The 112,181-nt window shown below is 64.8% G+C and overlaps 6 protein-coding genes across 7 annotated transcripts; 4 read left to right on the top strand and 2 right to left on the bottom strand.

The window, feature by feature from the left end:
- Positions 1 to 2,800: 2,800 nt before the first annotated feature.
- On the top strand, positions 2,801 to 10,545 carry CNN2 (calponin 2). 2 transcript variants are annotated; one of them, XM_047100856.1, is made up of 7 exons: positions 2,801 to 2,908; positions 7,042 to 7,163; positions 7,619 to 7,685; positions 7,790 to 7,927; positions 8,607 to 8,723; positions 8,878 to 9,024; positions 9,538 to 10,545. In XM_047100856.1, the coding sequence occupies exons 1-7, from the start codon at positions 2,846 to 2,848 to the stop codon at positions 9,805 to 9,807; spliced, it is 924 nt and encodes a 307-aa protein (XP_046956812.1). In that variant the 5' UTR covers positions 2,801 to 2,845; the 3' UTR covers positions 9,808 to 10,545. The 2 variants fall into 2 exon arrangements, with proteins under 2 accessions (XP_046956812.1, XP_046956813.1); XM_047100857.1 differs by lacking the exon at positions 2,801 to 2,908 and adding an exon at positions 3,873 to 4,644.
- Positions 10,546 to 12,677: 2,132 nt separating this feature from the next.
- On the top strand, positions 12,678 to 27,615 carry ABCA7 (ATP binding cassette subfamily A member 7). Its single transcript, XM_053722211.1, is given in 52 exon segments — positions 12,678 to 12,743; positions 12,832 to 12,874; positions 12,877 to 12,924; positions 13,111 to 13,152; positions 13,155 to 13,239; positions 13,241 to 13,265; positions 14,004 to 14,083; positions 14,249 to 14,367; positions 14,370 to 14,459; positions 14,535 to 14,627; positions 14,630 to 14,655; positions 14,934 to 15,050; positions 15,355 to 15,472; positions 15,475 to 15,571; positions 15,845 to 15,903; positions 15,906 to 15,975; positions 16,303 to 16,343; positions 16,346 to 16,521; positions 16,620 to 16,749; positions 16,752 to 16,829; positions 16,902 to 17,114; positions 17,408 to 17,518; positions 17,770 to 17,941; positions 18,238 to 18,369; positions 18,472 to 18,495; positions 18,497 to 18,603; positions 18,834 to 19,028; positions 19,357 to 19,460; positions 19,548 to 19,633; positions 19,755 to 19,915; positions 19,993 to 20,147; positions 20,370 to 20,615; positions 20,617 to 20,811; positions 20,813 to 20,880; positions 20,988 to 21,136; positions 21,387 to 21,399; positions 21,457 to 21,548; positions 21,551 to 21,621; positions 21,839 to 21,987; positions 22,754 to 22,946; positions 22,948 to 23,044; positions 23,398 to 23,499; positions 23,502 to 23,520; positions 23,595 to 23,656; positions 23,659 to 23,954; positions 24,590 to 24,753; positions 24,993 to 25,105; positions 25,479 to 25,672; positions 25,984 to 26,071; positions 26,414 to 26,464; positions 26,467 to 26,517; positions 26,520 to 27,615. Coding segments are annotated over 52 exon segments (5,631 nt in total). The 3' UTR covers positions 26,675 to 27,615.
- A 745-nt stretch (positions 27,616 to 28,360) lies between these two features.
- Positions 28,361 to 40,379, top strand: ARHGAP45 (Rho GTPase activating protein 45). Its single transcript, XM_047100860.1, is given in 26 exon segments — positions 28,361 to 28,565; positions 29,474 to 29,801; positions 32,331 to 32,474; positions 32,696 to 32,733; positions 32,735 to 32,781; positions 32,875 to 32,947; positions 33,050 to 33,113; positions 33,203 to 33,340; positions 33,418 to 33,482; positions 33,641 to 33,751; positions 33,831 to 33,911; positions 35,832 to 36,014; positions 36,197 to 36,334; positions 36,419 to 36,609; positions 36,708 to 36,832; positions 36,907 to 36,990; positions 37,118 to 37,204; positions 37,306 to 37,478; positions 37,807 to 37,995; positions 38,097 to 38,234; positions 38,332 to 38,558; positions 38,644 to 38,725; positions 38,727 to 38,837; positions 39,518 to 39,626; positions 39,967 to 40,103; positions 40,105 to 40,379. Coding segments are annotated over 26 exon segments (3,339 nt in total). The 5' UTR covers positions 28,361 to 28,475; the 3' UTR covers positions 40,291 to 40,379.
- A 4,442-nt stretch (positions 40,380 to 44,821) lies between these two features.
- On the bottom strand, positions 44,822 to 50,273 carry POLR2E (RNA polymerase II, I and III subunit E). The gene is made up of 8 exons (XM_047100858.1): positions 50,165 to 50,273; positions 48,969 to 49,143; positions 47,066 to 47,181; positions 46,427 to 46,507; positions 45,806 to 45,864; positions 45,633 to 45,711; positions 45,404 to 45,484; positions 44,822 to 45,178 (listed from the first exon to the last, which is right to left on the bottom strand). Exons 1-7 carry the CDS (start codon positions 50,219 to 50,221, stop codon positions 45,419 to 45,421), a joined length of 633 nt encoding a protein of 210 aa, XP_046956814.1. The 5' UTR covers positions 50,222 to 50,273; the 3' UTR covers positions 44,822 to 45,178; positions 45,404 to 45,418.
- A 5,278-nt stretch (positions 50,274 to 55,551) lies between these two features.
- On the top strand, positions 55,552 to 57,839 carry GPX4 (glutathione peroxidase 4). Its single transcript, XM_047100859.1, has 7 exons — positions 55,552 to 55,654; positions 56,520 to 56,614; positions 56,699 to 56,843; positions 57,006 to 57,157; positions 57,256 to 57,280; positions 57,461 to 57,520; positions 57,598 to 57,839. Exons 1-7 carry the CDS (start codon positions 55,571 to 55,573, stop codon positions 57,628 to 57,630), a joined length of 594 nt encoding a protein of 197 aa, XP_046956815.1. The 5' UTR covers positions 55,552 to 55,570; the 3' UTR covers positions 57,631 to 57,839.
- A 2,194-nt stretch (positions 57,840 to 60,033) lies between these two features.
- On the bottom strand, positions 60,034 to 108,413 carry SBNO2 (strawberry notch homolog 2). Its single transcript, XM_047100764.1, has 34 exons — positions 108,307 to 108,413; positions 95,432 to 95,623; positions 90,883 to 90,956; positions 90,170 to 90,281; positions 76,287 to 76,448; positions 75,781 to 76,060; positions 75,311 to 75,514; positions 73,925 to 74,310; positions 73,574 to 73,670; positions 73,124 to 73,278; positions 72,910 to 73,043; positions 72,740 to 72,830; positions 72,517 to 72,660; positions 70,105 to 70,222; positions 69,777 to 69,882; positions 69,218 to 69,371; positions 68,201 to 68,377; positions 67,604 to 67,701; positions 66,865 to 66,947; positions 65,591 to 65,782; positions 65,174 to 65,343; positions 64,480 to 64,611; positions 63,867 to 64,002; positions 63,673 to 63,785; positions 63,496 to 63,567; positions 63,307 to 63,415; positions 63,021 to 63,095; positions 62,748 to 62,891; positions 61,786 to 61,880; positions 61,610 to 61,702; positions 61,324 to 61,455; positions 61,017 to 61,093; positions 60,598 to 60,788; positions 60,034 to 60,519 (listed from the first exon to the last, which is right to left on the bottom strand). The coding sequence occupies exons 2-34, from the start codon at positions 95,549 to 95,551 to the stop codon at positions 60,053 to 60,055; spliced, it is 4,893 nt and encodes a 1,630-aa protein (XP_046956720.1). The 5' UTR covers positions 95,552 to 95,623; positions 108,307 to 108,413; the 3' UTR covers positions 60,034 to 60,052.
- Positions 108,414 to 112,181: the final 3,768 nt, after the last annotated feature.

The following is a 112,181-nucleotide window of genomic DNA, read 5'->3' as shown; positions in this document are numbered from 1 at the left end:
AAACATCGTTATCTCAAGGGCCAGACCAAAAAAATAAATACATAAATCTGGGATCTGGGTTTGGCCCCCCGGGTCCAGAACAGCGCTGGCCGATAGAAATTTATAAGACCAACAGGACCCATGGTTTTAAATTCGAAGCCACATTAAAAGGACTAAAAGAGAACAGTGTTAGTAATACGTTTCACATAACTCGTTATCTTGAAAATATTACCATTTCAACATGCAACGTATGTGAAAAATTCCCGAGGTGTTAATTTACACCCTTTTCCAAATCCGGGCTGGGCTTCCCATGCCCAGCACGCCTCACTTCCCACGCTGACATAGCGTGGAAACACTCACGCGTAGCTGGGGTGTGCAAAACTTACACCTAACAGCAAAGCGCGTATGTTCCCGGGTTGTTTCAAATCTCCTCAGATGTTTTCCCCAAATGGAATTTACTTCTAAGTCAGGGTGAATTAAAATCTAGCACGAAGCCTCTGCTCCCTGGCGGCCGGGGGATGGGGGGCCCTGCCTCGAGCGCTCACTCGCCCCGAGAACTTGCCCGAGCCGGCACGGCGTGGACGCGGGGCTGCACACACAGGCAAGCGTCCGGTCCATCTTGTCCGTCTCAGAGCCTCCCAGGGCAGGGTGGGGTCCCCAGAGTCACTGGAGGCTCCTGGACAAGCACCGGGGGGCTGGGCACGTTGCTGGCAGCCGCTGACCACCGCAGGCCGGGGCAGGGGCCCAGGGGAGCGGCTTGAGCCGCCTTCCCGCCGCCAGCCGCACAGGGCCCTGGGTCCCACGGATTCCCATGCCCCAGCAGGACCCGCAGGGGGGCCATCTGGCTGCCCCCCCCAGGGCCCTGCCGCCCTCAGAGCGCCCCACCTCGATACCAACAATCCACATTACTCCCACACTCAGAGCTGCACCTTCCCGTTGTTGGCTCCCCGCCATGCACTGGTCCCCCCTTTCACAGATGGGGAAGCTGAGACCCAAAAGGGAAGGGACTCACCCGAGACCACCGGCTAGGACTTGAACCCTGAAGAAAGGACCTTCAGATGGAAGGAATCGGAAGGGTTGACAGATATCCAGGAAGTGGGGGCCAGGGAGGTGTGCTCCTCGGGGAAGGGGTAGGGGTGAGTCACCTCTGAGCCCTCACAGAGCCCAACCAGCTGCTTTCCACGTGTGCCAAACTCCTACTCATGCTTTTAAACCCCGTCTCCCATGTCCCCTTTTACATGCAGCTTTCCTTGACACCTCTCGTGGTGCCTTGGCTTCCCTCCAGTTTCCTTCATCCCTCTTTCAGGCTTGTCTTTCTGTCCTGTACCTGCTCACAGGGGCAGGGGTGGGGTCTGGGCCTGCTCACAGGGGGCAGGGGTGGGGTCTGGGCCTGCCCACAGGGCCAGGGGTGGGGTCTGGGCCTGCCCACAGGGCCAGGGGTGGGGTCTGGGCCTGCCCACAGGGCCAGGGGTGGGGTCTGGGCCTGCTCACAGGGGGCAGGGGTGGGGTCTGGGCCTGCCCAAGGGGGCAGGGGTGGGGTCTGGGCCTGCTCACAGGGGGCAGGGGTGGGGTCTGGGCCTGCCCAAGGGGGCAGGGGTGGGGTCTGGGCCTGCCCAAGGGGGCAGGGGTGGGGTCTGGGCCTGCCCAAGGGGGCAGGGGTGGGGTCTGGGCCTGCCCAAGGGGGCAGGGGTGGGGTCTGGGCCTGCCCAAGGGGGCAGGGGTGGGGTCTGGGCCTGCCCACGGGGCCAGGGGTGGGGTCTGGGCCTGCCCACGGGGCCAGGGGTGGGGTCTGGGCCTGGCTCAGTCGTTCTAGGGACGGGCTGGACCAGAGCTAAGGTCTCCTGTGAGCCGGCATCTCCTAGCAAGGGACTGGCCCAGAAGCCAGGCTGGGGAGCATTTGAGGAGTGAATAGTCGGGTGAGTGGATGAATGAGGGAGAGTGAGCTGCTGAGTAAGTGAACTCATTCATTCCGTCACCTCTTTGTGAATTTATTGATCTATCGGTACAAGCGCACGCCGCCTGTCGAGAACCACGTGCGTGCCCGGCCTGGAGAACTTGGCAGCCTCAGCCGTACCCCAGGACATGTCGACCTCTCGTCTCTGTCCCACTGTCTCCCCACTCCCTGTCATCCCTCGGTGGGACATTCGAGGCCCCTTGTCATTGCTCGCCTTCCCCGGCCCATCGGGTTGATCCCCACGTGCTTTCAAGCACTGACGGTCTCTGCAGGGCTTGGCACCTTTGGTTCTGCCGGGAACACTATCCCTTTTGGGCTGGCAAACTCCTACTCATCCATCAAAGCCCCAGCTGCAGCGGCCCCTCCTTGGAGGAGCCTGCCCTAGTCCCCTTGTCCACCACCCAGCTGCGGGAGTCCCAGGACCCGGGTGGACCGGGAGGCGCCTCAGTGTGACAGAGAGGGGTCCTCGTCCGTACTCCAAGGTGCCAGAGTCCCACCCAACAGTGCCCCCCCCCCCCTTCGCGTCCTCGCGCAGAGGGGCAAACTTAGACGCAGGAAGGGTGCCGGCGCCGCCTGGGGTCTTCCAGCAGGGAGAGGGCAGGGGGGCCTCGTCTGGGCCGTCCGGAGCCCCTGCCCCTCCCCGCGTCCGCTTCCCGGCGGCTCGGACGGGACGAGGGGGCCCCTCCAGCCCCGGGGACGGGGCGCCCCGCCGGGGCGGGGGCGGGGCGGGGGTCGGGGGCGGCGAGGGGCTCAGGAAGTCGGGCCGCAGGAATCCGACGCGGCCCGGCCTTATAAGGACAAGTGCGCGGGGGCCAATCAGCGGCGGGGGCGTGGCGCCGGGCCCCGCGCGTCCCCCGCCGCCCCGCGGGCTCGTCCCGTCCCGTCCCGGCCCGGCCCGTCCCGCCGCCAGCCATGAGCTCCACGCAGTTCAACAAGGGGCCCTCGTACGGGCTCTCGGCCGAGGTCAAAAACCGGGTGAGTGAGGGCGCGCCCTCCGCGCCCGCCGGGCTCCCCAACGTGGGGCGGGCAGCGAGCGCCCAGACCCGGGAGGAGGGTGGCCCTCCGACCCCCTACCGCCCGGGGTCCCCGGGGGCACCCTCCCGAGCCCCCCTCCCGGCCCCAAGTGTGGGGGAGCCGTCTGGCATCCCCCCGCATCTAGGAGTGCTTGGGTCTAACCCCTTCCCCTAGCGCTCCCCCACCTGAACCCCTCCCTCACTCTCAGCCCCACGGCCCTTCCCGCGTTTCCAGGCCCGAGAATGCCCCGAGGGGACCCCAGCAGCCCCCTCCTCATTCCCCGGCCACACGGACTTCAGGCGGGGAAGGGGAAGGGAGCCGGGCCAGTCCGCGGTTGTTTTCCAAGGGTGTGGCCCCCCCTCAGGAATTTCCCCACCTCTAACACCTGGGGTGGGGGGGCAGGACCAAGGGGGAAGTTGGACCTGGTCGGGGGGGGGGGTGCCCCTGCTCAGCTGCTTCTTGCCGACTTCCCTTTGTCCCCATCTGGCAAAGTTAAGGTGGTGGCAAAGGCGTGTTCAGGATGCTGGGGGTCGGGTCCTGAGACCCGGGATGGGGCCTGGGGGAGACACTGTTTGGGAAAGCACTTGCTGGCTGGCTCAGAGAGCAGCAGACACTTCCCGAGGGTCACACAGCGGGGTCCAGCCTACGGAACGGAGAGCAGCGGGTGATCCCTGACCCAGGGAGATGGTCCTGGCCCGGGCCAGTCACTCTGGGCCCTTCCAGCAGGAGGGGAGCTTGTCCCTCCCACCGGGCACCTGGGAATGTGGCCCCACAGCCCGCAGCCCCCGGGAGCCTGCCTGGGCGTGTGGAAGGCATAGCCTTGCCAGCCAGGGACCGGCACCTGTCCCACTGGCAGCCCGGGGATCGCGGACAGGAGGGGGACCGCGAGGGCCTCCTGGGCTCCGAGGAGCTGGCCTCGGCCCCTCGGACAGAGGGAGGCTGAGCCTTGGGGAACTAAGGCGCAGTGAGCAGGCTAAGGCTCCCGAGCCTTCCTGAAACGCGTTCTCCACTCCAGCAATCGCTGGATGGGGTGACCGTTCACACCGCCCGTGCTGGTGCCGGTGAGTGGCCCACTCAGCCCCAAGGGAGGTTAAGAGCCGGGTCTGTGTGTGGGGCTCCCAAGAGATGTCACACGAGCTGCCCAGAACCACACACACGGCCTGCGAGCGGCAGAGTCAGGGCTGGAACCCAGACCTGCTGCACCCAGTGCCTGATGGCCACCCCCCTGCGTCTCCCGGGGCGGCAGGAAGTGGGTGAGGGCGTGGCGCCCGGCCCGTGCGCGCAGGCAGTTTCCGCAGACGGAAGGGGCAGGTCGAGACCTGCTGTGTCTGGGATGAGGTCAGAAGGCGCCCGGTGACCAGCCCTCAGCTTGCAGGTCTGGAGAATGGGCAGGGCAGTGACTAGCTTGCCAGGGTCACTGGGGCCGCACCGGAAGGGGAAACCAGCTTCCTGTGGCTTCAGGTCCACGCCGCGTCCACTTTACCGGCTACTTAAGAGGAGGTTAAGACCTCTGGACACCTCTGCCTGGCCCCCCGTGCCTCAGTTTACCCCTGGCTGGATGGCATGAAGGCAGGCTGATGTCCAGCGTCCCTCTGAGCAGTCACTCAATTTCCGGCCGGCTGGGGGGGTCTAGACCTCTGGGAACAGCTGGTCCCGATTTAGCAGGGAGGCAGCGGCTGCATTCCTGGCAGTTTGCGGTGAGGAGGAATGTGCTGAAGGCCGCTGTCCAGCGGGGGGAGGGGGGAGGCGGCGGCCGCGGGTGGGGCTGGCGGGGCGCCTCTGCCCAGGACCGCCGCCCCCAGGAGCCATCAGGGGCCAGCCCCGCAGGCACGCGCGGTGTCCGGACCAGCTGGCCTGTCTCAGGCTCAGCTTCTCCTTCTCAGGGCAGGGCCGCGGGGCTGTGGGAGCCAGGAGATGGGGGGGGGGGGGCAGGAGGATCGGGTTAGCGGGCCAGCCTCCCCGCCTTTGTCTCTGCTGTGCTCTGGTCAGCTCAGCCCTGATCCCATGTCGTGAGGTTTCTATGCAGGAACCAAGAAGTGGGGCCCAGTTCAGGAGGCCCTGACGCAGACAATTCTGCACAGCTGGGGAAACTGAGGCACAGGGTGAGAACTGTGTCCATGCTCATAAGGGAGTTGGGAGCAGAGGTGAGAGTAGAAGTGGGGTCTGCAGAGGGTGGCTCTGGGGTCCTGGTCCCCCGGTAGGGGTGGGAGGACAGGAAGGGAGAGCGTCCAGGGCAGGGATCTGTGTGGGCAAATGTGTGCCGGTATCTCAGCAGCCGCCCTGGGGCTGTCTGTGTCTGCCCACACACTGGCTTGGGTCCCCCTGACTTGCTGTGGCTTCTCTGGGCCCCAGCTATCCTGGCTTTCTTGGCCTTGGGTGCCCCGAGGGAAACATGGTGTGTGTGTGTGTGTGTGTGTGTGTGTGTGTGAGAGAGAGAGAGAGAGAGAGAGAGAGAGAGAGCGCTGGTGGGTAATGGGTGTGCGCTGATGGGAGACCGTGAACATTTTTGTCCATTTACCCAGGGTTTGTGGAGACAGCACTGAGCTGGGCAGCAGCGTTTGAGGGGTAGATCATAAGCAAGGAGGTATATCGTATAAAGGTAAAAGCTAGAAGGAAAATAAGGCAGAGTGGGGCAAAGAAGGCATGAGGAGGGCTTTCCTAGCCAGGGTACTCAGGGAAACCCTCTCCAAGGAGGTAACCTTTAAGCTGGATCGGTGACTAGATTGAAGGGAGGGACCCAGCCATGCAAACATCTGAGCCAAAAGTGACAGCTTGTGCAAGGGTCCTGAGGCAGTAAGTGGTATGGTCAGTGTAAGGAGCAGAGAAAGTTTTAGTGGTTCCTCAGTAAGTTTAACCTAGGGTTACCATGTGACCCGGCAATTTCAGTCCTAGAGACACATCCAAAAGAATCGTATGTGAATATTCATGGCAGTGTCCTTCACTGTAGTCAAAGGTGGAAGCAACCCAAATGTCCATCCATGGATGAATGGGTAAATACAACGGGTCCATCCACACACTGAAACGTTACTCAGCCGTAAACAGGAGTGAGGCGCCCACACCCACCGCCCTGCGGGCGGACCCTGAACACACGACGCTCAGGGAGGGAACCCGACACGAGAGGCCACACGGGGTGTGAGTCCGCGTGTGTGAAATGTCCAGAACAGGCTCGTCCACGGGCAGGAAGGGGCTCGTGGGGGCCAGGGGGTGGGGGGGTGACTGCTATTGGGGACAGGGTTTCTTTTGGAGACATGGAATGTTCTGGAATTAGACTATGGCGGTGGTTGTGCAATGTTGTATGTTAAAAACTACTGATGGTTTACTGTTTTTTTTCGAGAGCATGCTCACGAGCCAGGGAGAAAGAGAGACAATGTTAAGCAGGCTCCACACTCAGCGCAGAGGCTAATTCAGGGCTTGATCTCACGACCCCGGGATCATGACCTGAGCTGAAATCAAGAGTTGGATGCTCAACCGAGCCACCCAGGCGTCCCTGAGCCGTTCACTTAAACACGGTTAAGATGATAAATGTTATGTTATTGTTATCTCACCACAATTTAAAAACCGCAACAGAGGGGCGTCTGGCCGGCTCAGTCAGTAGAGCATGTGACTCTTGACCTTGGGGTCGTGAGTTCCAGCCCCACGTTGGGTGTAGAGATTACTTGCAAAAAAGGTTTTTTTTTAATAAATAAAATAGGGGCGCCTGGGTGTCTCAGTCAGGTAAGCGGCGGACTTCAGCTCAGGTTATGATCTCATGGTCTGTGGGTTCGAGCCCCGCGTTGGGCTCTGTGCTGACAGCTCGGAGCCTGGAGCTGCTTCGGATTCTGTGTGTGTGTGTGTGTGTGTGTGTGTGTGTGTGTGTGTGTCTCTCTCTCTCTCAAAAATAAGCATTAAAACAATAAATAGACAACAGACAAGAGCGGGGTTCTCCAGTGCGGGGAGAGCAGGGCGCCGCCAGGGCGTGGGGGCGGGACCGGAAGGAGCCGAGAGCAGGTGTTTGTCGCCAGAGGTGGGGGCGTGTCTGAGCCTGCGAAGGGGGAGCGGCCCCGCCCTCCCGGAGCTCCCCAGCTGACCGCACCCCGTGTCCTCTGCTCACCCAGCTCCTGTCCAAATATGATCCCCAGAAGGAGGCCGAGCTCCGTAGCTGGATCGAGGGACTCACCGGCCTCTCGATTGGGCCCGACTTCCAGAAGGGTCTCAAGGACGGCGTTGTCTTGTGCACGTGAGTGCGGTGTGGGCAGGTGCCGGTGTGCGCTTCGAGGTCACACGGTCCCAGGGCTGGCTTTCCCCGCGGCGCAGCGGGTCTCGGGTCCCACTTGTCTTTCGCCTTCTCGCGTGGCCGCTTGGGGGCGGCTCTCTGGCGGCCAACGTTCTCACCTCACACCCGCCCTCGGGTGGGAGCCTCCGCGTTCCTGGGCCCTTCCTCCCTGCGTCCTGCTCGGGTGGCTTCGGACATCCCTGGGCGTGCAGGTCCGCAGACTCGCCCCCCACGACAGTGGTTGCCACACTCGGGCCCTCTGCTCCCTTGCGGGTGAAGATTACATCGCAGGCGGGGAAACTGAGGGAGGCCTGGAGTGAGGTTGCTTGGGAAGGCAAGAGTGTGGCAAGAGTACAATTCGTTTCTCGGGTCTCTGAGGCTCCCCTGCGCTAACGGAGGGTCCTGTCCCCCCTCCCCAGACTCATGAATAAGCTTCAGCCGGGCTCTGTGCCCAAGATCAACCGCTCCATGCAGAACTGGCACCAGGTGAGGCGCCCGCGGGCGGCAGGAGGGGGCAGCTGACCCACCACGTGTGGCGGGCGGGTGGGCGGGCCGGGTGGCCTCACGCTCCTTCTCCCGCCTCCTCCCAGCTGGAAAACCTCTCGAACTTCATCAAGGCCATGGTCAGCTACGGCATGAACCCTGTGGACCTGTTCGAGGCCAACGACCTGTTCGAGAGCGGGAACATGACCCAGGTGCAGGTGTCCCTTCTGGCCCTGGCCGGGAAGGTGAGGCCCAGAGACGGCACCAGGCACCTCGGACTGCGTGCTGGACAAGGCAGGCACGGTCCACCCAGTCGTGGACTCACGGTCTCAAGGGAGGAGACGAGGAACAAATCTTTTACTTAAAAAATAAAAAACCAAGCCTTATATTTGAGAGCAGTTTTAGGTTCGCAGCAAAGTTGAGAGGAAGGTGCTGAGATTTGCCGCGTGCCTCCTGGCCCCGCGCGCACGGCTGCCCCATTGGGTGGCACTGTGTCCCTCAGGGGACATTTGTCACAATCCGTGAAGCTCCGTGGACACGCCATTGTCAGCCAGAGTTCATCCCCGAGTCACTCTGGATAGATTAGAAATACGTTACATGTTGTGGGAAACACCCTGAACACAGGAGGATCCGGCCAGTGTGTGGGGTCTAGTGACCAGGGAGGAGCGAGGGGCAGGTGTCCCTGCCCGGCGAGCTGCTGGCGGGTCGGGTAGGAGGGGTTGGCAGTGAGGATGCCCCCCGCCCCCCGAGTCCTTGTCCTGAGCTGTCAGACCGCTGGTGGCTGAGGCGCTGGGTGGCTGGTGGGTGGGGCGGGTGGGAGCCCGTCCCCGTGCCTCCCCCAGAGTTGCACAGTCTGGGCCCGGTGGTGCAAGGGTCTCTGCTGCCCCCCACCCCTTTGATGCTCCCAACACCCCTCTCCTCCAGGCCAAGACGAAGGGGCTGCAGAGCGGAGTGGACATTGGCGTCAAATACTCAGAGAAACAGGAGCGCAACTTTGATGACGCCACCATGAAGGCGGGCCAGTGCGTCATTGGGCTCCAGGTGGGCTCCCGGTGCCTCTGACCCTGGCCCGCCCCGGTGGGGTGGGGGCTTCTAATGTGACCTGGGCCCGATGAGCCCCGTGTCCCCTCAAGTTCAGGGCGGGGTCTAGAGGCCTGGCGGGGGCACCTGACCTCTCCTGCCCGCCTCCCTGCAGATGGGCACAAACAAGTGTGCCAGCCAGTCGGGCATGACAGCTTATGGGACGAGAAGGCATCTGTATGACCCGAAGAACCACATCCTGCCACCCATGGACCACTCAACCATCAGCCTCCAGATGGGCACAAACAAGTGTGCCAGCCAGGTGGGGCTCCCCGGGCCCCACCTCCCTGCGTGCTCTTATCCTTGTCCCCACGCGTGCCTGTCACTGAGAGTCCTGCTCTGGAGTTCCCTCCGACCTCTCTGCCAGCTTGCTGTGTGTCCCGGGGAAGTTACCAGCCGGCCCTGTGCCTCACCCGTCCCCCCCCCCCCCAGGATTGCCCAGGGGCTCCGTGCAACCCTGGTATCTTCGGGTCTGCCGATTCTCACTTTCCTGCCACCTGGCATGTGCCAGTACGATGGTCTTGGAAGTCTTGGGTTCTTGGGACGCCTCGGCCCTCACCTGGGGAGCTCCCTGGCCGGCAGGGAGAGCCAGGCCCATACAGTTGGCACAGAGGGCGAGAGAGGGTGTCCAGGCAGGGCTGGGGGGGACCCACGGGAGCCTGCGCTACGTTCAGACCCAGACCAGACCCAGACGGAGTTGGTGCGGGGGTCAGGGGTGGGTGTGGCCTCGTTGGCCCTCCTCCGCCGCCCTCAAGCTGTCTCTCCTCCTGTGCAGGTGGGCATGACGGCCCCCGGGACCCGGCGGCACATCTACGACACCAAGCTGGGGACCGACAAGTGTGACAACTCGTCCCTGTCCCTGCAGATGGGCTACACTCAGGGCGCCAACCAGAGCGGCCAGGTGTTCGGCCTGGGCCGGCAGATCTATGACGCCAAGTACTGCCCGCAGGGCCCCGCGGCCGATGGGGGTGCGGTGGCTGCAGGCGACGGCCCAGCCGAGGCCCCGGAATACGCCCCCTACCGCCAGGAGGAGGCGGGCCACTGAGCCGCCGGAGCGGGGCGCCTCCCCACATCACCCTGTCTGCTTCTCGCGTTTTTCTGTTTTCGTCTTGTGTTTCTGCTTGTCTGTGGGGAAGGGGCGGAGGTAGATCGGGGGGCGGGGCGTCCGCCAGAGCACCTCCCGCCAGCGAGTTTCCCAGCAGGCTTTGGGCTGGCCTGGGGGGTGGAGGTGTTGGGGGAAGAAACCTGGGCAGGGAGGGGCCCTGCCCCGTATGGTTTCCGGTCGCCTTTCCCTCTCTTCCCTTTTCTCTGCCGATCAGTTTGTGGTTTCTGTGCCCACAGAAGCTTCGGGCAGTTTTAATGAAAGAAAAATAATTTTTTTTGCAGGGGAGTGGGGGGCGGGGTTTGGAGATGGTGGAAGGGGATGCCGAGAAGGAAGCAGGTCCCCTGGGAGAGGGCAGGGCCACAGTCCCCAAGTATTTTAGGTCTTGTGAGGACCTAGCAGTCTCAGACAGTCACCCGTAGCCCACCCCCCCCCCCAGGGCCTAGCGGAGAAACTGAGGCCCAGGCAGGACAACAGAGTTCTGCCTGGTTGACACAAAGCCAGGCCCGCCCCCCACCCTTCCCCTACTTGTCCCCATTCCTCTGCCAAGTACTGCACAGGGATCCCCACCCGGAGGTCCTCCCTGGGGACTGGCCCCCATCCAGGAGCCCTGGGACCAAGAGATAATGTGAAATGTCAACTGTGGGCCAAAGGCAATAAAAACCTCTTTTTAGGAAGAAACTACTGGGAGAGTTGGGAGTCTGCGGCAACCTGGGGGTGGGGGTGTGGCGGGGGGCCCTGGGGGTGGGCACTGGACCAGCATCTAAGGAGGTCCTCAGGGCTGCGCCCAGGGCGCAGGTGAGTGTGGGTTGAAAAAGTGTTTGCGGGTCAGGACCTGCGTGGGGGAAAGAGGCGGGCCTGCCTGCTGGCCAGAAAGGTGAGCCCTGCAACCCCCTGTCCCAGCCCACAGACAGCTCCACCTGCAGCCCCCAGGGGTTGCTCAGGCTGGTCACTAGGCCCGCAGTTCTGGAAGCGGCAAACTCCTACACATCCTCAAAGCCCCAACGCCAAGCCCACCTCCCTTTTCTCAGGGATCCTCCCAGTGTATCTGCTTGCTCCCCGGTCGGGGCCTTCAGAGCTGTGGGTCCACACACGTGCTTCGTCTTCACCATGGTCTTGGGAAATCTACCCAGTCTTCTAGAAAGGGATTCGGAGGTATTCCTCAAAATGCAGTGACCGTTATGACCCAGGACTCTAATCTTGGAATGCTGGGCCCCCCCTTCCCCCTTCCACCATGGCCGGGCCCACTGTAGGGACCAAAGGAATGTTTGTGGGATTGACAAATGATGACCAATGGAACCCCCACCTTGTGGATGGACAAGTGGAGTCCCAGGGTCACGAAGCGAGTCTGGCTAGGCCGGGGTCCCCCAGAATAGAGTGGGGAGAAAGGGACCTCGTAAGACGGGGAGCTGCTGCACTGCAGGCGGGTACGCAATGTGGGGAGACAGCCCGGCCGGCCTGTCGGGGGGTCGGCCAGCGCGGGGTGAGCCGGCGCCCCAAGGTGAAGCAGCAAGAGGAGAGCGGCCCCTTTAAGAACCCCGGCCCTGCGCGGCCTCCTTCCACGGCGCGCGTGGATCGGGCGGGCCCGGCCTGTGAGTGGCAGGGGTGACAGCCAATAGTAGGGGGGCGGGGGCGGGGCCGGGCGCGGCCGCGGGCTTCCCAGGCCCTGGAGGTGAACTGCTGGGGTTTAGGGCTCGCTGCGGGAGACGCCTCTTAAAGGGGCCGCGACCCCGGGCTCCTGTCGGGCGCAGGGAAGGCGGCCAGAGATGAGGGCTGGAAAGGTGAGAGGGTCCCGGGGTGCGGATGGGTGGGAGGGAGGCAGGTTCCCTGGGAATTAGGGGGTGAGGGCGGAGTCCACACTCACCTCCCCCCCCCCTCCGCCCCCGGTGGGTGTGAGCGGCGAGGGGCGGCAGAACCGGGCACTAATTCTGCAGGGCATTGGACTCACCTGACGGGTATTTGCCGACAGACACCTGCAGCCCCTCTCCGCGTTAGAACTCCGACAAGCCCTCTGCCCCGCTGGAAAAACGGAGGCTTCCCCCACCCCAACTCCCTCCCGATGTAGAGTCCTCCAGTGGGGGGTCGGGGGTCCCGGGTCCCAGTTCCAGCCTCGACCGGGGCCTGTGGCAACGCCCTGCCCCCCGGCAGCACAATAATGAAGTAGGCCAGAGCTGGACAGTTGTAACCAAAGCGGGGATCAGGAATTGCTGGTTCCAGGAGCCGCAGCGCTGCCTCTCCGCCTTACTCTTTCTCTGCGTCTTGTGGTTCTTAACGATAAATGATACACGAGGGGTGGGTGGAGCTGGGGCCCTGCTCCCGCGGGGTGGCTCTGCCTGTCTCTGGGGGCCTGGTGTGTAAAATGTTCAGCACGGTGAACACTTTGCTGTTATCATTGGGTTAGAGCTGGGGCTGGGGGGCGGGGATCTTTCCCAGGACGCGGGATGAGGCTGGGGGCCGGGACCTGGCGGCCCCCAAAGGGGCTCAAAGTGGAGTCGTGAGGGGTCAAGCCGAGGCTCCTCCCCCTCAGGAATTAGTTGATAGCCTTTTGGACCCCAGCCCTGAAGCGAGCGACAGCCCAGGCGACCCATCAGGTGCGGGGACGGCTTCGGGCAGGGCTCCCATTGGCCCGCTCCGCCCCTCCAGGGACAGAAGGGACCCTTAAATGAGTGCCTGCTGTTCGGCTCCAAGCAGAGCTCCCAGGAACCCTGCACCATGAGCTGGAGGAACGAGGTTCAGGGAGGGCCAGGGGTTGCCCGCAGCCACGCAGTGCGTCTCAGCCGGACCCTCCGTCGTGTGCTCTGTGCATTCCCACCATGGCCTTCTGGACACAGCTAATGCTGCTGCTTTGGAAAAATGTCCTGTATCGCAGGAGACGGCCGGTGATGCCAGGACAGATGGGCCAGGGCGGGGCGGCCCCGGTGTCCCCCACGGTCCCCCGCTCCCCTGCCTCTTCTGCCCCTCTCCCAGATCCAGCTCTTGGTGGAGTTGCTGGGGCCTCTGTTTCTCTTCTTCATCTGGTGGCTGTATGCCACCCCCACCCCCGACTGGAGCAACGTGAGTGTAAGCCCCCCCTTCCCCCCCCCCCAGGGACCAGGCCCTTTGCGGGGGAGAGGGGAGGCACCGGGTCACCCTATCCACAGGGTCCCGGGAGCGTCAGAGAGCGCGAGTCTGAGTGAGCACTCTGTCCGCGAGGTGCAGACACGATGGGGGTGCAGGCAAAGCTCCCCACGCCCAACGTCCCCACAGGCCACTTCCCCAACAAGCCGCTGCCCTCGGCCGGCACCCTACCCGGCTCCAGGGTCTCATCTGCAGCATGAACGACACCTGCTTCCCGCAACCCGCGCCCGCCGAGCAGCCAGGTGTCCTCAGCAACTTCAGGGACACCCTGTGAGCGAGCGGGGGTGGGTGCGGCAGCCACAGGCACGGGGGTGTCTGCCGATGCCCACACCATCCTTGGGGGTGGGGGACGAGAGCCCACAGGATGCTGGCCAGCCTGGGAAAGCTAATGCCAGTGTTGAGGGCGGCGGGCGGGGCGGGTGAGGAGGCCAGGGCCCTCTGGCCGGCAGGGATGCTCTCTGAGCCTCCACCTGCCCGGCCGTGTCACGGGCACAGGGCGGGAGCTGTCTCGGGCCGAGCTTTGCCTAAACTCGTGCTTCTGTGTGTTCCTCTCCCGGCCCGGCCTCAGCCGAGCGACCGGCTGCGGGACCGCCTGCCCCTGACCACTGAGCTACTGGGGACACTGCTTCGAGAGATGAGATGGGGTGGGGCGAGACCAGGCGACTCTGGGATGCTGCCCTCAGGGGGGTCCTCAGCCTGACCCTCTGTCATGTGCTCTGCTCAGCTCCCACCGTGGCCTTCTGGGCTTCCCCATCCTGGCCAGGGGCCTCTGGTTCCGGCTTCCAGGCCTTTTCCTGGGCTGTCCCTGGCTCCTGGAGGGACGAGGGACGGGTGCCCAGATGGGCTGTGTCCAGCATGGTGGTGGAGTGTCCGGCCCGTGAGACCTTGCATGAGTCCACGTGCCTCTCGGAGCCTCCGTTGCCCTATTTGTAAAACGGGATCTTCGGGAGCTTGGCAAACTGCTACACCCCCGGTGAGAATGCCATCAAGGTCATTATCGCCCTTGTGGGCTTTCTCCCCAGCAATCCCTGGGGTCTGGGCTGGACCAAACCCGGGAGTCCGTGAGGAGCTTCCTGGAGGCAGCAGAGAACGTGGCCCAGGAGGTAAGCGGCCCACTCACCCTCCACCCCAGCCGGGAGGCCGAGAGGGGAAGCTGCCCGGATGGGGAGGTCCTGGGAGGGCTTGGGCAGAAGGGGCGAGGGAGAAGGTGCTCCTGGCAGGGTCCTTCCCCGGGCGAGGCTGGGTGGCATCCTTGGTGACCTCTCCCGCTCCTGGCACTGCCCGGCCTGGTGGAGCTGTGGGCGCTGCTGCGGAGACCTCAGGGGACTAGCCGGCCCCTGGAGGCCGTGTCGGAAGTCCTCTGCGGTGCCAAGGGCCCTGGCATCCCAGGGGGCCCTCCCTCGACTGGCATGAGGCCACCCACCTGAAGGAGTTGGTGGGGCAAGAGCCCGCCCCGGGCCTGCCCGACAGCAGCCTGAGTGAGCGACTGACCTCTAGTCTGGGAAGTGGGGCAGTGGGAATGGGGGCAGGGCCTCACGGTGCCCCCATCCCAGGCCCTGCCTGTGCTGAGCTGATGGGGTCGCTGGAAACCCACCCACTGTCCCTCCTGCTCTGGAGGCGCCTGAAGCTGCTAGTCCTGGGGAAAGTGGCTTCACCAGGCGGCTCACGGCCCAGGTAAGGGCAGGAGTGGTCCTGGGTCCCTCCCTTTACCCAGGGAGGCTGTGCCAGGCCAGAGGGGGGGCCCTGACCCCAGAGGCTTCCTGAGACGGGTGGTGGACTCCAGGTTTTTGAAGAAGTTAGAGTTTCCCAGATTGCGGGCAGAGGAACAGAATGCACCAGTGCTCAGAGCCACGGGCTGGAGCAAAACGGGAGAGGTGGGCAGGGGTCCTCAGAGCAGGGGAGGGTCGAGAAAGGGCTGGCCTGGCATTTATCTTGGTGCCCACCTGCCACAGGGGAACCGGACCTTCTAGAAGCTGGCTCCACTGAAGGGCCTCCAGGAGGCGTGGGGTGTGCTGGGACCCCAGCTCTTCAACTACTTGAACGACAGCACAAACGCGGCCATGTGGCAGGTTAGGCCAGGTCGGAGGACAGCAGGTTCATCCAGGGCCTCCCTGGGCACATCATCCCTGCCCAGGATGTGGGGGCGAGTGTGCAGGCGGCTTGTGGAATCCAGGGGAGCTCAGGGAGGGGGACCCAACTTGGAGCAGTGCCCCATTCCAAGGAAAGCCTGAGGAGGGCCACAGCTTGGCCCTGCAGAAATCTGACGGCCGAGCTGGGCCGCGCCCTGGGGTCCCCGAGGAAGAAGCGCCGCCTGGCCCTGAGGTTCAGGGGAGGATCCGGGCGCCCAGGACCCACACCCAGGCCCTTCCTCAGTGTGCGACCCTGGACAAGCTGGAGGCGGCACCCTCAGAGGCAGCCCTGATGGCGCGGGCCCTGGAGTTGCTCGCGGAGCACCACTTCTGGGCCGGCATCGTCTTCTGGGGCCCGAGGGACCTTCGGACCCCGCACAGCTCGCGGGCCCTGGTCACCCGCGCATCAAGATCCGCAGGGATATGGACGCCTTCGCGAGAACCAAGAAGATCAGGAACAGGTGGGGGTGGACCCGAGCGTGGTGGGCGGGGCCATCCCTGCCTAGAGCCTGGGATGGGTGGAGCCCAGGACCCCTTGCGCCAATTGGGGTCTACTGTGTGTGGGGTCTCCGTGGGGCGTGGCCCAGGGCTTCCGGGCGCGGGCAGCACCTCGCGCTCCAGGACGAGATGCAGGCGGGCACAGACGTGTGTGCTCGAGAGAGTTAAGGCGGTGATGGGCGGGGCCGTGGGACTCCCCGGCCTCTCCCCGCAGCCCACCACCGTGCCCCATGCAGGTTCTGGGACCCGGGCCCGGCTGCTGACCCCTTGACAGACCTGCGCTAGGTGTGGTGTGGCTCAGCGGCACCGAGGCCCGTGCAGGCCTCTACCCGCAGCAGACGCCCTCCCCGTGCTACGCGGATGACGCGTGAGCGCCCCCTCCCTGCGCATCCACCCCCCTTCCGCCGGCCAGATCTCGGCTCGGGCTCCGTTTGGAACATTCATGCGGTCGAGGCTGCGAGCCACTGGTTTGGAAGGACCACTCCCTGTGACCTGTAGCGGGAGGAACCGGGATCCCGGAGGGGCTGGGGTCCCCGGGGGCAGGGAGAACGCGGCCTGTGAGGACAGCTGGGATCCTTAAGGCTGGAACAGGGGTCAGGGGACATCCGGGGCCCAGCTGCGCCTTTGGATCTGCAGTGCCCGTGGGGGCTGCGCGGGGCCTCTGGCCTCCACCGCAGCCGCGCCCCTGCCTCAGGGCCCTGCGTCTACAGAGCCGGTCGCTGCCGCTTTTCCTGACGCCTGGACCCACTCCGTGGCGCCGGCGGTGAAGGCCGTGGTGCGAGGGAAGGAAAGGAGGCTGCGCCACACGATGCAGGCCCTGGGGCTCGGCAGCGCGGTGCTGTGGCTCGGCTGGTTCCTCAGCTGCCACTCGCCCTTCCTCGGCAGCACGGCGCTGCTCGTGCCGGTGCCCAAGGTGCGCACGCCTCGGCCTTCCCGGCTGCGGGGTGGCTGCGCGCGCGCGGGCCCCTGGGCAAATCCCGGAGCCTGAGGAGCCGAATCCGCCCTTCGCAGCTCGGGGACATCCTCCCCCGCGGCCACCCGGCCGTGGTCTTCTTGCTCTTGGCGGCTTTCGCCGTGGCCACCGTGGTCCAGAGCTTCCTTCTGAGCGCCCGCTTCCCCCGCGCCGACCCGGCGGCCGCGTGCGAGGCCTGGCCTACTTCGTGCTCTGTCCGCCCTACGTGCTGTGCGTGGCCTGGCGAGACCGGCTGCCTGCGGGTGGTCTCTGGCCGTGGTGAGACCCGGGGTGGCCGGGTGCGGGGGGGCCCTGCGCTGCGTTTGCTCGCTGCCGCCCCTGTCCCCACCGCAGTCTTCTGTCGCCTGTGGCCTCTGGGTTCGGCTGCGAGAGCCTGGCGCTGCCGAAGGAGCAGGGTGAAGGCGCCCAGTGGCACAGGGCGGGCACCGGGCCCGCCCCTGGCGTCTTCAGCCCGGCCCAGGTCTCTGGAATCCTGCTGCTCGACGCTGTGCTCTATGGCCTCGCCACTTGGTGCCTGGAGGCCGTCTCCCCGGGTGGGTGGGGTAGGGACACAGGGCAGGGGCGTACCTGCAGAAGGGCGGCCGGGCTGAGGGCCTTGGCGAGCCGGGGCAGGGCCGAGGGGCCGCTTGGTGCCTGGAGGCCGTCCTGGGCGGCTCTTCCTGGCATCTAGGCCCGGGGGGCTGCGTTCGAGGGACGGCCTGAGGCAGGCCGATGGGGTCCTGGCCGGGCGCTCCCACCTGGATGCCCTGATCCCGGGCGCGTGGTCAGAAGCTGGCGCACCCCAGGGTGATGAGCTCAAGGGGTAACAGAGCACCGCTCCTCCCAGGCCAGTATGGGATCCCCAAACCGTGGAACTTTCCCTTTCGGAGAAGCTGTTGGTTTGGACCTCGTTCTCCCAAGGGCTCCACCCCGCCTCCCACCCCGAAGGACCCGGAGGGTGAGGCACGAGGAGACCTGACGGCTGCTTCCCTGTCTATATGCCCCATGTCCCCCAAAGACCCAGGTTCCTACAGAGCCCGGTCCTCTGCACACCTCCACCCCCCCAGGCTCCGTGGGGCTCCCCTAACGCCCATAGGCCCCAGCCCTGATGGGTCCGTGACTCCACGGGCCAGCGTTTGCGGCCTCCCAGGTCCCGCAGAGCGCCCCCTACAAAGGGCTCCCGTGGTCGAGCCTGCCCTCCTCCCGCAGTGCCGACAGAAGAGGTCCCACCCGGCTGGATTCCGGGGGTCTCCGTACGGGGCCTGGAGAAACGCTTTCCCGGCAACCCCCAGCCAGCCCTGCGTGGGCTCAGCCTGGACTTCTGCCAGGGCCAGATCACCGCCTTGCTGGGCCACAACGGAGATGGCAAGGCCACCATGCTGTGGGCGGTTGCCACTGTCCTAATTTCCCCCCGGCCTCAGCTGGCACATCTGCTCAATGGGAGAGGTGTCCGGGGTCTCCACAGGGGAAGCCGGGACCCCCAATCCACTTGGGGTACACGGCGGATAGACAACCGTGTTCTCTGAGCCTCCGTTTTCCCCCTTTATAGAACGGGGACATAACACACCTCGAGTCTGGGCACGCAGTAGGTGCCTTTTAAGTGCTTTTGCTCCTTCTCTGGGGGTCTCCGTTTCCTCCTCTGAAGGGGCAGCTGCTCTGAGACCCCTTCACCCCCAGGTCCCTACTGTGTGGCCTCTTTCCACCCACTGGTGGCTCTGCCCGCATCCTGGGCCACGATGTCCAGTCCAGAAAGGAAGCCGTCCGGCCCCACCTGGGCGCCTGCCCGCAATACGACGTGCTGTCTGACGTGCGTCTCGGCGGGCCCGGGGGTGCAGCGTCAGGGGTGGCGGGGCTGGGTGTTCTTGGGGCTCTGCCTGCCACGGGGGCCGTTGTTCCAGCGCGTGGCTGCAGGCTGACCTTGCAGGAGCACATCTGGGCGGTCGAAGGGCCTGAGTGCAGGAGCCGTGAGCCCCGAGGAGGCCCGTCTACTGCAGGACGTGGGGCTCGTCCCCACGCGTTGTGCGCAGACCCGCCGCCTCCCTGGTGAGCCCAGCCGGGGAGGAGCATCCGGGTCGGTGGAAATGGTGCTGGGAAGGGGGTTGGGACTTTACCCCAAGGGCCGTGCGAAGCCAGAGGAGACACCAGATCCGGGAGGCCCAGGGGGGCTAGGCACGGAGATCCAGGGGGTGGGGAAAGGGGGCACGGGGAAGGGACGCAGCCCTGCCCAAGACTGAGGGGACGCTGCTGGGACCCCCGCACCTGCCTCTGCCCAGGTGGGACGCAGCAGAAGCTTTCAGTGGCCATCACCCTTGTGGGCGGCTCCCGGGTTGTCATTCTGGATGAACCCACGGCTGGTGTCGACCCTGCTTCCCGCTGCAGCATCTGGGAGCTGCTGCTCAAATGCCGAGAAGGGAGGAGTTGGGGGAGGCACGAGGTTCCCCTAGATTCCGATTCAGCGGCCAGAAAATGTTTCTGACGAAGAAGTGCTTGGAGTGGGGTTTTGAGGCATGAATAGGAGCTGGATGCCAAACAGGGCAGCGCGGCTGGCGGGCACGGGCTGGGAGAGCCTGAGGGAAGGGCCAGTGGGGGGCTTGACTCAGGGCAACAGGCTCCGTAACTCCAGCCCGGACCCGTGACCCCATGTGGACTGCGGGCCCGATCTCCGGTCACCTCTTGCCCTCAGGTGCTTAACCCTAACCTCCTCTGCCTGCAGAGACAGGCTCCCGTGGGTCACTCCAGCCCCTTCCCCGAGGACAGCCGGCTGCGTCCCCGGTTGACGCGCCCCCGTCCACCCAGGTCCCGCCCAGCTGCTGTCGCTCGTGCGGTGCCTGGTGCCCGGGGCGCGGCTGGTGAAGGAGCTGTCCTACGGGTCTCCCCCAGCAGCACACCCCGGGGAGGAGGCAGGCGCACGCAGAGGGCCCCACGGCGTCTTGGGCGCGGGCGACTCCTGTGGGGTCCCGGGCTGAGCCCCCGCTCTGTCTCCCCAGGTCTTCCCGAAGGTGGTAGAGGCTTGCGCTGCGGACGTGGACCCAGAGGACGCGCCACAGTTCCCTGTCCTTGACCCCGCGCCTCGGTTCAGAGTTAGACTTGACTTTACGGCGAGGCCCCAGCCTTGGTTGCGTCTCAAGGCGCAGCCTCGACCTCCACCCCTGATTCCCGACCCCCTCTGTCTGCGACCCAGGACCTTGACTCAGACCCTCGGCTGAACGGCAACCCTCAAACCTGAACGCACCCCTGATGGCCCCACAGATCGCCAGCCACAAGCGGCACCTGGGCGCGGGCCTCGCTCCCCCAGACGTGACCTCACGGCTCAAGGTTCTTCCGGAAGAGTCGGCCCTGGAGAACGGGGAGCTAGGTGAGCTGTCCCGCCTCGAGCCTGCGGTCCCTCCCTGTCCCCCGGAGCCTGCGCACTGACCCTCCCATCCCCCACAGCGACGGCTGCCCCGGAAACACGGGTCCCGCAGGGCTTCGGGCCAGACCCCGCGGGCCGGGGACAGGGCTGGGCGCTGACCCGCCAGCAGCTCCGGGCCCTGCTTCTCAAGCGCTTTCTGCTTGCCGGCTGCGGCCGCCGTGGCCCGTTGACGCAGGTGAGGGGGAGCGGGCGCCAGAGGAGGGCGCGCGGGCAGCCCTGGGTGCCTGTTGTCTACTCCCGTCACCCACTCAGCGGTGAACCCGAGAAGTCTCCCCCAGTCTGAGCACCTTTACTGAGAGCACCCGGGAGCCACGGATGGTTGTAGAGCAGGGGCAGGAAGGGTCCCGGGCAGCCCGGGGGGTGCGCAGGGAGGGCAGCTGCTGGGCCCGTCCTGCAGATGGTGCTGCCTGTCCTCTTTGTGGGCCCGGTGCCGGTGCTCAGTCTCCTCGCGCCTCCTGACGGGCCGGAACCTGTCCCGACTTCCTGGTCAAGACCCACCCCCGCCTGGTGCGCCAGGGGCCAGCCGCCACCTGCACGCGTTCAGTTTGCCCAGAGGAGGCGGCCGGCGCTCCGGAGGCTCTCCGTGCCCCCCGCCCCCCGCCCCTGCATCTCCCGCAGCCTGAAGACCAAGAAGTGGGTGAACGAGGTCAGGTGAGGAGGGCCGTTCCCGCGCCCCCTGCCCACCCGCTAGGAGGCTTTCCTGCCCCGCCCTCCCTGAGCCCACTGCCCAGCAGGTATGGGCGCTTCTCCCTGGGGTCCGAGACCCAGGCCTGCCCTCAGGGCAAGAGGTGAGCCACTCAGTGTGGGGGCTGCGGTGCTGCTGAACCCCCGACCCGGCGGGGCCCCCTCGACCGTGTCCTGAGCAACCCCACAGCCTGGGTTCACGGCCCGGACACCGAGGACAGCCTCGAGGTGGGCGCTCGGGTGAGGGGGCGGGCAGGTGGCGGGTGGGGCAGGTCTCACCGCGGCGCTCTGACCCCTCGGCCCCGACCCCACCCCCACCCCCACCCCCACCCCGGATCTGGTTCAACAACAAGGGCCGGCTCGCCGTGGTGGCCTTCATCGGCAGGGCCAACGACGCGCTCCTACGTGCCCACCTGCCCCCAGGCCCTGCCCGCCACGCCCACAGCATCACCACGCTCAGCCACCCCGAGGCTGCGCTGAGTCCCTATGCCCCGCCCCCCACCTCGGCCTTTCTGCGCTCTGCCACGCCCCTGCTGAGTACGCGCACAGGGGCTGCGGCTCTCTGCTCGCCAGGCCCGGACAGCGGGACGTTGTCAGGCTCCCCCGGCAGCCCACGCATCGTCACCGCGTCCGCTGGGACCCCACCGCGCGGTCTGCGCGTCTGCCCGGCCGGCAGCCCAGCCCCCACCGGCCCCACACGGCCCCGCTCGTCTCCCCGCCCGGTGACCAGCGCGTGGATCCTTGTCCCGTCGGCGTGGGCAGAGGTGTCCTCTGAGGCGCCCGTGCGCCCTTCCCCGCAGGACGGCCGCCTCGGTGGACGTACCCTTCTCCACCTGCGCAGTCTTCGCCGTGTCTTTCGTCCCAGCCAGCGTCACCCTTGTTCTCATCGAGGAGCCGGGCCTCTGCAGTTTATGGGGGGCCCGCCTCCCACTCTTCACTGGCTCAGCAACTTTCTCTGGGACGTGGTGCGGGGAGTGCTGGTGGGGGGGAGGTCCGGCCGCCTCTCACCGCTGCCCCTTTGCTGCCCCTTCCCTGCCCCTTCCCGCCAGGCGCTTGTCCGGATGGTCTGGGTGAAGTCTGGGGATCTGGGAGACTGCGCCTCTGGCCACCTGAAACGCGGGGGGTTGGGATGGGGCCCAGGGGACCTGCAAACTGATGGGCGTAACTCCGCCTCCGACGCAGTGGAACTACCTGGTGCCAGCGTAAGTGGCGGCGCTCACCTTTCTGGCTTTCCAGCAGAGGGCGTACGTGGCTCCCGCCAACCCGCCTGCCCTCCTGCTGCTGTTACTGCTCTACGGGTGAAGCCTCCGCCCCCCTCGGAGCTCGTTCTTGCCGCCCTACCCCGACACCTGATGCCATCGAGGGAGCCAGGGCTCTGTCCCAGCTCCCGAGGACAGAAGAGATCCGAGCTGGTCCCAAGTGGAATCTAATTTAAGGACAGGCTGAGGTGGCCTTAAAAGCTCATCTTGTCCTGGGGCACCTGGCTGGCTCAGGGGGTAGTGTGTGCGACTCTTGACCTTGGGGTCGTGAGTTCAAGCCCCACGTTGAGGGTAGAGATGACTTTAAAAATTTTTTTAATGTTTATTCATTTTCGAGAGAGCACAAGCAGGGGAGGAGCAGACACACACACACACACACACACACACACACACACAATCCGAAGCAGGCTCCAGGCTCCGAGCTGTCAGCACAGAGCCCGACGCGGGGCTCGAACCCATGAACTGCGAGATCGTGACCTGAGCCGAAGCCAGACGCTCAACTGACTGAGCCACCCAGGTGTCCCAAGGGTAGAGTTGACTTTAAAACAAACAAACAAAACAACTCTTTTGTCTTTTGTTTCTAATTTTTAAAAGTTTTTTTAAGAATTTTATTTTACAGCAAGAGAGTGCAAGCAGAGGGAGAGGGAGAGAATCTCAAGCAGGCTCCGCACCCAGCACGGAGCCCCATGAGACCCCGGGGTCGTGATCTGAGTCCAAAACAAGAATTAGACCCTTAACCGACTGGATACAGAGGACTCCCTCTTAGGGCTACTCAGCCTGCTGTCTGGGTGGTTACCCGGTGACCCCTGTTGCCCCCTCAGCTGGTCGATCACGCCAGTCATGTGCCCGGCACGGCCTGTGTGGTGCTCACCTGTGTCAACCTCTTCGTCGGCATCAATGGCGGCACGGCCACCTTCGTGCTCCAACACTTCTCTGGTCGGGTGGCGCTCTGCAAGTCTGGGCCTCAGCTCCGGACGCACGTCCCTCTTCCTGTCCCTGAGCAGAAGCTGCAGGAAATGAGCCGCATCCGGAAAAAGGGGCTTCCTGGTGTTCCCCCACTTCTGCCTGGGCCGGGGGCGCGTGGACATGGCGTGAGACCAGGCCGTGGCTGACGCCTTCGAGCGCTTAGGTGAGAACTTCCCTCGAGGTGTGGGGGAGTGCCAACCAAGTCGATAACGCAGGGTAGGGACAAACAGCAGCTCCCAGGAAGGGAACTAGAGGGTTAGGTGGCCCCAAGTTTGGGCCAAGTTAGAGATACGGCAAAGTAGTCGTAAAAGCTACTTACGTCCTGGGTCATATCACAAGAGGTCCTAACAAAGGAGATGGTAATACCACTGTGGCCTGTACCAGTCAGACCTCAGTTGAGTGGCCCATTCAGTTCTTGGTCTTTTCCCTTAAAAGCCCGAGGTGACCTGGGTGGGGATGGGCCCAGAAACCAAGCACCTCCCCCTGTGACCCAGTTCCTCCTTCCTGTCAACACAGGAGACGGGCAGTTCCAGTCCCCCCTGCGCTGGGAGGAGGTTGGTAAGAACCTCTTGGCCGTGGTGGTACAGGGGCCCCTCCTCCTCCTCCTCCTCATGCTCTTGGCGACCGCCTGCTGCCACGGTCAGTGGGGGCTGGGAAAGGGTGGGAGGGGCCGGGGCTGGCTCTGGGCCCACTGATCTCTCTCCCGTCCTCAGACCCCAGCTGAGGTCGCTGCCCCCCACCCCCGCCCCGGGGCAGGAGGATGAGGATGTGGCCCGTGTCGGGAGCGGGTGGCCCGAGGGGCCACCGAGTGGGACGTGCTGGTGTCGAGAGACCTGACCGAGGTGGGCGCAGTGCTGGGTTGGGGGCTCCCGCTGGCCCACCCACCCTCTCAGGGACCTGAACACCTCCCAGGCATGCCGTGGGCAGAGGGACGCCAGCTGTCGATCCCCCCTGGTGGGGTGAGAGTCCAGGGTGAAGGTCCTGAGGCAGGGGCAGTGAGGGGCTGCCCTACTGTGCGCCCACTGCCCTTTACTGAACAACTGAGCACAGGTGCCCGCGCGCTGAGCAACTACTGACTGCCAACGCTTGAGCCCCTGTTTTGGGCCAGCAAACGCTCGTTAAGCTCCTACTGGATGCTTTCGCTTACCGAGTCCTACTGTGTGTAGTAAGGTCTTGGGCCCTACGGAGTCCAAGCCGATGATTATTGAGCACCTATGGGGTGGGGTGCCCACACACGTGGCCGCAACGTTAATCGAACACCTACTACGTTTGAGAACCAGTGGTACTGCTGAGTCTGAGGTGTGTGTGTGTGTGACCCGAGTAGTGCTCACAGCCGGCATTTATTGAGCACGCGCTTTGCACCAGTTCACATCCACGCAGCTGCTTGTGCAAGCCCACGTGCTGAGTGCTACGTATCGGTCACGCGCGGGGGGCCGACGCGGCTGGAAGCCAGCGTGGAGCGTCGGTGTCGGTCGCAGTTGTTCCGCACTCGCTGGGTGTCTGTCTGTCGGGAGCCGTTCCGCTATTTACGGAGCACTTGACAGGGTACCTGCTACGCCGGAATTGTTTAAATTCATCCCGCGTGCCACCAACCGTTCCCGGCTAAGTGACAGCATTATGTTCACCTGCTCGCCCTCGGGATCTGCTCCCGGGGAGCCCCCTTGCCACGGCCGTCCTGCAGAAACTTGGAACCCCACCCCGGGATTAGGGACAGTGGGGCAGGGATCTGAGACCTTGCCGAGTGCCGTCTGCGGGGCACCCGCGGTGTTTCGGGCCCGTGGGGGTGAACGGAGCAGGGAAGACGTCCACGTTTCGCATGCTGGCGGGGGACGCGCTGCCCGGTGGTGGCGAGGCTGTGCCGGCTGGCTACAGGTGAGCGGGCTCGGGCCCCCAAGCCTGTGTGCGTCCCCACGCGGCGCTCTCCCAGGCACGACCGCCCACACCCCCGCATGTGGACCGGGCCCTGAGACGCCCCCCACCCGTCTCTTACCATGGTGCTCCAGGGTGGGTGAGCCTTGAGGCCCCTGTTTGCCCCCCCCCTCCCCCGAGTGGCCAGGGCCTAGCCAACTCCCTGAGCCCCCCGTCCCCTGTGCCCCATCCCCCATTGCCAGCATGGCCGGGAACCTTCCGCTGCGCACCGCCACAGGGGCTAATGCCTCAGTCTTCGAGCTGCTGGCCGGCCTCCAGCACCTGGAACTCTTCGCCCGAAGCTCAGGTTCCCCAGGTGACCTCCCCCTCCCTCCTTCCAGGATCACAGCCCTACCCTGGCTCCCTTGGCCCTGCCCCGAGTCAGGGTCCGCCTCTCCCCACTAGCCGCCCCCCAGCTCCTGTGCTCTGTACCTGCCCCCTTGCTACCGCACCTGACTTTCCCCGGCCATGACCCCACCGCCCCCTGAGGGCTTCCCGAACTTCTGGCCAGGTCACATCCCCCCTCTTTCACCCTGGCTCCACTCTCTTTATTTACCTTCCCCCATTTTTACCCTAGTCCCCCTCCCGTGTACTGCCCCCCCATCTGGTCCCTCCCCCTCGCTCACTGTGCCCCCCTATCTGGTCCCCCCCCCCGCCCCTCCCTCCCTCCCTCCCGCCCCGCCCCACAGACAGCGAGCTTGGGCGCGGCGCGCCTGGGGCTCCTGCAGTTTCGGACCCACCTGCGGGCACCTACAGCGGAGGCAACAAGAGGAAGCTGGCGACAGCCGTGGCGCTGGTGGGGGACCCGGCTGTGGTCTTTCTGGTGCGTGGGGGCGGGCCTGGGGGAGAGGGCTCGGGCTCGGCTGATGAGGGCATCCCCCCATGAGCCCCCCCGAGGACGAGTCCACCACGGGCACGGACCCCGCTCCCGGCGCTTTCTCTGGAGTAGCCTCCCTCCCGGCCGTGGCGCTTACCGCACACAGGTGGGTCCCCAGCGCCCGGGGCCCAGGGTCAAGGTGGGTCAGGCCCCAGCGGGAGGCCGTCAGAGCTGGAGCGGCCCCGACCTTTGGGAGGAGGGCACGCCGGGGACGGTGATGCCCGGTCCCGAGGGCCCGAGCGGGCTGGGCAGGGGGGCGCGGGCCCAGGTGGCCCCAGCCTGGCGGGAGCTGACGGCGCCGGGCCCCCGGCTGCAAGGGAGAGTGTGTGGCGCTCTGCACGCTCCCGGCCATCACGGTGACGGGCGGGTCCGCTGTCCCGGCGGCGCGCAGCCCCTCGAGAGCAGGTGAGCGGGGCCACAAGAGCGCAGACACGGCCACGCGACGCCCACCTGGCTCTCCCCTGAGCGGAGGCGAGGCTCGAGGGCTGGCGGCGGGGCCGAACGGAACCGGGACGGGTCCCGGGGCTGCCGGACGAGGGTGGGTCCGGGGAAGGGGCGGGCCCGGGAGGGAAGAGGGCGGGGCCCGGAGCGGGCGCGGCCCGAGGGGGCGGGGCTGGGGAAGGGATGGGCCCACGGGCGGGCGAGGCCCGGCAGGAGGAGGGGGGCGTCCGGAGGGGCCGGGTCTCGGGGGGCAGGGCCAGAGTGAGCTGGAGGGTGGTGTGGGCGGGCCTCGGGCGTGTCCAGCAGCCCCCCGGCCCCGCCCACCCGGGTTTGGCGCCGGCCACACGCTGACCCTGCGGGGCCCGCAGCGCGGTCCGAGTTGGCGGAGGCCTTCGAGGCGGCCGCGTTCCCGGCGGCCGCCCGCGCTTTCAGGTGCCGCCGGGAGGGCGCTGCGCCCTGGCTCGCGTCTTCGGAGAGCTGGCGTGGCGCGGGGAGGAGCGCGGCGTGCACTTCTCAGGGAGCCAGACCACGTTGGCGCGGGCGCCCGCCGCGCCTGGACGGGGCTGAGGATAAGTGGGGCTGGGGGCCGGGCCGGGGGCTGACCGCCCCTCCGGCCGCCCTCCCCCAGGTGCTCCTGTACTTCTCCAAGGACCAGGGGGAAGAGGAGGGGGACGGGTAGGAGGCGGGAGTGGGGGCAGGCCTCGTGCCACGCCCACAGCACCCCGACTCCTCACTGGGCTCCTCGAGGACCCCAGCACCTCCTGTGTGGGGTTGCTGGGAGACTCCGGCAGCCCAGTCGCAGGCTCTCAGAGGATCCATCGCCCTGGAGGAAATAGAGAACTCATGGGGTGAAACCGCGCGCGCGCGCGCGCGCGCGCGCGCGTGTGTGTGTGTGTGTGCGCGCGCGCGCGCGCACAGGCTGCAGGTCAGTCCAAACACGGCTCTCCATATGCGTCTGGACACTGGCCCCTGTTCCCCGAGTGTCCCCCACGTGTCCCCCGACACTGGTGCAATTTTGTAGGGTACATGTGAGAGTCTGGCTGTGGCCGACCGGACCCCCAGCTCTGGGGGCCTCTGGTGGACTGGGGACGGGGGGTCTCATGTGCAAGGGTGGCCTTCCATAGAGCCTGGACACTGGTCACTGGCCCCCACGTGCCCATGTGGGCCTGGCGGCTGAGGGCAGTACCTAGGAGAGCCTGGTGGGGAGGAGGAGGTCAAGGCTGGGGAATGTTCCAGAAGACTTGGAAAAGCCCATTGGGGGTGGCCCAGACCTCAGGTGTCCTGACCAGGCCAGAAGTCTGCCAGCCAGCCCTCACCCCTGAAACTAGGCCCCAGAGCAATGGGTGCTAGGATCCTCAAGGGGCTTCCCAGCTGGGTGTGTGGATGGACCCGGGCCTGGAGAGGCGGGTTTGGCACCAGAGGCTGTGGTCTTCGGGCCCTTTGCCCTGTAGACCTGCCCCTCCCACCAGAGGTCAGTGGGGTCAGTGTTGGGGAGGGAAAAGGGGTTGTTGGGGTTTGGGGATGGGGTGGGACTCCAGAAGTGAGAAGAATGGGGGAGGGGAGAAGCCTCTGACTGGTGAGGGGTCTTCAAGAGAAGAGGTGGTTGGAGGAGGGGAGCGGGGGTCTGGGGAGGGGGGAAGAAGCCAGGGGTCCCTACACGTGGCTGGTCTCGTGGCTGGGTAGCCTCAGGCTTGTTTCCAAAGACGCCTCGTCAGCGCTGCTGCTTGGCAAGTGTGATGGTCTGTGTGTGTCCCCGGACTGTGGGAATAGGGCTGGGGACGGTGGCCTGCCGTGCCCTGTGCTGCCCGGCGGCCAGAGGAGGGAGGACGGGCGGCCTGGATAGCGTGTGTCCAAGCTCAGGGTCTGAGAGGGAAGCCCTGGCTCGTCCGTTCCACGTGCGGGCTTCATGACGTCCGAGCACGTGTCCTTGTGCACGCGTGTGTGCGTACTCCTGGCCGCGCCTGGGCGTCTGCGTGTGCCCTCGCCACGCACCGGGGCATCAGTGCAGGGCGCAGGCACCCTGGCCAGCACATGCGCAGAGCTCCCGAAAGCGGAAGCTGGGGGTGGCACCCGGGACCCCACCTTCAAGCCCACTGTGAGGAGGGCCAGGCTGAGGCCAGGGAGGGTGGGGGGCAGGTCTGCGTCTCTGTCACTCACCGCCTCCGGAGGCCTTTTCCTGTCGGGGGGGGGGGGGGGGGAGGGCCCGCCAATGAGGGCTGGGCCTGTCACGTGGGCCTGACAGCTGGGGAGGGGGTGGCCGGCGGCAATGTGGCCCCGAGGCAGCCAGGAGGGAGAGCTGCAGCGTTGAGACCCCCAGCCTGCGTGACCCCGGCCCGCCTGTCTCGGGCCCCTGGGCCCAGGTCCCACCATGTTCTCCAGGAAGAAGCGGGAGCTTATGAAAACCCCTTCCATCTCCAAAAAGAACCGGGCGGGAAGCCCCAGCCCACAGCCCTTGGGGGTGAGTGAGCCTCTCTGGGGAGCGCAGAGCGGGCGGGGGCCTTGGAGTAACCCGCAGGCGGCAGGGGCCCAGGGGCGCGCGCCTTGTGCTGGGGGCCCAGCAGCTCCATGCTGGGCAGGCGGGGGACTCACGCCAGCTACAGCCCCCACCGGGCTGGACTGCATGGGCCACGCAGGAAAGGCCGGGACCCTGGCGTTCAGCTCACGGTAGGAGCGCTTTGGGGCGACCCCCACATCCCTCTGCTTGGACCAGGGCCGGCCGTGGGGCCCGGGGAGTAGGTGGGAGGGTGCCGGGTCAGGGCGGCGTTGGGCCTGGGGCTCCGCAGGGCGGTGGTCAGGGAACCTGGGGGCAGTGGTGCCGTCGGGGTTTGAGAGCCACAGCACAACCACTGGGCCCAAGGGTTAGAGGTGCAGAGCACAACACAGGACCCGTGGGGTGTAGGGCCGGGGGGCGCCTCTCTCGGGTCTGGAGAGCCACGAAGTTTGGGGATACTCTACGAGGCCTGGGCGTGTCCGTGGGGCTTGGGGGTCTACAGGAATCGACAGAGGTGTCTCCACCAGGGAGGAGGTGTGTGTGCAGCAGCCAGAGGGGGCTGCAGGGGCCGAGGACCCCCTCCCAGCCCTCCCTGCCCCACCAGGAAGTGGGGTGCCCCTCCCCCACGCCCTCGCAGGCCCCACCCCTGGCTGTGGTTTGGGCAAAGACGGTTGTTTGTGAAAGAGCTGGGGAAGAGGATGTTGGGTAACAGGTGTGGGCGGGGCAGGGCACCAAATCTCAGCCCTCTGACCTCTGGCCTCTGATCCCCGTGGGGTCAGGCCGAAGACCCTCCGGAGCCCCGCTGTACTTCTGGGGAAACTGAGGCGGTGCCCGGGCCCGAGCACCTGTGTCACCCTCCTCCCCCGCCCTCCCAGGAGCTGCCCAGGAAAGACGGGGCTGATGTGTCCCTCGGACCCAGCCTGGAGCCACCAGGCGCAGCCTCAAATGCCAAGGCCACGGGTACACTCAAGCGGCCCACCAGCCTGAGCCGCCATGCCAGCGCTGCTGGCTTCCCGCTGTCCGGATCCAGCACCTGGACGCTAGGCCGGGGCCACCGCAGCCCTCTGACCACCACCAGCCCTGCCGAGCTGCCCCCCGAGGGGCCGTGCCCCGACACCGTGGAGGACATCTCCCACCTGCTGGCCGACGTGGGCCGCTTTGCCGAAGGCTTGGAGAAGCTCAAGGAGTGCGTTCTGCATGAGGGTGAGAAGCGGCAGGGGCCCCGGCGCCTGGGTGGGGGGTCAGCGAGGCTCAGAAGGCGATGCCACCGCAGCTAGGGCTCCGAGGGGTGTGTAGGAGTCGGGTGGCCACCAGGAGAGAAAGGCACCGGGGCAGAGGGAACGTCACGTGTGCAAGCTCAGACCCAAGATGGAGGTGTGCTTAGGGGAACAGGTTTCGGGGTGTGTGAAGCGTGTGGTGAAGGACCCCAGACGCGATACTGCGGGCAATGGGGGACCACAGGAAGTGTCAGAGCCGGGGCTGGACAAGGTCGGCCCTGCAGGTTGGAACCCGCGTGGACTGGAGGTGGGCTGAGGTCTGGCCGGGGACGGATTCGGGGGGACGAGGGGGAGCCAGTGGCCTGCGGGATGGCAGTTCCGTTTTCTCCTGCGTGCGGCGCTGACGGCCCAGCTTCCTGCCGAGTTATTTTCATCCGCTTCCTGTTTGTCCCTGGCACCTCGTGCGCAGCCCGTGGCCCTGCCCGCTCCTCCCAGAAACCGCAGTGCCAGGACCGTGCCAAGTGCTCTGACCCGCTCCCCCAGGCGCCTGCTTTACAGATGAGGAGACGGAGGCCCCTCGTCGGGCCCTGACCCCCCGCTCTTCCAGCCAAGGAGGGGCGGGAGCTGGGATCCGACCTTCCCGGCAGCGGAGGCCCGGCCCCGCTGGTCGGGAGGTGGGAGCCCCCCAGGGTTATCTGGTCCAGGCGGGGGCCGGAGCTGTTTCCTGGGGAAACTCTCTAATCTCAGTTCCTGGTTCCTCTCGATCCTGATCCCTCTGCTTCCTTGGAGGCCGGGCCTGGGCGGGGCCGAGCCAGGCTGCGTCCTGAGGGAGGTTGGGCCCCGGGGCAGGGGCGCCCTTCTACCCGCTTTGGGCACCTGCGAGAGAGGATGTGGGTGGAGTCTGGGCCCTTCCCCTGCTGGGCCTCCTCCTCTGAGCTCAGGTGTCTCTTCTGTGAAATGGGGCCACGACGGGGCCTGCGGGGTAGCTGGCGGGGGTCCGATGTCCTCGGCGTATTGTGATGCTTGTGAGGACAGTAAGACCCACTCTGGGCGGAGCCCCAAGTGAGGGGACAGTGCAGGGTCCCCTGGTCCGGCTGGCAGCACGTCCGGCGCACCTGGGCTTTGCGGGGCCGGGGCAGGTGCAGGTGTGGGGAAGGACCTTCTCGGGAAGGGGTGTGCCTGTGCCCCCCGCCCCCCATGGCTGGCTTCCCTGGCTTCCTGAAGCCCCCCCCCCCAAGTCGTCTTAGGCAGCGAGCGTGTGCTTGGGCGTGAGGTGCTGGGGTCGCCCCGGAGGTGGCTTTCAGTGGGGTCCTCCGTGCCCACGAGGCTCTACCTGGTGTCTTGAACGTCGTCTGCCAGGCTCGGAGTCGGGGCGCGGGGGCCGCAGGAGGTGAGGCTGCCTCCGTGTCTCGTGTCTGCAGTCGGCCCTTCTCCTTCCACTGACTCCTGTGGTTTTAACGGTGTGTGTTTTGCACACAGTGTCGTCTGCACGCACGGTAACGAAGACTGTGGGGGAGCGCCTGGCTGGCTCCGCCCGTAGACGTGTGGCTTTTTTGTATTTTTTTTTTTTATGTTTATTTTTAAGAGACAGAGACAGAGACAGAGAGTGAGCAGGGGAGGGTTAGAGAGAGAGGGAGACACAGAATCCAGTGTAGGTTCCAGGCGGACAGAGCCTGATGTGGGGCTTGAACCCACGAACCACGAGATCACGACCTGAGCCTAAACTGGGTGCTTAACCGACTGAGCCACCCGGGTGCCCAGAGTGTGTGCCTCTTGATCTTGGGGTTGTGAGTTCAAGCTCCAGGTTGGGTACAGAGATAACTTAAAACTAAAATCTTAAAAAAACAAAACTGTTTATGGAGGGCACTGAAAGGCGCGTTCCAAAACACAGATCTGCCCTTGCCCTGCTTTGCTCTAGCACCTTCTATGGCTCCCCATTGCCCTGGAGATAAGGCCACCTGGGGTCCTCCTGTCTGGAGTTCTCATACCTGCGGAGCTAGTGAACACAGAAAAGCTCCATCATCCTTGAGAACGCCCTGCCCCTCTCTGTGCCTCAGCTTCCTCATCCACAGAACGGGGACGGTGACCGCACCTGCCTCAGGGGGTGGTTGGCAGGGGAGAGCAGATCGTGGCGGAGGCAGGGCAGGTCCAGAGCTGCACAGAAACTTGAACTTGAGCAGCCCCGTGAGCTTGTGGCAGGAAAGGGGCCTGGTGGGCTGCACGGAGGAGGGGGCACCAGGCCTGCAGCTTGAAGGACGAGCAGGAGTTTGGTCTCTTGAAGGACACGAAGAGAAAGTTCTGAGAAGGGACTGCCTGAGCCGCGGTCTGGCCTTTGTGGCCCTGGCCCGCAGCCCAGAGGGACTGTGCCTCGCCTGAGGCCCCACAGTGGGCTTTGCCCTCCCCACCTCTGCCTCAGTCTCCCCATCCTGGGACAGGAGCCCTGAGGAGGGGGCAGGCCCCTGGCTCTCCTGGGGCCAGGCGCTTCCTCCCTGCTCACACCCACCGTGCCCCACAGACCTGCTGGAGGCCCGCCGGCCCCTGGCCCACGAGTGCCTGGGGGAGGCCCTTCGTGTGATGCGACAGATCATCTCCAGGTTCCCGCTGCTCAACACCGTGGAGACGCTCACTGCCGCGGGCACCCTCATTGCCAAGATCAGAGGTCAGCCAGCTGGGGCAGGGTGGCGAGGGCTCCAGAGGCCCCGGGGAGGGCTGCCTGGGGGAGGGGGCGTTCGAAGCGGGTTGTGAAGGGCGCATGGCAGTTGGACAGGCACAGCTGCCCTCCTGCTCCCCTGGTCTGGGAGCTCCCTTCAGGTGGCCGCAGGCAGGGGTGGTCACCTCCAGAAGTGGGTCAGCCGCCTCGTCCTTGTCTCTGCCCACCAGCCTTCCATTACGAGTGCAACAATGAGTCTGACAAGCGGGGAGTTTGAGAAGGCCCTGGAGACCATCGCTGTCTCCTTCAGTAGCACGTGAGTGCCGTGGGGCTGCTGGGGCGAGGCTGGGGGGCCCGGGGCCGCGTGTGTCTCGGCACTCACCCTGCCCTGCCCTGCCCTGCCCTGCAGCGTGTCCGAGTTCCTCATGGGGGAAGTGGACAGCAGCACCCTCCTGTCGGTGCCCCCTGGGGACCCCAGCCAGGTGAGCAGGGTGGGGTGAGTCACTCCCGTGTCCTCTGGGGGCCGTCCCTCTACTGCCAGGGGGTGGAGGGGGGCGACTCACCCGCGTCCCCCGCCCACACAGACCATGGAGAGCCTGTACTCGCAGGGGAGCGAGGGCTCCACCCCCAGCACCGACGACTGTGACGGTGAGACACGACGGGCGGGCGGGCGCTGGCCCGACGGGCGGGCGGGGAGGGAGGGGGGCGTCGGGCCGGGCTAAGCGGGCGCCCCGCAGGCTGCCTGCCCCCCGAGGAGGTGGACATGTTGCTTCAGCGCTGCGAAGGCGGTGTGGATGCCGCGTTGCTGTATGCCAAGAACATGGCCAAGTACATGAAGGACCTCATCGGCTACCTGGAGAAGCGGACGATGCTGGGTAAGAGCGGCCCGGGGTGCGGGGCCGGGGAAGGCGCCGCCCCCACAGCCCCGCACTCACGCCGCCCCCGCCCGCAGAGATGGACTTCGCCAAAGGCCTGCAGAAGATCGTGCATAGCTGCAGACAGAGCGTCATGCAGGAGGTGGGGTCCCTGGGGCCTGGGTGTGCGTCTCCACGCCCCCCAGAGGGCCACAGGGAAGGGGCCCCCCCGCCTGCGCCGCGGGTGCCAGCGGCAGCTGACGGCCCGGGGAAGGGGGGCCGCCCAGGCCCTCCTCCGTGACCGCCGCCCCCACCCCGCAGCCGCACATGCCCCTGCTGTCCATCTACTCCCTGGCCCTAGAGCAGGAGCTGGAGTTCGGCCACAACATGGTGCAGGCGGTGGGCACGCTGCAGAACCAGACCTTCATCCAGGTGGGCCGGGCGGCCGGGCGGGCAGGCCGGGCGTGTGCCGGGACCCCCCTCGCTCACGGTCTGTGCCCCCCCCCCCCAGCCCCTGAGCCTGAGGCGGCTTGAGCATGAGAAGCGCAGGAAGGAGATTAAGGAGTCATGGCACCGTGCCCAGAGGAAGCTGGTAGGCCGGCGGGGACGGGGTGGTGGGAGGGGCCCGGCGCTGTGGCCTCCGGTGCCCGCAGGAGGCTGGCAGTGGCGCCCGAGGGGGGCGCGGGCCCTGCGTGGGAGAGATCCCGGGCTGCCACCCGCGGCGGTGCAGGGAGGAGTGGGGAGCCAGTGCGCCCCCCGCGCAGGCGCAGCGGGTCTGGTGCGAGCGCCAGCTTCCTTCGCGTCTCTCCCCCCCAGTTTGGTTTTAGACTTTTCCAAAGCGGGAAGCACCTGTGTGTTTCCCAGCTACGTTAACGGGGCCTTCAGTGAAAACCTCCCCCCCACCGCCTTCCAGCAAGCGCCCCTCCCCTTCCGTATGCTCGCCAGCGTGTCGGGCTGGCTCTTCTGCTCCTGGCCCTTTACACCCCATCCGTGGCCGGAGGCTTGGGCACCTCAGTCTGGGGGCGGGGGGGCGGGGGGGAGCGCATCTTCCGCTCCAGGTGCTCAGCTGTGGAGGCCACTGGACTTAGTTCACTAAATCCTACTGCCACCTTCCCGTCACCGCTGGGCTGTTGGTGTTTCAGACACCAGCGCTGTGACACCTTGCGTCCATCTCTCGGACCTGCGACCGGACATGTATCTCCGATGGGTGCCCAAAGCGGGCCGGCTGGGGGAGGGTGTGAACGTGTGAGCCTCTCCTGAGCTCCCTCTGCTTCCCTCCTCGAAACACTTGTTTCCTGCCCTTTGCTCATTTGGGGCTGGATGGTGCCTTTCTTTCTTTCTTTCTTTTTTTCTTTCTTTCTCTTTCTTTTCTTTCTTTCTTTCTTTCTTTCTTTCTTTCTTTTCTTTCCTTCCTTCCTTCTTTCCTTCCTTCCTTCCTTCTTTCCTTCCTTCTTTCCTTCCTTCCTTCCTTCCTTCTTTCCTTCCTTCCTTCTTTCCTTCCTTCCTTCTTTCCTTCCTTTCTTCCTTCTTTCTTTCTTTCTTTTCTTTTTTCTTTCTTTCTCTTTTTCTTTCTTTTCTTTCCTTCCTTCTTTCTTTCTTTCTTTCTCTTTTTCTTTCTTTCTTTTTCTTTCTTTCTCTTTCTTTCTTTCTTTCTTTTCTTTCCTTCCTTCCTTCCTTCTTTCCTTCCTTCTTTCCTTCCTTCCTTCTTTCCTTCCTTCCTTCTTTCCTTCCTTCTTTCTTTCTTTCTTTTTTTTCTTTCTTTCTTTTTTTTCTTTTCTTTCTTTCTTTTCTCTTTCTTTCTTTTCTTTCTTTCTTTCTTTCTTTGTTTCTTTCTTTCTTTCTGATTTGTCAGAGCTCTTGACGTACTAGAGATCTCAGCCCTTGCTGATGTGAGTTACGGACCCCCCCCCCCCCCCGCCCCCGGTTTATCGTCTTTGACTTTTCACTCCACCTTTGGCCTGTTTTGCCAGCCAGAAGCCTGAGCGTGTCAGCGGTGGCCTTTTCTTGTGTGGTTTCTGGGTCTGTGTCCCGTGTTCAAGGCCTTCCCACAGCGAAATGGTTTTCAGACCCTCTCCTCGTTTCCCCTGGTATTTGCACAAGCTAGTTTCTGTACGTTTAAGCCTCTGACAGCGCAGGCTGGGGCGTGGCCCCCAGAAGACTCGCCATGTTTCTGACCAACCCTCAGGGCGCCCGGCTTCCTGCCGGGGCGGCTTTACACCTCTCCTGCGTAAGAGGGGAAGTGAGAGACGGGAGGGTGGCCACCACTCTGGCGGGGGCGGGTGGAGGTCTCAGCTGCGGGGGCTGTGATGTGGGCACACCGGACGCCCGTTCCTCCCAGGGTCCGTAGGCAGGCGTCCCCTCCCGTTCTCCTGTCCACTCTTGGGTAGGGCCTCTGTCTGCCCCGCGGGGCCGTGGGCACAAGATGTGTGGGTGGCTGATGGGGGTGGTCGGGGACAGGGGCCGGGAGGCGGAGCCCGGCTCTGGACTGGCGCCCTCACCCTCCTGCCCGCAGCAAGAGGCCGAGTCCAACCTTCGCAAGGCCAAGCAGGGCTACGGGCAGCGCTGTGAGGACCACAGCAAGGCCCGCTTCCTGGCGGCCAAGGCCGAGGAGGAGCAGGCAGGCACGGGGCCCGGGGCCGCGGCGTCCAAGACCCTGGACAAGCGGAGGCGTCTGGAGGAGGAGGCCAAGAACAAGGTGAGCGCAGACAAGGAGGGGGCCCTGGCGGCAGAACCCCGCGGCGCCGGCCCAGGCTGCGTGTCCCGTGGGAACGCGTCCCAGCCCGTTCTGCCGCCTCGGTTCCTGCGGCCGGCCTGGCGACATCCCGGGGGCCGAGGCCGGGCTGAGGCATCTCTGGGCACCCCTCTGCCCCCGTGCAGGCGGAGGAGGCCATGGCCACTTACCGCACGTGTGTGGCCGATGCCAAGACGCAGAAGCAGGAGCTGGAGGACGCCAAGGTGACGGTGCTGCGGCAGATCCAGGAGGTCATTCGGCAGAGCGACCAGACCATCAAGTCGGTGCGGCCCCGCGCTCTGGCCACGGGGGGCAGGGGGTCCGGGGCCCGGTCGGTGCGGCTTACCCGCCCGTCCGCCCGCCCGCAGGCCACCATCTCCTACTACCAGATGATGCACATGCAGACGGCCCCGCTGCCCGTGCACTTCCAGATGCTGTGCGAGAGCAGCAAGCTGTACGACCCCGGCCAGCAGTACGCCTCCCACGTGTGCCAGCTGCAGCGGGGCGATGAGCCGGACGTGCGCTACGACTTCGAGCCCTACGTCTCCACCAACACCTGGTACGGCCAGCGGCACGGGCCCCGCGGGGGCCGGGCTTCCCGCCTGCAGTGCCTCCGTGACCCCCGTCCTGTCCCCTCCCCCTGGCTCGGTCCACCAGGTCTCCGGTCATGCGCACCCGGAAGGGTAGCCTCAACGTCAGCGACGCCGTGGGGACAGAGGCCGCTGGCGGTCCCGAGGAGGAAAGCGGGCCCACCGAGGGGGCGCTGGCCAAGGACCGCAGGGGTGAGCGCCTGGCGCAGTGCGGGGTGGGCGTGGCTTCCCCGCGGGGCCCCCACTGGAGACGCCTCCTTCTGCAGGTGGGCGTGGCCACCAGGTGCACAAGTCGTGGCCCAGCAGCGCCGCGGACTCCGACGGCAGCCTGGACCCCGGCCCTGGCTCAGGTGAGGAGGCCCCCGCCTGCCGGGCGTCTGGGGCGGCCGGGGGGGTGACGGGACGCCGTGGCGGCCGTGAGCCCTCTGGGGAGGGTCCCTCGTGGCTCGGGGTGCCCGACGCCGGTCTCCCGTGCAGGGGACTTCAAGAAGCTGCAGCGCATGTCATCCGGCGAGGAGATGGCGGACCAGGACGGCAGCGCAGAGTCATCAGCCTTCGACCAGGGTGAGGGGCCCCCGGGCCCGGTGTCGGGGGAGGCCGGTGGGCCCGGTGTTGGCCTGCGGCCGCGAGGCTCACTGCTCGCCCCGCCCCGCCCCGCCCCGCAGCCGACCTCAACGGCATGGCCCCCGAGCTGCCGGTGGCCGTGCCCAGCGGGCCCTTCCGCCACGTGGGGCTGTCCAAGGCGGCGCGAACGCACCGGCTGCGGAAGCTGCGCACGCCAGCCAAGTGCAGGGAGTGCAACAGCTACGTCTACTTCCAGGGCGCCGAGTGCGAGGAGGTGGGTCGAGCTCGGGGGGACGGCTGGGGCTACGTGCTTGGTGGGGGTGGGGGGGGGTCCGCTCAGCCGGGAGCAGAGGGGAGCATCTGGAGACCGGAGGGCCCCGGGGGAGCGCCCAAGGCCCGGAGGCAGGACCGCCGGGCTGTCGGCAGGAAAAGCGAGGCGTCTGGAAGGAAGGAGCTGGGGTGGCAGGCAGCCGCCTAGGCAGGCGTGTCCCCCAGCCGAGGAGAGGAGTGAGCCGGGAGCGGTGGCGCTTCTGGAGACGCCGCGAGGGAGTGAGGGTCAGGAGGGCGCTGGGAGGGCGTCGCTGACGCGCCGCCCGCCGCAGTGCTGCCTGGCCTGTCACAAGAAGTGCCTGGAGACGCTGGCCATCCAGTGCGGCCACAAGAAGCTCCAAGGCCGCCTGCAGCTCTTCGGCCAGGACTTTGGCCAGGCGGCCCGTGGCACGCCCGATGGCGTGCCCTTCATCGTCAAGAAGTGCATCTGTGAGATCGAGCGGCGGGCGCTGCACACCAAGGTGACCGGCCCCGGGGGCAGCAGCGGGGGGTTTGTCCCGGGGGGGGGGGGTGGGTGGGCGGCGCGGGCGGGCGGGGGCCGTGCTGACCGCGGCCCCCACAGGGCATCTACCGTGTCAACGGGGTGAAAACGCGCGTGGAGAAGCTGTGCCAGGACTTCGAGAACGGCAAGGAGCTGGTGGAACTGTCCCAGGCCTCGCCCCACGACGTCAGCAACGTCCTCAAACTCTACCTGCGCCAGGTGGGGCCGAGTGCCCGCCGAGCCGGGACCGGGGGTGGGCGGGGGGGAGTACTGCCAGGCTGGGGGCCTCTGACCCCGTCCGACCCGTCACCCACAGCTGCCCGAACCGCTCATCTCCTTCCGCCTCTACCACGAGCTCGTGGGGCTGGCCAAGGACAGTCTGAAGGCGGAGGCCGAGGCCAAGGCGGCGTCACGGGGCCGGCCCGACGCCGCCGAGAGCGAGGCTGCAGCCGTGGCCATGGCGGGCCGGCTGCGGGAGCGCCTGCAGGGCCTGCCGCCCGAGAACAGGGCCACACTGCGGTACCTGCTGCGACACCTGCGCAGGTGAGGTCCGGCCCGGCAGGGGTCCGGGTTGTGGGGGGCCTGGGGGAGCCATTCACACCTGCTCCCGTGCCCGCGTGGCCCCCAGGATCGTGGAGGTGGAGCAGGACAACAAGATGACCCCGGGGAACCTGGGCATCGTGTTTGGACCCACGCTGCTGCGGCCAAGGGCCCACCGAGGCCACCGTGTCCCTGTCCTCCCTGGTGGACTACCCCCACCAGGCCCGCATCGTGGAGACCCTCATCGCCCACTACGACCTGGTCTTCGAGGAGGAGCCCGAGGTGCCTGGGGGCCGGGGGAGGGTGTTGGCGGACTGCAGGGCTGCCCGCTCTGAGCAGGGGGTCGGGCCGGAGACAGAATGACTGACGCGCTTGCTTTGGGCCGGGTGGTCAGAAGTGGCCTCGGAGGCATCTTTTAAGCAAAGAACTGATGGAGGAAGGGCTCGACCCTTGAGGGAGAGCCACTGTTGGTGCAAAGGCCCTGTGGCCGTGCCCCCGCCTCCGGAGCCCACCTCGGACCTCGCGTTCGGCCCGGGCCCCGTGGGTCTCCCGTCTCCGTGCCGCCCACAGCACGTCCTCACGCTCGCGTGCTGCCCAGCTGGGTCCAAACTGCCAGCTCACCTGGCTGCTGGGTTTTAATCTCGTGCCACCGTTCTCCTGTCTGCCAGCCCCGTCTGCTCTGTTCTCGAGCCTCGTGCTCCTGTGCTCCCGTCCCCGTGGAAGGCCCTCTTCCAGGGGGTGTGTGTTCGGGGCGGCAGGGCACACTGGCGTCCACACGGGACCTCGGCATTGCCGGCCGCGGCCTTCTGCCCCACGTGGGCAAGTCACAGCTGCTTAGCGACACCGGGCACAGTGGCATCAGGCCATCCGCGTGCCGGGCGTTTAGTTAACCAGACGGAGAACAGAGCCTGGGAGGGGGCCAGAATCCCGGACCCCGGCTGACCACATTCTGCCGCCCACAGGACGACGCGGATGACCGGCGGGCTGAGGATGGGGTGCAGGCGCCGTGCCCGGAGGCGGGTGCAGGGGCTGCCCTCCCGCTGCGGGAGGAGGCTGCAGACGGGGGTCCAGGTGAGCGGGGCAGCCTGGGTGCCCGCTGGCAGACCGTGCGGTGTTAGGGGGCCACGTCAGGGGCTTTGGAGGCCACACGCCCCATGGGCAGGGACATCGCCTATATCAACTGTTGATTTGTTGCCAATACCAGCAAAGAGACGCCTTTTTGCGGTATTCTGTAGACACCGACGTGGGTGCCCTGGGCCTTGAGCCCGCACCTCGGCCTGCGGGTGGGTGCTCCCAGGGCGGGGAGCGGGCCGGGCGAGAGGACGGCAGGTCAGGCGGTGGACCCCAGGTCCCTCCTGGTCACGGCGCAACTGGCCTCTCTGCCCCCACCCCACCTTCCTTGGCTTCGCAGAATCCCAAGTGGCCTCCAACGACTCCGACTCCGAGGGGGAGGAGGCCTCGGAGTTGCCGTCCCCGGCGGGCAGGGGCGCGTACCGCCTCAGCTTCCTGGAGAAGCAGGGCAGCGAGGCCAGCGTGGAGGAGGCCCAGGGGCAGCGGCAGCGGCAGCGAGGAGCAGCTGGGGGCCGGGGCCGGAGAGGGCCTGGCAGAGCAGCTTTCCGAGTTCAACACCAATCAGTGCAACAATGTGGCCGAGGTCGGACTGCCCGTCACGTGGCTCCACGGTGGGCAGATCGCAGCGGGCACCGGCCACGAGAGGCAGCCCGAGTTTGTGTAGCTGGGGCGCGGGGCACGCCGTGTGTTCCCGGCTCCCATCCCTGTGGGTGTCCAGTCACCGGGAGGCCACGGGAGGCCTCTTCCTTCAAGCCCATACCGGTGAGGGCATTGCCGGCTGCCTCTTCCGGAAGCTTCCGGGGCACTGGGTGAGGCCGAAGCCCGCTCCGCCTGCCTGTGTGCCCCGGCGACCCGACCCAGCCTCGCTGGGAGATCCCGCTGTCCAGTCGTCTGGGGACTGACTGTGTGCTCAGAGAAGCCTCGGACGTCCCTGCCGCGTGGCCCTGCCCCCGGGGCCAGCTGCCCTGTGGGCCTACAAGCTCTGCCTTGACCTCTCACCGCTGGGCCACCACCGAAGGCCACTCTGAAAGCCAGACGGCAGCGGCCAGTGGCAGCACCACGCCCTTGCTTTCCTGGAAAACCGAGTCGGGACGCTTGGGGTTTAGGCGCGTGGTGAGCTCCATCATCTTGGTCACGATGTACGTCTTTCACATGCACATTTACTCTGCTTAAAATAAAGTTTAAAATCCGAGCCTATCTTCTCTGGTGGTGGCAGGCTGGGGGTAGGGACACAGAGGACACCGAAGTTCCACTGTAGCTGTGTGAGCTCCAGTGGCCTTTGAGACCAGCTGTGCAGACACAACCTCAAACAACCACTTCGTAGAAACTTCTAGCCCAGCACCGTTCGGTAGAACCTTCCAGATGAAAGAAATGCTGTCCGTTCACCGTCCAGTGTGGCAGCCACCAGCCCTGGAAACGGGGCCAGTGTGCCTGAGGAACAGGTTTAAATTCTGTGGCCACCTTCGGAGACGGCACTGTGAACCCTCAGCCTGGAGCAGAAGAGGACCCCTGCCCCCAATTCCTGTTACTGACCCCCCCACCCAGCTCAGAGACCACGCCCCGAGCTGGGTTTATGCCGGAGGGCCGAGGACGGTTGGGCACTGGGAAGATCCAACTCTTCATATGCAGCGGAAAAGCAGACGGAATTCGCGCCCATCAAGACACACAAGTGGCAGGAGGGGCCTTCCCCTCCTGACACAGAGCAGCCCCCCGGAACCTGCCGCGCACCCCAGGCTTAGAAAGCAGCAGCGGTGCCGGTCAGAATGCTCTGCAACAGCTCGCCTGGCCCTCCCCGGCAGCAGCTAAGAAAGATCTGGAAAAGGAGATCACCGAGCCGGCAAACAGCCCAACGCGGAACCGCACGCAGCCAAACCCCGTCACGCGCCGCCCATGTCCCCGCAGAGCCGAGTAAGCACCCAGGGGCCGTCTGGCCCGGGGCCGAGAATACCTATGGTCTGGCTCTTCACGGAAAAGAGCACGCCCCCCCCGATATATGCTTTAAGAGGCTCAGAAGAGGGGCGCCCGGCTGGCTCAGTTGGTTAAGCGTCTGACTCTTGATTTCGGCTCAGGTCACGATCTCAGTTTGTGAGACTGAGCCCTGCGTTGGGCTCTGTGCTGACAGTGTGGAGCCTGCTTGGGATTCTGTCCCTCTCTCTCTCTCTCTCTCTCTCTCTGCCCCTTCCCTGCCGGCTCTCTCAAAATAAACTTTAGACTCTTGATTTCTGCTCAGGTCATGATCTCCTGGTTCATGGGATCGAGCACCACGTCAGGCTCTACGCTGACAGGGTCTGCTTGGGATGCTCTCTCCCCCTCTCTGCCCCTCCCAGCTCGTGGGCTCTCTCCAAAATAAGTAAATTAAAAAAAAAAAAAATTAAAAAGCTCAGATAAGGCCATTTAACTGTATTCCGCGTTCAGCCAGACGGCAGCTTTCCACTTACGGGCATTATTCAAACAGCAAGGGTCATGGAAAGCCTCCCCCTGAAGTCTGGCCAGGCCTGTAAACGAAGGCCTCTGAATGCTGTCCATGAGGTGCCTGGTAATTTACCGGTTTGGGGCCAGCTTCAGGCCAGGCTTGACCCAGCTCACAGCATGTCACAGGGGCCTGGGGCCATGTGAACGCTGGGGCCCCCCTCCTCAATCCACCCGTATCCAAGGAGGGGGCACCTCTTCCATGAGGCCTGAGGCAGGTGTCTGAGCAACAGCCCAACCTGAACCGATCTTAGGGAGGTTATACTCAATGGCACAGGCAGGATCTGGTCCCCAAAAGGGATGAATTCTCAAAGGAAGGCCAGGTGCCGCTGGAAGGAGGGCATGGAGGTTGAGGCAACAAAAAACCCCCTGCACCAGAATGACAGGAACGTCCATGGCCTCTACGCCCGAAACTCTGCCGACTTCGAATGGAGCTTCAAAGTTGTTCAAAGTCCTTCGTGTGCAGATGGGCCAGAGGTTTGCACCCGGCTTCAGAGACCAAGCAAACTCAACCAAAAGCAAAAGGATTTTTTACACATTCGTTTTAAGTTCATTTACTTTGAGAAAGCGCGGCATGAGCAGGGGAGGGGCAAACAGAGAGAAACAATCCCACAGTGCAGAGCCCGATTCTCCCGGGACCGTGAGACTGTGACCTGAGCCGAAATCAAGAGTCGGACACTTAACCAACGGAGCCCCCAGGCACCCCTGTTCCCGTACGAAGTCCACATTCAAGAACAGCCAAGAGTCACGTTAATTTCAGGTGCACAACCAGTGACACCCTGTCAGCTACACCTCAGTAACTAGCTATGCTCCCCCCCAAAACAAAACACACAAACTAAGTATCGATAAACCGAAACAAAGCACAAAACCCCACTGTGGGGGGAAGGACACAATAACCAAGTCGTTTTTTGTTTTTTTTCACTGTGGTTAAAATGTACGGAATACGTACCACATCTAAGTGCACAGCTCACGGGCGGCAAGCGCACTCACGCGGTCATGCAGCCGCCCCCTCCATCGGTCTCTAGAACTTTCCATCTCCCGAAACTGAGACTCTGTCCCCACGAAGCACTGCCTCCCCGCCCCCCACCACACCCCCCACTCCCACCATCTACTGTCTCTGTGGACGGGACCCCCCCGTGAGTGGAGTCACATGGGACGTGACCTTCTGCGTCTGGCTTCCTTTGGCAAACAACGTACGGACGTTCGGAGGCACAGGGGAGACGTGTACCACTGTTAGACAGGCTACAAAGCTGTCACTTGGAAAACCAGGCTTGATCCACAGACAAGAGGAGCTTGACACAGACCCATGTCCACCTGGGAATCCAGAGGAGCGTGGCGATTCGGGCAGTAACGACCCGCTAGGCATTCACGGTGTCAAGAGCACCATCCGTCCCAGGGAGAAAAGATACATCCCCAAGTCATACCAAGCCCAGGAGCAAATCCCAGAAGTCAAGGCCACGTGTAAACACACCAACGTTAGGAACAGACGTTTGCAAAAACAAAAAACGGGAAAAGCTCTCGCAAACTGCGTAACTGACCAGGGACTTGTGCGTGTTAGGCGTACATAACACACCTGCACACGGGAGCCAACAGCGCCTGCAGCCTGGTCGGACAGACAGACAGCCAGCCAGCCCGATCCTGCCACGGACGAAGGATCTGAACAGACCTCCCTCCAAAGATGACGCCGAAGTGCCAGTAAGCACACAAACGCTCCTCAGCGTGGCCAGGCGTCAGGGAAAAGCAGGCCGGGCGACGGCGAGGACGCAGCCCGCCCCGCCAGGAGAGCCGCAGAGGGCAGGGGTGTGCGGACGAGACGTGGGGCGGCTGCGGTGCTGACCGCCGGGCGGTTCCTCCAACGGGCAACCAGCCTCCAGGCGACCCGGCAGTTCTACTCCCAGATACACGCCCGAGAAAAACGAAAACACACGTCCACGCGAAACTCGGGGCGAATGCCCACAACAACGTTAATCGTAACTGCCAAAACGTGGAAGAACTCGCTGTCCAGTGGCGGGCAAATGGGTACACACATGTCCACGGCACACGCGCACATCCCTCGACCGTGAGAAGGAGCGAGGCGCCCACCCCTGCCACCCCGCGGACGGACCCCGAACGCACGACGCTCAGGGAGGGAACCAGACACGAGAGGCCACGCGAGGTGTGAGTCCACATGCGTGAAACGTCCAGAACGGGCTCATCCACGGACGGGAAGGGGGCTCGTGGGGGGCCGGGGTGGTGGTGGGGAGGAATGAGTGGTGATGGGGACGGGGTTTCCTCTGGGGTGACAAGTTCTAACACTGACAACACTAAGAGCCACTGAACGGTGCGCTGCGAATGGGCGACTTGTGTGGCACATAAGTTATACCCCGAAAAAGCAGTTATTAAAACAGAAAGAAAAGCAAACCTGGGGAAGACTTCCTGAAATCAGACGGTAACGGGAGGACCCTGGGTGATCTCACTGCAAACTTCTGCGCGAGAAAAGCAGCAGGAAATCAAGTCGAAGCAACACGGCAGCACTGCCTGCCTCGCGCACGTGGACAGGGCCCGATGCCCGCTGTCCACCCCCCCTGCAGGCTCGGTACAGGGACGAGACAGGACGGCCACCCTCCGGGGCAGCAGGCGCCACAGAACAAGGGGGCGGAGTCCCCCCGGCGGGGCCTAGGGCCTACAGCCTCGAGCAAGGCCACTCGTCGAAAACGGTCGTTCTGACTTCCAGACAGGCCGCTTTATTTACTCCAATACTTTTAATTCTTAAAAACACCCGGCAGCAAGCAGCAACTCGCTCTCTGCCGCCACGGGCGCGGCTCACAGATGTCCTCTGGGCCACCCTATAGGACACGGCGACAGCAAGGCGCTGGGGGCCAGAGACTTGGACCCAGGACTGCAGTTTGTCACCGGGCGCCGGAGGGCCTCCCTGCGCCGTCCCGTTCGCTCCGGAGGCGCCCTCACGCAGGGTCCAGGTGAGGCCACACACAGACCTTCAGCCCAGGGGTGTGGAGAAGCAGCAGTGAGGAGGTTCCTGGGGTGACTGTTCCCACAGGGCGGGCCGGCTGCCGCCCTCAGCCTGGGTGAGGGACTCCGGGCCGCTGGACGAGAGGAAGGACGAAGGCGTGTTAGTCGGTCCTGCGAGCCTGAGCCAGCTGCCTCCAAGCCCGGCGACAAGTGGACGACACACGAAGGACCGCGGGCAGCGGGGAGAAGGGGCTCTCCGGCCACAACCCGGTGGGCGGGAACGGTGCGCTCCCTCCCGGGCCGGAGACGGACAGGCCCTCCCGCTCAGCCCCCCCCCCCCCCCAGAGGCGCCATCTCACCTGCGAGCAGGGCGGCTACTGCACCAGCCGGTAGGTGATGTACCTGCCCGCGGTCTCGCTGGGCCGTATGATCTTCACCACCTGCGCAGGTGCCAAAGCAGAACAGGGGCTGGGGCCTCCCCACAGGCTGAAGTCACAGCCCACCCCGGATCTGGGGTGGGGGGGGGCGGGACTCCTCACCTGCCCTTGGGGGAGCCCCAGGTCGGGGGGGGGGGGGGCGAGTCCTCACCTGCCCTCGCTTTATCCCAAAGTAGCGGGCCACCGGGTCTCCGGCCTGGATTCTGGGCAGCTGGTTCTCTCGGAGTTTACTGAGCAGCTCAGTCAGGGAAAAAGCCAGGCTCAGCTGAGGGGGGTGGGAGTGAGTGGGGTGCGGGGGCCCAGGGGAGGGGGCCGAAAGGATACTACCGGGCCAGGAGCTCGGTCACCTCCTCCTTGGTCATGACGACGTGCTCCGGGACCAGCTGCCAAGAGGAGGAGCTGAGGACAGGCCCCGCTGAGCCCCCACACAGAGAAGGGGTGCGGGGCGGGCCCTGGCCAGCTGCCTTGCCGCGCCACGTTAACCAGAGGGGCCGGGGTTTGCAGATGTCCTGGCGCAGCCCCATCCTGCTCCCGCCTCCACATGTGGACGGGGGTCCCCGGACTGCGCCTCCTGCAGACCAGCCCTGGGGTCCCGCCCCCCCCCCCCGGGGCTTCCTGACTGTGCAGGCCAAGCAGGCCTGGGGATCTGCATTCCTGGTTGAGTTCCCAGGTGATGTTGCCGCGGCCCGTCCGGGACCACACTCAGGGACCCCTGCCCTACCTCCATCACCAGACCCGGCTCTCCCCAAAGCGGGAGCATATCCAGCCCCGGGGACGCGTCCCCACTGTCTTCCTACTCTCAGGCAAACGCCCACGTCTCTGCCATCCCCCAGCGGGTGAGGGACTGTGGGGCCCGGCACTGCCTTCCCAGCCTCCCTTCATCCCTCGCTAGCCCCCGCCGGGGAGCAGGGCCCATTCCCCAAAGCCCCCACCTGAGGCCCCTACCTCGTGCTCTGTGATGTTGATGAGCAGCTCCTGTTGCAAAAACTGCTCCAGGACGTACTTGGGGGCCATGTCAACCAGCGACTGGAAGAGAGACCGCCCTCAGGCACAGCCAAGAGCCAGGACCACCCCACCGTTCGCTCCCTGGAGGCTGGCGGGGGGCGGGAAGCCAGAGAGGGTTTGCTTTCACACCCCAATAAACCGCCAAGCGCTGCAATTCAGCAAAACCCACCACCAGGCAGCCGGGCTCCTCCACGGGGAGAGCCCGCCCACCCAACAGGGGCCTCGGCCTGGTGTCACGGTGACAACCAGGTGATGCTCGCGTGTTTCCATCTGACAAAACGCTCCCGGGGCTCGTCCTCGAGCCGACGGGGCTGGGAGTGCCCTGCAGCCCCCAAGCACAGGACGAGAGTGCTTACTGGTCCTCCGTCCCGTCCCGTCCCAGACGGGGCGCCGACCGCCCCGCCACTCTGGCCCTGCCCCTCAGCGAGGGACAACCGCTCCTCCTCAGATCCCAGTCCCCGGGGGTCCCCTCGGGATGGGCGAAGGGCCCCGTGAGGAGCTGTGGCAGGAAGGAAGCGAGGTGCTCAGGGCCAAAGGAGAGGCAGCGGGGCTCAGCCCCTGGGCGGGGCCCCCACCCACCTGCTTGGCGGAGGGGGTCATGCCCTGCTGCACCACGATGAGGGCGCGGGTGATGTTCTCTTCCTGCATCCGCTGGCAGTACACCTTGATGGTCTTGATGCCGACCTTAGGCTCCTCTGCGGACAGAACGCACGGCGGTCTGCACTGCCGGGGCCCCTCTCGCCGTCCGGGGCCCCTCTCGCCGTGCGGGCCCGGCTCCCTCGCCCTCTCGGGCACCCGGGTGCTAGCTCTGCTTTGCCGAGGGGTCCCTGTGCCACTCCGGAACGGCCCCTTCTCTCTGAGGCCTCAGCTTCCCCACACGCACGACAGGAACCTGGCTGCCGGCTCCCAGAGCAGGGGGCTGGCCGCCTCCACGTCACCTGGGGAGCTGAAAGGGGCCTGGCACCCCGGACTTACTGGACCCCTTCCTGGAAGTAGGATCTGGGACTCATGTGGTCCGGGGCCTCAGTGGTTCCAGGGTTTGGGAACGCCCACATCAAGCGCTTCGTCTGGTCTACGGGAGCCCGACGTCCCACCACGGAGACTACCTCCCGTCCCTGCACTGCCGGTGGGGTGCCGGGTCACCACGGCGCACAGGCCCAGAGCCCGGCACTATGGGACCTCTGGACTCCGGGAGCCCAGCAGACGGGCAGCCCCTGGTGCCAGGACCCTGCCCACTGCTCCATCATGGCACCCTCCTGAGACCCTCGCTCCACTGACGGGCAGTATCATGGGCTGTGCCCCCCCCACCGAGCCCTTACGTTAGAGTCCCAACCCCCAATACCTCGAACGTGACTGCACTTGGAAACAATGCTAAATTTACGCGAGGTCATTGGGGCAGACCCCAATCCAACCAACTGCTGTCCTTCTAGGACACGAAGACAGAGACGCAAAGAGCAAGCGGCCGTGTGAGGACACAGGGAGAAGGCGGCCACCCACACGCCAGGAGACACCTCACAGACCACCAGCCCTGCTGATACCTGGCGTCAGACTTCGTGCCTCCGGCGCTGGGAGTGGAGCGGTCACGGACGCTCAAGCCGCCAGGTCGGGGGTGCTGTGTGGACTAACACGGCAGGAACCCCAGTTCTGAGCTACGGCCCACGGGAGAACACGGACGCCCCCACTCTCAGGAGGCTGAGACAGCGCCACAGGGACGCAGGCGGTTAAGCACCAATGCCTCCAATAACCACGCCTCACACACGGGGACGCTTCCTGTCAAAGCACCAGCTGGGTCCATTCTGTAAACGTGTGCCACCCCCCTTGATTCCAGGCAGTGGGCTGGGCCCCCAAGTGCTCACCCCACAACACGGCCTCCCGACCCTTATGGGCCTTAGAGTCGGGCTGCCTCAGTGGAGGAGGTGCTAAGACAGAGGGACACAGGGGGCCCGGAACACCCCTTGCTGGGCTCTTCGCTCGACCTGAAAGAGGTGGCACCCGAGCTCGGTGAGGGGCATGGACGGGGCCCGGGACGGGGCCAGAACCCTGCAGCAGCACAGGAAGGGGCTGCAGGGAACGGGAGGCTTGGAGACTGGAGGCTGGGCTGATGGGTGGGGGCCAGAGAGGACCCAGGTGAGTCTCGGGTCATGAGGGGTCTGGGGGCCCCCCTGGGAGGCCTGTGACGATCCTGGTGGAGAACACAGCCGAGGAAGAAAAACTGGGGAAGGGGATCGAGGAGAAGGAAGCTGGGAAAAGTGCTCAGAGAAGTCAGAGATCAATGTCGTCGACTGCAGTGAAGGGGGGGGGGCGGGCGGAGGGGGGTGTGTGTGCTCTCTTTCCAGGCTGGGAAGAATAAAAAGGGTCAGTGTAGACACTGGTCACACAGCATGCAGCTGCTACCATGGGACCCCCGAGCAGGCCCTCGGATGGCTCTACTAGGACCGTGACCCCCAGGACACACACAGCCCAGGACCAGCGCGGCCCTCACCTGGAAAGAAGACGAACATCTGGTCAGTGGGGTCGTCGTTGTGGGCCACCAGCACCGTGAGGTCTGTGCGCCGTGGCCGCCCTTCACTCGGCTTGTCCCCAAACTGGGCCTTGAACTCTTCCAGTGTCTGGTCCAGCTCATCCTGGGTCACCAGGTAGCCACGGTCATGGCAGAGCTGCAGAGAGAGAGAGCTAGCCCAGTGACCTCAGGGCAGAGAGAGCTGGCGGGAAGAGCTCGGGCCAGATGAGGCCGCTGCAGAGAAGGACACGGGGTTTGGGGGCCTGATGCGACACGTGTGTGTAGGCGTCAGACGGAAATGGGCAGGTGGGGACACAGGCCAGGGCACACCCCAAGAGAGCCCCTGCGCTGCTCCAGACAACCAGCTGCCACCCACGCAACTGTCACCTTATCCTGAGCCTCGGGGACAGGCGGTGACCGGGAAGCGCTGGCGCAGAGCTACGGCCCTGGGGTCTGGGTGGGAGGGGCACTGCTGGGCTGGCCAGGGCTCCTCCAGTGGGTGAAGAGGATCCAGACGGAGAGAGGGAAGGTCAGAGATGCTACCCAGCCCTGCGCCCACCCCTTTTCTCCATGAGACCCCTGGCCTGATTGTCCCTCCACAGCCTGCAGGGCCCCCAGCGCCGCCCCTGGGCACGGCTGCTCTGGTCCCTGCCATAGAGCAGCTTTGCGAAGCGGTAAGAAGAGGCCGAATGCGGCCGCCTGGGCTTAGTTCCGGCGGGATTTCTCCCAGGCCTGGGATCGCACGGGTCCCCTCCCACCGGGCGGCTAAACCGCACGCCTTGCAGTGAACGCTCAGCCAGACTGTCGCTGTTAGTTGTCCCGAACAACGCGAGGAGCTCAAAGGTGGCGGCCGAGGCCGTGAAGTAGCCGCCGAACAGAAACATCAGTCAGACGCCCTCACTGACCAGCAGGGCTCCCCCCAAGCCCCGATTCTGGGATTCTGTCAGGCACCCGGGCAAGAGCCCAAGCCTTCCAGGAACAGGCCCAAATGGGAGAACAGGGGTCCGCCGTCTCTCTCCAGCTCGGGGGAGACCCCCTCCTCCCCGCCCCGGGACCGCCGGACTCCCGGCTCGGCCACAGGCCGTCGGCCCCTCCGTCCTCCACGCGCCCCGGCCCCGCTGCGCGCCGCAGGGACCTCGTCCTGGTCCGACCTCGCCGCGTTAGCCGAGCAGGCTCACCTGCATGATGGTCTTGCGGATCTTCCACAGCCGGTACGTCTCCTCCTCGTCGTCCATGGCCGCCGCCGCTCCGCGTCAACGCGCCCCAGCCCGGCAGAACCCTCGCCGACTGCGCCTGCGCCGAGCCATTGTCAAGCCCCCAGTCCGTCCCGTGGAGGGCTGTCGACAGCGAACGCCTGAATCCAGACACCTTCGGGAGCGGCAGCGCCAAGGGCAGCCCGGGCCTTCAGAGAGCGGCGGTTGGCTGCGCGAGAGGCGTGCGAACGGGACCGCCCACTCTCGCCTCGGCAGTTCTCGCGTGGCCTTGGCCGCAGGGCCTCTCGGGAGTTGTGGTTTCCGCTCAACGCGGGTCTCTGTGAGTTGGATTTAGAATCGTGTGGGAGGCGGAGGCGAGCTACGGGAGGGGAAACTGAGGCCGGACGGAGGCAGCGGTCTCCTCGCTTCCCAGAGAGGGCCGGGCAACTTTGTAGGCCCTTTGCAAATATGCATCCAGGTGCTGCGGGCCGCGTCCAACTTAATGCCCATGAGCCTTGGTGTTCCCTTCTGTGCAATGGAAATAAAGTGTCCCCGTTTTAGAGGGTTAGGTGAGAGTCTAAAGGGACGGCTGTGCTTGGGAGGAGCCTGGCATAGTTCCTGGGCTCATGAGGTGCTCCCACCTGTGTCTCCCCGCAACCCCCACTGCGCATCCACCCCTGCCCCCAGCTCAGCGCTCGCCCCATTGGAGGCCCATCAGGAGCTTCTCATTGAGCCATACGTTCACAGAGACAGACATTCCAGGGAGACACAGGACAGAAACGGTGAGCACAACAGACGATAATGTTACAAGGTGACAATGCTATGGAAGAAAAGGTAGACCACGCTAAGCAACGTGGGAGACTTTCAGTTTCAAACGGGGAGGAGGTCAGGGAAGGCAAGGAGCGAGAGAGACTCTGGCAAAAGCCCAAAGAGAAGGAGGAAGCTGTGGGAATGTCTATAGAAAGGTCTATCAAAAGGTACAGTGTGTGCAAAGGCCCTGAGGCTGCACTTTGCCTGGTGAGTTGGCAGCAAGGAGGCCTGTGGGGGGAGGGGAGGACAGAAGGTTGAAGAGTGCAGTGAGGCAAACCCTGGGAGGCCTTGTTGCTTGGGTTGAAAGGCTTGGGTTAACTTTGTCAGTCACTCTCAGTGTTTGAGCAGGGAGACCAAGGAGGGGTGGAGAGGATGACCTGGGCAGAGCAGTGGGCAGAGTCCTGGTATTCTGAAGGTGGAGCCCACAGATTTGCAGATGGACGGGACACGGAGAAGAGAGAGACAGAGAGGGAAGAGGGAGAACAGAGCAGCCCTGACTGGGGCCAACAGGCCAGGGAGAGACAGGTGTGGGTGACAGATTAGAAAGGGGCTCTGGAGGGGCGCCTGGGTGGCCCAGTCGGTTGAGCGTGTGACTTCAGCTCAGGTCATGATCTTGCGGTTTGTGGGTTCGGGCCCCGTATCGGGCTCGGAGCCCGGAACCTGCTTCAGATTCTGTGTCTCCCTCTCTCTCTGCCCCTCCCCTGTTCATGCTCTGTCTCTCTGTCTCCCAAAAATAAATTTAAAAATTTAAAAATTAAAAAAAAAGAAAGAAAGGGGCTCTGGGGGCACCTGGCTGGCTCAGTTGGTAGAGGAGAAGTTCGAGCTCCACATTGGGCATAGAGATTACTTAAAAAATAAGAATAAAGAAAAAAGAAAGAAAAGAAAGAAGAAATGATCTCCTTGCGGCCCAAGGAGAGAGATCAAGGAGACCTTGGGATATGAGTGGAATCCAGGGCAAAGTCCAAGGTTGGGAGGCGGGGGTGGGGGGGGGCGGTGCAGCAGACTTGTGGGAGTCAATGGAGATCGGAGGCTGGGCGCGGTCACCAAACAGATCCGAGACCAGGACTGGAGCCTTGCCAAGATGTGGAGGCCGAGGAGAGGAAGAAGCAGCAGAAGGGCACAGAGCGGGACACAGACCCTGAAGCAGGGGCCTGGCCTCCAGTCCTGGCTGTGTGAACCGAGGCACATCCCTTAACAATTTTGTACCTAAATGCCTCCCTTCCCCCTGCCTCGTAGAACAGGGACAAAAACAGCACCCACTTCTCAGGGCGCTTGATTAATGATGGCAGTGCCTGGCACCAGCAGTGTTACGTGAATGCTCCTTAGTAGAATAAAGGGCGGTAGGAGGTTGCCAGGTGCCCTGGAACCAGGTGAAGAAAGCGTCTGGAGGAGGAGGAGGGAGAGAGCAACCATCAAAGCCACGAAACAGCAGTCTGAGTCTGAGCAGATGCGAAGGTTGGACGGGAGCTTGGTGACCCCAAGGAGGGCAGATGAGGAGGGGGCCTGGCCAGGGTGGGATGGATGAGAGGAAAGGAGTTGGAGATGTGGACGTGAATGCCAAGGGGAGGGGGGCCAAAGTGGAGGGAGAGGGAGCTAGGAGCGGTTTTAAGATGGGAGAAATGGCATCTGTCTAGGTTGCTGGCGTGAAGGCAGATCTGGCAAGGGGAGAAGGCGGGACTGTTGGAACCTGGGGGCGGGGGGAGGCCGGCCCCAAGGAGAGGTGGCCCGGATAGTACCCCAAGAGGGCCCAGGCATGGGTGGCAGGTGAATACAGTAGTGAGTGTGTAGATGTTAGGTAGTCTTGCTGTTCCACAGGGCACAGAAGAGACAGGAGGAAGGGCTCACGGGGCCAGGGGGGCCTCAGGACCCCAGAGAGGCTGCCGAGGCCTGAGCATCATTCTGATGATTCCGAGTCCAGTGACTGTGCCCTCAGCGCCAGGACACAGAGACACAGAGTGGCAAGCTGCTCCTTTGCACCTCTCGCCATGCTGTGTCACGTGGCCGAGGCTGAGTCCAGAACTCTGGCCGCCATCCACACGCTCCTGGGTGGGGATATAAAATGGAGTGGATGGAAAACAGTCCGGCAGCTGCTCACAAGGTTAAACGAGACTTACCATCTGACCCGGCAATTCAGCTCCTAGGTGCATACCAAGGAGAAATGAAAGTGTACGAAAAGACTGAGGGGGACAAAACAGAAGAGACTCATAAATATGGGGAACAGAGGCTTGCTGGAGGGGCTGTGGGAGGGGGGGATGGGCCAAATGGGAAAGGGGCATTAAGGAATCTACTCCTGGAAATCATTGTTGCGCTATATGCTAACTAATTTGGATGTAAATTAAAGAAAAAAAATTTTTTTAATTTAAAAAATGAAAATGTATGCCCATACAAACACTTGTACAGCATTACAAAGGCAAAAGTTCAAAACAACCAAATTCCATCAATATACGAACAGGTAAACACTGTGTCCACCACGCATGGGAACATTACTTGGCCACGAGCAGAGCAGGAGCGAGGCGCCCACACCCGCCGCCCTGCGGACGGACCCCGAACACAACGGCGCTCAGGGAGGGAACCCAACACCAGATGCCACACGGGGTGTGAGTCCACGTGTGTGAAATTTCCAGAACAGGCTCTTCCACGGACAGGAAGGGGCTCGTGGGGGCCGGGGGCTGGGGGAGGGGACAGGGAGTGACTGATGATGGGGACTGGGTTTCCTTTGGGGTGATGGGATGTTCTGGAACTACCTAGCGGAGATGGCTGTACGTTTTAAATATCTTAAAAAAGTGTGCACTTCAAAAGGGCTAAAATAGTGGATTTTATGTTATGTGAATTTTATCTCAATTAGAAAAACTTTCCGCTTTGAAAAGGCCTCTCGCCAGTGGCCAGCTGAGCCCCCTCACTGGGGACACACAGGAACTGAGGCCACCACAGGGAAGCCTTCCTGGAGCCTTGAGACTTTCCCAAGACTCCACGGCCCCCTCTGTGAGACGGAGTGTCTCTGGCAGAAGCCGTGAAGCCCGGACGCCCCACCGGCAGCTCCGGCTGGCCTCCACGTGGGTGGTTGTCTCCGCCTCTGGCCACCTCAGGACATGGGTGCTGCCAGCTCGCTCCACCTCTCTCCTCCTGCGGGGTGGGCACAAGGGCGTTGCCCCGAGCTGTTTTTCTGGCCCATCCTGCAATAACCAACAGCCTCGGGGGCCATCGTTATGACGAAGTTATAGGCCACAACTGCGGCAAAAGTGAAAACAGCAGTCTTCCCCCAGGGCCAGACAGGGTCCTTCCCCAATGTGGCCGTGACACCCCGCGGTTCCAGGGAGGAAGCAATATGGGCGGCGCGCGGGGGGTGGGGAGTGGGGGGGTGGGGGGGTGCTCCTTCTTGAGAAGTGAGGCTGCCCAGGTGGGACTATGGGGGCTCTCTTCCAGGAGGTGACTCAGACAAGTGGGCCTCTGGTAGCCGCACTGGAGGGAGGAGGCCACGTGAAGGCCATTGTGCAAGACAGGGCCTGGCCGTTGGAATGGGCTTCCTCATTTCATTGCACTTCTACCTCTAAGCGTGGCGCAAGGCCAAGGGCCCCAGCTCTGCCCTTTGGCAAGCCTGGGTGGGAGGGGGGTCTCATTGGCGCCCCCCAAGTGAACCAAGCCGAGAGTCCTACCCTCCCCCCCCCCCCCCCGTCTCTGCAGCAATGTTCACGGGTTCACGGGAGGATCCGAGAAGGGGATAAGAAGTGCGCTGTAGCACAAGCTGAAAACACCCACTCGTCCACAGGTCAAAGTCCAGGCAGGGTTGGGAGTGGGGGCGGCCGGGCCGCTGAGGAATTCCTTGGCTCAATTCCCAAGAGCGGGCGGTTCCGTCTTCTGGACCGACTCGGCCAAATGCCCGAGCACGCCTGCACTGTGTGCAGACTACTCCCCCGGCGTGTGCCGCCGCTGCCCCGCACACACCTGCGCGTCCTCGCGGCCACAGGGGCCCGCTAACCGTCGCCTGGTTAGTGGCCCCGGGCTCACGCGCTGCTTGTAACGGCGGGCGCTCGCCGCTGGGTGGTCCCCGGCCTTCTCTGGGCCCACGGGCGGGGCGCCCCCGCAGCGACACCGCAGTCTCCAGTGAGCGGGAGTCTGACCCCGACTGACTTTATTTACTTTTAAAAGAAAACCTCCAGTGTTCAAAGAGCTGGGCGATATTTCTGGGAGTTTGAGCCCCCCACCACGTGTTTCCAGTACTATCTCAAGTGGTCAGGCATCCCGCGGTGCCGAGGTCAACCAGCCGGATAACCGTCCTAAACTCGCCAACGCGCCGCGCCGCGCCGCCTGCGCGGACCTCGCAGCCCTCCCCGCCGGCGAGCATGCGCACTCGCGCAGAGCCGCGGAGCCGCAGCCCAGCCCGGCCCGGCCCCGACCCCGCCCGCCCCTCACCCCGGCCTCCCATTGGCTGGTGTCACCACGCGTCCGCCCCCCCTGCGCGTACAACCAATGAGGGCTCTGTTGGGCGTGGCCTAGGGCGGGGAGGCCAGGCCCGCCGGCGCGCGTCCATTGGTTGGCTCGGCGAGGGGAGGAGTCGCTGCCTCCGGCGCCCCCGCCGCCGCGATGAACCTCAGCCGCCTGTGCCGCCTGCTGAAGCCGGCGCTGCTGTGCGGAGCCCTGGCCGCACCCGGCCTGGCCGGCACCATGGTGAGCTGGGTACCGGAGGCGGGCCGACGGGCCGTTGGGCAGGCGCGCGGGGCCGCGGAGAACTCGGGTGGGGGGCGTTCGGAAGCAGGCCTGGGCAGGAGGGACCCCCGATGGGCGCCTCCGGGTTGCGTCGAGGGGGCTGGGGGGGCTTGGGCACCCTCGGCCTCTGGCGGCCCCGGCCGGGGCCCGGCGAACGGGAGGCGCCCGGTGGGCTGGAAACCCCGGGTCACGCGCCGCGGGGCGTCACCGCCCCTCCCCCGCCCCGTGCTCCCCTGGGCCCCGCGCGGTGGCGTCACAGACGGGCGGCCGGGCGCCCTGGCTACCGGCCCTTTGTCCCCCCGGCGCGGCCCTGGGGCACAGGCGCGGCCGGAAACGGTCCGGCATGGGCCGCACAGCCGCCGGCTCCCCGGGTCGCCGCGGGCAGCGGCGCCGGTTGCCGGGCAGGCGGCGGCGCCGAGTCCCCCCGCGGCGGAAGGCTGGGGCTTGCGGGCGCAAGAGGGCGCGCCCCCGACGGAAGGAGCCGCGTCTAGAGAGAGCGGGGCAGGCGGCGCTCGCGACCTGTGATAGCGGCTGTAGCGCCGATTCCCGGGATCCGGTGCGCGCGGGGCCCCCACACCCGCCGCTGGAGCCACCTGGCGGGGTCCCAAACCCTCTTTGGGTCTCAGTGTCCTCTGTCAAATGCGCCCTGCCGCGCAAGCGGCGGGCGCCTTCGAGGAGGAGGAGTCCTCAGTTTTTCCTTGTCTCGGGGACATGGTTTTCTTGGCGCGGATCCGCCTGGGAGTCCTTCCTCTGGGGACCCCGAGCTGGGCGATGGGCCAGGTGGCAGCGAGGTCCACAGGCCCCTCATGGTGCCCTTGCCTTACAGTGTGCCTCCCGGGACGACTGGCGCTGTGCTCAGTCCATGCACGAGTTCTCAGCCAAGGACATCGATGGACACATGGTTAACCTGGACAAGTACCGGTGGGTACATACCTGCCTGGTGGGAGAGGCAGGGGAAAAGGTCGATGGCCCTGACCTGGCCTGACTGCACCATCTCTCCTCCAGGGGCTTCGTGTGCATAGTCACCAACGTGGCCTCGCAATGAGGCAAAACGGAGGTAAACTATACTCAGCTTGTCGACCTGCACGCCAGATACGCTGAGTGTGGTTTACGGATCCTGGCCTTCCCTTGCAACCAGTTCGGGAGGCAGGTACGTACTTGGCCAGCTGTGTCCCTAGGTGTCCCTGTGTCGGGATGGTCGAGACTAGGGTGGGCAGGTGTGGGGAGAAGATCTGGGTCGGGCCTGTGGCAGCGGGGACCAGGGAGAGTCCAGGCTTGTCCTCACTCACCCCAATGCCCCTGCTTGCCCCAGGAACCAGGGAGTAACGCGGAGATCAAGGAGTTCGCTGCTGGCTATAATGTCAAGTTCGATATGTTCAGCAAGATCTGTGTGAACGGGGATGATGCCCACCCGCTGTGGAAGTGGATGAAAGTCCAGCCCAAGGGGAGGGGCATCTTGGGAAAGTGAGTGCAGGGCAAAGGAGGGGGCAGGGTGGTCCGCAGGGACCCCGGGGGGTCCGCAATCGCCACAGATTTCTCATGATCTCACATTTGTCTTCTAGTGCCATCAAATGGAACTTCACCAAGGTAAGAAGGGGGAAGGGGGGACAGGCTAGGACCGTGTCCAGGGCCAGCTCCTGCCCCTGGGTCCGTTTATTCAGCCACAGCTCAGTGCCCTGCCCAAAGGGACTCCAGCCCCGGCCCCAGGGGCCGCATTTCCCCCCCAGAGCTGCGGGGTCCCTGTTTTGACACGGCCCCTTCCTGCAGTTCCTCATTGACAAGAATGGCTGCGTGGTGAAGCGGTACGGTCCCATGGAAGAGCCCCTGGTAGGTTCCTCTGCAGGGGCCCGCTGGGGGGTGGGGGCCAAGGAAGAGGCCAGCGCTGACCCCCTTTCCCCCCACAGGTGATCGAGAAGGACTTGCCCTGCTACCTCTAGCTCCACAAGGATGCGCCGCCCCTGCCCCTCGGAGCCTTCTACCCGGCACCCATGACGGTCTGCCTGAAAACCAGCCTGCTGGTGGGGCAGACCCGAGAACCCGGCGTGCACCCTCTGCCGGAGGAAGGTTCCTCGGCCCGGCTCGTGGCTCGGCGCCCCCTCCCCCTCCCACCCCTGGTTATCTTGTGGGAATAAACGTACAAATTGGCCTGCTGCAAGTTCCTGCCTCCCTGGGGTGGGTTTGGGGGGTAGGCGGGGAAGCCTTTTGCCCTGGGGGCCTTCTGGTTCAGGGGCAGGAGGGTGGTGTTGGCTCCCCAGGCTCTTGTGAGTTCAGGAGTTCTCTGGCTTCCTAGGGCTGCGGCTGCGCCCGCTAATCTCAGCAGCCCCGCCTGCTGGGCAAGGCTGATCCTGTGGGAGGCGCTAGGAATTACCGGCTGCGACTCATCCAGGGTATTAGCCCGCTGCTCAGGGCCTGCCTGTGGCCGGTCTTCCCCAGTGCCTAGATGGGAGGCCAAGGGGGCTGGGGCCCTGTGGCTCTGCCCACGGGAGGGACTAGGCACGTGGGGTGGGCTGAGCATCAGGCCAAGCTGGTCTGGGCACAGAGCCGTGCCAGGCAGGGCCTATGCACTACACAGGCCTCACTGTTGGACACTGAGCCAGGGCATCCGGGCCTGCCCACGGGGCCTCATCTGGTGCAGCCGGGGGCGTTATCTACAGTCCCCCGCCCCAGGAAGGGGTGGGAATAGCCTGAGGCCATCAGTCCTGCAGGCCAAGGCTCATCCACGGTCTGGGGGGCCTGGGAGGCATGGTCACAGCTTCCTGCCTGTAGCTGCCTGGGGCCATCCTGGCAAGGGCGTAGAGGACGGCATGGCTGGAGAGCAGTTGGGTCTGTCCTGTCCCTCCTCCCCCCCCCCCCCAGCCCCCACCAATTTCCAGTGAAGGTCAGCAGCAGAGAGATGGGGCTGGAGGGCTGCGGTAGCCAGGCTGAGAACCCCAGCCACCCTAGAGCTGCTTCCCCTGGGTCTCCCGGCTCCTCACCTGTCCACGTCCTGGCTGGTGGGAGACCCTTCTGACCTGAGGACCAGACCCGGGTGTGCTTCCGTGGCTTCCGGGAAGGGCCTGGCGTGCGTTCCTGCCTTCCCCAGGGCCCAGCTCTTGGCCCTCCTGTCCTGGGCTACCCCACCCACCTGAACCAACACCGTGAGGGAGCCTTGGGAATAAACCAGAGCAGGGGCCGCAGCTGTGCACACCAGAGACTAGGGGAACTGCTCTGGAGAGCACCACCACCCTGAGTGTCCCGGGGTGTCGGGGGGGGGGGTTGGGTCTCCCCGGCAGGCAGGAGGCAACCAGTGACTGGCCCAAGACACAGCAGGGCTGGCACGGGTTGGGCCAAGGCAGCTGGCCCGCCACGCTGGTGCCAGGAAGACACTGTAGACAACGGCCCCTTGTAGCGTGGGTCTGTCTCCTCAGCCTGGCCCTAGACTTCTACCCTGGCCTCGGCCTCCCGCGGGTCTGGGAGAGGAGTGGGCTGGTCTCACCCGCCTGGCTCCCTCCACAGGCAACGGCCCCCTCGACCTCCTCTGAGTGGGGCCGCCGTGGGCATCCGCTAAACGTTCCTGGAGGGGACACACCGTGCCTTCCTCTCCCCACAGTCTCTGCGGCTGGAGAAGGAGACAATCTGGCAGGTAGTGAAAAGGCACATATATTTAAAAAAAGATCTCTTTACATATGTACACCTGCATTAATTATAAATACACATAGAAACCAGGGACCCACCCACACCGCCAGCTCCACGGCAGGTTCTGGGGCCTGGGAGAGAGGGCGGGGCAATAATTTAGGGAGCAGAGAGAGTGGGGAAGAATTGCATATATTAATGGGGGTGGGGTCTGTCCCATGGAGTCCCCCAGAGAAGGCAGGGCCCTGAGCACCTGGGGTTTCCTGAGTTTCCAGCTCTTGGGGCCACCCAGTTTTGTGGATTTCAGGGGTTTCTGGTCAGACCAGGCCCTGAGGGTGGGTGGGGTGAGGTGGGATGGGGAGCTCCTGCCTAGGCCTGGAGGGCAGGAGAGGGCAGAGGCACGGGCAGGGTGTGCCCCTCACCCCCGGGGCCCTGCCCAAGCCTGGACCCCGCGACATCCTGAGTGGGACCTGCGCTGCCTGGGAGGGCCCCGAAGGGCGGGCAGCATCTTGAGGGGTCTGCCCGGTAGGGAAGGCACTACAGTGGAGGCCTCCGGAAGCTGGGGGCGGGGGGGGGGGGGGGGGCGCGGCAGCCCCTCCCCAGAAGTCAGCAGGGGGGCCCTGGGCCCCGGCTCACCACCCGCCCGCCACCCAGGCCGGCAGGAGAGAAGTTCGAGTCCACGGAGACGTGCGTATTGCAGATAAGTAAGTTTCCCCTCGGACGCCGGCTGTGGGCCGCTTGCCGGGCCTACGAGCTGGGAAAGGGGGGCCCGAACTGGATGACGCTCTGCCGCTCGGGCCCCCCGCTCCCCGCGGGCGCTCCGGCCGCCCCGGCGCCAGGCCCGGCGTTGAAGGAGCGCAGCATGTCCTCCAGCACCTCCTTGAAGTTGATGTCACGGCGCTGGTGTGCCAAGGCCGCGGCGGCGGCGTCGGCTGCGGAGTCCGGGGCGCCCAGGGGCAGGCCGCCGGGGGCCGGCACGGGGTCGGGGGGCGGGAAGGCAAAGGGCGGGGGCTGCGGGAAGGCCTGGGCCGGCGGGCTGTAGGTGAGGTCCAGGACCTCGCCGGGGCCGCAAGGCAGCTCGAGTGGGCGCAGGGCGGGCGGCGGCGGTGGCGCGGGGAGGCCCCGGCCCCGCGCGTGCTTGCGCTTGACGTCGTCGTCCATGAGCTGTAGCTCCTGCAGCACGCGGCGCACGCAGCCCTCGGGGATCTTGATGCCTGGGGGCCGGGGCGGGTCAGGGCCTCTGAAGCGGTGCCTGCTCCCGCCCGGCCCCTCTGGCGTGCCCACCTGCTCACCGACTTGCTTCTTCTGGTCCTTGGTCTTGAGGCGCACGATCTGCAGGTAGCTGCTGCTGGTGACGTCGGCCATGACGGCGGCGATGCGGCCCCACACGCGCAGCAGGGCCCCGCACAGCATGTAGTGGTGCCGCAGCCGCAGGCCCTGCACGCAGTCCTTGCCCTCCTGCACCAGCCGGCAGTGCCGGTTCCTGCGCCGGGGCGGGGGAGGGGAGGCTCGGATCCCACGGGCCCCACGCACCGTCCTGCTCGCCGCCTCCGAGCTCCCTGAACGCCCCGGACGCCCAACGCGGCCCCCCCACCCCCTTTGGCCTGTGCCATTTGTAGGGACCCTCCTCGTACACGTGCTTTGCAGAGAGGCCAGGGCCAGGCCGTGCAAAGCTGTCGCGCCCCCGTCCCAGTCCGACCCCGGCCCTCACCATGCGGTGTGGCTGCAGTGCGTCAGCGAGAAGGCGTAGCTGTTCTCCCAGTGCTCCCTGGCCTCCTCCGCTGTCACCTGGGGACACACGGCCGCGTGAGCCACCCGCATGGGCTGACCATCCACGATTCCCAGCGCACGAGCGGGAAGCTAAGGTCCACGGTGCCCCAGGCCTGCTCCTCCTGCACCGGCAGCCGGGTGAGCTGGGCACAGAGGGCTGGCCTGGGGACCTGCGGAAAGGGGAGCACGTGCGCCAGGGGGCACAGGCACCCCCCCCCCCCCGCCCCGGCCCGTCAGCCGGCACCTACCCAGTGGAACTTCCGGCACAGGCTGTCGAAGGTCTCCAGCTGGCTCTGCCGGCCCACGTTAGGCTTGTACACCGTGAAGTGCTTGCCGCGGTTCTGCTCCGCCAGGAGGCAGCTGGGCTTGTTGTCCCGGACCTGGGCAGGGGTGCGCGGGAGGTGGGGAGGTGGGGGCGATGCTGCCTGCCCCTCCCCGCCCCTCCCCTCCCCCTCCCCGCCCCTCCCCTCCCCCTCCCCCATCGGCTGGGGTCCCGCCCCTGGGGACATGTCGGGGGCCCCCCGAGCCACCCACCTTGTAGGAGAGGTAGAAGCCGTCGTGGGGGCCCGTCAGCTCCAGGGACTTGGCGTAAGCCTCGTCCCATTTCAGGCCGCGGTCCACGCTGATCTGCAAGAGCATGCGGGCTCAGAGCGGGGTGAGGGGTGCTGGGACCGGGCCTGCACGTGCTGGGCAGCTTAGCGCCCACTCACCTTATAGAAGACCACCTGCCCATCCTGTGGGTGCCCAGGGGCAAGGAACACCTGCTGGCTCTCCTCATAGATCTCATCGACGCCTGGGGCCAGGTCTGCAGAGAGGACGAGCAGGGGTGAGACCCTCCCATCTGGGGGCCGCGAGGCTCCCGGGCTCTGGGCTTTCGGGAGCCGTCCGTCCCAAGTTCTCGGGGACACCCCAGAGACGCCCACTAGGGAGTGCAGTGGATGCTCCCCCGGCAGAGACGGCCCGGATGGCAAGCGGCCCCTCCCGTGGTGGCCTGGGGTCCAAGCCGCCTCCCCAGCCCCCACTGGACACTCACACTGGATGTGACTACAGACAACGTGCCCCTCAGGGCCCCAGCTCTGCAAGGCTCTTGTGAGGATGGTTACATAGGAGTCAGCAAACTATACCTGCCGCCGATTTTATAAATAAAAAGTTTTATTGGCACGTAGCTGTGACCACTCAGTTTCCCGTGGTCTGTGCTTTCACTACCACGGCCAAGTTGTACGCTCGGGCAGAGACTGGTCCTCGAAGCTGGAAATACAGACTCTGGTCTCTCTCAGGAGGGCTTGTGACCCCCCCCCCCGGCCCCTGCTGTGGGGTATCAGCCGTCAGGTTCCTTTGGTATGAGGAGAGCAAACGTGCCAGGCTCACCACCAGCACGGGGAGCATGTGGATACACCCCTCAGGCCTAAATAAAACCTTCTGGTCCTCAGGGAACGGCACTAGGCTGCAGCAGCCCCCCTCCCCGAGACGGAGTCTTCTTGGTGCCCCAAGTCCTGCCCCTCCAGGGCCCTCCCAGTTGCTCACCGGGGTGGGGATCATCACCCCAGCATGGCCACAGTCCCTCCATTAGGAGGCTGGAGCAGGGACAGGGGTAACACCGTCAGGGCCATTTCGGGCTCTGGAGACCCCCACCCCCCACAGGCCCCCGCCCCGGGGAGGCCACAGCCCTCACCCAGGATGCCCATGTCGTATTTGCCCTCCTTCTTGTCCACATCGATGAGGTGGTCGAAGGTGTCGGAGAAATACTGGAACAGCGCGTTCTGCTTGTGCACCTCTAGCCCCAGGATGCGGTTCAGGAACTTGGTGATGGAACAGTCTGGGGGGGGCAGGGGGGAGCTCAGGGCGTCGGGAGCCCCAGCAGGGCCCCGGGAGCTTTGCCTGGGAGGTGTGGGGGCCTTCCCATGGATTTGGGGGGGCGGGGGGGGGCTCTGCGTGGAGGACTCACCCTTCTCCACATCCAGACAGCCAGACCGGGACTCACGCCCACCAATGCCAACCGACAGCAGGCCCTGCTTCATATCTGCAGAAGGGGGGGCCTCGAATGTCTTCTGCCCCGTGCCAGCCCTCCAGCCAGCCCGGGGTGCCCACCCTGCCACCAGTGCCCCCTCGGTAAGCTTGTGCAGAAGTGGGGGTCTTTGGACACAAATCCAGTCTGCCAATCCCAGTGCTCCAGACTGCTCCGGGTCAAGCTGGCCCCACACCGCAGAGACCTTCACTCATTCCCGGCTCACCCCGGAAAAAGGCGGCATCTCCTCCGGGGTAGCCCTGGGGCAGCGGCACCTTGTTCTCAGTCTGGCTCAAGATGGTGGTGAGGACACAGCTGAGGGCCCGGGCGCCGTACTGAGTGCAGAGAGGAGGGGCGTTAGGGGACCCTGGGCGTGGACACATCCCCTCCTGCCCCCCTCCCCCTCCCCAGGTACCTTGTTCTCAAAGTTGTACTTGCTCAGGTCACGGGACTCAGTGGCGCGGCGGTCCCCATGGGTCAGAGCCCCCTGCCCCGGATGGGGAAGGCCGTCAGGAGCTGTCCCGCTCCTCCCGGCGCCGCCCCGCGCCCCCCCCCCCCCCCGCCCCGGGGGAGCCCGCCCAGCCCCGCTCACCAGGCTCTCCAGCCGCTTGGCGACGATGGAGGCGAACCTTCGCTCCCCGGCCAGCGCGGAGATGAGGAAGACGTACTCGGGGGCAGAGACCTGGTTGGACCTGTGGGTCCGGCCTGAAGGCGGAGGAGGGCTCTCAGGGACCGCGGGAGGGGGACGGGACGGCCGGGGGCGGGGCTGCCCGGGGTGGGACTCACCGAACTGCTGGATGGCCCGGTCCGCGCTCCAGGGCAGCTCCAGTGTCATGTGCACCCGGCGTCGCTGGTTCTGGACGCGGCGGTCCGCTTGGAGGGAGATGCCAGAGCTGGAGGCCTCGGAGATGATGGCCACAAGCTGGGGGACACGGACGGGACAGTCGGAACCCTGCCTGCTCCTCTGTGCCTCGCGCGCCTCACGTGGGTCACTGGGACTCGTTTAAGGGGAGTACGGGAGGAGTAGGTGTGTGGCCGTGGGGGAGCCCACGTGGGCTCAGAACGGACCGTGGGCCACCCCTGGCCTGCCCTGGGTGGAGAGGAGCAGCCCACACTGAGTTCCAGCGGAGGGCCTCACAGCGGCCCCGGGGCAGTGACAGCAGCGTGACAGTGACCGGAGGCTGGGACGGCCAGGGAGGCCTGTGGGCGCCCCGCTCAGGCACTCGTGCACGCACACGCCCAGCGGGGGCCGCGATGGGCTGTGGTCCTGGGGCCAGCCCCTCAGGAACTCTGCACCTCCCTGGTCACGCGGGGTCCCCACCCGCTCCCCCGACACGGGGGGCACCTGTTGACACAGCCCATCCCCTGCGCCCCCCGGGCCCCGGCCTCATGCCCCCACCTTCTCCCCACTCATGAAGCGCTCCTTCTCCCTGAGGTTCACGTGGTCGATGGAGAGGCCTTGCTCTGCCCGAGACTCAAAGGCCACTGTCCCGTCGGGCCTGGACACCACACGGCCCTTCCTGCCAGTCATCTGGGGTGGGGGAGGGGGGAACAGCAGTCAGCCGGTGAGGCCGTCAGGGACTGGCCCCCGCATGCCTGTTTCCCTGGCCCCTTGCCTGGGTGCCCGGAGCTCCTGAGTGTGTGTGTGCTAGGGACACTGTGGACCCTGGGCTGGGACAGCCTTGGTGCCAGGCCCGGGCCGCCCAGGGGCAGACAGCAGGATTTTCACTCCGTCCCACGTCTTCTATTATAAACCTGCTCCCTGGGGCAAAACCAGAGCCTGGGCTCTCACCACAGGGACATCCCAAGAAAGGGGACAGTTTGCAAGTGGGGAGCATAGGGAGGAGACACAGGGGGACAGGCCTGGGGACTAAGAGCACACGGGGGTGTGTGGGGAAGGTGGGTGCCAGGCCGGGCTGGGGAGCAGGGGGCAGGGCGACAGCGGCTGTAGGAGGGGAGTCCACCACCAGCCGGCCCGGCCTCCTGGGCTGCACACTGGATGCTGGACCTGGGGTCTTCCCAGCTCCAACCCCACATCACGGTGCTGTGCGGGGTCTCTGGGGTGGCCACGAGGGGGCCCCGTGGAAGCTCACCTCAGCCACGTGCTCGGGGCCCCCAAGCTGGTCGATGAGCTCGTCCAGAGTGTTGACGGGCAGCTCCCGGCCCAGCGCCCGCACCTTGGCCAGGAGGTCCTGCCTTAGCCGCTCCACACGCTCCAGGACACCGGGGCCGTGTGGGTCTCGCTGCAGGGGGCACAGGGGCCCTGCAGGGCCAGAGGTCAGGGGGTACCAGCCAGCCCACCTGCCCACAGCCCCACTGGAAGCAGTGAAGGGGTCCCTGAGGAGTGGGGCACAGTCGCGTGCACGGGGGTGTAGGGGTCTGGAATGTTCTCTCACCCCAGGCTGCTGGCGTGAACCCCCTCTGCCTCAGGCCAGGCGCGTGGCCCTGATGGCTCTCTGAGCCCGACTCCCCTGTCTGTGAGGTGGCAAATGCTGGGCTGCGGGCCTCACCGCGGTCATCGGCCGGCAGCCCGATGGCGTCCAGAATGACTACGTCGTCATCCAGCACGGACTCAGGGGAGGAGTGGAAGTCACTGTCCAGGCCGGCATCTGACTCGGTGCTGCTGTCGTCACTGATCCGGATCACGCCTGCCACCTCGCACACCAGCCTGGGCGCCTTGGCCCCACGGCCCCGTGGCCGCCCTGCACAGGAGGAACCAGGCTCATGGAGGCCCGGCCCGCTCCTCCCTCCTGAGGGGCCCAGCTCACGGCGACGCCTCAGGAGGGGAAGGGGGCAGTCCAGGGCCACACCCACGTGCCGCGACCCGAGTGGCCTGAGCCTCTTGCTCCGTCCGGCTTTGGGCTGCTCTCCCGGGTCCTGCCGTCAGCCGGGACGTGGTGCAAAGCAGTTTTAACGTCCCTGTCTGACTTCCTGACGCTTCAGTTTACTCTTGGCTGGTGCCTGGGGAGGCCAGGTGCCTGACCTCTCACGGCAACCCTGGTTGCCTGGTTGGGTCGGCCAAAGGACGTACCCAGGTCCTGAGGGGACGGTGGTCTAGGCACCTTATGTACACTGCCGTAGTCGGGGATGCCCCGCGTCCGGCTGTGTGACCTCAGCTGGCTTGCCTGGCCTCTCTGAGCCTCGCTTCCCACAGTGAGCTGATGCCCAGCCTCTGCTGGAAAGCAGCCCATGCAGGCACCGCCGGGAGGGTGACCTCCCTCCTGGGATGCGCTTCCTGAGCCCCATTGTGGCCCACGAGCTAGCGCGGTGGGGGCGCCGGGCTGGTTTCCACCTAGGGAGCGCGAGGCCGAGAACCAGAATCTTAAGCTCCCCCATCCGAGGGCGACGCTGGGGGCCACAGGTGGCTGCTGCCCGAGGACGAGCTAGCCGCGCCGTCCCGCGGAAGCGGGGTTTGGTCTTTGGCCAACTGGGAGGCTGAGGAGAGGCCCTGCTGGGGTCTGCGTCTCCCGTGCAGCGAGTGCACCCTGGAGGCTGCCACCCACGGGGTTCCTCTTGGGAAGCTGTGCCGAGTGCCTCTGCACCTGCTGCCCCCTGGACATGTGGGTGGCGGTGGGGGGGGGGGGCGCCCAAGTTGGGCCTGCTCAGAGACAGAACCCTCCTGGCTCTGCAGCAAGCAGCAGAGGGGTCGATGCTCAGACAGGGGACAGTGGGGCAGAGGAATGAGCGAGTGAGCACGGGAGGGAGACCAGGGAGGATTTCAAGCCAGGCTGTGCATGGGAGATGGGAGAGAGATCAGAGGCTGGGGGGTGTGGGGGGAGCTTACGTTTTCTCTTACTGCCGACTCCTCTCTCTCGCTTTCTTTTGGTTGAAGGAAAGTGCTTCTGAATTAGTGACAAAAAGACACCCCTAAAATCAAGAAGCAAAATTATTCCCAGTACAAGAGAAATCGCACCTGGAGTAGCTCTGGGGAGGGTGCCTGGGGTTTGGAGAAGGCAGGCAGGGGCGGGGAGGGAGGGTGTGAGGACTGGGGGGGGGTGGGGGCAGGGAGGGAGGGTGTGGAGACTGCAGGGGTGCAGGGTGAGGGTAGGCCCAGGGCCACAGTTTCACTGTGAGGGCCTGGGCGTGGGGTGGGGCCCTGAGTGGGGCTCCCTCCTCCAGCCATCAAGGGCTCTGTGCGCAGACTAACCACCTCTGAGGGGCCCTGGGCCCAGGAGGCTTTCCAGCCCTGGGAAGAGAGGCCTGCAGCCCAAAGGCTAGTTCCTAAAAGCTGCGCTGTCCTTGAAACAGTGCTGCAGCCATGTGGCGGATGGGCACCTGGAAGCCTTGTTCCGAAATCCCAGGTCCCTTTGCTGGCACCCTCTGAGCCTTGGGGTCACCCGTGGCTCATCGTCCCGGCCTGTCGTCTCTGAGGGCTGGGGCAGTGTCTGAGCAGATGCACACCTGGGTTCTCACGGCTGGGGTCACAGGGCACTGGCTGCCACGTAGGGAGAACGGAGGGTGGGGGCGCAAGGGGCGGGGGGAGACCGTCCCCGCCCACCCTGGGGGCTTCGAGCATCACTCACTCAGCGGCGGAGACAAAGCAATCGAGCTGCCCGTCCTTCTGGTCCAGCACCTCCCGGGTCCGAGCCTCACCCGTGGACTGCAGCCCGATGACCACACACTTGGGGAGTGGGGGGAGGTCGGGGGTGAGCTGGGCTCTGAGACTCCCACTGGCCAGCCCAGGAGCGTGGCCCTAGAGGGGCCCACAGGGAAGCCCCTGCTCGTCAGAAACCAAGTTGGCCTCAGTTTCTTTCTCTTTCCGCCCCTGGTGTCCTGCTGGCTGCCAGGCCCCCAACACACCTGAGTCTACCCTGCGACTCCACACAGCCTCAGCCCTCCTGGACCCTCCCACTACCCTCTGCCCTGGCTCCTGCCAGCCCTGCCTGGACGTGGAAAACCGGGGGCCCGGCCATGCCTGTCACCTGCTTCAGGGGGGCTGGGTCAGGCAGGACTGGAACCTTCCAGGCCACGCTCTGTCCTCACAGACTCGGCCCAGCCACACAAGAGTGCAGGGCTCCTGGTGTAACCGCAAAGCCCTAAGCCCTGCCCGGCTCTCGAGGCGACCAGGGAAGAGCGCCTCGCCGGCCCCGCCGACCTGGGCGCTGTGCCTGCCGGCTCACCTTGTCCCGGGCCAGCTCCTCCCGGGCCAGCTCCACCAGCCGGTGCACTTTGGCGGCCACACAGAGATACTTGAAGAAGCGCTGGTGGGCCGACCAGAACTGGCCCCACAGGGACTTGCGGGACTCCAGGCCAATCCAGTCGGCGGCCTGCTGGAACACGCCCAGGGCCTCGGCCCACTGCAAGGACACGCCCAGCTCAGCTCGCTGCGGCCCGGCCGCTCCCCGCCACCCGGCTCCCATCCCGGCTGGGATTCATCGCGGGGGGCGAGGGGGTGGTAAGCAGAGCAACACAGAGGTGCTGCTGGTACCAAACAGTAAGAAATGTCAGAAAACCAAAATGTGCGGTTCTGGCGAGGCCACGGTGAGGACGGCAGACTCCGCGCGGGAGGCGAGGAGACGCTGCTCCTGCTAAGGGGTGGGGACACCTGCAGTGACCGCCTTCTGCCAGCAGCCACTTGGCTCTTGACACTTCAGACCGGGGCGTCTCACCCAGGACCGTGCCTGGCGACAACTGTGGCCGTCACGACTGGGGACCCCATCGAGTGGGTGGGGCCGGGGATGCTGCCCCCCCTCCCCCAGTGCCCGGGACGCCCCAGAGAGAACGACCCCCACCCCCACCCCGTGTCAGCAGTGCTGGCGGATGGGGCAGACGGCCCAAACTAGGTTTGAACTGTAGTTCAAATCATCAACACCGTCAGGGCTGACGCCCAGGGCTTGTCCCGTGTGGGCGAGATGGGACCGTGAGAACAGAGGAGCCCGTCCACGACACAGGAATGCCAACGAAGATGGGGCCACGCCACAGGCACGGAAACGTGGACGCCGACAGCGGCCGTGAGCTCCGGGAACAACGAGGCCCCGTCATTACGGTCACAGGAGAACTGGCGGCAGGAGTGAGTCTCGACGGGCCAACTCCCCGTGGCACCCGCGAGGACAGATGCTGAAGGGACGGGAGCATAATTCCCAAGGGACACGCACACTCGTGTCCGTGTGGTCACAGAGCCCGGCCACCCTGCTTACCAGCAGGGCCGCGCGGTTGTAGACGCGCTCGAAGGCTGGGGCCAGCGGGATCTCCTCGATGCGGAAGGTGACGCCGGAGAAGCTGAGCTGGCGTGCGATGTACATGCCGCTGACTTTCATGTCCATGGCCACGATCTCCATGGCGCCCACGCCCCTGCGGACAAGGACAGGGCCACCTGACCACACGCTGGGTCCCACGGAACAAGAGTGACTCGGGGAGGGGCTGATACCGGGAGCTGAGCCCTGGAGGGTGAGGAAGGGCCAAGCACACAGAGAGCGGAGGAGGCAGCACACGCAAAGGCCCTGTGCTCCCATCTGCCTGGGCCCGAGAGGCGTGGGGGGCGATGCAAGAGAAGCAGGAGTGAGGGGGGCTCCTTCTCCTGGAGTGATGATGGGCGGCAGGAGGCAGAAGAGTGAGCTTTGGGTCCCTCTGGTGGCTGGACGAGCACAGGCCAGGGTGCAGAGCAGACACACCTGACACTGGGCCCTGGGGCGTGAGAAGCAGCGCCCTCTGTGGGTCCCTCGCCAGCCCCAGTCTCGGGCAGGGAAGGGCACCCACCTCTTCTCGATGGCATGCAGAAACTCCTCGAAGGTTCGGAAGGGCGTGCCGTCCCCCCAGATGCCCAGGCGGCTCATGTAGATCATGTTCCGGGGCTCAGAGGCACCTGGGTTGGGGGAGCCGGCAAGGTCAGGGGCCTCGAACACCCGGGAATGACTCGAATGGAGGCCCAGGAACGGGGGCCGGGAGGCTCACGGCCAGGGGTGCCGAGCGGGCGGAGGCAGATGGCAGAGGGAGCCCCGAACGGGTCTGGCATCTGCCTGGGGAGAGAAGCCCTGCCTCTGGACCAGCTGCTCCCGAGGCCCCCCGGGGCGCCCCCCCCCCCCACCTGTGGCGCTGGCGTAGACCACCCTGGCCAGGGGCAGCTTGTTCTGCAGATCCAGGACAGCCTTGCCCATCTTCGTGGAGCTGGCATTCTTGGCTTTGTGACACTCGTCAAACACGATCTGGCGCGGGCAGGGGTCAAGGACTGTTCTGGGAGACAGACAGCCCCGGGGACCCTGGCCGGATGCCCCAGGCCACCCCGTTCTGAAGGGGAGCTCGGCAAGGTGCCTGGGGGGTATGCAGCCTCGGGGCGGGAGCCTGGGACTGTCACCGCCAGGGCAGTGGGAAACAGCCTCAGGGCCCCCTCTGGACTGCTGAGGACGCGTGCCGGGTAGACGGTGCAGAGTCACACACAGACACTCGTGCCAAGGAGCACGGCGAAACGGGGTCTCTGAGGAAGGGGGCTGGGCTGGGAGCAGGCAGGCATCCCAGCTGTGAGGGGCCCCTGGGGGGGGTGGGGTCTCTGCGTAACTTCTCACAGATCCTGGAGACGCTCGACGAGGCAGAGCACCGGGGAAGGTCTTTGTATTTTAAGAGGGAAGGAACCAGTTACAGGCGAGGACGCGCGCCACCGAGGTGCTCTAAACACAAGACACGCTTCTCCTCACACACGCGCGCGGGCACGCACACGCCTCACGTGAAGCCCGCTTTACGCGGCTCTGCGGGAGCGACACTGGGAAACAGGAGCGTGGAGGTGAGCGCACAGCCTCCAGGTGGGCCGGCCGTCATTTGCCCCAGGCTGTGTGGGGCCTTCGCCCCAGGCTCTGCGAGCTGTCGCGCGGCAAGCACAGCGCCCTCCGGCGCCGGTTCGGCACAAGAGACTTGCTCCATAGGACAGCTGGCATCTGACGGCGGTAAACCCGGGAGCTCGCCCATATAAGCGGGAAGGACACACGGGGCCGGTGTCCCTCTTCCTATCTGTGACCGGGACCAGGAGAGAGGAGGACTTTTGGAGAGTGCCAGGCGGCCCTGGGGCCGGTCACCCCACTTCTGGGAACGGGCCCAAGGAAAGTGAGAAGGGGTGATGGGGCACCCTGGCCGGGCCCAGTCACTCAGGGTTGTTTATGACCCAGAGAGAGAGGCCGGAAGCCGCCTCCAGGCCCCGGAGACGGGGCGGCACAGTACGTGATGTGCAGACATACCCAGGCTCAGGCAGGGAGGACGGGGACAGCCCTGGGGACAGTGCACAGGAAGATGAGCGCCCTTCGGTGGGGGCCAGGCCGGGCCCCCGAGCACCGTGAGGAGTGCCGAGCCCGCTGTGCGCACCACGGGGCAGACTCCCTGGCGGGGGAGGGGGTGGGGTGGGCTCAGGGGACCCTCCACAGGCGCCAGTGCAGAAATCCAGGAAAAACCGTGGCCCCCGCCCGGCACCTCACCAGGGGAGACAGGGGCGTGTGCTGGCGCCTGACGTGTGTGATTCAACGGCTCACACACGACCCACAACAGACTGTCCTGCTCTTGTCTGTACGGGTCCCCCCGTCGCTTTTCTGTAGTTTGGGAGAAGCACAAAACCAAGCTTTCTAAATTCCAAGGGAGAAGAGAAAGGTAGAAACTCCTCCAATCCGTGAAGTTCCTGCCACAGTCGGGAAGGATCTGGAGCCAATACTGGTACGGATACCCCTCAACTGACCAACCGGTCAGCAGAGCTCCTTGACCCCAGCAGCCTGGCTTTTGGCCCAGCTGTCCTCCAGCTGGCCCAGCCTGGCCTGCCCACCTGCATGGAGCCCACAACCGACTGGGAGGGAGAGGGTGAGGAAGAGGAGGAGGGGAGAGGGGGGAGAGAGAGGAAGAGGGGGGAGAGAGAAGAGAAGAGGAGGAGGGAGGAGGGGGGAGGAGGAGGAGGCAGGAAGAGAAGGGGGAGGCAGAGGAAGAAGGAGGGGGAGGCCGAAGATGAAGGAAAAAGAGGGAGGAGAGGAAGAGAAGGGGGAAGGCAAAGGAGGAAAGAGGAGGGGAAGGGTGAAGAGGAGGGGTGGAGGGAGGAGAGGGAGGAGGGGAAGAGGAGGAGGGAGGAGGAGGGGGAGGATCTAGAGGAGGGAGGAGGAGGAGGGGAGGGAGGGGAGGGAGAGGAGGAGGGGGGCAGAGGAAGGAAGCGCCCTCTGCCCCATTCCTTGGCCACAGGCACCTTCCCGCCCTGGGGCCCCTCGGCGCCCCCGCGCCTGTGGTCGCGGTCCAGCTCGCCGGAGGAGCCGGGACGCCGCCGAGCCAGACCGCAAGGGGACAAGGGCGGGCACTGAGGGCGAGCGTCCTGCCGGGAATGCCTTCCAGCGGGTGGCTGGCGTGCTGGCATCCGGGACGGGAGGAGGGGAGGGAGGTCCCCGTACTGCGCAGCCCCGCCCCCGCCCCGCCCCCGCCCCGCCCCCGCCCCGCCCCGCCCCGCCCCGCCCCGCCCCGCCCCGCCCCCTCTGGTTCAGGATACGACCCCGTCGAAGGCCTCCCCGCACCACTCCAAGATCTGGCGGATGCGCGTGCGGTGCTGCCCGCCGGCCTGGCTCTCCCCGATCAGGGCGGAGTAGGTGGCAAAGAGGACGCCCTCTGAGGTAGTGTTGTCGCCGTACTTGATCTGGGGGAGAGAGGCGGGCGTGGGGGTGCGGCCGGGCTCACTCCGGGACCCCGCCCGAGGAGGGGGCCACCCCACCCACCTTGCTCAGCGCGTGCACCGCGATGCCGGGGGCGTCGATGTCCCGAAGGTCGCGCTCCGCGTCATACTTGAGATCGTTGGAGACGCTGAACCTAGGGGTGAGGGCCGGTGGGTGCCATGGCGCCCCCTCCCCTCCCTGCCCACGTGCGCGGGGCTGGACGGCACACTCACCACAGTGACTTCTTCCGGCCCCGCAGGAAATTCTCCAGGATGATGCCAGCCACCGTGCGCCCCTTGCCGACGCCCGCACCGTCGCCAATGAGGAAGCCGGCCCGCTGCCCGCTGGGGAGCAGGACCTCGTGTTGCTGCGGGCCAAGGGATGGCGGTCAGGGCCCGGCAGGAGGCCCCCACGCGGGACGTGGGCCGGGTGGGAGCCCGAGGTTACCTGGCAGGCGTAGGTGATGGCCTCCAGCTGCAGGGCAGACAGGGCCCCGCTGTCCGAGGCGGGCAGGGCAAGGGTGTAGGTGATGTCTGGCGGTGGGACACTGGACAGCGTGCTAGTCTCCACCACGCGGTCAGGGTGCTGCTTCCCGATCTTGGCTGCGGAGGCAGGGCCGGGGGCAAGTCAGGAGTGTGGCCAGGGACAGGTCAGGGGCGTGGTCGGAGTCTCAGGGTTGGCTGCGGGGCGGGGGGGGGGGGGGACACCTATCCGTGCTTCACACAAAGGGGTGCGGGACAGATCCGCACAATCCTACGCGGGGAGGAAGTGGGCTTTTCATGGTACGCTCCGTGCTGTCTCAGGCGCTGTGCCGAGCAGGGATTACAGAAGTGGCCCCAAGGCCAGCCCACGGCCACCCCCCACCCCTGCTGGGGTTTCGCAGGGCAGGGCACTCACATTTGGAGGGCACGTAGTCGGCGTAGGTCTCTGCGTGGCCCAGCTCGTCCCCCTCCTCCTCCTCTGCCTCCTCCTCCTCCTCAGGCTGACTTTGAGACTGAAGGTCGGTGCGGGAGCTGTGGTCAGGGCTGGATGGCCCTGTCCTGCCCAGCACGGCCGGCCTTCCCCCAAGGGGCAGCCAGGCCAGTGAACAAGAGGGGTGGGGAGTGGCCCACCCGCCCCCAGTGTGCTGCCTCCCAAGGGCCCATTTCCCCATCTGTAAAACGGGCAGGTCTCGCTCCCAAAAGGCTGCCTCTGAGCGTTCTAGTCCCTACAAGAGGGGGGCAGGGCTGGGGAGAAGGCCTGGCTCACCTGGTAGCTGACGAGGAGCGGGGTGCTGGAGAGAGAGGACACGGGGTCCTCGACGCCCGTCCACGGCCCGCGGGGCAGGAGCAGCTGGAGGGGACAGTGGACATGAGCCTGCAGACAAGACGTGGGGGGGGGGAAGCGCCTCCCCGAGCCCCCTGACCCGGTCTCCGGCGGGGGGGGGGGGGGGCACCACGTGGTCTTCCTGCCCCCTCCCTGCTGCCCGCCAGCTGGTTCGTTTGAGCAACAGGCTAGAATTCCCATCACACAGATAAACAGAGCAAGGACACGTCCCACGTCCCCAACCGCAGTCACACCCGGCAGAGACTGAGCACCTGAGTCTGGTCCAAGGGAACCAAGAACCTGACAGGCAAAGCTGTGCCTGGGCGGGGGGGTCCATCAGCCATGGGGGCATGAAGCCCACCTGGGATTAGGACTCATGTGGTGTCCGGGGAGCCTGGGTGGCTCAGTCGGTTGAGCAGCCGACTCTCGATCTCGGCTCAGGTCGCGGTCGCACTTCACGAGTGCCAGCGCCGCGTCAGGACCTGGCTGAGGGCTCAGAGTCTGCTTGGGAGTCTCTCCCCTCCTCTCTGCCCCTGCCCCAACCCCACTCGCGCTCTCTTCCTCTCGGAAATAAATAAACTTAAAAAAAAAAAAAAAAAAAGAATTGAGCCCACAGATTCAGAGCAAATTCAGCTCTGGGCAGATCCAGCCCACAAATTCAGAGCCCACAGATGGGCCAGGACGGGAGACCCAAATGCTCTGGGGCCATGTCGCACCTGGCCCGTGACCTGCCCACCCTCAGGGAGTGGTTACGCCCATGTCTGAACAGTCACAGAGAGCCGGGGTGGGGTGACTTCTCGGCCCCCAGGACACACAGTGAGGACACCGCACGGTCCAGACCAGGGTCTATGCAATTCCAAAACATGCTTACCGTTGAAATAAAAACATGACAATCACGTGGCCACCCTAAGGACAGGTGAGGAGCAGGATGGAACTGAAGAAATCCCTTCCAGACCCCGTCTCCCCTGGGACTCCCACCACCCCAAGGCCAGTGACTGTGAGTGCCAGGTGCCCATTCCTGAGCACACGCGGAGCTCGGGTGTCCTTTGAGGTCTCCGGGATGGCACGGGCCCCCAAGGCATTTGGTCCCACGACACCCCACCTGATTTTTACAACCCCCCACTGTTTTCAAAGAAGAAAATGTAACGAGAGCAAGATGCCAGCAGGCCAGGAGCCTTTCCTCGACCCCCAGTCCCCTTCTTCCCAACGAACAAAAACAAACAGCCTGGCCCGGGTTCCTGGAAGGCTGAGTCAGGCCGGCGGGCTGGCAAACAGCGGGGTGTGGGTGCCGGCGCGCCCTGCCGTCCGCTCCAAGCCACCGTGCCTCACGTTCTCCACCGGGAGCAGTGGGCCGCTCGGAGGGCCTTCGGCCCGGACGCAGGAGGGGGCCGGGGTCGCCACCATGGCTGTCAAGGGCAGGGACCGCGCCAGGCTGCCTCGGGCACTTCCCGTCCCTCTGCTGGCCCCATGCCGGGCCCCAGACTTCCCAGGCCCGGCTCTTCTGCGTCTGGGCCGTGGACGCTGCCTGAGGAACTGCAAAGTGGCCGGGCGGGCATCGTGTTCAGTACTGTGCACCACCTGGCAGGGCTCCCCGGGCTCCACCCGGCTGGCTCTGGGTGGAAGGGGCTGCTCCCCCTCGGACACGCGTGGCCCCCATCCGTGTTTCCGATGCCGCCCGTCAGCCTTGAATGAGGGTTCTGGCCCCCGAAAGCTAGAGGCTTCTCTCCCAGCAGACAACCGTAAGAGGCCTGGACGGGCGAGGGCTCCCCAAGCCCGGCATCAGCCCCGGTCTTCCTCACCGATGTGCCTGGTGCCCCGGTCCTGGGAACGAGCCGGAGTCTGGGCCTGGCGCACGCGGAGACCCTGCTCACCTCTGGCGACTCCTGCCCGGCCTCGTCTTCCCCGCCCCCGCCCGTGTCCCGAGGAAGCAGCTTCACAGACGCCAACCCAGCGCTCTACCCCCTGCAGAAGGCTGGCCGGGGGCACCCCCTCCGGTGCCTCCAGCCACTGCCAAGGTCCTGGGCGCGGAAGCGCCAGGGTGAGAAGCAGCAGTGTTGGAAGCCGCTTGCTGCTCACCTCCTGGGGACGGTCCCCAGCAGGGCAGAGTGTGGGCGCCGAGCCGGGGGGGGCAGCGAGGTTGGTGCCTGACCGCCACAGGACCTTTCACAGAAGGTCCCGCCCCGGTCCGTGCGTTTCCCGGGCTGTGCGGGAAACACGAGGACGCCTGACCTGCGAGCTCACTGCCGTCTGTGAACAACCCGGCCCCGCCCCCGGCCCGTGGACGGGGCCCTCAGAGGGCGCTGACCTTGTCCTGGGCGGAGGGGCCAGTGCTCACATCCCAGATGGTGGGCACCTGGCTGAGGCTGTCAGCCGGCAGGAAGTCAGGCGTGTCCGCGATGTCTGAGAGGGAGTCCACGGACGAGGAGAAGATGGAGGCGTTGGAGAGGTCGTCGAGGTACGTGGAGTCCTGTGGGACGGGCAGGATGAGAAGCGGCCGGGCTGGCGGCAGCCACACAGTGGACACGCCTGCTGCCAGCAGGAGCCAGGCGCCCTCCCCCGCCGCCCCGCGGACGGACCCCGAACACACGACGCTCAGGGAGGAAACCGGACACGAGAGACCACGCGGGGTGTGAGTCCGCGTCTGGGAAACGCCCAGAACAGACTCATCCACGGACGGGAAGGGGGCTCATGGGGACGGGGGAGGGGCTGAAGGGGTGGAGGCGACGGCTGATGGGGACCGGGTTGCGTTTGGGGAGACGGAACGTTCTGGAATTAGGTGACACTGGGCACATGTGACACCAGCGCACGGATGTCAGAACACAGAGAGCCCCACGCCTTCCAGGAGGTGGCGTGCTGTACACGGTACACACAATTCAGAAACCTAAATTTAAAGAAAATCGGACGCAGTGCGGGGTGTTCCCACGTCACCCTCCCTCCCACCCCTGGTCCACAGGCACTGAGAACCTGTGTGTACCCGGTTTGCACCGGATACCAAGGACACTCGGAGACCAGCCCCCAAGGGCTCCTGGGCCAGCCTGGAGTGAGCCCCCCAGCCGGAGACCCCCATAGCGCCCTGCTGGGTTCTGGTGTTCATACCACTAGCCACCAGGAGGGGGCAGTAGGTGTCCAGTTTTGCACAGGGGGACGCTGGGTGCCTGAAGCTGGGGAGGGGCAGGCCTCCTTCCCCATCCCTGAGGCCCTGCAGGCCCGGGTCAGGGGGTGGGGGCACAGCCCTCAGCCGACTCCTCATGGGGAGGGAGTCCCACAGCCCCGCCCAGACGAGGCCCTTCCAGCCGGACCTCCACAACAGAGGACCAGATCACGCTGACATCTCAGGTCAGTCAGTGGGGGCATTTTGTGAGCAGGGCAGAGGCCAGTGGGGTTGGATGAGGCCGCATGTAGGAGCAACGGAGTCCCCAGGCCCTGTGCACCGTCTACGTGTCTTGGGCTGTCGGGGCCACTGGAAGGCCAGGGCCAGCCGGGTGGGATGCCAGTGCACAGGCACGGGGGGGACGGCGAGGCGGACAGGCAGGGCTGGCCAGCGGGCGTCTTGGGCTCTGGGGATGAAGGGGACGTGTGGGCCTGGAGCCCGCCTGTATGCAGCTGGCTCGGCCTCCAAGACCACAGTTGAACTGGCTTCTGGGGGTGGAGGTGGCATCCTTGCAGCCCCCAGGTCCCTGAGAACAGGCCCCTGGTCTCGGCTGGTGCTCCTGCCCCACTCCATCTGGGAGGGCTGTTTCTGGAGCTCCCCTCCCATTGATCTGTGTTGGCGTCAGATCCCCATTCCTGGGTGGGGGGGTGTCTCTAAGTGATAACGCCCAGCTCGCTCCGATGCCAGAGCACACACAGCCCCAGGACTGTGCAGGCTCCGGCCCGTTGTGCCCTCGGGAGGGGGTGGGCACGGAGGGGGTCAGGCCCCCCCCGAGGGAGACTAAATGCAGGAGACTCTCTACCAGACGGGGCTGGTCCCGGAGCCAGGCTGGGACTCAGGACCTGTGCTGCAAAGAAAACCCGTGCCCACGTCAGCTGGTGTGCCTTGACTGGATGCCACCCCGAGGCGCCCTGGTGGCAGATAGCATATGGGAAGCCAGAGGGACTGCCACTCGCTCCCGCCCCTCAGCGGCACCGAGCCCAGACCCGTGGGAGGCGGACCCCGTAGGACCTGCCAGCCTGGGCGAGTCCCGGCGAGGAGGCAGACAGCGGCTGGCAAGACCAGCTCAGGCAGGTGGTGGCCCAGGGAAGGTCTGCAAAAGTCCGCAGCGCTGGGCTGCAAAAGTGCGCAGAAGCAGGGAACACCATGCTCACAGTGGGAAAAGGCACACCCGACGCTTGGGACGCCCATCACCCTCACGTGAGAGCCCAGTAGCTCACCAGGCCACAGCAGCCATCTGTGGGTTGGGGGAGGGCTCAGGTGGCAGCGTGGGGTCTGGCCTGGCTGACCATGAGGACTGCTCTCTGCCCACCAGGACCTCCTATGGACTCTGCCCATCCCGGGGCAGCTGGGGTCAGAGGTGACCGAGCCCGAGTCTGGCAGATAACGCCAGGAGAGGCTGGGCCACAGAAGCTGGCCGCCCGCTCCCTATGAAACAGCATGGAGCACGGACCCCTGCAGGCTGCCTGGGGTGGGGGCTGGGTAGGGGTGGGGGTTGCTGTGTGTCCTGGCTAAAATCTCTCTGGGACCGCATCTGAGGGTGGCCTTCCCAGAGGGCGCCAACCAAGCCTGGTCAGAGTGACAACAGCCCCTGAGCCCATGAAGCTGGCAGCCCCAAGGGGCCCTGAGGGGTGGCCCTGCTTCCTAAAGGGAAAACGGTCACCAGCAGTAGGATGGGCAGGTGGGGAGGAGCCCCGATGAGGTGGGTGCTCAGGGGGACCATAGCCCTGCATGGGCCGCACACGGCGACCCCTGCCCACAAGGACCGTGTGGAGCCCGACCGGCACACCCGGCCGGAGACCAAGGTCAACGTCAGCGGTGAGGAACCTCGTGGGCAGCGGGGGCCCCAGGTGTGACGGCCTGAGCCAGACACTTCGCTCAGAGCCATCGTGGGACGAACCCGGGGGGGGGGGAGGGGAGGGGACATCCTGCAGGAAGCCTGTCCAGTCCTCCTGCTGACCGCCTGCCCGGGGCATCCACCGGAGAAGAGGTGGAGAAAGCGTCTCAGCCCAGCGGGGGCTAAGGAGAGTGAGAACCCGATTTACACGGTGTCCCGACGGGGTCGTGGGACAGAACGAGGACACGGGAGGCCGAGGGATCTTTGGTCGATAATAATGTATGGGCGCCTGCCTGTCCCACCGACAGACGCATCGTGCTGAGGTGCGGTGTGAACAGGGGCCGGGGCGTGGGAACCGCGCTACCTTCAGTGACTGCGCGTCACGCTGCTCCAAGACAAAAGGTATTTAACGAGCGGGGATGGGGGCGCCTGGGTGGCTCAGTCAACTGAGCCAGCGACTCCTGATTTTGGCTCAGGTTGTGATCCCAGGATCCCCACAGAGCGAGTGAGTGAGCCCACCGTTGGGCTTAGAGCTGGGCGTGGAGACTGCTCCCCAACTCCCTCTCCCTCTGCCCCCTCTCCCCTGCTCATCCTCACTCACCCTCTCTTAAAAAACAAAAACAAAAACAAAAACAAAAACCGGTGGGGATGCTGCCCTCGGCAGCCCTCACCTTGATTCTTGGGCCAAAGGGAGGCTGGGCCTCAAAGCGGGTCACCAAGAGTCCCTCCCAGCTCCACTCCCTATAAGGAGTTGGCGGCAGGATGGGGCAGGAGCTGACCCCACCCAGGGGCGGCTCACCCAGCAGCCCCCCTGTCGGGACCTGAGGCCCAGCAGCCACCAAGCAGACCTCCAAGACAAGCCAAATCCAAACGAACCCTCTGTGGGCGCCCCGCAAAGCGCCTGCCCCTCAGACCCCAGGCTCCCACCTGGCCCCATCCGCTGTTTCAGTGGGGCGGGAGCAACCTGGTCACCCTGACGGTTTTGGGGGTCACCTGCTGTGGTTACTGTCTCGCAGCATTTGGGGGTTCCCCGCACCAGGCGAAGACCTGGCGGGACCCGGGGGAGCTGCCAAATAGTGGCCCCGCTCTGGCCACAGACCGGCGGGTGGGGACAGGATGGCCCCCACCCCAGACCTGCTCTGGGCCTTCCCTGGGGCGAGGGGGGGTTGCTGCACACACTCAGACCCCAGGAATGCCCTGCAGAGACAGGCTCTGTCACGCGGGCCCCGGGGAGGGGCTGGACCCCTTCCCGGAGCCCTGGGGGGGCCGGAGGAGGGCCGGAGGGCCGGGGCGCTCCTACCTGGCCAATCGGAGCCCGAGCGGAGGCACTCCGCCAGCTCTGTCCCGGGGCACCCCAGACGCTGTCAAGGTCGGGCGCTGAGCCCTGGGGGGCGGCCGGGCGCAGCCCGGAAGGTGCCGGCCGCGCACCTGCGCGCCCCAGGCCCCGCGGCCCCGCTCCGAGGACGCGGGCGGCCGCCTTCCCCGCCCGGAGCCCCGCGGGCGGCGCGGAGGGTTACCTTGTTGAGAGCCGCGAGGTGCAGCCAGAGCCGCAGCTGGGACATGGCGCGGCCGCGGCGGGTCCCGGGAAGGCGGCGGGCGGCTCCCTCCGGACCGCGGCCGCCCGGCCGCTCTCAGCCCGGCTGCATTTGCATGTTGGTTTAGTCACCGCCAGCGCCGACTTCCCCTAAGGCGGCTGACTTTCAGGAAATGATGGCCGCCTGGGAAGTCAGGGTGATTACTGGCAGAGCGAGAATTCCTGTACTGGGCGGAATCTAGCCACAGACCTCTCGGCGGGGCCGGGCCCCCGCCCGCCGGCTCGCACCCTGCCGCCCCGGCGCCCCCCACCGCCCACCCCGCCGGGGGGGGGGCCGGCCCACCTCGGTTTCCCCAGACTGCAGGGTGGCCGGTCCGGCGCCCTAAGGCCCGGCCGGTGCCTTCATGCCCCCTCCGGGCAGCTCCCGGGCTTGGACAGGGGCCTTCGCCAGCTGCCCCCCAAGCACCCGGCGGCCGTCTCCACCGCCTCCCTGGGCTCACACCCCCCAGCCCCGGGCCTTCGCTCACGCTACCGCCTCACCTGGAGTGTGTGCGTCCCCCTCGGGAACCCGGCCCCCACTGTGCTCCTTCTCCTGGAACTTTGCCAAGGGGTATGGCTGCCCCTGACACCCCCATTCTTTCCTCTCCGGGCCTGCGCCTGCACCCCTCGGCCCCGCACAGAGGGTGGGACACGGGCAGGGCTTGCAGGCAGGGGGTGTGAGACCTCTGGCATACCCTGTGGGGTCAGGTGTCCTCTTCCCCGGGGAAACAACTGTTGCTTTTAGAAAACCTACTTTGGGGGCGCCTGGGTGGCTCAGTCGGTTGAGCCTCCGACTTCGGCTCAGGTCATGATCTCACGGTTCGTGGGTTCGAGCCCCGCGTCCGGCTCTGTGCTGACAGCTCGGGGACTGGAGCCTGCTTCGGGTTCTGTGTCTCCCCTTCTCTCTGCCCCTCCCCCACTGGGGTGTGCATGCGTGTGTGTGTGTGTGTGTGTGTGTGTGTGCGCGCGCGCACGCGCTCTCTCGCTCTCAAACATAAATAAGCTTAAAAATTTTTTTAAAAGAAAAGAAAACCCACCTGGTAGGGTGTTTGTGCCACGTAGCCGTCACTTGGCTGAGAGGAGCAAGCTGGTGAGGCGAGCCTCGCAGCATAGGCTGGGGGGCATGGACACACGAGGGGCTCTCGCTGGGGAGAGACCCCGGGCCGCGGGCCTGGTCAGGGACAATGAGGGACCGCGGGGCCCAATGCTGCAGACGCAACAAGGCCACCGTGGCTGCCCCTGTCCTGCCCGCACCTCACGGCCGGCAGACGCCCGAACCCCAGCAACGGGAGGGGAGGGCCGGGCCTGGCTGGGGCCACCGCGTGTGCAGGGGAAGCGCAAACGGCGACCAGCCGGCAGAGAGACACTCGACACCGTCAGGCAACGAGCAAACGCAAACCAAAACCCGTGAGACACCACCTCCCGGCCGGCCGCCGGGATCGCGACACTCAGCCGACTACGGCTAAGCGTCAGCGGAAGCGGAGGAACCAGAACCCCCGGCTGGCGGTGGGGACGAGAAGCGGGACGGTCTCTCTGGAAGACAGGCCCGCGGTCAGTTCCTCATCAGGTCAACCCCAGGGTCACCACACGACCCCGCGACCCCACTGCCGGGTCCACACCCGAGAGACACGAACACTCACGTCCACGCAACCCCCACCCGCACGCCCACACATGACCGCGTCCCCCGCGCACGCGCACAGATGACCGGGTCCACCGCGCACGCCCCTCGGCCGCCAGCAGGGGCGAGGCACCCCCCCCCCCCCCCCCGTGGACGGACCCTGAACACGCGACGCTCAGGGAGCCAACCAGACACGAGAGGCCCCGCGGGGTGTGAGTCTGAGTGCGTGAAACGTCCAGGACGGGCTCATCCACGATGGGAAGAGGGCTCATGGGGGCCGGGGATGGGGAGGTGATGGCTGATGGGGACAGGGTTGCTTTTAGATGAGGAATGTTCTGGAATTAGAGGTGGTGGTTGCACAATTCTGTGAACTTACTTAAAAGAGTGGCTTTTACTATTTTTTTATAACAGTTTTTATTCTTTTTTTTTTTTTTTTAAGTAGGCTCTACACCCAGTATGGGGCTTGAACTCACCACACTGAGATCAAGAGTCATGCACTCTACCAGTGGAGCCAGCCAGGCACCCCAAAAGCATGGATTTTAAGGCATATGAATTCTCAGTTTTATTTTCGTTTATTGATTTTTTAAAGTTCGTTTGTTTATTTATTTAGAGAGACACAGAGACAGTGTGAGCAGGGGAGGGAATCCCAAGCAGGCTCCCATGTCAGCACAGAGCCTGATGCTGGGCTTCAGCTGACAAACCATGAGATCACGACCTGAGCCGAAACCAAGAGTTGCATGCTTAACCAACTGAGCCACCCAGGCGCCCCGACTCAGTTTTAAATGTGTATTTTTGAGAGACACACATGGGGCAGAGAAGGGGACAGAAGATCCCAAGCAGGCTCCGTGCTGACAGCCCAACGCGGGGCTCGAACCTACAAACCGTGAGATCGTGACCTGAGCCGAAGTCGGACCCTCAACCGACTGAGCCCCCCAGGCGCCCCAGTTCTGACTCCGTTTAAAAATAATCACTGGGAACTGAAATAAAAGATGAACGCAGTGCCTGGGCCAGGCTCTCATTATTACATTTAGCATAAAGTCCATCAAATTTCCAGCACAGTTACTGACCTTTGAGTATCTGTCCCCCAAATCTCGGCACCAGACTGATGGGCAAGGGTGGCCCTGAGGAGACAGGGAAACCGGGTGGGGGTTCCCACATCAAAAAGTCAGCACCCTCAGGGCTGTCCTGTGCCCCCCCCCTGCCCCCGGTGGCCGCAGGCTGTGTGGGTCTGCTACGAGTCTGGACAGGGGTGGAGGGGCCGAGTGGGGGTCTTGGCAGAGGCCCCGGCACCAGTGTGAGTGGGGTCGTGACCAGGGACGTGACTGGTTCTGTCCCCGTCTGGCTGCGTCTGGGCCGCAGTGCTGTCTGGTGGGACCCTCTCTCTGGCCCCAGACTGACCCTCTGCCCTGTGGCCAGGCCACATACAGAGGGGCGGGCGAGGCCCAGCTGCCCCGGTATTCCCAAGACCCTCCCGGTCTGTTTTGGGCTCTCCCCTCCCCACTAGGCCCCCACAGCAAGCCTGTGCCCAGGTGGCCTGTGTGTCCTGACTTACGGCAGAGGGTGTGGTGGGCATTGCAGGCTCCCCTCAGGCACACTGCATTGCTGGAATGTTCCTGTTGAGGGGTGAATTGTGTCCCCCCCAATGACATGTCCAAGTCTTGACCCCCTAGTGCCTGTGAAGGGGACCTTATTTGGGTATAGAATCTTTGCAAATACAATCAGTTAAGATAAGGTCGTACAGGAGTCAGGTGGGCCCAACCCAGTGACTGGAGTCCTTGTAGGAGGGAAATCCGGACACAGGTGCGTGGGGAGGCAACCATAGGCCACGGGGGCAGGTGCCGCTGCAGGTGGCACAGGCCAAGGGACATCTGGAGCCCCCAGGACCCTCCCTCTGATCTAGGACTTGTGGCCCCAGAACTGGCGCCAGGTCTCCCTGCTTGCGGCGCTCTCTGGGGTCCGCCCCAGCTCCCACGGCCCCCTAAGACACTGCTGCCCTAGCCCACTGTCATGGGGACAGCAGCCTCAGCCAGAAAACTGACCCTGACCACCCTGTTGCCATCAGGAGAGGCTGGAGCTCTGCTCCCTGTGGCCAGACCCTGACCAAGGGCTTTTCTGCAGGCCTCACAGCCCCTCCCTCCCGTCCTCGTCCCTGTCCCCGGGTCCCGGTGTCCCAGTTTCTGTGCAGAGACCCTCTGGAGACACCTGTGCTCCCTGTCGCCACCTGTCTGCGGCCCTTAGTACAGACCACAGAGCGGGGCTTCCTTGGCCATGGCCCTCGGCTGGACCGCGGAGCTGGGGGCGGGGGTAGGGGTGGGGGTGGGTTCTCGGCCGCGGCTCAGTGTGAACCAACGGGCTTCCTTTGAGAGGAAACCTCCCGCTCGCTCGGTTTGCCGATGCCAGTAACTCCTGGGAGCCTGCTGGCGGGGCGTGCCGGGCCTCTGATCCCTGCTGAAATCCATTTGCCGCCCGCCCCTCACTGGAGAGCTGCTGAGGGTTCGCAAAGCGCTTTTCTGAGCCGTGACCTCATCCTGGCTTCCCAGAAGCCCCAGGCCGGCAGACGGCAAGTGTCCTCACTGAGTGGACGCGGGACCCACCCGAGACGCCTGGACTCTCAGTGTGCACGCCCGCTCCAATGACAGAGTGAGGGGGGCTCAGTGTGTAAAGAAGTGCCCTCCCCCAGAGTCCAGCTGAGACGTTAGGGGTCCAGGTGACCTTGGGAGGAGGGGTCGGGGCAGCCCCCACTCCCAGGGAACGCATCTGCGGGGGGGGGGGCGGGGGGGAAGCAGTGAGGATGAGCACTGGGGGTGTAGCAGGGAGGGTCGGGTGGTCACGCCCACAACCAGGACCCCAGATACCAGGGTGGGGAGAACGCGGGGGAGGGCTTGAGGGGCGGGGCAGCGAGGGCTGCAGGCAGGAGGCCTTGGGAGGGCCGCGCTGCGACGTTGAGTCCTTCACCCGCCGCCACGACTTCAACATTTCCCCAAGTACCTCCCCCCAATCAGATTCAGGTCCACAAAGAAGCCGGTTCCCGATGTTCACAGCAGCACAATTCACAGTCACCCGAATCCACGCTGTGGGAACAACCCAGATGCCCAACGAGGGATACACGGACACACACAACACATCCACCACGGACGCGCACGTCCGCCGAGGACCGTGTCCACCGCACACGCGCACGTCCCTCGGCCGCCGCCTCGGGGACGGACCCTGAACACGCGACGCTCAGGGAGGGAACCCGACTCGAGAGGCCACACGGGGTGTGAGTCCGCGTGTGTGAAACGTCCAGAACAGACTCATCCACTGCCGGGAAGGGGGTTCCTTTTGGGGTGATGGAACATTCTGGAATTACATGGAGGTGGTAGTTGCATAACCCGGTGAATTTGCTAAGTCGGTGAATTGTGTGATATGCAAATCATATCTCACCTAAATGTAAAGAACGAATGAAAAGCCACGCACTCACACCCAACACACAGTGCTCCCGGGCGGTGGGAGACCCCACGTGGGGCCCCTCGACTATCCAGGTCGCTAACAGACGTGGGAGCCTCAGTGGCTCCGTGCCACGCACAGTGAGAAGGGGCCCTTCCCTGGGGAAGCAGGTGGCATGAAGGCTGAGGCAGGGACTTCAGGGAGTGAGCCTGGGCCATTCCTAGTGTCTACAAGGGAGGACACAGAGGGACAGATGCTCCGACAGCCAACACAGAAGCAGCGGCTAGCACCTGACCGTAGCCCGTGTTGTCACCAACATGACTGAGTGAGGGAAGGCACAGCTCTCCCTACGGAAGACCTCCGGCTGATCGACAGGGCGGAGCAAGGACAGAAACGTCTGCCAGCCAGACCCCGTGGCGGCGGTCACTGCAGGCAACGTCTACCGGTGCCTGGGGAAATCCACCCCCCTCCCCACCACAAGGGACCAGGGTCCCTGATGCACCCTCGCAGGGGGAGAGGGGAAAATGGCAGCGACCTGACAGTGGATGGGGGACAGGGAGGCGCGGGGCGGTCCCCAACCGGGGCTGGAGGGCAGGACCGTCAGCGGTAAGGCACACCAACGCCAGCAGGCTTGGAAGTGACGCCCCAGGAGGACGCAGCGCCCCGTCTGCGGGACTCCTGTCAACAACACAGAACCCCTCCTTAGCGTGAGGGCCCCAGGCCAGCCCAGGCAGGGGCCCTCGGCGGCGACCGACCAGCTCTCTACAGAGGCCTCGGGGCCCCGGCCCCGGCCCTCTGGTCAGTCACTGGTGCTGTGCGGGGGCTACTCTCTGCGCCGTGATAATGGACCGTGGTTCCAGAAGACAACAACGTGCCAGGACACTGGGCAAACGAGTGACAGTTTTCGAGAAGAGTTGGTACTGTTTTTGCAACCTCCCTATAACCTAAAGTGCTTTGAAAGTCATCTTGTCACGAAAACCTTAACGAACAAACAGAAAAAGAGAGTATCAGACCTTGAATTTATAGATAACCCCTGGGTGCATGGGCCTTCCGACTGGAACCTGGGCCCCTGGGCTCTGGGCCTCTGCAGGGGGCTCGTGGTTTGAACGCCAGGCCCACCCCGCGCAGGGCAGAGCCACCTCAGAGTGGGGGTTAGCCTTGACCTCCTGCATTCCTGACAGCAGGGTCCCACAGGATGTGGGCCCCACCTGGGTGTCTGTAAAACAGGAACCCTGGCATGCCTGATGGACTCAGCCAGTAGAGCATGCAACTCTTGATCTTGGGGTCACGAGTTCAAGCCCCATTTCAGACCCACAGTTTACTTAAAAATAAAATTAAAATTAACAACAACAACAAAAATAAAACAAGGACCCCACATCAAGGCGTGACCAACCTGCCACCAAGGGTCCTGGGTCTGGGTCGGCTCATGTACAGAACCAGGGGAGGTTCCTGGTTCCTGGTACAGAACCCGGTACCCCTAACGTCCAATGATTCAGCCGTAGTCACAACAGGAGGAACAAAGACCCTCAGACAGCAAAGCTGGAGCCAAGACCAACCACGGGACTGGGAACCGACGCCACAAGCAGTCCCCGGGGAGATGGGCGCGGGATGCCGACCCCAAGGAACTGCTCGGTGCCCCAGAAGGACATTGGGAGAGAAGCTTTCTCTCTGCAGGCAACAAGAGTCACACAGCTCCTCTCCTTTCTCTTTTTGCTTTGGCTGCTAGGAAACTCAGAGCTCAGGTTTAGTTAGGAGGAGGTACGTTAAGGCCTGCAGGCCTACGTCCACTCCTTGCCCCAGCCCAGCTCTGGCTTTTCTATTCCAATTTCTTCTGACTTCTACAACGGGGAGTGGGGGGACATTTCGAGAGCGTGCCAGGGGCCACGTGAGGGCTTCACATGGTCCATCAGATTCCTCTTGCCACTGTAATGAACTACCACAAACCTCACGGCTTAAAATAGCACACGCTTATTACCTTATGGTTCTGGAAATCAGAAGTCCAAAATGGAGAGCTATGTTCCTCCCCGGGGCCCCAGGGACAGCCCTCTCCCCCCCTTTTCTGGCTTCCAGAGGGGGCGCATCCTGGGCCCACAGCCCCTCCTCATCCTCGCGGCCAGCAGCGCGGGGTCTGCCTGTCTCTCTGCCTCTGATCCTCTGCCTCCCTCTCGAGAGGGCCTTGTGAGGCCGCCGGGCCCCCCGGAGCACCCAGGACTACCCCCGCCTCGGGGGCCTTGACGAGGTCTCCTCTGCTGCGTGAGGGGACAGGTCCCCGGTCCCACGATCAGGACGGGGACGTCTTTGAGGCTGTCCCTTTGCCTGTCACCATGGTGATGTTATTTGGTCAGTTAGGAACAGAGGGTGTCTACGGTGGGTCCACAGGCTGAGGCACAGCTGTGAAGGGCCTCGAATGCCAAGCTCGGTCTGGCCCCCTTCCTGTCCTCGCCCCCAGGCCCAGGGGTCACGAGGGAGGTGATGGAGACCCACAGGGCCTCAAGACCCTTCACCGCATCTGAACTTTGGTCTCACATCTGTCAATCCCACACTTGGCACGGGGTGAGATTTTGTTTGAAGAAGCGGCTTTAGAAAAAGACCCGGGTTCAAGGTGCCCCCGGCAGGGTAGGCTCCCGCCACGTTCAGCGGATGCTCAGTAAGTATCCGCGGGATGGGTACAGCTGAGCCCCCCTGCACGTGATGAGAAACGGGCGCGGTGGCCCCGAGGGGGTCTTGGTGGAAGAAAGCGTGTCTGCCCCGGGCAGAGCCAGGAGCAGCTGTGCAGGCTGAGGGCATGAGACACAGTCGGGGGAGTGGGGCCGGGGGGCCGGGGGCGGCTACTGGGGCGGGGCCTGCGTGCACCCGAGCCTCAGCTTCCCCGTCTGTGCGGCAGGTGACGCCCCAGCGTGGGCGTCAGCATCACGGGACGCCACGTCTGGATGTGGAGCTGTGTCGGGGACACGTGCGGAGGAACTTCATCGGGGCTCATTGCCAGGCAGGGCCGCCAGCCCCGAGGCACGGCAGGCCAGAGAGGGTCTCGGGCCGCGGACGGACCAGCTGCGTCCCGGGCTGGGCGACGGCGGCCGCCAAACAGAGGGGCCGGGGCATCCCTTGCGGGACGGGGCCCCGTCCACAGGGCCCTCCCATCCCCCTCCCACTGACTCCTCACCCTGGGAGGTCTGGGGGCCAGACGAGGCCGGCGTGCGCCCCCAAGGGCCAGGGGGGCCCCTGTGCTCCCATCTCCTCCAGGCCTGGCCAGGTCGTTTCCTGGGCGGCCACAAAGCGTCCCAGATGGAGAGGGAGGACTTATAAACAACACACCGGTGTGCCCCGATGGCCCCGCGGGGGAGACACCCCAGGTCAAGGGGTCACGGGCCGCGATCCCCGGGAGGCTCCAGGGGAGGCCCCTCCTGCCTCGCCCAGCTCCTGGCATCCCTGCTCGTGGCCGCGTGGCTCACTCTGCCTCGGGGTCACGTGCTTCCTCTGTGTCTGTGTCTCTCCTCCTTTAGGGTTAGGGCCATCGTGATCGGGGATCACCTCATCTCCATCTTCAGCGGAATGACACCCACAAAGACCCTGTTTCCAAAAACGGTCTCGTTCCGAGGCTCTGGGTGGACCCGGATTTGGGGGACACCGGTCCAGGCTCCAGATCCCTGCCCGGCCAGGCCGCGTGGACAACGGCCAGCCTCCTGAACTGCGCTTGTCTGGCTCTTGGGGGTTTGAGCTGACAGGTCCGAGCCACAGCCTCCCAGACGGCCACCCCCACAGGCCCCCACTTCACAGGGAAAACAGGCTCCGGGCAGCTGAGCCTCTGGGGCCCTCCAGGCTGGCCGGTTCCCAAACTGCGTGCCGCAGCGAAACCACTGGGGCCAGGGATTCCAAACTTCCCAGGGAGACCACGCTGCCCGGCTGCTGCCAGCCCCAGCTTCCGATCGCACCGGGCTCCTTCCCACGAATCCCCTTGCGGCGCCCGGTGTCCGGGCCGCCACGAGAAGTCGCGTGCCATTAGAGACGCCTGCCGGGGAGGGTCCCCCCGGTTCTCCAAAAAAAGAGATCACACGTATCTCTTCCTTCGGTTTGGGCGGGTGACGCTCTCCAAATAGCTGCCGTTTGGGGACATAAATGCCAACAACGGGGTTTGTGCCGGACGGAACGTCGTTCTGGCCGGGGGCGCGGGGAACACGGCGGACCCTTGCCGAGACGCCAAGTGAGGCACCCAGACGGAGCAGGCGCGGGGGCCTCTGCCCGGGAGAGGAAGGCGCTAAGGTCTGGGAAAAGCGCATCACGTGCTCCACGGTACCGCCCCACAACCCACGGCGGGGGCGTGAGCAGCACGTGGACAGGCGTGGCCCCTAGCCCAGCTCTCTCGCTGCCCGGAAGCCGCCCGGACAGGCCCACGCGGGCGTGGCTGTGAGTCGCGAGCCCTCGGGCCAGGCCTGCAGTAGAGGGGAGCACTGGCTGTTCCCAAGTACCAGCCGTGGCTCCGTGTGGCCCTGAGCCCAGCCCAGGGCCCGGCCGAGGCCACCAGTGCGTGGCACGGGCCTCCGGGAGCACGTGGGGATCGAAGGGTGACTCTGGCTCCAGGTCCCTACCTGAGGAAAGTCGCCTGTCTTTGGCAGGAAGCTGGGGGTGGCGGCGGAAGGTCCGCAGCTGGTGTCCGCGCAGGGCTGGCTGACGATGAAGGAGGTGGAGTTCATGAACTGGCTGCAGGCAGACAGGGAAGGTCAGCCCCCAGGAGCCTGAGGCCGGGCTCTGGCATCCGAGACACTCAGCTCAGAGCAGAGGCCCCCGTGCCCCCGTCCCGGAGCACAGTGCCCGGAGAGACCTCAAGCCTCTGGCTCCGTGCTCTGGGTCCTTCCCACAGGCCATTCCTTGGCCTGGTTGTGGGCCGGCTCCCCCGGCAAACTCCTACTGACTCTTCAAAACCCAGGTCGCCATTGCCCTCTGCAGGCAAGTGCCCTCCCCGCTCCTTTGCCCCCAAAGTTCTCCCCCGCTGCCCAGGGCCACCCCCTGCCCAGAGGGTACCCACAGAGCCCTCCCAGGACTCTTCCTCCCTACCACCTTTGCCCTTTTGCCCGGCGGGCTCTTTCTAAGACAAGTCACGGCCGGTCAGTCTCGGCTGCCTCCGTGTGGCCAGGGCGCAGCCCACGGCCCCCTCAGCAGGACACTGAAGCCCCTCACGTGCCACGAGCTCTAGTTTTGTTTAACCAGCGGCTGCAGAGTCACGCAAGGCCTCGAGGGCACTGTGGCCACCCAGCGGGACGTGGCGGGGCTTGCTCGGACCCTGGAGGCCAGAGGAACTTACTGGCTTTCGCTGGAGAAGGCTGGGTACGGCGTGGGCGAGAAGGAGCTCCACCACGGGTAGTGCAGCATGGTGTTCTGGAACAGACCAACGAGCGTCAGGAGGGGCTGCCCTGTGGAAGGGGCGGGGGGCTCCTCAGTGAGGAGGGGGTGAGGACTCTGCGACCCCGTCCAGGTAGAAACGTCACCCTGTGGCGTCCCACCTGGGTCACCTAGGAGTCACTTAACCACCTAACAGCTCGGGGCCTCAGTTTGCCCATCTGCATGGGAGAGCCCACCGAGCGGAACTCGTCCACACCCGTGAAGGGCTCGGGCCCGGGCCTGGTGTGCCGCTGCTGTAGGCCCCTCTGTGGGCAGGGCGGGGTGGGTAGGTGTGACCCACCTCCGGACTGGAGTGCCTCCAGAACCCCTGAAGGGGCCTGGGCAGCCCAGGGACTCCGCATGGAGGCCCCCCCGTTCTAGAAAGCGCAGGGTGGGACTGGGTGAGAAGCAAGGCCGCATGAGCTCCCCCCTCCAATGCAGCCCCGAGGGAGGCACCCGTGTGGCAAAGAGGACCTCGTTAGAGGGGCTCCCACCAGCGCCGAGGACCGGTCCCCGCCCCAGCCCCCTCCCGGGAGGGGGGAGAAGGGACAAGAGCCTGGCCTTCCGAGAACTCCCTCTGGCCAAGGGTGTTCCTGGAAACCCCCAAGCCTGTCTGGCCCAAGAGCGCAGCACAGGTAGGGGTCCTGGGGAGCCTGCTTTGAGAAACACTGATGGGAGGCTGGAAGAATGAGCCTGAGGTCAGCGAGGACTTGAGGGGCCCTGCACTGGGCTCTGACCGGACCGACTCAGGGTGGAGGGCTGTGGACACTCACGCCGCCCCCCGCCTTCCGTACGAAAGAAGTGGCTCGTCCCACCTTGACACACAGTCTGCCGAGCAGGGGTCCCTCCCCTAACCCACAATGTGGCCCACGTGGGACCATGTCGGGGAGGTCCCCGACCAGCGGTGGGGAGAGGCCTGCTGGCGGCCGTCACTGTCCCCTACTTGTCCTGGCCGGCTCTGCCAGACGGCATGTCCCGAGACGGAAGCGCAGCGGCCTTCCCGCTGGTCCACGCGGGTCCCGCTCCTCAGCGGGGCCGCCGGGAACCGATCCCCCAGCCACCGCTTCCTCCCGCTCACGGGACCCGTGAACGACAGCTGGCCCGGAACCGGCCCAGATGGCTGGGAGACCAGGCGCCCTTCTATGTATGGCGCCTGTGTCTGGGAGGGAAGAGCCGGCCTGACTTCCCATCACTGCGCGTTTCCCCCCAACACCCCACCCCTGCAGGGCGGTCGGTGTCCACACGTCCAGCCGCAGAGAGCCAGAACTTAGGAAGGAGAGGCGCACGCTCCGCGAAGGGGCTGTGCCTCCTCTGGCATCTGCCCGGGCTGTAAGGTAAGAGCAGCTCCAGCACGAAGGCTGGAGCAATCATGGAGGAATCGCCGTGGAAGCCTCCGGAAGGCTCCCCCTCCGGGGCACTCCCGGAACGCTTCCACAGCAGAGACCACACTCAGCCGCTTCAATGAACTGGCATAAGCCGTCCCAGGCGCACACGTGGCCCCGTGGGCACGCAGCAGGCAGGGCTGGCCTCAAGGCTTCAGGGGGCTCCCGGCGGTGGAGGGCCTTCATTTACTCAACCTTCGCCGCCGCACCCAGAACCCCAGGTCTTCTAGGACCTTGGGGCTTCAGCCAGGAAGCCGGAGGGTGGGAGGTCACTCCTCCCCCAGCCCAGGGGCACCACACAGCTGCCAATCAGAGCCCACCTCGGTCTTTCCCACTTGAGGCCAGAAGGGTGGCCACACCTTTAGAGGGCAGGCCCCTGGGTCATGATTGGTCCAGAGAGGAGCCCCTGAACCCAGCCAGCCAATCAGAGATTTCCTTGGGATTTTCCACTTAAGGCCAGAGGTACGTCTTTGCCTTTAGAGGGCAGGCCCCTGGGTCATGATCGGTCCAGAGACGGATGCCTGACCCCTACCAGCCCATTCGAGCCTGCCTGGGGATTTCAGGTGGAGACAGAGAGGCTGGCCTCTCCTGGGGAGAGGCAGGCCCTGGGACATTAATCCAAGGCTGCCCAGGCCGCCTGTAGCTGATGTAAGAAGAGAACACTTTCACTAGGGCAGCAGATAAAACAAGGCTGCCACATAAGATACGGGGTGTCCAGTGAAATTGGCATTTCTGATAAACGACAAACAATTTTTAGTGTAAATGTTGCATAGAACACACACACTGAAATGTCATTTGCGTTTATGTGAAACTTACGTTTCATTAAAGGTCTGTAGTTTCAGTTGCTAAATCTGGCCACCTCAATGACACTAGCAGTCCTGGGGTAGGTCCCCTTCTCCTGACGGTGGCTCAGCCCAGCCAGGACAGATGAAGGGGAGTGGCACAAAGTATCCTGACCACACCGACCACATACACGCTCAGCGTCAGCGGGAGCTGCACCCAGAGTGGCCCGGGTAGGGGACAGCCCTCACAGCTGGTAGCCCACCAGGGACAGGCTCAGTGTGCAGCCTGGGGAGGAGTGGCCCAGCCTCCGAAAGAGCCCGAGTCGGGCTCGGAGAGGCACATCCCTTGCAATGGGTCCCCACGGCAGCCCAGGCGTGCCCCCTCCTCCCCGTCAGCATACGGGCCACCATTGAGAGGGTGTGGCCCCAGCCCAGAATCTGTGACCCTACCCAGTGCTCCTTCCGACCCAGGAATCGATTCAGAAGGACACCCTCCTGCCCAATCCATGGGGATGGGGTGGGGGGGGGGGCACACAGTGCTATTTATAGCAGCAGAAAACTGGAATCACCCCAAAGGCCCAACAATAGGGAAATCATTAAGCAAGTTACGGGATGCCGACAAGAAGGAATCCTGCAGCGCTGTTAAGAATGACAAACGCACACTCTGAGACTACAAAGTGGCGGGACATAGAGCCCACACACTGACTGCCAGGGGCCAGATGGCACGTGGGGAACAGGAAGGCATCGCCATGACGACGCGGGCAGAAGTTCAGAGGGGAGCAGGGGGACACAGAGGGTCAGGGGACATGTGGACACAGCTCCAACGGGAAACGGAGAGAGAGGAGGCACACGGTGACGTCTGGGACCCTGGCCAGAGGCGCTGGACGTCGGCCGAGGCCTGGAAGTGTTACCTTCGGGGGTAACTCATTTCTGCCTTCCCCAGACTGATGGCTCACCTACACAACTTCTGTCCCGCGCCTCTTACGTGAGGGTACCACGTGGGCACATCTGGACGGAGACTGAATTCTGCTTTCCCAGGTTCCTCCTGATGGTTCTGGGCATCGGGCCCTGAGCTAGCCTGACCCCAGCGGCCCACTTCCCGGCTCCTCTCAAACCCAGGCTCGATCCTTACTCTCTCTTGCCACCTGGCTCTCCTCCCGGCCCCAAACCAGCAGGACCGAGGGACAGGCGGCAGCTGACACTTTCCTGAAGGAGGGACCCTGTGGCAGCCCCAGCCACGTGCACCCCTTGCCACTGTGTCCCGACACCCTTCTCCCTCCCTTCCCGGCAGCTCAAGTCTCTCTACTCAGGAACACCGTTTGCTTTTCTACAGGAGAAAGAACCCTGGTTTCGCCCCAGAAACCGGGAGCGGGGGGGCTCCAGGCCTGACTTGGTGCACAATTCTGAACCGTTCTCTCCACGGGGCCCTTTGTAGCTGCTGGAACCTGTGGTGCTTTTACCTGAGATACTTCACTAGCTGTCAGGACCTAGGAGCAACTGAGATGCCCTCCAGCAGGTAAACCGGTCCATAAACACGCAGTGGCCCGGCCCAGACGAGGGAGTATTACTCGGCACTAAAAACGGGCCATCGAGCCGCACAGAGACACGGAGGAGCCTCAGACGCACAGCACTGGGTGACAGAAGCCAGGCTGAGGAGGCGACACACGGGGTGGTTCCAAGTCCAGGATGTTCTGGACAAGGCAGGACCACGGAGGCACGGCCGGGGTGGGGGAGGGTGAATGGGGGGAGCACAGGAATTTCGGGGCCGTGGGTCTACTCCGGACGACACCGTGGTGGTGGGCAGGTGTCTGTGACATTTGTCCGGACCCACGGGGTGTGCCGCACCAGGAGTGACCTCGTGTCTGCTGTGGACCATGGTTCGTCACGTTCGGTGCTGGCTCATCCGTTGTGATAACTCAGCAGGGTCACTAATGAAAAACGTTATCGATGGGGAAAGTGGGAGAGGTGGAAACTTTCTGTCCAATTTTTCTATAAACCCTAAACTGCTTAAGACACAAAGTCTGTTAAATTGAAAATAGGAAACCTTGGTAAAAAAGTCCACGTCACAGAGGCCCCAGCCCCTGTCCTGCAGGGAAGGCGGCGGCAGCCCAGGCCTGAGCGTCTCCCTGAGGGCCCGTCACGGCCTTGGCGAACAGACCTGACGGCAGGCGGGCACCCCGAGGCGTCCCCCTGCCGGGCCGGGGACTGGGACGACTGCTCGAGGCCCTGGAAAGGGAAGCTGCGGCCGCACCCGCCCTCGAGGGCAGCGTCCCCCCCCTGAGGCCGACCGCGGATGGCGGGGGCTCACCTGGACGCCGGACCCGCACAGCGGGGTCTGCAGCGGCGGCGGGCTGTACAGGATGCCGCCCGCCGGCGGGGGTTCGTGCTGAGGAAACTCGCCGTCCATGGCGGGCCCCACTGCCAGCATCGGGCGGCTCCACGACCCAGGCCGCCGAGGCGTCTATCTGGGCTTCTTGCTCCTGGGTGGCGGCATCATGACCTGGGGGGAGAGACAGACGGCACATCCCGAGGTCAACCTCTGAGGAGGAGTCCCTGCGAGGCTGGCGCCGAGGGGGTGGGGTCAGCACAGCAGGCCCCTGATACGGGAGGGTGTGAGCCGAGGCTCCCCCAATGTCGCAGCGGTGACAGGCGCCCCTCTGGGTTCCTGGACTCTTCCCGGGGACTGCGCTGGCGCAGGGAGGGGGCCCGGACCCCAGCTCAGCCTGAGCGTGCTAGCGTGCTCGAGCAACCCCTCGGCTGCCGGGACAGGAGCGCACGCGGCCCCCGTGCTCCAAGCGCACCAGGGGACCCTAGCTGCCGCCTGGCAGCCCCTCCTGGGGACGCTGCGCCTGGACCTCCGACCGCAGGTCCCACCCAGGCATCAAGCGCCACCAAGTGGGGCTCCTGGCCACAGGGGGGGGGCCTGAGACAGAAAGAAGACCAGCCCCAGGGACAGATCTCCAGGACGGTGGCAGCCCTTCCAGTGAGGCTGGGCCACCCGACCGCTTTCCCTCCCTGCCCATCACGCGACCGGCTCGGGCCCTGGGGGGATGCTCCGGCCATCTGGGCCCCACGGCCAGTCGCGGAGGCTCAGCAGATCCCGCGGGCCTGGCTCTGTGACCTGGCACGTCTGAGGCTGTGAGGCAAAGTCCAACTCAGCAAGCACCTCCAGGCTGGGGGCCAGTCCTGTCCCCCTGCATCCAGAGCAGGTTTGCAGAAGGGGCTCTGGGGGAGTCAGGGCCAAGCTGAGCCAGGAAGTGGTCAGGACACACGGCATCCCCGCTGAGAATGTTCCTGTTCTCGAATGCAGGCAGACCCAGCCGGGAACACGGCTGCCACAGAAGTCGACAACAGACACACAGGATTTCCCACACGACTTCCATCTGCCCCGTGGACTGTGGCCTAGGCTCCCCGGCCCACCCCCCACCCCCCCCCCGCACCTCTGCTCCTGGCTGAGCCCGGACCCTAGGCCGGCCCCTGTGCTCCTCAGTCAGGCAGTGGCTGAGGACATTCATCACCGAGGGGGGCAGGAAGGGGAGGCAGCTGCCACTCCCGGCCAAGCCCTGGATGAAGAAATCCTCGGGACTTCCAGTAATCACTGTCCGCACACGGGCAGCTTATGCAATCCCTCAGGGGGTGGGGAGGGGTTGCCTTCACCCCAAGCTCCTGGCCAGAGAAGGGGCCCGCGGGGCCAAGCTCCAGCCGGCTCCAAGCCTTGGTGCTGCCCTGCTCGCCTCCACTGCTCTGGGCGAGCCACGGGCTCACACCTGCCGGGAAGACAGCACTTCCCCCTGCCTCGGTGGCCCTGGCCTGCTCCGGCCTGTGCCCTCCAGGCTCCTGGCTGGGGACCTGGTGGGACACAGACCTGGAAGCCGGGAGCGTGAAGTCCTGAGGTCTCGCTCCACAAACACACAGCTACTCGGTGATTTGGGGTCTCAGCCCTTCCTTTTAAAGATTTCGGGCTCAGGCAGAGGTGGTCAAACCCAGCTCAGCCTTCTGACAACTGGATTATTATTTGACAACTCAGGGACACCTCAGCTCCTCTGAGCCCCGGTTTTGCTCAACAGGAGAACTGAGTTGTTTGGAGGTACATGGGCAAGGCTGGTCAGGCACTCAGCAGAGCCCAAGGCCCCAGCAATCCAGTGACCAGTTAGGTGACCACTGGTTTCACTGAGGCCCCAGGAAATCTCCTGGATTTGGGAGATACGCCTCGAGGGGGCTCTGCCCCCAGCACCTGGGACAGAAGGCAGGCAGGAATGACCTTAATTCAACAGAGGAAACATATAGCTGACCACAGGCATTGGCCAGCATCCCCTCAGCCCTGGGGTTCGACCGCCCGCCCCTTCTCTGCAGCAGGTGCTTGAGATGTGTCCCCCACCCGAGGCCATCTGTTAAGCCCTGTCCATACCCCACGTGTCCCGGAGTGAAGCTGAACCCCTCCCACAAACAGGTGCTTCCAGGCTCTGCAGCCACTGAGCCCTGGGCTGCCCCTTTAGAAAAGCACCAGCCAGAGGCCACAGGCCAAGGAGCACGGTGGTGCTGTGGGCAGCTTCCCAGGAACCCGAGAAGAAACGAAAATACTTATCCACATAAAACCTATACACACACGTTCACAGCAGCGTGAGTCACGACGGTGTGAGGATGGCAGAACCCAATGTCCGTAAACCGGTGAGTGGATAAACACAAGGTGCCCACCGCGCACGCGCACGCCCCTCAGGTGCATCTACCGCGCACGCGCACATCACTCAGCCCCGAGCAGGAGCGAGGCGCCCACCCCCGCCGCCCCGCGAACGGACCCTGAACGCATGACGCTCAGGGAGGAAACCCGACACCAGACGCCACACGGGGTGAGTCCACGTGTAGGAAACGTCCAGAACAGGCCCATCCACGGACAGGAGCGGGGCTCGTGGCGCCGGGGGAGGAGTGGGGGTGATGGCTGGGGGCGGGGTTCTGGAATTAGGTGACGGGGATGTTCGTACCTTGTATAGTGGAAAACACTGAATCGTACGCGTTGAAAGACCCAGTTTTACACTACGAATTTCACACTGTGCCCACCACCACCCCGTGCCCCCAGAGGCCACCCTACAGTGCCCCCTTCCTCCAAACCCCCCGGGGGTGACAGTGTTACCTGTCACCGCTGCCGCACCTCCACAGCCTCAGGCTTCCTGTTCCCCCATCCCCCCAAAGCCCTGGGGCAGCCCCCAAACAGCCCTCCTTCTGTTCCCTCAGACTCCAGCTGTCCTGACCCCCCGATTTCTGGCCTCTGCTGACCTCCCCTACCTCCTGCCCTTTGAACCCTGCCCTAGGCCCCGGACCCCAGAGCACTAACGCGCTGCATGCCTGGGACTTTCCAGCTGCCCCAGGACCAGCCCCGTGGGTACCAGGTGGGGTCTTGGGGCACGAGGGGAGGTAACAAAGGCTGGCCCGCTGGGTCAGAGCTCAGCACCCATGTGGTGGGCCCGGCGTGTATTTTTAGAACATCCCGTGACAGGTGAAGCGTGGGTGCTCACAGAGGCCTACGCTTCACAATCGTGGTTTGTGTTCAGACAATTTCCTTTTGAGATCAGGTTTTCGAATGAGTCATAGTGAAAGAAAAAGATCAAGGAATCAGTGGCCCAGACAGGACAACGGGGCAGCGCAGCATGGAGGGAGGCCAAGGCCTGGAAGAGCCCGTCTTTCTCATACGCCCCGGCCGGCAGGCACCTGCGGGCACCCAGCCTCTCCGCCAACCCCCTCAGCCCTGTGGGCCTGCCCCCCAGACGCTGTGAACAGGCTGTCCCGACCCTGATGGCTGCCCAGACTGTCTGCCCGCTCCCACCTGTTATCTTGTCTGGACCCCGCCAGGCCAGGACGATGTCGTCCCCCGCCCTGGGAACTGTGTCTCTGGGCAGCAGGGACCAGCTGGCCTCCCACAGGGCACAAGATGGTGGCCTCTCTGGCCGTCCTTCCACCTGGCTCTGAGTGAAGATCAGGGATACCAGCAGGGGTCAGGTGGGGGAGGTAGGGTGGGGGGACGGGGGCCCAACAGAGGCTGGCCAGGGCTCTGTGAGGCTCGGCTCTCAGGGCAGAGGCCCTGGTAAAATCCAGAGGCCTGATGAGACCCCAACTTGGCCAACCAGGACTGTCTGGGGAGGGTCTGCCTGTGGATTCCACACCGAGCGACGGCTGGGGAGCCGCGGGTCAGAGCCGGCCTGGGGCTGTCCCAGTGGGGGTGCCCAGGAAGGGACACGGGCAGGGGCATCCAGAGAACTCCTCTGCTCCCAGACAGAGGGGCCCAGCCAAGATGGGCCGTGCAGGTGTCAGCAGGAGGCAGGCAGCCGGGCAGGGTTCCACGTGGAGGGGAGACCCCACGGCCTGTGCTGGGGGCCCCAGTCCAGAGCAGAGATCCTACCTGGGCTCCAGGCATAGCTCAGCTCTCCCAGGCCCTCCGAGGGAGCGCACCCCCCAGATAGTGGCCTTCATGGGTGCGCTGGGCCCAAGGACGAAAAGGAAGGGGAGGGAGGGGCTGGGGTCCCCAGGGAAGACGTTGTGGGGGCTCCTGCCTCCCTCATCTGCTGAGGCCAGAGTGGCAGGCAAACAGCAAAGGGGGCGGGGGCCGGACAGGGTGCCAGCAATGGGGCAGGAGAGGTGCGGGCCACGGCCATTCCCTAAATTCACATCCACTGGGAACCTGTGAACGGGGCCTCGCCTGGAAATAGGGTTTTAGTTGATGCAATCAGCAAAGATGGGGCCATACTGGGGTAGAGTGGGCCCTGCTGCAAAGACTGGTACCTTATAAGAGGGAGATTCAAACACAGACACAGAGGAGATGGCCATGTGACCTTGGGTCATAGCCCAGGCCCTGCCACACCTTGACCTCAGACCTCTGGGCTCCAGGACTGGAAGAGAATAAAGCTCCGTGGTTTAAGCGGCCCACTGTGTGGTCAGTTGGTAAGGCCACCCCAGGACACTCCGACCGGAGGGGAAAGCAAACCCCAGCTGGAGCCACCCCAACCCTCAGTCCGAGTCCTGTGACCCCGGGAGCACTGCCGACCAGGAGCTCTGGGAGAGGCTGGCGGCAAGCACGTGACCTCGGATTTCTAGAGTTCCCAGGAGGCATCCGGAACGCAACAGCCCTGAGATGCCGAAGACAGGGCAGGAGCCCCGGCGCCCGGTGCCCAGGTCAGGCAGGGCAGGAAGGGGGAGCCCCTGCATCTGAGACAAGGACAAGGTGGGCTGGCCCAGAATCCCCATTTGAGAGCACAGCTGTCCAGGGGTTCAATTTCCAGTTCTGTTCTCAACGGGCCCCCAGAGGCCCACCCAGACCCCATTCCCCAGAGGCCACGTCTCAACTGACGGGGCTCCCGCGAATCTCCGGTCCTGCCGTCCTGCGGGGACGTGAGGCCCAGCGCCCCTGCACACCTTCGCCTGGGGGGCCGAGCTCTGGCTAGCACGGGCGGTGGCCACACCGGGCTGGATGGGGAGCCCGGACGCCCCGGCCCTGGCCTGCGTGGTCAGCATGCGGCTCGGTGCAAGGCCGGGAAGTGGACAGCAAGTGCGGGTGGCTCCGGCAGGAGGGACACCACAGGCCCGTGACCCCAACCTGACGCCCAGGAGTGACAGCAGCACGCAGGGCCCCGCTCGCCACCTGGGGTGGGCCAGGCGGGGGCGTCTCGGCGGAGCACTCGGCATGTGTCAGTGTTCTCTCGCTCGCCCGGGCAAGGGCCAGCCAGGAGGGCCAGAAACTGCATCCGGGGAAGCGGGACCAACCCCAGATGGACGGGACGATACCCTGTGAGGCACAGAGAGCCTGGAGCTGAGCTCTGGGGGAGCCTCGGGGTTGCCTGCGGCTCTCCGTCCGCCTCTCCGGGCAGCACCTCTGCCGGCCGTGTGCCCACGGACCCCAGCCCGTGGGTCCAGGGTAGCCTGGCCAAGTCAGCAGCAGCGCCTGTGACGGCCCACGAAGGTCAGGGTGGAAGGACAGCCCCGCGGCGGGGCGGGCGCTTTATAAAGCAGCCTGTGACAGACGCCGGGTTGATGGCAGCCCCGGGGAGGCCAGGGAGGGTGCTCTGCCAGCCCCGCAGGCACAGCTTTGGGGGCACACAGCCCTGCGCAACCCATCCAAGGGCCCAGAGGGGAATGGGGACCGGAACAGGGAGCCTCCTCGGTCATGGCTGAGGACGCTGGAGTCTGGGTCTCGGGAGGGGCCCCCTGAGCCCGAGGGGGCTCACTTCCGGGTGTGGTCCAATGGTTTCCCACGGTGCTGCACCGACCCACCTGCCCACGGGCGGGGACCGCTGTTGCGCCGGCCAGCCCGCTCCCACCACTGGAGCACCGCTCCCAGCCCGCCGCTTAAGGGTGGTAGGCCTTCAAACCTCTGTCCCCAACACCAACACCTCCTACAGGCGCTGAGCACCCCCCACGTGGCTTCTTCTGGGAAGTGCCTCTTCAGGTCTGCGCTTGCTCGCGGTTTTTGAGAGGCATCGCGCACACTGAGCTTGTGGTCTCCTCTGACACCCACGTCTTCTTCCCGCGAGCAGGTTTTAAGGGCCAAAGCCCACCGGCCCGACGTCCCGGTCCCTTGACAGCGACGTGCCCCGCGCGGTCTGTCCGTGCGGAGGGTGGTCTGCCTGTCCCGGTGCTTGCTGTCACCCCTGCTAGTGTCGGGCTTGCTTCAGGCCAGCTGGCATGCCAGGTGTCTCCTGAGCCCCCAGGGGACCCTGAGCAGGACAGGGCTACCGCTGCCCACGCGGGGTCACGCCGGTCCCAGGTGTGCGGCCTGACCCGTCCACACCCTCCTCAGGCTCCCGCGGGCCAGCCTGGTGCAAGACCATCGCCAGGGACCTTCACCCAAACCCAAAGAGCAAATGGTGTCCCGCGAGAGGGGGAGGACTCCTCCGGCGGTGGCGCCACGCGGTCTCACACGCCCCGTCCCGAGCCAACGCCGGCACCGGGCCGTGCCCGCCTCTGGGAAGACGGCAGAGGCCCCCACATCGCAGCAGCAGGAACCCCAAGCTCTGGGCGTCACAAGGCCCGGGCTTCGTGCTGGGTCCCTCTTGCGGGCAGACGCAGCGTCCACAGGACACGGGCCCGCGTCCCTGTCGCCGGCAGCAGCACACGGAAGCCTCCCTCAAGTTCGAGCCTCTCACTCGAGCCTCCAGTGAGGTTTTCTGCCTTTTTTGGGGGGGAGGGGCAGAGACAGAGGGAAAGAGAGAATCCCAAGAAGGCTCCACCGTCAGCACAGAGCCCAACACAAGGCTCAAACCCACGAACCGTGAGATCGTGGCCTGAGCCGAAGCCGAGAGTCGGGTGCTTAACCGAGTGAGCCAGCCAGGCGCCCCTAAAGGTGCTCTGCTTTTGAGGACCTCGGGAGAATGCTGGGTCCCTGGGGAATCCAGGGTCACCCCCACCTCAGGGGCCTCGAGGGACCTGGTCTCTGGGACCATTTCTGAGCCAACCACACAAGTCGAGTAGAGCATAGCTCATAACGGACCAGCGGGCAGCCAGGCTGGCCCAGTGTCCCCCATAATAACAGTTTGTGGAGAACAGAAGCCCCCCGCAACCCCTTCTCGGGGAAGCCTCCCGGAGTCCTCAGAGGAGCCGGGTGGGGGGCGGGGGGCGGCTGGGACAACACAGCCTACACTATGCAGGAATGTGGCCCGGGCTTCCAGATGGACTGGTTCTTTGAGAGACGCGGCAGACCTAGATTTGGGGGTGGCAGCCCCTGATTTCTCAAAGTTGGCAATCCAGCCTTCATGTCACACCCTCCTTATGTGGGGTGACTTCCTGCAGGTTCCCACAGTGCTGGGGGTGGGACCACCCAGTCCCCCTGTGACAATGCAGAACCCCTCTGCAAGGCTGTCCCTGACGGTCCCCAACACGGACCCGGGGGCTCATTCGCCCCTGTCCCTGACGGTCCCCAAGACGGACCCGGGGGCTCATTCGCCCCTGTCCCTGACGGTCCCCAAGACGGACCCGGGGGCTCATTCGCCCCTGTCCCTGACGGTCCCCAAGACGGACCCGGGGGCTCATTCGCCCCTGTCCCTGACGGTCCCCAAGATGGACCCGGGGGCTCATTCACTCTGAGCCCCGCCCTCAGGTGGCAGAGCACCTACAGGGCCAGGCAGCTCACACATGCCTGAACGATGCCAGGAGAGGCTCCGATGCCTTGGGCCACAAGTGCCAAGCTCGGAACCACCCTGGGACTAGGCGGGGGCGTGGGGGGGGGTGGCTACACCCCCACCTCACAGCTTTCAGGGCAAGTGGCCGAGGAGGACCTTCCAGAAACGCTGCTGAGCTCTGGCCCCGTGCAGACCATGCGCGAACCCAGACACAGATTCGGATGCCCACGGCACCCCAGCGGGAGGCAAGGGTTTGAGCAGGTCAACGGGTCCACCTTCCCACGTCCACACCTGCCGCTCACACGTGCAGCTGTCGGGGCGGGCGGGGGGGGGGCAGCCTTTCCTGAACGTACCTTACGTACCATACCTTACAACGTGCAGAGGAAGACGCCACTCTGAGGGCAGGGATTTCTGCCCCACCTGGTGAGTCAGTGCCATAAAGGTTTACTGCTCTCTGCAGACCCGCTCCCTTCCTCCTGCCATCCCCATATCCCGTGTCAGTGGCCTCTGACCCTCTGGGTTGTGACCGCAAGGAAATGCAGGTGACCTGCCTCCAGAGTGCGGCACAGGTCGCTTTTGGAATGCAGCAGGCCTTGGAACAGAGGAGACAGAGGCCAGTCCCAATGGGGAGTCTGGGTGTCCGCTCTCAGTGCCACCAGACCTGGTGACTCCCTTGCCATGGGGCTCTAGGGACAGGAGTCCCAGGGAAGGGCCAGCAGGTACCCGGTTCCACAGGGGCACCTGAGACGCACACAGACCACGAGCCCCCAGGGTCAGACTAAAGCCCAAATCTGCCATCACACAGCAGGGGCCAAACTCCTTCCCCCTCTCCCCCCCCCCCCACAGGTGCTTTGTGGGCCTCCCTGGGCCATGTCCCCGCCCACCATGCTGAGGACCACACAGCTGGAGGGCACCCCCTGCAGATGGCCCAGGAGGAGTTAGAGCCCACAGATGACTTTAGATGGGACCAACTCCCTGGGGTCACTACGCTCCCCACTGTCACCTGGCCTCCCGGCAGGGAGGTCCCCGGGCAATCAGGGCCGTCGAAGGACAGCCAGGGCAGCGCAGCCCAGCACCCCTTCCCCTACCTCCTACAGGGCCCAGGCTTTATGGGGGAGCTCCCCCGGGGCCTCCCGCCCAAGGCACCCCTACACCAGAAGTCCAAACACCCCCAGGACTTCTTACGTGATGCACATTGCACACCACGTCCATCTGCACGTCCCAGACGGCGCTGGGGTTCAGGGGCGGCTCCCACCCTTCATACAGTGAGGAGATGTCTCTTCCCGTATTCCTCGTGGGGCTGGAAGGGGCCCGCTCCCCGACACCCGCTCACCCCCAGGCCACAGCACATGGGCATCTGACCAAGGACAGGCCTTGCTGTTTTGTTCTGTGAAGGCACAGTTCACAAACCATATACTTCACGTATTTACAGTATACAATTCAGTGGTTTTCAGTACGTTCAGAGAGTTGTGCAACCATCACCTCTATCGAGTGCCAGAACATTCCATCAGCCAAAGGAAACCCTGTCCCCCTCACCCCCACCTCCTCCCCAGCCCCCGGCCCCTTCGAGCCCCTTCCTGTCCCTGGATGAGCCGCTCGGGACGTTTCACACACATGGGCTCACACCCCGTGTGGCCTCTCGTGTCGGGTTCCCTCCCTGAGCGTCGCGTGTTCAGGGTCCGTCCGCGGGGCGATACATAAACAAATGACAAGCCTTATCTCTGCCTCCCCTCGGGGCCTGGCAAGACCGAGCAGCAGGTGACAGAGCCTGAGCATCAGAAATCACGGTCTCAGCCCTCGCCTGAGTCATCCGCCCGGCAGAAAGGGAAGCAGGGGACCTGCGGGCCAGCTGTCCCCAATGGCAAGAAGATGAAGGAAATTTGCACAGCAGGAGCGGGGGAAAGGGCCGCTCCAAGGGACCCCACTCAGGGGAGAGGGGACCCACACTCGCGAGGCACGTCATGGACACCAGGACTCGGGCCTGCACTTGGGCACGGGCAGAGCAGGGCGGACGGCAGGTGAGCAGGAGTAAGGCCAGGCCTGGGATGGTCCGGGTGACTGTGCCTTCTGGCTGCCCCGGGAGGCCTGCTACACCCTGGCTGTGACACTCCAACCTGCCGCTGACAAATCCCACGAACGTGACGCACGCTGTCCCATGTACATACAAAACACACACGCGTGCAGGCAAACGCACGCAGCACTGAGAGCACACTCACGTGGGCACATGTACACAACTGGGCACGCGGGAGAGGCACGCACGGGTCACAGGACACATGCTGCACACACTCCCAGCACCCTCACAGGTGGGCGCGCACACGCACACACGTGCACACCCTGGACCATGCCGGCGCACACGCCACACCCAACACACACGTGCACACCCTGGACGCTGCCGGCACCTTGGAGGGTGCCCCCCACTCTGCACATCAGCCTCACGGCGTTTCTACTTGAGGTTACGTTACCCACCAGCAGAGGAACAAGCAGGTCCCCACCCCCACCCACGGCCATAAAGGCCTGTTACCCAGAGGAGGCCACCCTGGGAGGGAGGTGGCCTCTGGGGACTGGACACAGTTGCCTCTTTATTCCCGGCCGAACTCACTCGGTCAGCGTTTCCGGCCTGGCCCCTGCTGAGGGGCCTCAGGGACTTTGCTAGAACTGAGCTGGGCCAGCCTCAGCTGGTCTCGCCCCAGTGGGGGCCAGGCCTGCGGGGTCCGGGAATCCAGCCTCGGTGTCCCCCCAGATCAGGGCAGTGACTGGCCCAAGGTCACGCGGCTGGAGAACACTGGCTCTGGGCTGCTGCCTGCACACTTGTGGCTGGCCCCACCCCACTCAGTCTCCAAGGGACCTAGCCCCCTGCTGCACTCAGTCCCACAGGCTCTCCTGGAAATCTGGTCCCCCCACCCGTCTTCTAAGACACGCGTGTACACACACACACACACACACACACACGCACACCCCAGGCAGATGCTGGCTCCGGGCAGCTGTGAATAGGTGTCTGCTCAGATACTCCGAGCTAATCAAAAGCGCCCTCCCCCGTCTGAAATCACAGAACGCCTTCCCCTCAGTCCCCACAGCGGCTCGTCCCTGGGCGGACGGTGTTGCACCTGCCAGGCTGCTTGGGGGCCTTCTGCATACCTGCCGGCATCTTCCCGACCAGGTGGGACCCTGGGGCCATTCACCTATCCTGCCTTCTCTGGCCCACCCACCCGGTGGCCCAGACTTCATATTCAGCATTCTCTATGAAGCCTCTGGAAATGGATGTCCTAAGAGGACCGTGGCCCTAAGCACACAGCTCTGGGCTGCACTCACCCACCTCTGGGGCCTCCCCTGGGAAAATCCAGGGTGCTTGGGAAGGAAGAACACAGACAGGCTGGCCAGTGGGCCCTGGTCTCAGCGTCCAAGAAAGGAGCACCCAGCGGCTGTGCTCACAAGGGTCCACGACTGCACAGCGCCCCCCACAGCCAGGCAGGGAGGGAAAAGAGAGGCGCAGGGTCAGGTCCAGCCCTGGAGGAAGGGCCAGGCCTCACATCCCAACCCAGACTGGCCTCGGACAGTCTCTGGAGTACGGTGCCTTTGACAGGTGGCCATCTGTCCTCCCTGCAGGGTCTGCCGTCCCCGGGGCCCGAGCCCCATCTTCCTTCAGCCTTTGCTAAGCGTCTACGGGGAAGACCCAAACATCCGCCGTGCCCGGCGGCAGGTAAGCAGGCTCCCAGCTGAAGCCTGTCCTATACCAGCCCCCCTAGCCATGCCATGAAACACTCACTGCCCCCCAAACTGCCAGATGAAGCTTCACCTTGGTCGGCTTCCAGGCCAGGCACCCTCCTGTGTGGGGTGCAAACACATGGCGCCAAGCTAGCGCGGCCAGGCAGCGGCCAGGCAGGAAAGTCCTTCAGGGCAGGCAGGACCGATGTCCGTGCTGGGAAGCAGGGGCCAGGGGTGCCCCAGACACACATTTACAGACTCAGATTTTCTTCCCCTTCAGACCATTAACCACATTATTCAGGGAGCCGCCGCCTCCCAGGAGCTCCTCCGTGGCTGTCCACACCCCTACTCCCTGACTCTGGGTCCCCGAGCCTCCTGCTCCAGGGACCTGGGTGCTGGGGAGCAGCCCGGCATGGGCAGGACCCACCGCGGGCATCCCCTTCCGCACCCGCCCACCTCCAGCTCTCTGCCCACCTCCTCCCGTCCTCCTGTCCTTGGAGGCCAGGTTCCGATGCCAGCAGAGGCAAGACTCCCACCCAACACTCTGGGCGCAGCCAGCCGACCCCAGGAAGGCCCCCATCCCAAGGCCGTGGGCAACAGGGGTGTCTGGACAGAGCCGCTAGGAAAGCAGGAGAGGGCAGGAAGCGCCAAGGAGCCCGGGGTCAGGGGTCACCAACATAGGAGAGGTCAGGAGGCACCCAGGGAGGAAGGGGCTGGGGTCGCGGAGGCCGGGGGGGGGGGGGTGTCACAAAAAGGGGCAGTCAGGGAATGACGGAGAAGCGGTTGTGAAGGGGGTGGTCACACAGTGCTGGAGGGTCGCCGAGAAGTGCAGGGTCAAAGGTCACCGAAGAAGTAAAGTTTGGGGATCACTAAAGAGCGCGGGATGGGGGTCCCGGTAGGGAGGGGTAAGGGAATCACTAATGGGTGGGGACCGGGGTACCGAAGAGGGAGGGAAGTAAAGGTTGGTGTGTCGCCGCAGAGGATGGGGTCAAGGTTCACGCGGAGGCGGGTCGGGAAGGGGGGTCACACAGCAGCACAGGGTCGGGGGTCGCGGAGCAGGGCCACTTCAGGGCTCACAGCTGAGCGCGCACGGGGCTTACGGCGGAGGGCGGGGTCGGGGGGTCGCTTAGGAGGGCGGGGTCAAGGCTCGCGGCAGAGGGCGGGGTCGGGGGGGGTCGCCGAGGAGGGCGGGGACAGGCCGCCGCGCTCCCTCCGCCCGCGGCCCCGGAACCCCGGAACCCCCGGCCCAGGACGCAGGCGGCCGCGGGGCGGGGGGGGGGGAGGGGGGGGAAAGGCCGGGGCCCGAGCGGGCCGGGGAGCGCGGCTCGGGCTGGGCGGGGTCGGCGGAGTCGGAGCGAGGGTCGGGCCAGACGCGCCTCACCTCCGTCCTGGGTCCGGCCGGGCGCGGAGCCCGCGGCGCCTCCGTCTCTCCGAGCTTCACCTCAGCCGCGCTCACTTCCGGGTTTCGGGCGCCATCTTGGGGGCCCCGCTCACTTCCGGTCATGCCGCGGGGCGGAGCCTCGAGTGGGCGGGTGAGTGGGCGTGGTCGTGGGCGGGGCCCCAGGGGGCCCTGCAGGGTTAGGACTCAGTGGGCCACGGGTTCCAATCCCACCCTCTCCTGTTTATGTTGGGACCCCGGGTCCTGGCTTACTCGCGAGCCTCAGTTTCCTCCTATGCAAACATGGAGATCAAATTGAATCACTCCCACCTCCGGGCCCTTTCCATCCCTGCACTCTCACACCTGAGCTTTAAGCCACTGGGGCTCTCGTATAACCCGGATGTTAGCTCTAAAGCCCCCTCCTCAGATACTCGCTAAAAACCATCTGACACGGCCCTACCCCCACCCAGTCCTGCGCTCTCCCTTAGTTGCCTCCCCACCAATAGTTGTCTGCCCATTAGTCTGTCTCCACCCCAGGAGGAGTCTTGGGACCTAGCGGAAGCCCCAGCGTGGAGCCAGTACGTGGTGGGGTCTTGCGAGTCCCAAGAGAGAGGCCCTGGGATCTGGGTTGCTCCCCAGCTGGCTCCCTCCCCGTTAGGGCTCCCAGGGGCCTGATGCAAACGAGGCCAGATTTGCTGCACTGCCAGGAAGAGGGTGGGACTTTGGCACAGACTGTAGATTTCCTGTGACTTGAACCCACTGGACCCACTGTGGGCTGGGCCAGGCGGGTTCAGGCAGATCCAGTCTGGGAGGCACCACCCCTTCCCTAGCTGGGTTGTCAGTAATGAAAGCCCCACCTCGCCACCAGCCAGAGGCCTCCTGTGCCCATTCCAGCCCCCTGAAATTAGAGGTTACCTCCCCGTGTGCTTGTTTACTTATTAAGTAAACCCTTACGGATTCCAGTCTCTGCCTGGTCTCGAGCTGAACAAAGCTGGGGCTCCAGAGGACTCAGTTCCCAGGCCTGCCCTCAGGAAGCTCCCAATCTAGGGGGAATGGAGGCTGGACCAGACACTCCCATCTGCAAGACTGGGCCTGGGGCCCAGGGAAGTGCTGAAGTCTCTGCCTAACACATTATGGAGGAAGGGGTGTTGAAGCTGGGGCTTTGAAGTTCAAGTAGGAGGTTGCCAGATAGACAAGAGTAGGAAGGGCAGTCCAGGCAAATGAAAGCTGTTCACAGACTTGTAAGGGTCTGTTTAAAACCCGTTTGACCTACAAAAATCCAGGTCAGAGACCGCCTGTAGCCAAGCCTACAAGGAAGCAGGGGAAACTGAGGTCGAGAGAGGAGAAATGATTTATTCAGAGTGAGCTTTGCTTCGGTATGTGTAGTTTTTGGCAATTTGGGTTGTAGCCTTGACTTTGAAACTATTTTTCATAGCTAATGAAAATAAGTCCTATTGAGCAACAGACAGTTAAAATTCAAAAGCACAAATAAGCTGACATGAGGGGATAGATGGCTTCCGGTTGTGTTTTCCCATTTCCTCCCACACAGGGCCAGCCACATAATCTGTCGAGCCCAGTGAGAAATGAAGACCGAGGGCCCCCCGTTCAAATAGTGAGGATTTCAATATGGCGACAGCAGAGCATTAAACGGAGTACGGGTCCCCCTGAACACGGAGCCCGGGCAAAGCCCTGAGTCACACGCCCGCAGAGCCGGCCCTGTTCCCACCATGACCTTCCGAGGTCAGGACCGCTATTACCTGTGTGTTGCTGGCGGGTAAACGGCAGCGCAGAACCGTCCAGTAGCCGGCGCAGGGTCACGGAGCGCAGGGAGGCATGGACTTGACCTCTGCCACGTCCACCTCGGGAAACCACAAGGTTTCTATGGGTAATTTTGCCTGAAATGGGGGCAGTTTGCCCAGGCCGGGGTGGGTCCAGCCATCTCAGCATGGAGTAATCTGCCAAGTCTGGGGATGTCTAGGGAATTAGTCAGATTTGGGGATTTCCAGGGAATTGCAAGAGGCAGCCCGGGAGAGCGGAAGGCACACGGCTCTGCAGGGCAGCGGCTTTGCCGGTGTGCTGTGTGACCCTCGGAAAGTTACTCAATCTCTCTGTGCCTCCATTTCCCCACCTGTAAATTTGGGGTGGGTACCTTCTAGGTTATTAAGATAGCAAAATGAACAGTTTCTTGTGTTTGGGTTTTAGGAATGTTTCCAGATCCACTTCTGGATGTTTCCTCACAAAGGTCCACAGAGCCACCCAAGTGAGCGTTCTATGAGATAATAATGATGATGAAGCCTGAGGTTGGAGGTCTGGAGAGGAGGGATTTTTTCTTTTTTTTTTAATGGTGATAAAAGGCTGGGATGGGGGCCCTGGGCAGCCCCAGCTTTCATGGCTAAGGCTGCAGAAGTTGTCACGCTCAGAGGCTCAGAGGGTGGGAACACGCCCAGCTCTCCTCAGATGTGCCCAAGGTCCCCTCCTCCGGTGGGGAAAAGGCTCACAGAAGACCAGAGGTCTGTCCGGTGAGGGTCTGTTTTTGGTCCAAGAGCCTTCCCCAAGCCCTCCCTCTGTCCCAGTCCCATGCAGGGACCCCCTAAATATCCCCCCAGACATTTCAACCAGCCTTGAGGAAGTAGGCCACCATATAAAACACAGAACACTCAGTTAAATTTGAATTGCATGTACGTGAAGAAGAATTTCTCATGTTTAAGTATGTCCCGTGCAGTGTCTGGGATATACTTATGCAAAAGAAAGTAGCCTCCGGCGAAACCGGGAGTCCTGTTTCTGTTGGTGAGATTGGGCAGCCCGGCGTGGGGAGACCACAGCAGAAATGGCGTCCCAGAGCCAGGCCAGGGGCCCCTCTGAACCTCAGTGTTCTCACCTACCAAATGGGCACGGCCCTGGGACTGACCCACCTTCCGCACAGGCGTGCTCACAGAGTGCGACAACTCTTGCCCTTTCAATTGTTTCAAACAGCAGAAAAGTCAGACCCCAATGTCAGGTCCACCGGGGGGGGGGGGGGTTCCCTGTGGGTCCATGGGGAGCTTCTTGGGCTACCCCTCAGTTTCCCTCCTGGGGAGGACTCCAGCGTACAGACTGGGAGACTGAGGCAGGCGGAGGGCTCACCCAGGGAGCGGAGACCCCCACCCCGGACCTGGGCAGGTGAGGTGGGGCAGGTGGGTCGGCCTGGCCCTGCCCAGGGGGTGGGGGCGGGGCCGGGGCGCTTCCTGTTTCTCCACATTCTGGAAAGCCCCAGCGTTCCCCAGCAGTGGGAGCACCTCCCTGCCCGCCTCCTGGCGCTGGGTCCCTCACCACACTTCTCCTTTCTGCACCCACTTCCCCTGGCTGCCCCCCAGCCCCTGTGGCTCTGCTCCTGCCCCGCCTCCTGCCTCTCATCCCCCCCCTCCTTTTCCCCTCCCTCCTACCACGCCCCTCTTTGCCCTCCCTCTCCAGCCCTCCCTGTGGTGTGGAAGGGGAAACTGAGGCAGGAGCAACCAGCCGGCCCACGTCGCGCCAGCCGTGTGCGCATCTCCTCCTGCATCACTTCCTGTCTCCTGCTGGCCTCGCCCGCCTCCCCAGCTGACCCTGCCCTGTCCAGCCACCTCCCTACACCCAAGGCCCACCTGCCACTGCCACTTGCCAGTGCTGGCTGCCTCCCGGCCCTGCCTGAGCCAGCGTAGGATCTTGCCTAGGCCGACCAGGGCTGCCTCCGAGCCAGGACAACTGCAGGGAACAGCAAACCTGTCCGGTGGGTCTGAGATCCGCCCCAGACAGGACTCCCCACCTCTGCACTGAGAATGGGACACCGAGGCTGCACAGGCTAAATGTGACGTCTGACGGAGCAGCCCTCAGGCTGGGCGAGGGCTGGACCCTGAGGTTGC

Source organism: Lynx rufus, unplaced genomic scaffold (assembly GCF_022079265.1).
Source record: "Lynx rufus isolate CCGP_SWC_20201006 ecotype Redwood Valley unplaced genomic scaffold, mLynRuf1.p SCAF_53, whole genome shotgun sequence".
NCBI classification, from domain to species: domain Eukaryota; kingdom Metazoa; phylum Chordata; class Mammalia; order Carnivora; family Felidae; genus Lynx; species Lynx rufus.
This window is presented reverse-complemented; position numbering and strand designations above follow the sequence as displayed.

Excerpts from the sequence above, each read along its gene's own strand:
- CNN2 (XM_047100857.1), top strand. The coding sequence starts at position 4,525 with ATGTCCAGCGTCCCTCTGAGCAGTCACTCAATTTCCGGCCGGCTGGGG. Across the intron at positions 4,645-7,041 it reads TGCATTCCTGGCAGTTTGCG|CTCCTGTCCAAATATGATCC; the intron begins GTGAGGAGGAAT and ends CTGCTCACCCAG. Across the intron at positions 9,025-9,537 it reads CAAACAAGTGTGCCAGCCAG|GTGGGCATGACGGCCCCCGG; the intron begins GTGGGGCTCCCC and ends CCTCCTGTGCAG.
- SBNO2 (XM_047100764.1), bottom strand. The coding sequence starts at position 95,551 with ATGCTGGCAGTGGGGCCCGCCATGGACGGCGAGTTTCCTCAGCACGAA. Across the intron at positions 90,282-90,882 it reads GCCTTCTCCAGCGAAAGCCA|CCAGTTCATGAACTCCACCT; the intron begins GTAAGTTCCTCT and ends GTCTGCCTGCAG. Across the intron at positions 67,702-68,200 it reads AGGAGCTGGCCCGGGACAAG|TGTGTGGTCATCGGGCTGCA; the intron begins GTGAGCCGGCAG and ends CCACTCCCCAAG.
- POLR2E (XM_047100858.1), bottom strand. The coding sequence starts at position 50,221 with ATGGACGACGAGGAGGAGACGTACCGGCTGTGGAAGATCCGCAAGACC. Across the intron at positions 47,182-48,968 it reads GATGTTCGTCTTCTTTCCAG|AGGAGCCTAAGGTCGGCATC; the intron begins GTGAGGGCCGCG and ends TTCTGTCCGCAG. Across the intron at positions 45,712-45,805 it reads ACCGAGCTCCTGGCCCGGTA|TAAACTCCGAGAGAACCAGC; the intron begins GTATCCTTTCGG and ends TGAGCTGCTCAG.